Genomic DNA, 137,344 nt, shown 5'->3' with positions numbered 1-137,344 from the left:
ACTAAATTCTGTTTCACCAAGAAATGTCTCTCTAAGAACAAATGCCCTCCACGCTGTGCCCCTCCCACCTCTTCAGCTCCTCTCTTAAGTACAGTGTGCAAAGGTGGTTCTGACTGGGAGAGAAGCAGCAGAGCATCTAACCATGCCTGTGTCCAGGCCAATTATGCATGAGGCCACCAAGCAAGCTCCCAGCTCCCACAGAGAGTTTCATGACTTCTTCCTGCCTACTGTCTTGATCCTAGTTTTTTTTTGTTTGTTTGTTTAAAAAGGAATAACTGATTCAAAACCAGTTTCTCTTTTCTGCGTAGGAAGGTCCTTGAAGGTGTTTAGGGTCTAAAAAGGGTTGTGTTCAGTCGCTGAAACATCCATTCAGCAGTTTGAGCTGGGATCTCTGAATGCAAGGGTATGATGGATATACTACTTTCTTGCTTTTGTTGTGTTTTGGTGTTTTGTTAGTTTTTAAGTCGGGGTCTCTCTGTCATCAGGCTGTATTACAGTGGTGCAATTATGGCTCACTGCAGCCTCGACCTCCCAGGCTCAAGCAATCCTTCCACCTCAGCCTGCCCAGTAGCTAGAACTACAAGCACGCACCACTGTGCCTGGCTAATTTGTGTGTGTGTGTATTTTTTGTAGAAACAGGGTTTCACCATGTTGTCCAGGCTGGTCACGAACTCCTGGGCTCAAGCCATCTGCTCGCCTCGGCCTCCCAAAGTGCTGGGATGATAGGCATGAGCCCACCGTGCCTGGCCTTTCCTATTTATCTTTGAAAATTAAATAGGGCATAAGAGAGAAGAAGATGTACTTACAATGCAGTGGGCTGTTTTAACTCTATAGCCTTTGGGCTCTGTGCTTGGTGCTCCCCTTCCTAAATAAACGAGGGGTATGCAGGGCCCTCTTCTGCCTTAGCGCCCTGCCAGCTGGGACTCCAGCGAGACCCGGGGCACCTGAGGGCAGAGTGAGATGGAGGGCCGCTGCTCCAGCAGCCAGGCCTGCGTCCCACAAGTCAGGTGTGTCGGACAGAGGGTCCTTCCAAAGAAGAGGCAGCAGGGTTGGGGGCTGGCCAGCTGCTCATCCGCCCTAGGTAGCTTGCTCCTCTGTAAACTGGGTGGGGCAGGAGTTCCCACCTCATGGGGTCCTGGGAGGCCTGCAGTATCCCTGAGTGGCACCAGCCTGCTTTTGGGGCAGAGCAGTTTGTGCCCCCTGAGGTACCACCGAGCCTCGTTCCCTGCTATTAGATATTGCTGTCTCCCTCCAGTGTTTGCCTTTTCAGATTATAAAAGTAATACGTGTTCCCATACTTGGCATCTCTCAGAAGCTCAGGAAGTATGTGGCTGAGTGAACATGTCCGTTGTGGAAAAATGGCGACAATATGGATTCCATGGGTATATTTTACAGAAGATAAAGAAAAGCAACTACCCCTAAACCCATGGCACAAGCTGTTAATGTTAATTCTGTACCCGACACTTTGTCCACGGGGCCTCCCCTCACTCTGCAGTGGCATCCAGGTCCATCTTGCCCTGCGCCTCTGCGTGGCTCTCCATGCCCCATCGCCTCTCCCAGATCCTAGCACTGGGTCCACACTCTCACCCTGTCCATTTAGATTGATGAAGGCGAGCAGTCATCCGGGTGGGCCAGTCTTCCCTGTGAGAGGAACGTGCAGTCTCCTGTCTCGTGGTTTGAAGGTTGCCAGGAAGCCTGGCCCAGCCCACCTCTCCCTGGAGTCCTTCCCAGGAGGAATAGCCCCTTAGGTCATTGACAGTAGGATGAGTTCGCTCACTGGATCCTTCCTCTCTGATGAGACAGGAAGAAGGTACACAATGACCGGAGGAGAGGGAGTAGAAGGAGGGACGCAGGTGGCTGGCTGGCCCCTACATTTGCCTGCTTCCTTGCATGGGTGTCCCACTGGCCGCCTCTGCTCACCAGTGTCAGGGGATTCTCACAGAAGATGAAGACAGCCCCTGCTTTTTTGCTAGCATGGCTGAGCTTTCATGGAAAGGAAGTTGGACCCAAGCAACAGCCGACCACTAAAGGTTGCATGGAGCAGTGCAGATGTGGGAGGAAGAAGGGTCTTGGTGCACACTGGCTTTTCTTCCTGACTGCGGTGCGGCATTGTGCCAGCTACCTCCTCTTTCTGGACCTCAGGAAAATGGAGAGAAAACAGCCCTGAAGGTGGCTGTGAGGAGGGAAGGGGCTAATGTGCAGAGGGCCTGACAGTCAACCACATGCTATATTTTCCTGTTCTTCCTTAAGGCAAGAACTGCATGGCCAGACTCAGGCAAGGCCTAGGTGTGGGCTGGGCATGGCCTACACATGAAGAGATCACTCCGCATCCCTACTGCACCTGTCACAAAGCGCCTTCTGATACGCCTGGCAAACCAAAATCGGTGAGCGCCAGCTTACTTCCCTAGAAGACATTTCTAAACATTCATAATATATTTGGTCAAATTAATCACCTAATTTTGCATCCATTCCAGGGACAAATGAAGACATGGTCCTATGTTGCTCTGTAATTATTTTCTATGTAAATTTTGTTGCTTGTTACAATTATACGTCTTAGGGGAAAGGACCATTTCACATGTGTCACCTCATGTAATTCTCACCATAGCCCTGATTGCTCCTGTTTTATAATGACGAAGTTCCAGTTGATGGCCAAAGCCACAGCTAACGAGAGGAGAGAGCCCAGGCTCCCAGGAGCTTCCACTCTCAGACCTTGCCTCTCGGGCTCTCCTGAGTCAAACCCCTGTGTAGCCTTTGGCACAGCCAGAAGCATCAAGCTAGGGTCACAACACAGAGAGGGGCCGTGTGATACTGGCTGCCTCTGTGCTAAGACCATTCTGTGTTTATTTTGGTGCAGACCCAATGTTCTTCCTTAGACTTAATACTACCCTTCATGTTAAAATGAAACCAAACAAAAACTGGTGGCTTTGTTCTTATTCATACGTATGAATCTGTGCTTCTGGCTGGGGCAAGAGTGATAAGAGGAGGGCACAGTATTTAAAAATTAGTTTCTCAAGATGTTCCCCCTTTGGAAAGCTACTCTTAGAAAGAAATAGGAAGCCGGGCGTGGTGGCACACCCCTGTAGTCCCTGCTAAGGCAGGAGGATTGTTTGAGCCCAAGAGTTTGAGGCTGCAGTGAACTACGATGGCGCCACTGCACTCCAGCCCTGGTGACAGAGTGAGACCCTGTCTCAAAAAGAAAAAGAAAGAAGGAAAGAAAAGTGCGAGAGCGCCCAGGGCGTGAGAAAAAAATCACTCTCAGGCTGAGTCCATTAGAGCCGAGCTGGCTGTGCCAACAAAGCCTGTCAGACACCAGCTCAGGCCACAGCCTCACTGCCTCCCTCAAAAACATGCCTAGAAGGAAAGGGCCAAGGTGTACCCCTAATGTGAACACAAACCTATAAAATAATGGCGAATGTCAGAGTGACATTTAAGAATTTTGTAAGGAAACCAGGACAGAAAAGATCTTGAAACAAACCACACAGGAAGCTTGTCACAAGCCTCAAGTTTTTTATTTTCAGAACAGAGTCTGGTTTTATTTTTAAAAAGAGAAGGAAAAAAGTGATAAATGCTAGTGAGGTGCCACTTCCCTCCTTCTTCCAGGCTCTAACCGCCAGCTAGCTCTCTTTCACAAAACCCACGGATGCAGAATCAGGGCGTGTTAAAATGGAACAGTCTTTAGAGAGGGTCTAGTCTTTTGAAAATAAGTAAGGATCTGGGGACTCACAGAGAGGAAGGCCCTGACTTGCTGAAATGTTAGGGGTAGGCGGTTCTCAAAATTCTGAGCCCAGGATCCTTTTCTGTGAACTATGCACGGGCTGGCATTGACCTCGGAAGACAGTGCACCGCCTTGGCTGTCAGGCCCATGGGGAAATCTCACGTTTGCCCCTTCACTAGGGATGCCCTAGAAAGCAAGGCAAAGGAAGCTTTAGGGGTCATCGTGAATGAGGCCAGGAAAGTGAGTGCAAGGACTCAAGAAAAACACAGCAGAGGAAGGGACTGACCCTCTGAGCACACGGTGCTTGACCCATGTGTGAAAAGAGGGTGACTGGGGCTGAGCTGGGGGCCTGGTGTCTGCCAGAATTGGCCCAGTTGCCATCAGCCTCTTGACATATCCAAGGAAGTGGCAGCTCATTGGAACTTATCACAGCCTCCCACCAAAAACCTAACAGTACAGAGATTTTACAGTCAGGGAGGCCCAGCAGGAGATGGCCATCCAAACAACAGAAAGGGGACAAGTCAGGGGGCCAGCCAGCAGCTGGCCATGGCTCAGACACAATGTCCTTTCACAGTCACTGAGATTAGGTAGCAGAGAAACAGAGCAAAGCTGGAGAGAGGACATGGGAACAGGGAGCAGCTGTTGGTACCCACCCAGGGCCTAGGCCCCAGAACCTTGAGTACAATCAAAGGGAGAGGAGAGGAGTCAGTGGGAGCAGAGGAAGAAGGCAGAAAAAAACCAATTAAGTGTGAAATTCAGCCAGCTATTGGGCCACATAGGGTGAGGGACTGGAAGCACAGATTGTGTGTGGAGTGTAAACATTTTCCCCTGCTGTTCCCTGCTCTGAGAGCACGAGGAGGCTCAAGAGAACTCTGGTCCAGGCTTCTGCCCCTCTTACGTCTGTCTACATGGGGGTCTTCTGCCCTGAGCCCCGAAGCAGTTGGAAGAGGGGGCTTCCAGCAGGAGGCGGGGGCTTGGCCTGGGTGCTGAGTTAACGGCCAGTGACTTGGCACTTCCGGCCCTCCCTGTGCACTCTGCAGCTGTGCCAGGCCCTGCCCCACAGTCAGCCCAGGCGCCCAAGCCCTCCCTCTGGCCTTCTCTGCTGGGGCTTCACACACCCAGTGCAGAGCAGCGAATGTTCTGCCGGTGCAGCCTGGCTGGCTTCTCTCCTGGCCACCTTTACAGGGAGCATCGGGACCAGGGCTTTCAAGAGCCACAAACTCAAAGAATGTGAGAGTTGAAATTACCTTCAACCTTAGAGATCACTCATCTAACTTCTACTTTTTTAATGTGAGAAAACAGGCCCAGAAAATAAAAATGATAGTCACTCAAAGCCAACGAGTGACAGAATCAGAACTAGAATCCACATCTTCTGGTAACTTGTCTAGAGTTTATTACGCTACATAAAACTTCCCAAACGTAAGAAGGGAGAAGGGGAAACAAAAATTCTTCAAGTTTCACCCCCACCACATCCTGTTGAGGGTGGAGGGAAGTGAGTATTTCCTGGCCTTGTTAGCTGCTGTCCTCCTGCACCCTTAAAATATGTAAAAATACTTATCCTGCCTCAAAGATGGCAACAGTGACATTCCACACCAAGACTGTAAGTGCACAGTCCCCGGATGTCTCTTGTCATCACCCTCAATGGGAGGAATTCTAAGAGGGAAAGTTCTGCAGCCTGCCTTGGCCCTAGTGAGACTCTTAACCAGACCACAGGCGGGAGGTCACCACCTCACTTTCTGATCTACACTTCCTAGAGGAAGGACAGGTGGGGAATGGGGCTTCCTACTCCCTTGGGCCCATGGGAGGCCCAACTTCACAGCCATCCAGGAACCCCACCAAAGCTATTACTCTAAGCCCAGATCCGACCCAGTTGGCACCAAACCACAGGAAGGATAAGAGTTCTAGGTGCAGAGGGAGGAACAGACAGAGGCCAAGCCAATGGCTGATACTCCGCAGACCCTGTAATAACACTGGCACCAAACCCCAGCTGGAGCCAGTGGCCATGGCAAATGCAACTTCTGAGTATTTTGTCTTCATTTTTTGCAAGCAGCATCGGTGCATGATGCAACAAAAGTTGAAAGCACGGAGGTAGAAATGCTCGCTCACCCAAGAAAGGGTGCAGTTTGGTCCTTAGAGAATGGATCCCCCCCCCCTCTCCCTGAGCTGAGAAGAGAGGAGCAGGATTGAGGAAGATCCTGGGTGAGCTTCTCCCTTCAAGGGGAGTACCTGGGCAGCTCCCAGGGGCCCAGCTCTTCCTGGGAATTCATGGTCACAAATCCAGGCAGAAAAGAGGAGGGTGGTGGTAAGTATGGTGTAGGGGGCAGGGCCTCCCCAGATCTCCTACCTGTTGCAAAGGGCCACAGGGTGGACACAAGAAAACAACACTACACACACAGAGACATACACTTTGTATCTATCACCTGGAAGAAATCCAATAGACACATCAGTGGAAAAGTAGGTTCTGGGTCAATTTCAAGGCATGTGACAATGGCCACTAACCACAGCCTAAAAGAGGCTGGCACTTCTAAGCAAGGGAGAAGGTCCAAGGCCCAGCACCCCTCTCCTCCTAATGGATGGGAATTAGAGTGGAGGTGGGCAAAGCAAGAAGCAGAGGTACCAGCCCTTGGAGGTCAGGATTGGGGTAGGACAGGAGGAGAGAGTAACTGCACCTACCTCCCTCACCATTAACTGCTGGTTTCCCTCCAAGCTGTCCTCACCCCAGGGGTGCAGAAGGACACCCTGGCCCTTAGCCCTGAAAAGGGTTACCTCTTCCAAATACAGCCTGATCAAATCTGGGCGACAGAAGGTAGAAGACAAGGGGGTTGGGGACTCTCAACCCAAAACCAAGGACCCATGCCCTTCACCCTCAATTATGGGAGGCCACAGCCAGGGTGTTGACATAGCCATGGGCACCCCCCTCGTTCTCCGAGATGCAGTGGCCCAGCTGGGAGCCTCCCTGAGGTGGTGGCGGAGGCGGTGGAGGGGCGGAGGGCGGAGCACCATAGCCCCCTCTGGCCCGACTCGGGGAGGCCCGACTGCCCCGGTCCCAGCAGCCCTCCAGGGCTTCCAAGCCGCGGCAACCGAGGAAGAAGAGGTTCTTGAGCATGAAGATGGAGAGGGGCTGCTGGTAGCTGACCACCAGGAGGCAGCGCAGCGCCAGCAAGGGCACGTCTACCAGGCAGCCGCCCAGCAAGCGCAAAAGGCGGCTGCAGCTGCCGGGCCCGGAGGCCTGGCCCCAGGATGCCGCCGCCGCCGCGGCCGCGGCGTTGAGCTCATAGAGCCAGAGCACCGGCGAGGCGAGGGTGAGGAAGTAGACGGCGATGAGCAGGTAGCGCAGGTGCGCGGGCAGTGGCACGCGGCCCTCCAGCATCAGCTCCACCAGCGTGAAACTGTCCAGCAGGTCTAGACACGTGCCCAGGAAGCATCCAGCTGCGCGGTGCCGCTGGGGCTGCAGCAGCAGGGGTCCTGCCGATCCTGGGGGTGCGCCCGCCTCGCTGATGGCCCGCACCAAGCTGTAGAGCAGGGGCACCGACAGCGCCATGGTGAGACGGAAGCCCGTGGTGCCGAAGGGCGCGCGCAGCTCGATGAGGTCTAGGATAGACGTGCCCAGGATCAGCACCACCTTGGGAGTGAAGGCGATGGAGTAGATAAGCCAGGCCAGGTAGGCGAAGGCGAACTCGCCCGCTGCCGCGGCCGCCCCCAGGCCGCCCCCTGCGCCGCCAGCGCCCCCGCGGGCTCCGCGAGCCTTGGCCCCAGCGGTAGCAGCCGAGGGGGCGGGCAGGTGCAGGGGCGGCGCAGCGTGGTGGTGGTGCAGGTGGTGGTTGTGCGCGCTGCTGGCCACTCCGCCCCGACGGCCCCGGCTGTTCTTGGCGAAGAAGATGGCCCAGCCCACCACCACCACCAGGTCAGTGGCGATCCAGGAGCACCAGTACAGGTCGGTGACGGCGATGAGGTACAGATCCAGCAGGCCACCCTGAGCCAGCAGCAGCACCACGGACAGCGCCTGGTAGCCCCAGCGGCACCTGGGACTGGGGGCGCAGCCGCGGCGCCTACCCCTGCGGCCAGAGCGGTCTGGGCAGCCGCAGCAGCAGCAACACGGGCAGCAGGAGGCGCCGCTGCCGGTCCCGGTGCCGCCCGCGCCCCCCGCCGAGCGGCTCCCGGGGCCCCCGACGGCCCCGGCCGCGGCGCCCCCGCCGAAGTCCGCGGCTGTCATGCTGCAGGAGGAGGTGGGCGTGGAGGTGGAGGAGGAGGTGGCGGCTGAGGAGGAGAAGGCGGCGGGCGCTGGGCCGGCCGCGGCGCCCACCTGAGTCGGTGGCCCCAGGAGCGCGGCGTTGGGCACCAGCGGCTTGCTGACGCTGAGGCTCTCGTCGTCGTCCTCGCGCTCGGCGCCCGTGCTGCTGCTCGGGGAGCCGCCGCCCCCGCCGCGTCTGCCGCCGCCTCCCCCGCGGCTGGTGCTGGTGCTGGTGCTGCTGTCGCCCGAGCCTCTCCGGCCGCGGAAGGAGCCCCCGCGGAGGAAGAGGGGCTGCAGCCGGGCGGCGGCCGGGGGCGGCGGGAAGGAGCCGGACGCGGAGGAGACCGAGCGAGGGTGGCCGAGCGCCGGGCGCATTGTCCTCCGAGGGGCTCTGGGGCCGCCCAGCTGTTCCCTCCCCGCCAACCCCGGGCGGGCGAGGCGGCCGAGGCGGCCGAGGGGAGCCGGGGCCCGCCGCCTCCCCAGCAGCGGGGACTCGCACCTGGGCCGGGCGGCGGCGAGATCCGGACTGGAGCCACTGGACTGGGCGAGCCGGGCCGGGCGGCCGGGAGCGGGGACAGGCGGGGAGCCTAGCGGACCGCGGTGAAGGCGGGCGAGGCGGGGGCGGGGCGGGGCGGGGAGCTAGTCCCGCCGAGAGGGAGGGAGGCTGGCGGCGGGGAAACCAGGACTGGATTCCAGGGGGAGAGGAGGCGGCGAGACCAGAGGAGGAGAAAGCGCGGCACACTGGATCAGCGGGAAGAGAAGGGGCGGGGGTGCCGTGCGTCACGGTCGGGTGGGGAGCCCCGTGGCCTAGAGGAAGCAGGAGGCGCGAGCAGCCGCCAGGGCGAGGCGACCCCGTGTGGGGGGCCTCCCAGGGAGCGCGGAATCCTAAGGAAGTCGCTGGGAGTCCCACCGGCTGCACCGCAGGGCGTTAGTGCCTAGAGGGCTTCGGTGTCCCCAAGCGATGGGCTCAAGCTATAGGGCGGGCTTTGTACCTGGCCTTCTCAGCTCTGAGGCAGGCGGAGGGCAGCTTCGCCTCCACCCTCCGTCCAGCGCCCTTCCCACGGGGCCATCCGCCTCTCCCTAAGGCAGTAAAAACCAGTGGAGTCAGGCAAAAAGGGCCAGGGCAGCAGCCCCGACCTGTAGTCCTAAATTTCCATGTACCCAACCCCGGGGTCACGAGCCATCTCTGGGACGACCCGATTCCAGCGGATGGAGAAGTTCCCTGAAAACACCTGCCTGGGAGGAGAGACTAGGGAACGGGATTGGGCAAATGGCATCCACCCAGCGGGCTTCTCAACGGTTTTTAAAGCAGAATGGGACATAATAGGAAGATGTGTCTAGCGGAGAGGAAAATAAAGGGGGCATTTAGAGGTGTGGGCACCTGGATGAAAACAAACGCTCCAAAGGGATAATGGTGAGGGTTACAGCCCATCACAATAACAGAGACACCAAGGAAGGAATGCAGTCAGTGGCCCTGCGTAGACAGGCTCAAGAGAGAGCACACCAGCTCACCCCAGGACAGGACTCATCCAAGGCTGGGCTGGATGTCGATGCAGCAACTCTGGAAGGCAGAAGGTAGACTGCTGCCTTTAGGGGTTTAAGGGAGAAGGAAATCACTAGAGTAGTTGGGGCTCAAAAAAAATCTGAGGTTCACCAATAATGGAGACATCCCATTCCCAGCCCCATGAAAACAAGGCAAAAAGCCTGCCTGCCCTGTTCACTTCCACACCCTTTGCGGCCTGTGGGCTCCCTGATTTCATGACCTTTGAAGCTGCTGCTGCGGGCTCATCTCCCCTAGGTAACAGCTTGCAGCATGATAATGCCATGCAGTGTGAGGTAGCTACAGGCAGTGGAGCCACAGGGGTTAGTCAGGCCTCGCCCCTAAATCCACCTCTTGAATAAGGGTCAGTTTCAGCCAAACCTGCGTTTTCCAGTTCCCTGGAGGTCAGTCTGCACAGCCAATCCCTGGTAAATACACAATTTAGAACCTGCACCATCTCCACCTCCCCCGCACACACCACCTTTGGAAAGCTGGCTTGGTGGTGAGGGCAGGAATTCTGGGGCCGCCATCCCAGCTGTACCACTTAACACCTTTGTGGTCTTAGGCTGAATATTTCACCTCAGAATGTTGATCTGTAAAAAGGACCCCACTCCAGCCGGGCAAGGTGGCTCACACCTGTAATCCCAGCACTATGGGAGGCCAAGGTGGGCGGACTACCTGAGGTCAGGAGTTTGAGACCAGCCTGACCAACATGGAGACCTAAACATCTCTACTAAAAATACAAAATTAGCCGGGCATGGTGGCACATGCCTGTAACTCCAGCTACTCAGGAGGCTGAGGCAGGAGAATCACTTGAACCCAGGAGGCAGAGGTTGCAGTGAGCCGAGACTGCACCATTGCGCTCCTACCTGGGCAACAAGAATAAAACTCCATCTCAAAAAAAAACGGACCCCACTCCTACCTTAAGGGGTTGTTGTGAGTATAAAGAGAGATCATGTGTGTAATCTTTCTTCAATGACAGAGCCAGTCCCTGGCTCAGAGTCCATGCTCAGTTAAAGGTCTCTGTGTTATCGTCATTCCATTGGCCATGCCTTAGCCTCCCGGGGAACATCGACTCACAGCAGGGGCCACCAATGGCTGTTTTCTGCCTGGACTCTGAGTTCTACTCCCCCACAGCACTGCACTTTGGTAAGTGCCCAGGAGCAAAGCTGCCCATGGTTAGGAGCACTGTTCTTGGAGCCGGTCTTCTCAGGCTCACAGTGTGAGACATCCAGGGTGCCAGTTGGGGCCAGGGTCCACCTATGTGGGGCAGAGTGGGAAGTGAACAGTCTAACGGGTGCAGTCACCACTCAGGGTGAGCAACACAGCAGGCCTGGCAGCTATCAGAGCTAAGCCAGTCCAGGTCAAAGAGTATCTTACAGGGGGGCTGCCAACTGCTAATGGGGATGATTATAGCAGTCTCCCAATCCCTCCAGGGGAACACCAGCCAGCAGCTCACATGGAAGCTGGCCCAGGCCTCCTGCACAATTAAGTAAAGTAGTGGAAGAAGGAAGCAGCTGGTGGGGCGCAGTGGCTCATGCCTGTAATCCCAGCAATTTGGGAGGCAGAGGCAGGTGGATCACCTGAGGTCAGGAGTTTGAGACCAGCCTGGCCAACACAGTGAAACTCCGCCTCTACTAATAATACAAAAATTAGCCAGGCGTGGTGGCATGCACCTGTAATCCCAGCTACTCAGGAAGGCTAAGGCAGGAGAATCACTTGAACCCGGGAGGCGGAGGTTGCAGTGAGCCGAGATCGCACCATTTCACTCCAGCCTGAGCAACGGAGTGAAAAAAAAAAAAAAGAAAGAAAGAAAGAAAAAAGAAAAAAAAAGGAAGCAGCTGATGAAGGAAGAGCTGGACTTCTGACAGCCAGGGAAGAGCACCCTCCCACTCCCCAGCCCACACCCTACCCTGTCTCAAAAACAAAACAAAACAAAACAAAACAGAAAGTAAAACATAAACCGGCCAGGCATGGTGGCTCACGCCTGTAATCCCAGTACTTTGGAAGGCTGAGGCAGGTGGATCACCTGAGGTCAGGAGTTCGAGACCAGCCTGACTAATATGATGAAACCCCGTCTCTACTAAAAATACAAAAATTACCCGGGCATGGTAGCCTGCGCCTGTAATCCCAGCTGCTCGGGAGGCTGAGACAGGAGAATCTCTGGAACCTGGGAGGCGGAGGTTGTGGTGAGCCAAGATCGCACCATTGCACTCCAGCCTGGGCAACTCCTCCCTTTGAAAAGGAGCGAAAGTCCTTCTCAATAACTAAAAAAATAAATAAACCAAGTTCTTTCCTAGGAGGGAGACAGATATATAACCAATTAAGCACAATGAAGTATTAAGAATATTATAACCAAATTCAGAGTCCAGGAGAGATACAAAATAGGAGTGGGGCAGCAAAGCCTTCACGGAAGACAAGACAAGAGAGCTGTTTTAAAGGCTGAGCAGGTGTTGGGTAGCAGATAGGAGGTAGAGCTGGATCAGAAGAGCATTCCAGGAGCAAGATGGACAAAGGGCCTAAGGCATAAAGTAGCAGGCGCTATACAGTTACAAATATTGGCTCTGCTTGAATATGAAGTACAGGAGAGCATGCAATGAAAGGCACCGCTGAGGAAAACAGGTAGGGCTGAGTTACAATGGGCCTGACTCCAAGCCGAACCTGGGCTGCGTTCTAAGGCAGGAAAGGACTTTCGAAAGCGGAAGTATACCAAGCACAGATTTGCATGTTAGAAAAGTTGCTTTGTAGTGCAGACGGTGGATTATAGGGAATAAAAAATGGAGGTACAGAGACTATGTTCTGGTTCTGGCAATACTGTGAACTAAATCATATAAAAACTCCCCAGCTTACCAAAAAAACAACACTCAGTGAAATATAACTTTTTTTTTTTTTTTTTTTTTTTTGAGACGGAGTCTCACTCTGTTCCTCAGGCTAGAGTGCAGTGGCGCAATCTCGGCTCACTGCAAGCTCCGTCTCCCGGGATCATGCCATTCTCCTGCCTCAGCCTCCCGAGTAGCTGGGACTACAGGCGCCCGCCACCGCGCCCGGCTAATTTTTTTTTGTATTTTTAGTAGAGACGAGGTTTCACCATGGTCTCGATCTCCTGACCTTGTGATCCGTCCGCCTCGGCCTCCCAAAGTGGTGGGATTACAGGCGTGAGCCACCGCGCCTGGCCGAAATATAACATTCTTTAGATGCACAGTTAATCTCAAAGAGTAAGGGAAACTCTTGGAACCATAAATGAAGAGGAAATCAGACTGGAAAGTGAAGTAAATGAGGCTGTGAGTGCCTTCAGATATGTAGTCAGCCTCACTTAGCCACATTGTTTAATATGGTGGAGACTGGCTACATGTGGCTCTCTAAATTTACATTTAGGCCAGGCGCAGTGGCTCACGCCTGTAATCCTAGCACTTTGGGAGACCGAGGCAGGTGGATCACCTGAAGTCAGAAGTTCGAGACCAGCCTGGCCAACATGGCAAAACTCTGTCTCTACTAAAAATACAAAAATTAGCAGGGCTTGATGGCATGGACCTGTAGTCCCAGCTATGCAGGAGGGGAGATGGGAGAATCGTTTGAACCCGGGAGGCAGAGGTTGCAGTGAGCCAAGATGGTGCCACTGCACTTTAGCCTGTGTGATAGAGTGAGACTCCATCCCCTCAAAACAAATGTTTCAAAAAAAAAAAAGTGTCTTGCATATTTCTTCTCCTTTCTTCTCTTAATTTATTCAAAAAGCAATTGCATAAAACTGTAATTGTATTGGGCCTTTAACATATAGAAATGTAATAGATTTGACAATAACAGCACAAAAAAGGAAGTTGAGAGCAAAGCTGTATTAAGGCAAGGAAATGACATAAGATGGTAACTCAAATCCACAGAAATAAATGAAGACAACCAGAAATGGTAAAATACAGATATAGATAAATATTTTTAAATATATTATATATAGGCCGAGCATAGTGGCTCATACCTGTAATCCCAGAATTTTGGGAGGCCAAGGCATACGGATTGCTTGAGCTCAGGAGTTTGAGACCAGCCTAGGCAATATGATGAAACCTCATCTCTACAAAAAATATTTTAAAAATTAGCCAGGCATCAAAAATAAATAAATAAATAAATAAATAAATAAATAAATAAATAAATAATTAGCCAGGCGTGGTGGTGCACACCTGTAGTTCCAGCTACTCTACTTGGGAGGATGAGGCAGGAGAATTGCTTGAACCCAGGAAGTGGATGTTGCCGTGAGCCGAGATTGCGCCACTGCACTCCAGCCTGGGCAACAGAATGAGACCCCATCCCGGAAAAAAAAAATTAGCCAGGCATGGTGGCACATGCCTGTAGTTCCAGCTACTTAGGAGGCTGAGGTAGGAGGATCACTTGAGCCCAGGAGATTGAGGCTACAGTGAGCCCCAATTGCGCCACTGCACTCCAGCCTGAGCAACAAAGCAAGACCCTGTCTTAAAAAAAAGTTATATATGTATAATGTATAATAATAATGGCACCAAAAAGGCAAAGAAGGAATAGCACTATCTAGGAATGAAGTTTCTTTATCTCACTGGAATTAAGTTGGTATAAATCTGAAGTTAATTTTGATAAGTTAATATGTATAAGCCCTAGAGCCACACTAAGAAAATAACTCAAAAAGTAGTTTAGAAATCATTAAAGGAATTTAAATGTTACACTACGAAAACTCACTCAATACAAAAAAGAAAAGAAATATTAAAAAAAAAAAAAAATACCTAGCCAGGTGTGGTGGCTCCTGCCTATAATCCCAGCACTTTGGGAAGCAGAAGCAGGTGGATCACCTGAGGTCAGGAGTTCAAGACCAGCCTGATCAACATGGTGTTTCACTAATACTCTGTCTGGTGGGGAAAGCAAGCAAAACAAACAAACACTTCAGTCCTACCTGAGGTGCTCAAAAATAAACAAACAAAAAACCTGGCTGGGCACGTTCGAGATCAGCCTGGGCAACATAGCAAGACCTCATTTCTAAAAATATATATATATTTTTTGAGACAGAATCTTGCTCTGTCCCCCAGGCCGTAGTGCAGTGGTGCGATCTCGGCTCACTGCAACCTCTGCCTCCCGGGTTCAAGCGATTCTCATGCCTCAGCCTCCCAAGTAGCTGGGATTACAGGCGCCCGCCACCACACCCAGCTCATTTTTGTATTTTTAGTAGAGACGGGGTTTCTCTATGTTGGTCAGGTTGGTCTTGAACTCCCGACCTCAGGTGATCTGCACACCTTGGCCTCCCAAAGTGCTGGGATTACAGGCGTGAGCCACCACGCCCAGCCATAAAAATAATTTTGTTTTTAAGTAGCCAGACATGGTGGCATGTGCCTGTAGTCCTAGCCACCCAGGAGGCTAAAATGGGAGGGTCATTTGAGGCCAGGAGTTTGAGGTTACAGTGAGCTATGATCATGCCACTGTACTCCAGCCTGGGTGATCATGCCACTGTACTCCAGCCTGGGTGACCCTGTCTCAAAAAAAGAAAAAAGAAAAGAAAAGAAACCTTCAGATTTCTAGAATATAGTAGTCCTCTCTTTATCCATGAGGGATTCATTCCAAGACCTCCAGTGGATGCCTGAAACTGAAGATATACAAATACTATGTTTATTTTTCTATACACATCTATGATAAAGTTTAATTTATAAATTAGGTACAGTAAGAGATTAAGAATAGTAACATAGCCGGGCGCTGTGGCTCACGCCTGTAATCCCAGCACTTTGGGAGGCCGAAGGGGGGGATCACGAGGTCAGGAGATCGAGACCATCCTGGCTAATACAGTGAAACCCCGTCTCTACTAAAAGTACAAAAACAAAAATTAGCCAGGCATTGTGGCGGGCGCCTGTGGTCCCAGCTACTCGGGAGGCTGAGGCAGGAGAATGGTGTGAACCCGGCAGGCGGAGGTTGCAGTGAGCCGAGATCACGCCACCGCACTCCAGCCTGGGTGACAGAGCAAGACTCTGCCTCAAAAAAATAAAAAGAATAGTAACATAATAGAACAATTATAACAATATATTATAATAAAAGTGTATGTGAATGTGGTGCCTCTCTGCCTCAAAATATCTGAATATTTTCAGAGTGTTTTACCATGGAACCGAAACCATGAAAAGTGAAACTGTATATAAGAGAGACTACTGTATAGTCACTGAAAAAAATTTAATGGATGAGCTCAACAGCAAATTAGACACAACTGAAGTGAGTAAATTTAATAATATATATGAAGACATTCTCTAGAATGTAGTACAGAGAGCTAGAGACTGAAAATATCTAAGAGACAAGAGACATGAGAGATAGATTGGAATATCCAAAATATGTCTAACAGAAGCTCCAGAAGGAGAATATAAAAGAATAAGGGAAAGACAATGAAGAAATTTCAACTGAGAATTTTCCAAAATTGGTGAAAGAACTTCTCCAACCCACAGATTTAGGAATTGCAATGAATCCTAAACAGGATGAATAAAAATAAACAGGCTCTGAGATGTTTTCAAGTAAAATTGTAGAACTCTAGACAAGAAAAAGATCTTAAGGGAAATCAAACAGTAAAAAACAAATTACAACAAACAACAGTTAGATTAGTGGCAGACTTCTCATCAGAAATAACAGAAGTCAGAATGCAGTGGATGGTAGCAATAAAGCTAAATAATCAGTAATCACAATAGATGTTATATTAAATAACAGATGATCAGATTGGATTTTTTTTAAATGTCCAGTTATAGGCTTTTACAAGAAATATCCCATGGCCTGGCATGGTGGTTCACACCTGTAATCCCAGCACTTTGGGAGGCTGAGGCAGGAGGAACCCTTGAGCCCAAACTGGGCAACAAAGTGAGATGCCATTTCAACAACAAAAAAAAATCTTTTTTTTTTTTCTTTCGGGCAGGGGGGAGTGTTTTTGTTTTGTTTGTTTTATTTTGTTTTGTTTTAAATGGAGTTTTGCTCTTGTTGTCCAGGCTGGAGTGCAATGGTAAGATCTCAGCTCACCACAACCTCCTCCTCCCGGGTTCAAGCAATTCTCCCGCCTTAGCCTCCTGAGTAGCTAGGATTACAGGCATGTGCCACCACACCCAGGTAATTTTGTATTTTTAGTAGAGACGGGGTTTCTCCATGTTGGTCAGGCTGGTCTCGAACTCCTGACCTCAAGTGATCCTCCCACCTCGGCCTCCCAAAGTGCTGGGATTACAGGCATGAGCCACCATGCCCAGCCTTCAAAAAATGTTCTTAGTCAGGTGTGGTGATACATGCCTATAGTCCCAGCTAGTCAGGGGGCTGAAGTGGGAGGATCCCTTGAGCCCAGGAGTTGGAGGTTGCAGTGAGCTATGATCACGCCATTGCACACCAGCCTGGGTGACAGAGCAAGACCCTGTCTCAAAAATAAATAAATAAAAAAGAGAAATGTCCCTAAAATATAAAGACAAAGTAAAAAAAAAGGCTGAAGAAAAAATACACAAATATAATTTAATGCATGTATATAATTAAACTAGGCAAATATCAACTTTAAAAAGTGGGTTTGCCAATATTAATACCAGAAAAAATAAACTATATGACAAAGAATATTCTTAGGGATAAAGAAGTTCATTATATAATGATAAAAGACAGTACACCATAGTAGTGAAGGGCACACACTCTATAGCCAGACTACCTGGATTCAAACCTTGACTCCACCATTTAGTTTTATTTTATTTTTATTTATTTTTTTTTTTAGAGATGAAGTCTCACTTTGTCACCCAGGCTAGAGTGCAGTGGCACAATCTCGGCTCACTGCAACCTCTGCCTCCCAGGTTCAAGCAATTCTCCTGCCTCAGTCTCCCAAGTAGCTGGGATTACAGGCACCTGCCACCACACCCGGCTACATTTTTTTTTTTTTTTTTTTGTATTTTTAGTAGAGACAGGGTTTCACCATGTTGGCCAGGCTGGTCTTGAACTCCTGACCTCAGGTGATCTGCCCACCTCGGCCTCCCAAAGTGCTGGGATTACAGCGTGAGCCACGGCGCCCGGCCGACTCCACCATTTAGAAGCTGAGTGACCTTAGGTAAATTACTTAATCTCTCTTTCCTTGATTTTCCCACTAGAAAATGAGGAAAATAATAGTATCCACTTCATAGAGTTGTTATAAGGAGTAAATGAATTAATATATGGAAAGTGCTCAGCACAAAGTGCTATATAAATATTTGCTGCTGTAAAAAGACCAAGTTCCAGAAAGACTATAATTCTGAATGTGTATGTATTCAATAACATAGCCCTAAAATATATCAATAAAAATGGATAATATTTATGAGACATTGGCAAATAACCTAATGATAGTGGGAAATACAAACACAGCTCTCAGAAATTGATAGCTTAAACAGATAAAACATTGGTACAGATGTACACAAGTTGAACCACATCATTAACAAGCTTGATCTAAATGGCTGAATTCAGAACTCTGTACCTACAAAATTAGATACTACACATTGTTTACAATTTTACATGCAACATTTACAAAGCCTGACCATGTACAGACCAATCCTTTAACCTCACAACAATTAGATTAGAATAAAATAACAAAACAATGACCAACCGCCCCCCACATATTTGGAAGTTTAAACACATACTTCCAAATGAATCATTCAAAAATTAGAAAATATTTAGAACTAAATGAACATGAACATATCGCCTGTCAAAATGGATGGGATATAGCCAAAGCAGAAGAGGAACATTTATAGCCTTAAATGTTTGTGTTACAAAAGGAGAAAACTGAACCTTTAATAAGGTAAACGTCCAACTTAAATTGGCTGAGCACAGTGGCTTATAATCCCAGCACTTTGGGAGGCTAAGGCAGGAGGGTCACTTGAGGCCAGTAGTTTGAGATCAGCTGGGTACAGCAACACCCTGTCTCTATAAGAAATTAAAATATTAGCCAGGCATGATGGTACATGCCTGTAGCCCCAGCTACTTGGGAGGCTGAGGTGAATCACCTCTTGAACCCAGCAGTTTGAGGCTACAGTGAACCATGATCACACCACGTCCAGCCTAGGCGACAGAGTGAGAGCCTGTCTCAAAATAAATTTTAAAAAGTTGGAGAAAAAAAAGCAAGTATAATGAAAACACAAAGAAGGAAATATGGTTGGGCATGGTGGCTCATGCTTGTAATCTTAACACTTTGTTTTTTGTTTGTTTTGTTCTGTTTTGTTTTGAGACGGAGTCTCACTCTGTCACCCAGGATGGAGTGCAGTGGTGCGACCTTGGCTCACTGCAACCTCTGCCTCCTGGGTTCAAGCAATTCTCCTGCCTCAGCCTCCTGAGTAGCTGGGATTACAGGTGCGTGGCATCATGCCGGCTAATTTTTGTATTTTTTGTAGAGACAGGGTTTCACCGTGTTAGCCAGGATGGTCTCGATCTCCTGACCTTGTGATCTGCCCACCTCGGCCTCCCAAAGTGCTGGGATTACAGGTGTGAGCCACCACACCCGGCAGTCCTAGCGCTTTGGGAGGCCAAGGCATCAACTTTCCAATTTGGTAACGGGTAGAGGCTGAAAGAGTTTTGAGGTATATGCTAGAAATGTGGACATTAAGGGTGATCCTGATGAGGACTCAGAAAGAAAAGAGGAGAGCTGTAGAGAAACCTCAATCTTCTTAGAGAGTACCAAAGTAATCCTGAACAGAATGTTAGTAGGAATATATAGTAAGGCCATTCTTTTGTTTTGTTTTGTTTTGTTTTGATTTGATTTGTTTGAGACAGAGTCTCACTCTGTCACCCAGGCTGAAGTGTAGTGGCATGATCTTGCTGCAACCTCCACTTCCTGGGTTCAAGTGATTCTCCTGCCTCAGCCTCCCAAGTAGTTGGGACTACAGGTGCCTGCCACCACACCTGGCTAATTTTTGTATTTTAGTAAAGACGGGGTTTCACCATGTTGACCAGGCTGGTCTAGAACTCCTGACCTCAAGTGATCCACCCGCCTTGACCTCCCAAAGTGCTGGGATTACGGGCAGTAAGGCCATTCTGAGGGGGTCACATATGGTTTGAAGAACATTTACTGGAAGCTGGACAAAAGGCCATCCTTGTTAGGAAGAACTTGGCTAAATTGTGTTCATGTTCTATCATTTTGTGGAGGTAAAAATTGCAAGCAATGAAACCTGCAATTGGATGTTTGGCTTAGGAAATCTCTAAACAAAGTATTGAAGGAGTTACCTAGCTCCTTCTGACTGCTTCCAGTAAAATTCAAGAGAGACATAAATGACTTAAAGACAGAACTGTTAAGCAAAAAGTAATGAGAACTTGAAATTCTGAAAAATGATCAGCCCATCCATATAGAAAAGAACGAGAACCCGTTTGGAGAGAACACTAAGGGTGTTGCTGTGTTGCCAAGCTCCTTTAGTAAGATTAGTATGGATCAGCCATTGCAACAGAAGCTAGGAGCTATTCTCCAAGATAATGGAAGAAGGACCCTGAAGGCAGTTCAGAGATCATGAGAGCTGGCACTCCCATCACCGGCCCAGAGTGCAAGGACCCACAGTGAGAGCAGATTCAAAGGCTGGCCACCTCTCTGGTCCAGGCCAACCAAGAAGCAGGAATTAGTCCCTCACCAGACACCGAATCTGCTGATGCCTTGATCTTGGACTGTCCAGTCTCCGAAAGTATGAGAAATGAATTTCTGTTGTCATAGGACACCCAGTCTATGGTCTTCTAACAGCCTGAATGGACTAAGACATAGACCAATTGCACTTATGAACATAGGCAAAGAACTCCTGAACAAATTACCAGCAGTAGCGGCCAGCAACATGTAACATAACCAATTTGGTTTTTTCCCAGGGATGAAAGAAAGAGTTAAAGATGAAAACAGGCTGGGCGTAGTGACTCACGCCTGTAATCCCAACATTCTGGAGGCCAAGGTGGGAGGAGCGCTTGAAGCCCAGGAGTTTGAGAGCCGCCTAGGCAACATGGCAAGACCTCACCTCTACAAAAAATAAAAAATAAAATTAGCTGGGGTGTGGCGGCACATACCTGTAGTCCCAGCTACTTGGGAGGCTGAGGCGGGAGAATTGCTTAAGCCTGGGAGGTCGAGGCTGCCGTGAGCCAGGACTGCGCAACTGCACTGCAACCTGGGTGACAGAGAGAGACCCTGTCTCCAAAAAAAAAAAAAAAAAGATGAAAACAAAATATATTAATATAGTTTACCATATTAACAGATTCAAGGAGAAAAACACTTAAGATCAACTCAACAAATACAGAGAAACAAACATTTAATATCTATTCATGAATTTTAACAAAAATTGAGCAAAACAGAATTTTTTGCTCTATTGGTCTTGCTCTGTTGTCCAGACCAGAGTGCAGTGGCACCATCACAGCTTACTCAGCCTTGAATCCTGGGCTCAAGCAATCCTCCTGCCTCAGTCTTCCAGGTAGCTGTGACTACAAGCATGTGCCACCACACCCAGCTATTTTTTTGTTTGTTTGTAGATAGAGGGTCTCCCTGTGTTGCCCAGGCTGGACTCGAACTCCTGAACTCAAGCGATCCTCCTGCTTCTGCCTCCCAGAGTGCTGGGATTATAGGCGTGAGCCACCAAGTCTGGCCAGAATTTCTTTATTCCTAGTAAATGGTAATATGGCAACAGAGACAGACTAGACGCTGTCCAATCCCATTTCCTCTTCCTAGACAGAGGAAGACCACATTTCCCATCCTCTTTGTAGTCACATTAGAACCACATGGCTAGCCAATAAACACGCAGACGTGGTATCCACCACAGCCTGGTTCAGCCATAAATCGCTTCACGGTCATCCATTCACTTTCTCTCCCACAGACTTTGGATGCCGTGTGTGGAAGATGACAGCATCACCAACTGGAGGGTGCCTGGATCCCTGAGTCACCATTTGAAGGGAAAAGGTCAAGAGTAGCCACCTGACCCATATCAGGCTATGAAATGAGCAAGAAAGAAAGATTTTGTGAAGCCACATTTTCATCCATGTGTAGGTCTATTTCTGGGTACTCTACTTTGTCCCATTGGTTTGTATCTCTCCCTCTGCCAGTAGAACAGTGTCGTAATGATTGTAACTTTATAAAATTGCTTGATATCTGATAGGCAAGCCCAGGGTCAAGACAGGATGAACCCCTCTAGAACAAAGGCAGTTTCTCATTTCTTTTTTTTTTTTTTTTCTGAGATGGAGTCTCACTCTGTCATCCAGGCTGGAGTGCAGTGGTGCAATCTTGGCTCACTGCAACCTCCGCCTCCCAGGTTCAAGCAATTCTCCTGCCTCAGCCTCCCGAGTAGCTGGGATTACAGACACGTGCCACCTGCCTGGCTAATTTTTGTATTTTTTTTCTTTTTTTTTTTTTTAGTAGAGATAGGGTTTCACTATGTTGGCCAGGCTGGTCTCACACTCCTAACCTCAAGTGATTCCCCTGCCTCGGCCTCCCAAAGTGCTGGAATTACATGTATGAGCCACCGAGCCTGGCCCTCATTTCTTAACACTGCGTTTGGTAGGACAGCAACAGTCATTTATATGTGAATAAATGAAGCTGAAAGAGGAAGTTAGAAAGACCAAAGGAAGAAGCAGACAAGAAGGGAAGAAGGAACACCCCTCCCCTCTCCAAAGAGACAGCTCCAGGAATGCCAAGTCTGCTCGCCTAGGGATGCAGAGCCAGAAAGCCCAAGTCAGAGTGGGAGGAGGTAGGGAAGGAATTTCAAGCTAGACTCCTATTCTCTCTCTCCACCCCCTCTCTCACCCCAAAAAGAGAGAAAATGACACGAGGCTTTCGAACCAAGAGCTGGAGGAACCTGGAGGCAAAAGCTGAGGCTGTCAGCTGCCCAGCAGTTAACACCCTGAGACCATCTTCCCACTTCCAACACCCACAGAAGCTGCCTCCCAAGGGCTCCGGTGTCCCCGCGTGGCCCACCTCAGCAGTATGATGCAGCACTGGGGAAGTGACAGAATGTGAAAAAAACTATTATAGCTGAGATATTTTAAAATTCCGCCCTCCAGGCAGCATCTGGTTGCTACAGCAACCCCAGCTCTGCAGGGTGTCCCGATTACCAGCAGGCTCCCTGCACCTGCCTCAGGCTGAGAGCAGGCGGCTGCCGCCAAGGGGAACACCAAGGAAATGCCCATGTTCTGATTCTAAGGTAATGGCTCAGACCCAAGGGGATTTTTATCTGTTCAACGTGAAACCTGATGAAGTTTTGTCCCATGTTAATAATTTCATTAAAAATATGGCCTTACCTCCTATTCGATGCACTCACAGTCTTTTTTTTTCATTCATTTGGCTCCATCAAAACGCAAAAAAGATAACATTTTCATTCATTTGGGATCGAGCAAATGAAGGCAGCTGGATGAGTTTTGGTTCCAGGGTTTAGACAAAGCCCCTAAGGGACAAAATTGGAATCAGAGCTGAGTAGCTGGTCCTGCTCTCTAGATTTGCATAAGTCATGTGGCAGGACACTTGCTCTTTTGCACCCGCCTGAAATAGCTTATGATATCCTTAGGAAACCCAAACAAGTAATAAATAGGGGGCTGGGCACTGTGGCTCATGCCTGTTATCCCAACACTTTGGGAGGCTGAGGCAGGGGTATCACTTGAGCCCAGGAGTTCCAGACCAGCCTGGCTAACATAGCAAGTTCCTGTCTCAATGAAAAAATTACAGGCTGGGCGCAGTGGCTCACACCTGTAATCCCAGCACTTGGGGAGGCCGAGGCAGGTGGATCACCTGAGGTCAGGAGTTCAAGACCAGCCTGGCCAACATTGTGAAACCCCATCTCTACTAAAAATACAAAAAATTAGCTGGGCGTGGTGGTACATGTCTGTAATTCCAGCTACTCGGGAGGCCGAGGTAGGAGAATTGCTTGAACTCGGGAGGCGGAGGTTGGAGTGAGCCAAGATTGCGCCACTGCACTCCAGCCTGGGCGACAGAGCGAGACACCGTCTCAAAAAAAAAAAAAAAAAAAAAAAAAAAAAAAAAAAAAAAATTACATTAGCTGGGTGTGGTGGTGCACACCATAGTCCCGGTTATTTGGGAGGATGAGGTGGGAGGATTGCTGAAGCCCAAGGAAGTCAAGGTTGCAGTGAGCTGTGAGCACGCCCCTGCACTCCAGCCAGAGGGTGTGGTGTGTGGTGGTACACACCTGTAATCCCAGCACTTCAGGAGGCTGAGGCGGGAGGATCGCTTGAGCCCAGGAGTTCGAGACCAGCTGGGTCAACAAAGCGGGACCCCATCTCAAAATATAATAAATAAAGAAGTGAAATTAAGTTAGAAAGAATGAGTGGCTTCTGACCGTGTGCCCTCATTTCTGAAAATGGCATAGATAAGAATGCTCTCTCCATGGCTCATGCTTGCAATCCCAGCACTTTAGAAAGTCAAGGTAGAAGGATCACTTGATGCCAGTTTGAGAGTCAAGGTGGAAGGATCACTTGATGCCAGTTTGAGAGTCAAGGTGGAAGGATTACTTGATGCCAGTTTGAGAGTCTAGGTGGAAGGATTACTTGATGCCAGTTTGAGACCAGTCTGAGCAACATGGCAAGACCCCATCTCTTAAAATAAAAAAATTAATTAGCTGGGTGCAGTGGGCAGTGGGGCACACCTCTACTCCCAGCTACTCAGGCTGAGGTGGGAGAATCACTTGAGCCTGGGAGGTAGAGGCTGCAGTGAGCTGTGATTGTGCCACTGCCCTTCAGCCTGGGTGACAGAGCAAGACCCCAGACTCTAAAAGAAAAAGACCAAAAAGATTTCTGTTAGGAACAGAACATAATCTGAAATGATACAGAACTGTATAATAGCTCACTTATTTCTCAGCTAGTCCTATGAAACAAACATTGCCAACGCCAATTTCACGGGTGACAAAATGGAAGCTTGGAGAAGTGAAGGAAGTTGCCCAAGGCCATATAGCTAGTGGATGGCCGGGCTGGGACTCCATCGCCAGGCCTGCAGCCCTTTCACTTCTGCCACACTCCCTAGGGAGTGAAAACAGAGGGAGGCGTGTTTGTGTCCAAGGGCCCCTGTGGAGGACTCACCATAGGAGGGTCTCAGGGGCCGTCTACTATCATCTTTTGAAGACTTGCCAAGTGCCAGGCACGCAGGTGTGGGGACACAATTATGATGCAATACGGACAGAGTTCATGGAGTAGTAGAAGACACAGAATCAGCAAGTATATGTGGGTCATGAGGTGGTAGGTACCATGAAAACATTAAGTAGGGTAAGGATGATGGTGCTATGTTTACAGAAAGTCAAGGAAATTGGAATGGCACATCCATCAGACCCATAAGAAGTGGGTCTGGGAAAAAAGGAAGAGATGCTTGGCCAGGCGCAGTGGTTCATGCCTGTAATCCCAGTACTTTGGGAGGCTGAGGCAGGCGGACCACGAGGTCAGGAGTTTGAGACCAGCCTGGCCAACGTAATGAAACTCCGTCTCTGCCAAAAATCCGAAAATTAGCTGGGTGTGGTGGCACGCACCTGTAGTCCCAGCTACTTAGGAGGCTGAGGCAGGAGAATCGCTTGAACCCAGAAGGCGGAGGTTGCAGTGAGCTGAGATTGCGCCATTGCACTCCATTCTGGGGGACAGATTGAGACTCCCTCTCAAAAAAAAAAAAAAAAAAAAGGGAAGGGATGGCACGAGCCACGTGGACACTGTGGCCTGGCAGAGGGGCTGCGAGAGGCCCTAGGCAGGAGGGAACGTGGAGTAGGGTGGCGGGTGTGAATGATAATGAGGAAAGCAGCAGGTGAGGTCCCGGGGGGAGTGGTGGGACAGGATGAAGAGGATTTGTACCAAGTTAAGAAATCACTGCTTTTGCTGAGTCAGATGTCACCGGAGGGCTTTCATCACAGAATGGGCCACGTGATCTGCCAATGAGTGAGCAGAGCAGGTGGGAGAGAAAAGGGTGGAGGCAGGGAGGCCAGAAGTGTGGCTGCAACAGCTCAGGTGAGGCCAGGGGCCTAGCTGGGGTGGGGCGTGGTGGGTAGCAGAGCTCACTTGGGAAATTAAGAGGAGCTCAGCAGGACGCCAGGCCCTCGGGCCTAGACAAGGAGAGCAAGGAGCTGCCGCAGCCACCTAAGGTGGGGAAGACAGTAAAGCAGGAGGTGTGGACTGCGCTCAGTGTCTGGTCGTGGACACAGAGACACTTACACTGAGGGAATGAGCACAGCTCCTCAGTGCTCAGCCACTCAGCCTCCAAGACACTGGTTCTCCTGTTTCACAGCCACTCTCTCAACCTCCTTTGCTCCCTGACCTCTAAGCACCTCTGAGGCATCCAAGCAGAGGTGTCAAGAAATCAGTTGAGGGCCGGGCGCGGTAGCTCATGCCTGTAATCCCAGTACTTTGGGAGGTTGAGGCAGGCAGATCACCTGAGGCCAGGAGTTTGAGACCAGCCTGGCTAACGGTGAAACCCCATTTCTACTAAAAATACAAAAAATTAGCTAGGCGTGGTGGCGCACGCCTGTAATGCCAGCTACTCAGGAGGCTGAGGCAGGAGAATCGCTTGAACCCAGGAGGTGAAGGTTGCAGTGAACCAAGATCGCGCCATTGCACTCCAGTCTGGGAAACAAGAGCAAAACTCCATCTCAAAAAAAAGAAAGAAAGAAATCAGTTAAGGTCGGGAGCAGTGGCTCACGCCTGTAATCCCAACACTTTGAGAGGCCAAGGAGGGCGGATCACTTGAGGTCAGGAGTTCGAAACCAGCCTGGCCAACATGGTGAAACTCTGTCTCTACTAAAAATACAAAAATTAGCTAGCCAGGCATGGTGGAGCATGCCTGTAATCCCAGCTACTCAGGAGGCTGAGGCACAAACACTGCTTGAACCCAGGAGGTGGAGACTGCAGTGAGCTGAGATCGTGTCACTGCACTCCAGCCTGGGTAACAGAGTGAGACTCCATCCCCCCAAAAACAAATAGTCAGGCGGAGAGAGCCAAGAGGGCTTTAAGAATAAGGGGAGGAGGCCAGGCATGGAGGCTCACTCCTGTAATGCCAGCACTTTGGGACACCAAGGCGGGCAGATCATTTGAGGCCAAGACTTTTAGACAAGCCTGGTCAACATGGTAAAACCCTGTCTCTACCAAAAATAAAAAATAAAATAAAAAAATTAGCCAGGCGTGGTGGTGTGTGCCTGTAGTACCAGCTACTCAGGAGGCTGAGGTGGGAGAATTGCCTGAACCCAGGAGGTTCATGGGGGCCATGATCGTGCCACTGCACTCCAACCTGGATGACAGAGCAAGACTCCGTCTCTAAAAAATAAAAGAAGAACAAGGGAGGGAGGTATCAGCTGTGTCAAATGCAAACGGCTACTGGAGTAAAATAAGGATGAGAACTAAGTGGGGGATTTGCAGATGCTGAGGCCATGGGTGACACAAATGAAGAAATGAAGTTGGTTACTCCTAGAGGAAGGGATGCAGGAAGCGGCATGTTTTCTAGAATCACTGCAGGAAGAGCTGCTTCCTTTAGAACAATCAGTAACAAGATCCCTCCTTTTCCACTCCAGGGAAGTTGCTAAGTACAGCTAAGTATATGCCAAACTCATTCCTAGACAACCTCAAGCTTCACAGCCCAGAATGGGTATGGGCTTTGGGGGCGGGAGGTAGGAAAGGAGATGTGGGCACCTCGTGGAGCTGAAATGCCACCCATCTCCCAGCCCCTGGGCTGCCCACACCACTCACTCCTTCTCCTTTTCCCACAGGACTTTTAGTGCACTCCAGACAGAGCTTCACAAGAGACAGCATCATGAATATTTATAATAATTATTTTAATTTTAAAAAAAGCCCCAAATCTCTGGGCAATAAACTACAATACAGTAAAAAGTAGCATCTGGTGTTAGACACTCTGCCGACAGGCTGCACGCCTTCAGTGCCGGCAAAGGCTCTGCACAGACGTCCACAGTATTCCACACTGCCTCCCCCTTTTCAGAAGTTCCTACTGAAACGAGAAGGACACTGAGGCACACAGGTGAAGAGAATGGCCTGGGGTTAGACTGCCAGGAGAGGCACAAGGGAACTGTGCCCAGAAGATTCTGACAGTTCCATACAAAATGCTACCCAGCAGGGAAAAAGAGCCACTGTCTTCTTCTAAGTGACCAGTAATGCCACACTCATGGGGCAGCAGGAATGGTGGCAAGGGAACCAAGCCCTGACCTGAGCCCAGTGATCAGGCCAGAGCCCAGCCAAAGGGACTCGCCCACAGGTCCAGGCTCACCCCCTCGCCTCCCCCGCACTGCCCTCACTCCGAGGCCCAGCCCTCCTCGCGGAAGACCAGCTGCACAGCCTCATTCACGTCATTCACCACGTGGGAGGCCTCCATGAGCCCTGGACTGAAGAACAAGTCTCGGTGCCCGTGGAATGGAGGCTGCTCTCCTCCAAGGACAGGCTCCGTGGACTGCGGGTTGCTGGGATTGTAGACGCCTGTGCACACCAGGATGGAGATGCAGCTCTGGCTTGCTGAGGGCTGCTGCTGCCGTGGGCCCCCGGCCCCTAGTTCTGGCGCCCCGTCACGCGTCGCCTTCTGCAGGTACTGGTGGAACAGGTTGGCGCCATATATGTCAGACGTAGGGTTGTCACTGGCAGGGGCAGCCACACCGGAAAAGGAAAAAGGAGAAAACCCTAACTCAATGTTGCAAAGCAAAGGGAGCAGAGTTTCAGGGCAGAAGAGTGAATGAGATATAGGGAAACGGGGGTAAGACTAGAGAGGGAGGGAGGGAAGGGGACGTCATAAAAGGGATGAAGGAGGAGGGGCAGAGCCTACCCCACAGCATAGAGCTTCCGGATGGGGGCGACCCAGCCCCGCCTCTCTGCCTGTCGTCTGATCAGGTCCTGGGCGTACTGGTAAGTGAGGATGCTGGGTTTGCCCATCAGGCCCTCGTATCTCAGCTCCTTGCCCGTCACTTTCTGGTAAATGGTTTCCAGGCACAGCAGAAAGGTGCCATGTCCAAACCTGCCAGAAACGAGCATGCAGCAGTTCAGTCTTCCTGATCTCCAGGCTCTTCTAGAGAATAGGACTGCCACTGTCTAAGCAGCAACCACACAGACCAGCCTCTTCCCCAGGGTAAGAGCTGACATGTAGCAGACACTGTGCTGGCACTGGAGGCAGCATTTCACATTTCCCTCTCAGAAAAACTCTATGAGATGACACTATTTGTAAAATGAGGAAACCAAGGCACAGCAAGATTAAGTAGTTTGTTCAAGATGGCAGAGCTAGGATTACAACTCAGTCTGACTCCAGAGCTTAAATCCTGCTGCAGAGCTGGGGCAGACTATGGTTGCCCTTCTCCCTTCTTTGCTGGTGTCCATTTTCAGCTGACCATATTGCCACTAGGTGTGAAAACGACCTTCCCGTGCCTCCCTTCCAGCGAGATGTGGCCATGTGACTAAGCTACAGTCAAGGAAAGCAGAATGCTGGGCTAAGCTTTTAGTAAGCATCCTTATAACTGGGGACAGGGGGCCAGGTGCAATGGCTCATGCCTGTAATCCCAGCACTTTGGGAGGCCAAGGCAAGTGGATCACCTGAGGTCAGGAGTTCAAGACCAGTCTGGCCAACATGGTGAAACCCTGTCTCTGCTGAAAATGCAAAAATTAGCTGGGTATGGTGGCACATGCCTGTAGTCCCAGCTACTTGGGGGACTGAGGCAGGAGAATCACTTGAACCCAGGAGGTGGAGGCTGCAGTGGGCCAAGACTGCACCACTGCACTCCAGCCTGGGCGAAAGAGCAAGACTCCGTCTTTAAAAAAAAAAAAAAAAAAAAAAAAAACTGGGGGTAGGGTATTCTTCTCTGCCCTCTCTGCCCTCCCCAACTCTTTCCTGACACCTGGAATGCTGATATGATGGCTGGCACTTGGGTGCAATCTTGGCTCACTGCAACCTCTACCTCCCGGGTTCAAGCGATTCTCCTGCCTCAGCCTCCCAAATAGCTGGGATTACAGGTGTGCACCACCATGCCCCGTTAATTTTTATATTTTTATTAAAGACAGTGTTTTGCCATGTTGGCCAGGCTGATATCTTGAACTCCTGATCTCAGGTGATCCACTCACCTCGGCCTCCCGAAGTGTTGGTATTACAAGCGTGAGCCACCACATTTTTCAGTGTCATTTATGTAAAGAATTCTATTTTTAATTAGAAAAGTTCATCTAAAATCTGGTTTATAAATTGAAATCTGCCCCTTGCTTTTCAGTTCACAGCAACATAACCAACCAAGCCCACTGATCTAGTGTCAGCATCCCTCCTCTGGGAATAATACTTCAGAGACAAGGCCAAGCCTCGAGCCACAGACATACACTTTTTTTTTTTTTTTTTTTGAGACAGAGTCTCGCTTTGTCGCCCAGGCTGGAGTGCAGTGGCACCATCTTGGCTCACTGCAAGCTCCGCCTTCTGGGTTCATGCCATTCTCCTGCCTCAGCCTCTGAGTAGTTGGGACTACAGGCACGCACCGGCTAATTTTTTGTATTTTTAGTAGAGACGGGGTTTCACCGTGTTAGCCAGGATGGTCTCAATCTCCTGACCTCGTGATCTGCCTGCCTCAGCCTCCCAAAGTGCTGGGATTACAGGCGTGAGCCACCGCACCCGGCAGACATACACTTTAAAAGTGACAAGAGCATCCCATACCCCTGTCTCTCTAGGACTACTGAGATGGGCCCTGAGGCAGTACTGGGCCGTGCCCACCCTCTGCTGACGAGCACTGTTGACTGGGGGTCAACAGCAGGCTGACTCAAGAGTCTGGCCATGCAGATAACGGCAACCAAACAGTACACAGCAGCTGTCAGCTGGCCTTCAAGTAAGCACCTTGAGGGCCAAAAAAGGGCTGCCTCTATCTGTGCTATCCCCAGAATAAGACAGAACAGATGATACCAACACAGCTGAGCAGGGAGTGTAGGCACCTGCATGCCCCTGAGAAAGCCACTTATCCGCTGGGTCTCAGTTGTCTGGTCTGTGCAACCAACAGAACAATCCTTGGCTGGCATGATGGTGCATGTCTGTAATCCCAGCACTTTTGGAGGCTGAGGCAGGGGGATCACTTGAGGCCAAGAGTTCAAGGCTGCAGTGAGTTATGACTGCACCACTGCACTCCAGCCTGGATAAGAGAGTGAGACCACACACACACACACACACACACACACATACACACACACACACGGCAAATGCTTGCTTCCTCCTGGATAAGAGAGTGAGACCACACACACACACGCACGCACACACACACACACACACACGGCAAATGCTTGCTTCCTCCTGGATAAGAGAGTGAGACCACACACACACACACACACACACACACACACACACACGGCAAATGCTTGCTTCCTCCTGGATAAGAGAGTGAGACCACACACACACACACACACACGGCAAATGCTTGCTTCCTCCTGCCCTATGTCTTAAGGGTAAAAGGAAACAAGAAAGTGAAAGAACCAATGCTACAGGGTGGAGCCAAGGAAGGAAGGGCAACTGAATGTGCACTGATACAGCACAAAAAGTATCCACAGTTTGGGTCCACAGACACAAAGAGCATGTTCTGTTAAGATTATAGGGGCAGGGGTCATGTGTGAAACATCCTCTCAATACATCCTCAGACTGTAATCTGTAGTTTAGGTTCAGTAACGAATACGTGGAGTGATCCTTGAAAGCCCTTCCAAAGGCCAGCTTACTGCAGCAACAACAGGGCCTACCTAAGTAAGGTCCGAGTACCCCGGTGTCAGGATGACGGGTGGGAACTGCCTGCAGGACTGCCCAGGCAGCAGCCAGGAGTGGACCACCAGACCAAGGCTGGGAGCTTTGTGTCCTCACCTGGGCATCTTGGCTTCAGCCATCCACAGGAGATCCATGTTGCTGGCCAGGATGGGGAGGTGGGGGTAGGGGGGTGTCGCCAGGCCAGTCCCAGGGCTCCCATTGCTGAGGAGGACATCCATGATCAGCTGCAGGCTGGTCTCCCAGCGGACCGGCTCCCCTAGGAGGAGCACCCCTTTAAAGAACAGAGGCACAGGTGAGGGCTGCAGGGCAGGTGGCAGGCCCTCAGGATGCCAGCTAGGACTACCCGCCCACAAGCCCTCTACCCATGGTGCACCCAGCTGGGCAGGGCACAGCTCCCCGACAAGCCTAGTAGAGCCCCTTACCCATCCACCCTGGGTGCACAAGGCCCAGGGCCCAGGAAGGAGATTCCTGAGGGCTCCCATTCTGACTTCAGTCCACTGGTGCTTCACAGAAGAGGTTACAAAACAAAAGCAGCATGTCTCAGGCCTACTTCTCCTTGCTGACTGGGGCTCTGCCACCACGCTCTCCCTCACACGACTTAGCAAGGGCTCCTGTTCCCTCAGTCACTTCTCTCTGAGCCCCAGGGACCAGCAGAACCTAACAGCCAGGAGAGGGGGTGTGGAGTGATACAGACTTGAACCCCAACCTGGACTCCACCGATCTTCCTGTATGACTGTGACTGTGGGCAAGTAACTTCTCTTCTCCAAGCCCCAGTTTCCTCAACTGCAACTACATAACAGCAACACTACTTATAATGCTGTTGTGAGGATAAAAATGAACTATATCGCCGGGCACGGTGGCTCAAGCCTGTAATCCCAGCACTTTGGGAGGCCGAGACGGGCGGATCACGAGGTCAGGAGATCGAGACCAGCCTGGCTAACACGGTGAAACCCCGTCTCTACTAAAAAATACAAAAAGCTAGCCGGGCGAGGTGGCGGGCGCCTGTAGTCCCAGCTACTCAGGAGGCTGAGACAGGAGAATGGCCCGAACCCGGGAGGCGGAGCTTGCAGTGAGCTGAGATCCGGCCACTGTACTCCAGCCTGGGCGAGGGAGCGAGACTCCGTCTCAAAAAAAAAAAAAAAAAAAAAAATGAACTATATCATCAGTAAACAGCCCAGGACTAGACACACAGGAAGCACTAGGCAAAGGACTCTGCTGACACTAAGGTACAGGGCTGGTGAACTGCACCAGACCAGTGATTCTCAATGGGGCAGCACCACCCCTTACGAGGTGCTTTAGAAATCAGGGGCAATTTTAATTGTCACAATGACTAAAACCTAGCAAGTGAAGGTTGTGGGAGGGGCCAGGGATGCTACACACTCAGGACAATCCTGCGCAATCAAAAACTATCCCACAGTAAAATTAAAATTAATTTTTAAAAAAACCATCCCATGGCTGCGTGTGGTGGCTTGTGTCTGTAATTCCAGGACTTTGGGAGGCCAGGGTGGGAGGACTGCTTGAGCCCAGGAGTTTGAGACTAGCCTAGGCAACATAGTGAGATCCCGTCTCTACAAAACAACGAAAAGAAAAAGGAAAATCTTTCCCATGTCCTAATAACATTTGAATGTCCCACCTGATATCCTGATATCCACATAGGTGAACAACCTTTTCAGAATTACTTGAACAATTCTATTTTACATATAATCACAAAGTATTTTTGTACAGTTGCAATAAACATTGATTTTTCCAAAAATAAACCAGACTGTTCCAAAAATACAACTATCCTGTAAGTCAAGAGAAGACTGTACGTTGCCTTTTGAAAACTCTACCAGGAGTTGTTCCCTGTTTTGGAAAATTACTTGACCAATGGCAATGCTGCCCCTGATTTCTGAGTCACCTGTAAAACACGCCTATCACACCTATGAACACACTGACATCAGCCTGCATTTGTAGCTGTTAACATTCATGGTGATGCTGCTCAGTGCAACCATTTTACTTCTTGGATAAGTACTACATACTGAAATACATTATCTTCTTACTAAAAATGTCTCCTTTTATATCCCCCTATTACAGTTAGGGCTTTATACTGAACTAATTTTTAATATGTGTGTATAGAAGTTATATTACCTATGAATTTCGCTTCAGGATAATAAAGGGGATATTCCAACGTTCTTGCTATAAAAAGGGGAGAACTAGGTTTGAAAGTGGAGAAACACTAGAGCAGATCACCTCTAGGTGCCTTTCCACTGCTAAAAGTCTCTAAGCTTACGGTTTTCCTGCAATAGTGAGTGGCACGGGGAAGGAAAGACTAACAACAATCTCAGAGGTGGTGAGTGGCAGATCCAGACCAGGGCCCGGGTGTCCTGACTCCAAGGCCCCGTTGCTGCTGAACCAGGCTGCAGGCAGTCACACCGAGACAGCCCGAGGGCCAGAGAGGACAGGGAGAAAAGACCTCACAACTCATCAAAGACGACCTCTCTTACCTTCAATGGGGGGGAAGTCATTCCTCGGGAGGGGCTGCAGAGAGATAAATGAGAGGCTATAAACACAAGTCACCGTCCACTCCTGGAGAACCACACCTCCACCTCCGGAGTGCTGGGAGGGGAGACACACTCCACAGACCCCACACTCGTGGCCAAGCCCAAGCCAAGGGAAAGCTGGAGAGGACTGAGGAAGATGCGAGAAAGGCGAAAAGACAACGGCCAGGTGGGGCCACAGAACAGGCAGGACACCACATGTGAAGTCACCAGGAGGAAGGGTGGTCAGGTGTCTTTCTCCGGTGGGAGAGGACACAAGACACAGCCAAGTAAGAGTCTAGAATCAGGCAGCTAAGGATGCAGGTGAGCCCGTGGAGATGAAGGTGGCATTGGGGCCTGATGGGCCATTTCTCCTCCTGTCGGTTCTCAAGCAGGCGGCTTCACTCAACCAGCCTCGAGGGTCCATTCCATCCCCAGGCCATGGTAGTCTTGGCTCTGCCACCAACCAACTATGTGACCCAGGACAGGTCACTCCCCTGTGTGAGGCTGCCTCTGAGCTATTCTGAGATCTGTTCCAGCTCTGACATTCTGGTTCTCCACAGAACTTGCCCAGGTCAGGGAGAAAGCCCTCACAGGAGAGGAAGTGCTCTGTTCCATCAGAAAGCTCTGGAGGAGGAAGGACTTAAGCTACATCTGCAAATAAAAGTTAGTTATCTGTTTATAACTGCATGTCGTCAAACTGTGAGAATGGTCTGACTCAAGACCTGGGCCATGTGATACGTAGACAGTGCGATGAGGAGAAAGTGAGCCAACGGGCACCTCGAGAGATGGCAGTCATGCTGCAGAGGATCACCAGGGATCAGATGAGACGGTGGACAAAGTCAGTGCTCAAAAATGAGCCCAGCACACAGGACACCTGGGCAGATGTGCAGACTGGCCAGTGCTTCCTCTGCAAGCAAGCCGCCTCTCCCAAGGGCAGCTCAGTGCCGGGCTTCAGGATTGCTAACTTCACAATGGCCAGCAGCTCTCCTGGGCAGCACTGGGAAGGCCGGCCAGTAAGTCTGGAACTCCTTGTTGGAAGGGATGCTGCAACTCTGAAAGGGGTTCCCAGGTAATGACAAACAATACAGAGAGGACAGGGAGTAAAGCCGTTCACTTCTCTGGGCTATTTTTTTCCTTTTTTTTTTTCCTTTTTTTTGGAGACAGGGTCTCACTCAGTCGCCAAGGCTGGAGTGCAGTGATCACAGCTCACTGCAGCCTCCAGCGCCTGGGCTCAAGCAACCCTCCTTCCTCAGACTCCTGTGTAGCTGGGACTACAGGCATGCGCCACCATATCTGGCTTTTTTTTTTTTTTGAGACACAGTCTCACTCTGTCACCCAGGCTGGAGTACAACGGCGTGATCTCAGCTCACTGTGACCTCCGCCTCTTGGGTTCAAGTGATTCTCCCGCCTCAGCCTCCCAAGTAGCTGGGATTATAGGCGTCCATCACTGTTCCTGGCTAATTTTTGCATTTTTAGTAGAGATGGGGTTTCGTCATGTTGGCCAGGCTGGTCTGGAACTCCCGACCTCAGGTGATCCACCCGCCTTGGCCTCCCAAAGTGCTGGAATTACAGGCATGACCCACCATACCTGGCCAATTTTTTAAAAATTTTTTTGTAGAGACGGGGGTCTCACTATGTTGCCCAGGCTGGTCTTGAACTCCGGGGCTCAAACAGTCCTCCCAAAGCGTTGAGATTACAGGTATAAGCCACCGCAACCAGCCTCTGGGCCATTCTCATAAATTCAGGGAACAAAACCCTTAACCAGATGTGCCTCCAAAGAGGCAATGGACATGCAGAAGCATGGACAAAACACAGCTCTGCAGAAGGGCTTGCAAGGTCAGCGACACAGCCAATGCAGGGCACGGGAGGAGTGAAGGATGACACAGCCCAACCCGTGCTCCTTATTACCGTGGTCTTCAGCCGCCGCTCCAGGTCCACCATGTCAAGCAGAGGGAAGGCCATCCGCAACTCATCCATGGTAACAACATTTCGGAAGCCCAGCCTGGAGCAAGCTCAGGAAGTAATGCTGGACAGTTCTTGGGGAAGAAGCCTTTCTGAATGCATCAAATCACAAGTGAAGGGAACACAACCCACTCCTGATCAAGCCAGGCAGGAGGGCACCAAGCAGAGCTCAGCAAGGATGGCACAAATCCTGCAGGTGCTGGCAGGCAGGCTATAACTGCACAGTCAGAGTAGAGAGGGCAGCTCCTGGCTAACCCACCAGCAGTCACCAGGCACATGCCAGCTACCAGGTCCTACACTGGGCACAGCCCACGGGGCCAAGGCACGTAAGAATCTCTGTCCCCAGCTGGGTGCAGTGGCTCATGCCTGAAATCCCAGCACTTTGGGAGGCTGAGGCAGCAGGATGGCTTGAGGCCACGAGTTCCAGGCCAGCCTGGGCAACGTAGTGAGACCTTGTCTCTACAAATAAAGTCAGTTAGGCATGGTGGTACCCACCTGTAGTCTACTCAGGAGGCTACTCAGGAGGCTGGGACAGGAGGATCACTTGAGCCCAGGAGGTCAAGGCTATAGTGAGCTATGATTGCACCACTGCACTCCAACCTGGGCAACAGAGTGAGACCCTGTCTCAAAAAAAAAAAGGTTCTGTCCCCAAGGAGCCAAGCACATTCAGAGCCCATTAAAACCAGTGTTCTAAGAACAGTGCTGCCAGTCAGTGCTGAGCTCAGAAGAGACTCTTCAGTGGGCTGGGGAGTCCAGAGGAGTCATGGAGAAGTAGGGCTGGAGCTAAAATCTTAAAGGATGAACCCAAATCAGCAAGGAAGAGGAGGCCCTGGGGAGGGACAAGCCAGCTTCAGCTGCCTCCATCTTCCTGTCCTCAATTCCAACTTGCAATCTTAACTGGACATGGTTTCAGATTACTTTCAAAATGAATTCCCCCAAAATCCTGATTCTATCAGATTGCCCCATCAGTAATAAAGCCTGCTCTGCCCTCCATTGCCCTGAGAAGTTGGTCAGACTCCTCAAGTTTACTTCCAAGGTTCCCGACACCACCCACCCTTCCTGTTCTTTCATTCCTCTCCCTATCCCATTCCCAACCTCCTACTTCCCCTGCCTAAGAAAGCTTAGCCATCTCCCGGGGCTCCACTGTACCCCTCCAAGAAGCCACAGACAACTCCTGCCCCAGGGATACTCCAACCCCTCCCCTCAACGCCTGTGGCGCAGCTCCTGTGAGCTTACAGGACTTCCATCATACACCATCGTAAACGCTCCTTTATTGCGCACAGGGTTATTCTTGCCTCCTCAAGCACAAGCCCTTGATTTATTCGTAAGCCTCACGTCCTCATCCCAGTCCTCATCCCATTCAGAGTGTGCAGCAGACCACTGGCACACAGGACGTGCTCAGCACAACTCAGTTGCTTGAAACAGGGGCCAGGTATTATTCCGCAGGCTCCCAGAGACAAGCTCCCCATAGCTGCTTCACTACCACTGGCTAATAAACTGACTGGGCACCCCAAGGAAGAGGCTAGAGCAGGGGTTCCCAAACCTAGTTACAGAACCACTAAGAGAGATGTTTTGTTTTTTTAAAAAATACAGATTCCTGAGTTTTACCCTAGACCTAGTGAATTAAGGCTCCAGCGCAGATACCCTGGAATCTGTATTTTAAGCCCCTCGGAGGATTCTGATGCAGGGGTATGAGGACTGGCTTCTAGAAACCACCAGACATGAGGACTGACCACAATCGGGAGCTTTCCTCCCTCCCCTGAGCCCACAACATCGCCTGTGTACCCCAGCACCCGGCACTCCTCACTACAGTCCCCACTCAGCTAAGGGAGGAAACGCCCCAGCCCTGCCCCTTCCCTTCAGCCAGAGTTAAGACCAAAAGGATACCCCTGGGCATTTTCCACCACGGGCCCCTGCCCAGACACCAGCATCCGCTTCTCATGGTACTCTGAGAAGAGCTTCATGGGGCTGTGAGAGAGGATAACTTGGTCTGCATCCACCTGTAGGGACAGCCAAGACAGGGGAGGGCAGAGGAAGACAGAACTGTTAAGGGAAATAATGAGACAGGTGGCAGGTCCTTTAGCCTGCTCAGAAAAAGAAAGGTGAGCAAAGCCCTTTCTAGCACCCAGCAGCACTTCTAAAAGGCACCCAAACAGATGTGAGAAGAACCTGTCTCATTTGGTTCTTGCCACACAAAACAAGAGATCAGAAATGCCACAGATGTGGGTTCTGACCACTCGCCACCGCCATCCCGTCAGGTTCAGTTTGGATTTCCCAAGCCCCCATTTGGAAGCCACAGGGTTCATGTGTGCTCCCTGTCACTGTCACAGAAATTGGTCTTTTACTTTCTATTTTCAGTTCTGCTAAGACTTAGCTACTTAACATTTATACTAACCCTAACAACGCAGCCTTTAGTTGGAAGGTTTTTGGAATTCTCTCTGGAAATCACAGCAAGGAATCAATTTTATTCCGTCACACTTTACATGCAACTTTGAGCAGCATCATCTAATACACCAGCCATTTTATTTACTCTCTTGGCTCCAAAGGACTCTTTCCAAAAGCTGAATTCACCCTCAACAAACAAGAATGCATCAAAGTTGGGATATGGTGCAGGGCTGCAGGTGGCTGAAGAGGACAGCACTCCTTCGGGTGTACACATCACACTCGGGAAAGCCAAGGTGTGACTTCAGAGCTGCACCTGCTATTCCCGCTGTGCAGAGTTCCAGACATGTGTGTGACCTTTGCTTTCCAGGGACTCACACCCCCAATACCCAGAAGAAAAGAAACAGATACAACGACATAAACTACAACTACCAAATACACAGGCAGGATTTCTGTGTTCAGCTGTGGCCATGACCTAGGACCAGGTGATTCCATATCCCAACCCAAGGGAAAGGGACTTGAGCTGGGGCGGGGGGTCCACTAAGAACCAGGTCCGTGGGCTTCCATGCCTCTGGCTGCCTTCTCACCTCGCACCCCAGCAGGGCTGACAGCTCCTGGGCTTTGCTGTGTTGTAAGCTGTTCCCAGCATTTGTGACAAAAACCACGGGCACCCGCAGCTGCCCCTGGGAGTTCATCAGCCTTCGGAAGGCTTCCAGAGCAGCAGGGATCACTCTGTGGCCCCGCACAAGCACTCCATCGATGTCCAACAGGAACCCAAAGGTGGGCGGGCTCTGCAGAGATGGTAAGATAATCACCAGTATGTGAGTCAAGAGGTAGGAAGAGAACAAGGAAACAACCCTTACAAAGAGAGGCTCAACACCATCCTCGGGTCACTCATGTCCCTTGAAAACCTGTCAGAAAGAACGAAAAAATGAAGACGGGATTCTGATAGGGTAATTTTTAAATTAGAACATAGAGAAATCCAAAGAAAATATAATCCCAACACTTATTTTTAATCATTTGTTTTTACAGACAGAGTCTTCCTGTCACCCAGACTGGAGTACAGTGGTGCGATCATGGCTCACTGCAGCCTTGACCCACCAGGCTCAAGGGATCCTCCCGCCTCAGCTTCCCAAAGTGCTAGGATTATTAGGTGTGAGCCACCGAGTCCGGCCTAACCCCAACACTTTAAAACAACCAATTAATAGTTTCCCTTTTATCTATTCTTACATTTGTATTGTAGCTACAACTGTACTATATGCAATTTTGCATCATCTCGTTCTTTTTTGCTTGACATATCATAAATATTTTTATGGATTACAATAGCCTTTATAACCATCTTTTAAGATTTTATTATAGCAAAAAGTTGGTTGGGCGCAGTGGCTCAGGCCTGTAGTCCCAGCACTTTGGGAGGCCGAGACAGGTGCATCACGAGGTCAGGAAATTGAGACCATCTGGCTAACACGGTGAAACCCCGTCTCCACTAAAAAATACAAAAAACTAGCCGGGCGAGGTGGCGGGCGCCTGTAGTCCCAGCTACTCTGGAGGCTGAGGCAGGAGAATGGCGTAAACCCGGCAGGCGGAGCTTGCAGTGAGCTGAGATCCGGCCACTGCACTCCAGCCTGGGCGGCAGAGCCAGACTCCGTCTCAAAAAAAAAAAAAAAAAAAAAAAAGATTTTATTATAGCAAAAAGTTAAAACAAATATAACCTCAATCACTACAGACAATATAAAAATGTTTCAGAAGTTTCTTGTCTCCAACTTACTTAGTCCTATTCCTGTCTTGGCTAATTTCCAGAAGGCTTAAATCCATAGTATACATAACTTTCTAATCTTAACACACACATAGAATCATGTTGACTTTGTTTTCCATCTTACTTTTTTAGTTGGTATCTCTTGGCTATCTTTTTTTTTGAGACAGAATCGTGCTCTGTCGCCGAGGCTGGAGAGCAGCAGTGCGATCTCAGCTCACCACAACCTCTGCCTCCCACGTTCAAGTGATTCTTCTGCCTCAGTCTCCCAAATAGCTGGGATTACAGGTGCACCCCACCGTGCTCAGCTAATATTTGTATTTTTAGTGGAGACGAGGTTACACCATGTTGACCAGGCTGGTCTCGAACTCCTGACCTTAGGTGATCCACCCACCTTGGCCTCTCAAAGTGCTGGGATTACAGTGGTGAGCCACTGCACCCCGCCCTACCATTCCATATTAATTATGCATAGCTCTATTTCCTAAACATCATTTCTGGCTACATACTATTCTGAGTGAATGATTCACTAATATTGTTCTCTGTATTTTGGAGTTTTCCACAATTTTGCTATGAAAAATAATGCTACAAGGAATCTCTTCAGGAATACTGATTTTTTTTTCCCCACATTATGGATATTTCCTTGAGCTAGATTCTTAAAAATAGGAGTAATAAATCAGAGAGAGCAAATGTAATTACGCAAACACCTGCTGACAAACTGTTCAAAAACATGTCCACTGGCAACGTACTTTACCCTTACAGTATTGATTTTCACAACTGTTTGTTAATTATCAAACTTTTTGATAATTTAAAGGTAAAAAATTATCTCTTCTTGATCTGCATTTCCTGGATTTATAAAGTTGAATGCTGTTTTCAAAAATCATTCCATTTCTCGTTTTATAAACTGCCTGTTAACATACAAGATATTCTTCAATCGTCAAAACAAATCTAACCTAACTTGTTTGCTATTCTTCTTTTGTTGGTGCCAACCAGGTCAAGTCATTCTTATTGACACACCTACTCTATGCACAGAGCTCCCTTTATAAAGAGCAACCAGAAACAGAAATGGTGCTCCAGGCCAGGTGTGGTGGCTCACACCTGTAATCCCAGCACTTTGGGAGGCTCAAGAGGGTAGATCACTTGAGATCAGGAGTTCAAGACCAGTTTGGCCAACATGGTGAAACCCCGCCTCTACTAAAAATACAAAAATTAGCCAGGCGTGGTGTTGGGCGCCTGTCATCCCAGCTACTCGGGAGGCCGAGGCAGGAGAATCACTTGAACCTGGGAGGCAGAGGTTGCAGTGAGCCGAGATCGCGCCACTGCACTCTAGCCTGCGCAACAAAGCTAGACTCTATTAAAAAAAAAAAGAAAGAAAGAAAGAAAAGAAAAGAAATAGCGCTCCAGTTCCTAGTTTCTTAGCTAGGGTGACAGAGCAAGCAACCAGCCTAGAAAGCAAACTCTAAAACAGCAGCATTTTTGCAAGTGCAAATCAATTCTAGGTAAGTTCTAAATAAATAAACAGAATTAAACAAAGGCAGTTTCTTCAAAGAGAATTTTGTGCCAGGCAATGAAAGTGTTAAATATATCCTGTAACAAAACTCTTTGCACCCCCCGGTCACCCCCAGACTAGATGAGTGGTTCCTGCCTGCCTACATGGTTCAATGAGAAGACAATTAGACAAGCAGCCCCAGGACAGTCTACAGGGAGCCTTGCACTAAGAGATGAGCCCACACCAGGGGCACCTGATCCACACGGGTGGGGAAGATCGGCCATCACAGGTCTCCTAGGCCAATTTAAGGAGTTTGAAAATGGAAAGTGGTATCATGAGACCCGAACTATAGAAAAAAAAAATTGGCTGCAGAGAAAAGACCACATTGGATAGACTGAAAGGAGTTAACTCAAAGAAGACCGGGTGGGACCAAACGCAATCCAAGACAGAGAAGACGGAGGTTTCACCTGGGAGAGCAGGATAAGAATGGAGATCAGGGGGCATTATCAGAGACAGAACAGTCATGACTTGGTAACCATCCAGATACAGGGGTGGAGGGAAGAGGGAGCCACACGGACTCCCATGCTTTTTTAATTTGGTCTGGGAACCCGGGAGGATGGATGCTGGTATGAGTCACTGAACCCAAGGGCACAGTAGGAGCAGGCAGTGAGAGGTCATTGGAGGATACAAGGTTAAGTCCCACTTTGGACCAGGAGACAGGCAAGTGGAGACATCAGCACTGGACAGGTCTTGGAGATGAAAAATGTGGAAGGTCTCTCCTCTCAGAGAACCAGGAAGAACAATACAACTTAATAAGGGACCACACAAGACCTGCCAGCAAAAGACAGTGCAAGGAGGAAAACCAAGAGCATGTGGGGTCAAGGAAGCTGAGGGATGCCTCTGGGTCAGTAAAATAGGGACTGGAGTGGCTGTAATGATCCCATCTCCCTTCCACTGAACAGGCAAGACCCCCGGGAGAGGCAGTCTTTCAGCTCCTCCATGCTAGCCTGTACACCAGCCCTCCAAGCTTGGACAATGACAGCTACAGAGCCAAGCAGGAGGGGGGCAGGGACCCTGGAAAAACAGGAGGAAGTACCTCGAGCCAACAAGATATCACACCTGAACACCAAAAAATAGCTGCCAAGAGAAAAGGGACCAAGCTCCACATGCCACACAGGAAATGCCTGGACAAATGGTGCCTCTAACCCTTGGTTTCACAGGATTATGCTGTTGCACCCAGACCTGTCACTGTCCCAAGCACTCAGCCAGACATGTAACAAAGGCATTTTTATGTATTCTTTTTGGCAGCCCTTTGGGGAAGTGTCAGCATCTCCAAATGGCCTTGCCTAGCAAAATGTGCCTGGTTTATTATACAAGGTGTTCAATATACAGGCACTAAATTACCTGACTGGACAAACAAGACACCAACCTCAGAGAGAACTCAGCAAGGGTCACCCAGTTCACAAGTGCTGGATTCAGGATTCAGCCTCAAATTCAGCTGGCAACTCGGCAGCACCTCAGAGAAAACAGGGGACCCCAGGACTGCTTCCCCCACCTCCTGCTAGCCCCCCTCCGTGAGCTCCATTTCTTCTCTCTCGTCAACATACTCATGTACCCTCAAGGATCCCTGGAGTCCCTCCCTATTCCCCAAGAAATCTCACTAGAATGGGGGTCCTAACCTAGGCCCACAGATAGATTTCATAAAGCCTCTTTAAACGCTACATGCATTCTTCCTGGAAAAAGTAACCACAGCACTTTTCGGATTTCATTTTCCTATTCTTCTCAAGGAGAATCACTGCCTGGGCTTAAAGGGAGGAGTGGATGTGATTTGCCCTTTACCCCCATACCTGGCACAGTGCTTAGACTCACAGGTGCTTGACAAAGGCTGACTGGATGCTGAATGACCCAAAGGATAAACGGTTAGGGAGAAATAAGCACTTCCTGACCACCCTATCCCTTTCTGAAGGAAAAGAGTGGCCCTTAGAAAGTAAGTCCCTGGCCGGGCGCGGTGGCTCAAGCCTGTAATCCCAGCACTTTGGGAGGCCGAGACGGGCGGATCACGAGGTCAGGAGATCGAGACCATCCTGGCTAACACCGTGAAACCCCGTCTCTACTAAAAATACAAAAAACTAGCCGGGCGAGGTGGCGGGCGCCTGTAGTCCCAGCTACTCCGGAGGCTGAGGCAGGAGAATGGCGTAAACCCGGGAGGCGGAGCTTGCAGTGAGCTGAGATCCGGGCACTGCACTCCAGCCCGGGCTACAGAGCAAGACTCCGTCTCAAAAAAAAAAAAAAAAAAAAAAGAAAGTAAGTCCCTGGAGGTAAGGACTGGGCGATTCCAACACTTTTTTGAGGCGTGATCTTGGCTTGCTGCAACCTCCACCACCCGGGCTCAAGCGATCCTCCCACCTCAGCCTCCCAAGTAGCTGGAACTATAGGTGCGCACCACCACACCTGTCTAATTTTTGTATTTGGCAGAGATGCAGTTTCGCCATATTGGTCTGGTCTCAAAGCTGGTCTCGAACTCCTGGACTCCAGTGATCTGCTGCCTTGGCCTCCCAAAGTGCTGGGATTACAGGCATGAGCCACCGTGCCTGGCCAACACTTTTTTTTTTTTGAGACGGAGTCTCGCTCTGTCGCCCAGGCTGGAGTGCAGTGGCCGGATCTCAGCTCACTACAAGCTCCGCCTCTCGGGTTTACGCCATTCTCCTGCCTCAGCCTCCGGAGTAGCTGGGACTACAGGCGCCCGCCACCTCGCCCGGCTAGTTTTTTGTATTTTTTAATAGAGACGGGGTTTCACCATATTAGCCAGGATGGTCTCGATTTCCTGACCTCGTGATCCGCCCGTCTTGGCCTCCCAAAGTGCTGGGATTACAGGCATGAGCCACCGTGCCCGGCCAACACTTTTTTTAAGAAACAGCCTTGCTCCATCACCCAGGCTGTAGTGCAGTGACACAATCGAGGCTCACTGCAGCCTCAACCTCCTGGGCTCAAGGGATCCTCCCACCTCGGCCTTCCAAAGTGTTGGCACTACAGGCTTGAGCCATTATGCCCAGCCCTAACATCTCTTTTTTGTACCGTTATGAACAGAGCATACTGTTCTGAAAATTTAAACTTAAAACTCATTTGCTCAAAATCTGGAGACAATCAGATAAATTTTAATAAGGTCTACATTTTATCTCAATTTTTTTGGTTTAAAAAAAAAAAAGGCGCCAGGCGCAGTGGCTCACGCCTGTAATCCCAACACTGTGGGAGGCTGAGGCGGGCAGATCACCTGAGGTTGGGAGTTTGAGATGAACCTGACCAACATGGAGAAACCCTGTCTCTATTAAAAATACAAAATTAGCTGGGTGTGGTGGCACATGCCTATAATCCCAGCTACTCGGAAGGCTGAGGCAGGAGAATTGCTTGAACTCAGGAGGTGGAGGTTGCAGTGAGCCAAGATCACGCCATTGCACTCCAGCCTGGGCAACAAGAGGTAAACTCCATCTCAAAAAATAAATAAATAAAAATAAAAAATAAATTAAAAAAATTTGTAAAGGCCTAGATTTTAAGTGATATTAAGGAATTACTAATGTTGTTAGGTATGATATTGGCATTGTGGTTATGTTCAGAATGTCCTTTTTTTTTTGGTTGAGACAAAACAGGGTCTTACTCTGTCACCAAGGCTGGATGCACTAGTGTCATCTCAGCTTACTGCAACCTCAACCTCCTGAGCTCAAAGGATCCTCTTGCTTCAGCCTCCCAAGTAGCTGGGACTACAAGCATGTGCCACTACCTGCCCGGCTAATTTTTTTTTTTTTTTTTTTTTTTTTTTTTTGTAGAGGCAGGGTCTCCCTATATTGCCTGGGCTGGTCTGGAACTCCTGGGCTGAAGTAATCCTTCCAACTCCGAAAGTGCTGGGATTACAGGTGTGATCCATGGCACCCAGCCAGAATGTCCTTATTTTCTTAGAGGTACACACAGAAGAATTTAGGGTTGAAATAACAAGAAATCAGAGATTTACTTTAAAATCTCAGAGCCACAAAAAAGGAGGAGGGAGATAAGCAAAGCAGGTGTGGAAAAACATTAATCAATCTGGGAGATGGGCACAGGGGTTCATATTATTCCAATTTTTGAATTTCTGAAAACTTACATAGTTAAAAAAAAAAAAAGCTCATTTGTACAATGGCTGCAAAATTTACCATACATAGTTTTAATGGTCATTGCGTAAAGTCGTAAGATTTGCCTTTTTTTTTTTTTTTTGAGGAGTCTCACTCTGTCACCCAGGCTGGAATGCAGTGGTGCAATCTCGACTCACTACAACCTCCGCCTCCTGTGTTCAAGCGATTCTCCTGCCTCAGCCTCCCAAGTAGCTGGGACTACTGGCACGCACCAACACACCTGGCTTATTTCTTATATTTTTAGTAGAGACGGGGTTTCACCATATTGGCCAGGCTGGTCTCAAACTCCTGACCTCATGATCCGCTCATCTTGGCCTCCCAAAGTGCTGGGATTACAGGCATGACCCACCACGCCTGGCCCAAGATTTGCCTTCTTAAAAATAAGAATCCATAGCCCCTGTAATTAGAACAGCAAAGTTTTCAGGAAAACTGGAGCAATATCCATAAGGCTCCCTCATCCATCACTACAAACCCCTCCCCAACCTTCAGGATGTACACAGAGAACCAGGCACCCAGTACCATAAAAAGTGAAGGTGTACATCAATTATAACAAATGTACCACACTAATGCAAGATGGTAATACAGTCACGCACCACAACGATGTTTCAGTCAATGACACACTGCATATACAATGGTCCTTTAAGATTATAAGGGAACAGGAACTCATAGCTGAAGAAGAGGCAAGAGAAAAGGTAGCTGCAGAAAGAAAAGAACATTCAAGAAAATTCAGTGAAGGGTTCAGCAGAAGCTTTTACAGACCTCAAGTTCCTTAAAAAGTCTGAAACATGAACTCCAACACCAAAAGGTTTTCATTACTAGAGAAGAATGTTTATGGTACATTATCCGCTTACAAGCAAACCTATGACAAAAAAAGAAACCAAGCAAACCACAATGGACATATTTCTGGTAAGAGTGACACCTCAAGAGCCTCAGAGAGGTCCTTCAGAAGATATACAGAAGACAGCACTGTTAACACAGATGACAGTCCCATGCATATGACTGCCCTAAAGACCTTCCAATGGGACATGGTGTGAAGGCGGAAGACAGTGATATGGATTACCTGACCTGACCTTGTGTAGGCCTGGGCTAGTATATGTTTGTGTCTTCACTTAAAAGTTCAAAAAAAATTTTTTTAAGGCAGGGCATGGTGGCTCACGCCTGTAATCCCAGCACTCTGGGAGGCCAAGGCCGGCGGATCACGAGGTCAGGAGTTCGAGACCAGTCTGGCCAACACATGAAACACCATCTCTACTAAAAATACAAAATATTAGCCAGGCGTGGGGCAGGCGCCTGTACTCCCAGCTACTCCGGAGGCTGAGGCCGGAGAATGGCGTAAACCCAGGAGGCACAGCTTGCACTGAGCTGAGACCACACCACTGCACTCCAGCCTGGGTGACAGAGCGAGCGAGACTCCATCTCAAAAAAAAAAAAAGAAAAAGAAAATAAAAGAAAAAAGCTGGCCGGGCGCAGTGGCTCATGCTTGTAATCCCAACACTTTGGGAGACCAAGGCAGGCGGATCATGAGGTCAGGAGTTCAAGACCAGCCTGGCCAATATGGTGAAGCCCCGTCTCCACTAAAAATACAAAAATTAGCTGGGCGTGGTGGCGGGCGTCTGTAATCCCACCTACTTGGGAGGCTGAGGAAGGTGAATTGCTTGAACCCGTGAGGCAGAGGTTGCAGTGAGGCGAGATGGCGCCACTGCACTCCAGCCTGGGCGACAGAGCTAGACACCGTCACAAAAAAAAAAAAGAAAGAAAGAAAGAAAGAAAAAAGCTATGGAACAATGATATAAATGAAGCTATTTAGTACAGCTGTACAATGTGTTGTGTTTTAAGCTAAGTGCTATTACAAAAAAGTAAAAAGTTTTAAAAATTAAAAACTTGGTAAAGCAAAAAAAGTTACACTAAGTTAAGATTAATTTTCTTTTTTTTTTTTTTTGATAGAGTCTTGCTCTGTTGCCCAGGCTGGAGTGCAGTGGCCCAATCCCCGCTCACTGCAACTTCCCTCCCAGGTTCAAGGGATTCTCCTGCTTCAGCCTCCTGAGTAGCTGGGATTACAAGTAATAGATCCATTACATAGATGGGGAAACGGAAGCTTGAAAAGCTAAGTAACTTGCCTTAAGTGAAGCTGCTAACAGACTGCACAGGATTCAATTCTAAAGCTCGTGCTCAAACTCTATGCTATGCTGCATTCTTCTTTTTCTACTCAACCGAAGAGTCACTTGGAAACATCTCCGGACTCTGCGGAGATGCTAGAGCCAATATAATAGTTACAAATGAGGGCAATATTTCCTTATATTTATATCCTCACAGTTTGTAAGTCCTTTTATCAACATATTCTCATTTCATACTTCCATCTTGGTCACTTCTAGCTCTGTGACACTGGCCAAGTCACTCAGCTGCTTTGAACCTCAGCTGCTCCATATGTAAAAATCATAAAGACAACACAGCTGTTAAGAGCTTAGACTCTGGCACCAGACTACCTGAGTTCCAGATTCTGTCACTTACCAGCTGTGTGCCCTTGGGTAAGCTGCTTAACCTCTCTGTGCCTCTGCTCCATCTATAAAATGGGAAGACTAATAATCGTACTTTCCTCGGAGTTGTTATAAAGATTATACGAATAACTGTGAAGAACCTGGCATAAAGTAAGCACTATGCGTTTTTTTTAATGTAAGTAGTTTGGCCGGGCGCAGTGGCTCACGCCTGCAATCTCACCACTCTGGGAAGCCAAGATGGGCGGATCATCTGAGGTCAAGTTCGAGACCAGCCTGGCCAACATGGTGAAACCCTGTCTCTACTAAAAATACAAAAATTAGCCAGGTGTGGTGGCGCGCACCTGTAATCCCTGCTACGCAGGAGGCTGAGGTAGGAGAATCGCTTAAACCTGGGAGGCGGAGGTTGCAGTGAGCAGATATTGAGCCACTTGCGCCACTGCACTCCAGCCTGGTGACAGAGTGAGACGCTGTCTAAAAAAACAAAAAACAAACAAACAAAAACAAGCAAGGATTACTGTGAAATCAGTATGTTAATGTAAAATATTACTTGTGGGTTTAGAAGACAAAGTGGTTCCTTTTACAGGAAAAGGCAAAACGGCCCAAGGGAGCGTGAGAGCCATGGATCTGACCAATCAGGTTTAATGTCCCGGCACAGCCGTCTCCCGCTGTGGCTTCCTCACCACACAAGGTCACACCTCCTCCGAAGCGTCGGGGAGGCTCACACATCACTATCGTGCCGGACACACAGCAGGCGCCGGCTCCAGCCCTCCTGCTCCCGCCCGCGGAGCCTCCAGCGCTCAGCCAAGGTCACCGCGAGCTGAACTGATCCCAAGGCCCGCACCAAACCCACACGCACTTGGGGGCGGCGCACCCGCAGGCGCGGCTCCCGGCGCGTGGCCCCGTCTCCTCCACATGCAGATGAAAAACACGGCCCAAACGACCTCATGGTGGAAATCAGAAAACGCACAGGGAAAACAGGGACGCGGACACCTCCGGGAAGCGCAGGGGCTGACGAGCAGCCTGGCCGAGGCCGTCCTGACCAGCGCTCTCCCGCGGGAGTAGCGTTTCCGAGGCCGCGGGCGAGTCAGGGGGAGGGAGGGCACATCGGGCCCCCGGCAAGAGCTAGACGCACTCGGGCGCGACGACTGTCCAGGCAGTTTCCAGGAGGCGGGGATGCCAGCCCGGCCGTCCCTCCTTCCCCGCGGCTCCCCGCCCCGCCTCCGGCCCTGAGTGGCGACTGGCTCGGCCGGAACCCGGACGTCCTCACCTGAGCTGGGCCCACAGCATAGCTCCTGCGGGAGGGGCGGCCCAGAAGCCCCGCAGCCGCGCGCGCCGCCCGCCAGCAAAGCCAGCGCGCTGCGCCGAGCGAAGCCACACAGCCCCACGCAGCCATCCGGCCGTCGCCGCGCGCACGTGCACAACGTACCGCCCGCCCGCGAGTCCGCCCGCCGCGCAGCCAATCAGCGGTCGGCGCGCGCGGCATCACGGGAGTTGTAGTCCTGTAAGCGCGCGGAGCCAGTCGGCGCCTACGGAACTCGACCCTCTGGCCACACAGGGGCTACGTTGTAAGGAAGAAGTGCGAGGTCCCGCCGCTTCCTAGACCGAGATCGCGGTGAGCGGGCCGCGGCGCACGGTGGGCACGGCCTGGGCGGGGGCGCCTGCACTGTCGCCCCGCGCCTGCGGATCCCGGGAACACGCGCGGCAGGCCCCAGACCGACCTCCCTCAGCTTCGCGGACTGTCTGGGCCGGGAGTCTCAACCTTGACTTCAGGGACCGGTCGCTGGGGCAGACCCTTAGTGGTGTTCAGGCCCTCTGGGCCCGTGTCAGTCAAGGGACGGTCGTCGCGCGCCAATTGTTAAGTCTTTAAGTGTGCAAACCCGCTGACGCCCTCCCCGCGCATAGGGAGACTGCGCACCTGAGCCCGCCCCCACGCGCGCACTGCGGAGAGGTAGAGGCAGGAATGTAATACACGATACAAAATAAGTACTCCAGAGAGGGCCGGATGACTAAATCAGCAAACACTTAGGGAACACAACTGTGTCCGCTGCGCGGCTCCCGCAGTAGACACAAGGGTGAATGAGCAAAGAATGGACTTCGGTCACTGAGAGAGGAAGCCGACTCCGTCCATGGAGGCCCCTAGCAGAGCTGGATCTGGTAGTCCCCGGTCATGAGGGGAGATTCTGCTGGAGAAAGAGAAGTCTCCATTCCCACCCTTTGAAATGTGTAGGATGCCCTCAGATTCTTTGGCCCGTTCATAGGTATAGCTACACTAAAAACGCGGGAGCCTACAATGTATTTAGGACTAGCAGAGAGGCAGGGAGTTGAGGGTATGGACAGAGACTGTACTACCCCACAAGTTAGCAGGCCAGGGTGCCGTGGCTCACCCCTGTAATCCCAGCACTTTGGAAGGTCAAGGTGGGAGGAACGCTTGAATCCAGGAGTTCCAGATCAACCCTGGGCAACATAGGGAGACCCCTTCTCTATTTTAAAAATAATAAAATAGGGCCAGGCACGGTGGCTCACACCTGTAATCCCAGCACTTTGGGAGGCTGAGGCGGGTGGATCATGATGTCAGGAGTTCAAGACCAGCCTGGCCAACATAGTGAAACCCCGTCTCTACTAAAAATACAAAAAATTGGCCGGGCATGGTGGCTCACGCCTGTAATCCCAGCACTTTGGGAGGCCGGGGCAGGCAGCTCACCTGAGGTCAGGCGTTCGAGACCAGCCTGATCAACGTGGAGAAACCTTGTCTCTACTAAAACTACAAAATTAACCGGGCGTGGTGGCACATGCCTGTAATCCCAGCTATTTGGGAGGCTGAGGCAGGAGAATCGCTGGAGCCCAGGAGGTGAAGATTGCGGTGAGCCGAGATCGCGCTACTGCATGCCAGCATGCCAGCCTGGGTGACAGAGCGGGACTCCGTCTCAAAAAAAAAAAAAAAATACAGCCGGGCGCAGTGGCTCAAGCCTGTAATCCCAGCACTTTGGGAGGCCCAGGCGGGCGGATCACGAGGTCAGGAGAGCGAGACCATCCTGGCTAACACGGTGAAACCCCGTCTCTACTAAAAATACAAAAAAAATAGCAGGGCGTGGCGGCGGGCGCCCGTAGTCCCAGCTACTCGGGGAGGCTGAGGCAGGAGAACGGCGTGAACCCGGGAGGCGGAGCTTGCAGTGAGCCGAGCTCGCGCCACTGCACTCCAGCCTGGGCGACAGAGCAAGACTCCGTCTCAAAAAAAAAAAATACAAAAAACTAGCCGGGCGAGGTGGTGGGCGCCTGTAGTCCCAGCTACTCGGGAGGCTGAGGCAGGAGAATGGCGTAAACCCGGGAGGCGGAGCTTGCAGTGAGCTGAGATCCGGCCACTTCACTCACTCCAGCCTGGGCGACAGCGAGACTCCGTCTCAAAAACAAAACAAAACAAAACAAACAAAAAAAAAAACTAGCCAAGCGCGGTGGCAGGCACCTTAAATCCCAGCTACTCAGGAGGTTGAAGCAGGAGAATCGCTTGAACCCGGGCAGCAGAAGTTGCAGTGAGCCGAGATGGCGCCAGTGCACTCCAGCCTGGATGACGGAGTGAGACTCCATCTCGAAAAAATAATAATAATAATATAAAAAGAATAAGTTAGTGGTGTCCTTTAGTCCTCAGCTTTGAAGGGCAAGATCTTAATTCAGTTCATAGCCGGGCGCGGTGGCTCAAGCCTGTAATGCCAGCACTTTGGGAGGCTGAGACGGGCGGATCACAAGGTCAGGAGATCGAGACCATCCTGGCAAACACGGTGAAACCCCGTCTCTACTAAAAAATACAAAAAACTAGCCGGGCGAGGTGGCGGGCGCCTGTGGTCCCAGCTACTCCGGAGGCTGAGGCAGGAGAATGGCGTAAACCCGGGAGGCGGAGCTTGCAGTGAGCTGAGATCCGGCCACTGCACTCCAGCCTGGGCGGCAGAGCCAGACTCCGTCTCAAAAAAAAAAAAAAAAAAAAGATCTTAATTCAGTTCAACTACAGTTGATCAGAATTTAGAAGACTAACTTAAGTCAGTCAAACTCACAATAGCCCAACCCTTAAATCCTGCCAGGGGACATAGCCCTCTAGGATTGCAATGTTCCTAATCCCTTCCTTCTATTAAACTACCTAGAAACTGATTTAGTCATTAGAAATTTCTTGGTATGATGTCTTTTAAATATGCCCACAGTTTTTTTGACAATCGGCTCCTTAAAAGTTTAGCCAAGCGCGGTGGCTCACACCTGCAATCCCAGCACTTTGGGAGGCCAAGGTAGGTGGATCACCTGAGGTCAGGAGTTCAAGACCAGCCTGGCCAACATGGTGAAACCCTGTCTCTACTAAAAATACAAAAATTAGCTGGTCATGTGCCTGTAATCCCAGGTACTCGGGAGGCTGGGCCGGAGGACTGCTTGAACCTGGGAGGTGAAGGTTGCAGTGAGCTGAGATCGCACCACTGTACTCCAGCCTGGGCAACAGAGTAAGACTCGATCTCAAAAAGAAAGAAAGAAAGAAAAAAAGGCCAGGCACAGTGGCTCATGCCTGTAATGCCGGCACTTTGGGGGGCCAAGGTGGGTGGATCATCTGAGGTCAGGAGTTTGAGACCAGCCTGGCCAACATGGTGAAACTGTCTCTACTAAAAATACAAAAATTAGCCAGGCATGGTGGTGTGTGCCTGTAATCCCAGCTACTCGGGAGGCTAAGGAAGGAGAATCACTTGAACATAGGAGGCAGAGGTTGCAGTGAGCTGAGATTGAGCCACTGCACTGTAGCCTGAGCGACAGAGTGGACTCTGTCTCCAAAAAAAAAAGCTGGAGTTGGGTGGGTGTGGTGGTTCATGCCTGTAATTCCAACAATTGGGAGGCCAACGCAGGTGGATCACTTGAGCCCAGGAATTCCAGACCAGCCGGGGAAACAGGGCAAAACCCTGTCTCCACAAAAAGTATATAGAAAAAAAAAAAAAAAATTAGCCAGTCATGGTGACACACACCTGTAGTCTCAGCTACTCTAGGAGGCTAAGGTGGGAGGATCGCTTGAACTCAGGAGGCAGAGGTTGCAGTGAGCCAAGATTGTGTGCCACTATACTCCAGCCTGAGCAAGAGTGAGACTCTGTCTCAAAAAAAAAAAAAAAAAGCTGGAGTCTCATTCTAATTCCCCTCCCATTGAGTGTGGGCTGGGCTTCACTGACTTCTTAATAAATAACATGGGACAGAAGTGAGTGTAGTTGATTTCCAAGGCTAGGTCATAAAAGATACGGTGACCTCCACCTTGCCCTCATTTGGATTACTCATTCTAGGAAAGCTAGACGCATGGCAGAGGTGTCATGTGGTGAGGCCATTCAAGCAGCCCTGTAGAAAGGCCCACATGGTGAGGATCTGAGGCATCCTACCAGTAGTCAGGAGAGATAAGCTTGGAGGTGGAACCTCCATTCCTGGCAGACCCCTTGACCAAAACCTCATGAACCACCCTGAGGCAAAACCACCCAGCTAAGTCACTCCTGAATTCCTAACCCTCAGAAACAGGGAGATAATGAAGGTTTGTTGTTTTAAGTCATTACACTTTGGGGTAATTCATTACACAGCAAAAGACAACTAATATCTTGGTGATCAGGACTGTGTCATACTTAGCGTTATTAATCTTTAGGAGTTCTCAGCCTAATTCAACAGTGTTCCCCACATGGGCCTGCCTTGCTTTCATCCTTCCTCAGCCTAATTCAACAGTGTTCCCCACATGGGCCTGCCTTGCTTTCATCCTTCCTCCATTGTGGACTGAATGCCATAAGACCATTGCAGCCCATCCAAGGCAAGAACCAGAAATGGGCTGGGTTTTGCTGTTGTTTTAGTTGGTTTGGTTGGTTTGTCTGTTTGTTTCAGAGAAAGATGACAAAAGGTGCACTTCGGGAGATTCCAACATGATTATTGAATCAAAGACTGTGTGTGGATGTGGTAAGTCTATTAGATTCTCTGGGTTCATAAGCCAGAAAAAGGTAAGAACCATCCTCTAAGGAGAAATCTCACAGCTAAGGCTTGCCATGTTAAAGAGTTTGCACTTCCAGAAACAAGGGCACTCATGTCTACCCTGTACTGTTCTAGATGTCTTCCCATCCTGCCAGATGCACGGAGCACATATTCTGCAACCCCAGCTCTATCTTTGGGCAATGCTGAATAAACACTAACAAACTCGGGCTCTGTGGCTTACATTGTAAGCAGACCCCTTGCCCTGCTGTTACTTAACACATCTTTATTTTGTTTCCCAGTCGTGTTACGACACACTCACATTAAGATGTTCTTTCACATTCAAGTTCAGAATATTTGCTCCGTTCACTTGATTGAATTTGGAGACTTCCCAAGTCTTTACATCAGCACGTCTTCTGAGTTTATCCAGATTATGTTTTGTACCCTCTGTACAAATGGACCATGGATGTTCATTAGAAGGGCCTCGCCAGTTTTCAATCACATGTTACTCGTGGGGTTTGTTAAATTAGCTTTTGTCTCAGAGGGAGCTTCGATGCTTGGATTACACTATATTTGGAATTTGTAGCCTTCTGTGCACTGACTTGCCCCGCCTTCCTACCTGGCTTCAGAAGTCCAGGATTCTCTACCTTGAGCATCCATCAGAATCACCTGGAGGTCTCCTAAAAACACAGATTGATGGCGCGCCCCTTGGAGTTTGGACGTGCATATCTGATCAGCTCCCCAGGATGCTCATGCTGCTGACCCACTTTAGGAAGTTCTGCGTTAGGAGTTAGTATGTCTCTGAGCAGATGCTGGACCAGTATGTTCTGGAGACCATGCACTTCCCATCCCAGAACAGATGCTACTCCCTGTTCTCCATCCCCAGCCCCCAGCCACACCTATATGACCACAATTCTGTTCAACTGGTGCCCCAGCACTCATATCTGTGGGCCCTGCTCATCTCAAACGATCCATATTTTTCTCTCAGGCCTGCTTTGCTTTCAGTCATCCTCTGTTGTGGCCCGAACACCATAAAACAGCAGCCATTCCTGGCAGGAATACGAGGTGAGCCAGTTATTTTCAGGAAAGGTGACAGAACAGAAGATACACTGTGGGAAGTTCCAACCTCATGCATATACAAGCTCGATGCCCTGGACTCTAAGCTGCTTGAGGGCAGTGTCTCTCTGATTCACCTCTGTCTCCTTCACAGGTCCCGTTATGCATGGTGCCTTGCACATGATGGGTGCTCAGTTAACATTAATAGGCAGGTGAGGCCAGGCGTGGTGGCTCACACCTGTAATCCTAGCACTTTGGGAGGTGGAGGTGGGCAGATCACCTGAGGTCAGGAGTTCAAGACCAGCCGGGCCAACATGGTGAAACCACGTCTCTACTAAAAATACAAAAATTAGCTGGGCATGTTGGCACGCATCTGTAATCCCAGCTACTCGGGAGGCCGAGGCTGGGGAATCACTTGAACCCGGGAGGTGGAGGTTGCAGTGAGCCGAGACTACACCATTGCACTCCAGCCTGGGTGACAGAGTGAGACTCCATCTCAAAAAAAAAAAAAAAGCAACAGGTAAATGACTGTTCATACTCTTACTTTCTCCACAAACTTGCAAACATGTGTCTGCATTTAGACATCTGTAAACCTGCTATCACCCACACACATTTTCTATTAGTTAGGATTAGGTTTGGCTGCAAGTCACAGAAACCTCCAAAGAGCAGTGGCTTAAATAAGAAAGAAATGTGTTTCTCTCACATAAACGAAGTAGTTGGCAGAGAACAACACAGTCTTGGTATTGTGGTTCCACAAACTTGTTAGGTACCCAGGCTCCTATTTTGCTCCTTCACGGCCTTCACTGCACAGCTGCTACTTCGTGGTCTAAGATAGCTGCTCAGGCTCCAGCCCTTATGTTCACATGCCAGCCACCAGGAAAGAGACAAAAAGGGGTATGCCATTTCCCTACAGGTGCAGTTCCAAGGGGTCTGTTACACCACTTCTGCTTACACCTCATTGGCCAAAACTTAACCACATGGCCATGCCTAGCAGCAAAGAAGGCTAGAAAATATAGCCTTATGCTGGCTAAAAGTCATGGTTGCTTTTCCACATGAGAAGGAATAAAGGATAAAAGGAGGGAAATTGGCATATCCTACCTCACACCAGTAGGAGGCAGACAAAAGAAAAGAGAAGTCGGTTCCCAGCACAGGAATGGCAGGGAAGCTGTGGCTGGAAGAACAGGGGTGGAGGATGGGTAACAGGCCACAGAGAGATGGGCGGGTCCCCCTGGCTGGGGGTCAGGAAGGGCTTGCAGAAGGGTTTACTGCTCACTGTCTCTCTCTCTCTCTCTTTCTGTCTCTCTCTCTCTTTCTGTCTCTCTATCTCTCTCCATCTCTCTGTCTCTCTCTCACACACACACACACACACACACACACACACTCAGTCTTGCTAAAAGAGAATTCTGAGAAGGTGGAGTTCTCTGTAGGGAAGGAATATGTATTTCCTACTTGTCATGTTTCCCTGAAAATGGGACTTCTATTAATAATACTCCTGGCGGCCGGGCACGGTGGCTCAAGCCTGTAATCCCAGCACTTTGGGAGGCCGAGACGGGCGGATCACGAGGTCAGGAGATCAAGACTATCCTGGCTAATATGGTGAAACCCCGTCTCTACTAAAAAATACAAAAAAACTAGCCGGGCGAGGTGGCAGGCGCCTGTAGTCCCAGCTACTCGGGAGGCTGAGGCAGGAGAATGGCGTAAACCCGGGAGGCGGAGCTTGCAGTGAGCTGAGATCCGGCCACTGCACTCCAGCCAGGGCGACAGAGCGAGACTCCGTCTCAAAAAAAAAAAAAAAATAATAATAATAATAATAATAATACTCCTGGCCTCTCTCTACCTGGGGAAGAGGAAACGTGACTTACCTGAGAGAAGCTGGGAAGGAAGAACCAAGCATATGTGGGTTGGTCCCCTCTCCTCTTTAGAAGCCAGCTGGTCCACCGGAAGTGTGTGTTCTGCCTGTCCCTGCAGTGCTGAGGGCTGGGCTTTATACCTGTCCCAAGGACAGGTAGATACCTGTAATCAAGGGTAGCATCAGCAAGCCCGTGTTGTCTCCCAAATAAGTGGTGTTCTCCAACAAGCTTTTAGCAGTAACAAAGCTGATATTTTTATTTTCATCTGTCCCTTGTCTATTTTTCAATGATTTAGATTTAAGCAGAAAAGCCTGGGTTCCTTTTTTGTGTGTGTGACAGGGTATCTGTCGCTCAGGATGGAGTTCAGTGGCGCGATCAAAGTTCACTGCAGCCTTGACCTCAACCAATCCTCCCACCTCAGCCTCCGAGTAGCTGGGATCACAGGCATGCATCACCATGCCCAGCTAATTTTTTTTTCTAGGCACGGTCTCACTATGTCACTCAGGCTGGTCTAGAACTCCTGGCCAGTAATTCTCCTGCCTCCACCTCCCAAAGTGCTGGGATTACAGGTGTGAGCCACCATACCTTGTCTTTTTTTTTTTGAGACCGAGTCTGACTCTGTCGCCCAGGCTGGAGTGCAGTGGCACGATCTCGGCTCACTGCAACCTCCACCTTGCCACTGGAGCCCTCCAGCTTGTCACTGGAGCCCTCGGGCCTGTCTCTGCCTGTCGCTTCACCTTGTCATTCTCATAGTGCCTCTTGCTCTTGCCCTCCTTACCACGTGCAGAGTTTACATTCAGGATAGGACCAAGTGTCAGGTATTGATGCCACAGAGGCAATGAGCTCAACCTTTGGCATTCTCTGTTCTCCCTGTGCTTCCTGTCTTCAGAAGGGACCTGGGGAGTTGGGGAGGAATGGTCCCGAGATCGCGTGGGCACCTGAACTCACTACAACAGAGGTGGCCAGTTATTCTGCTTATCTGCGGGGGATGGGAAGGTGCAGTAGGGGTCTCTAGTCTGGGGCTGGTGGGGAAAGAGGCTGTAGGAGTTTTAGGAATAAATCACTTTTGGAGCCTGAGGCGGGAGGATTCTTTAAGGCCAGGAGTTGAGACCAGCCTGGGCAACACAGGGAGACCCCAATTCCAAAAAAAAACTGGCCTGGCACAGTGGCATGTGCCTATAGTCCCAGCTACTCAGGAAACTAATGTGGGAGGACTGCACCACTGCACTCCAGCCTAGGCGACAGAGACCTTGTCTCTTAAAAAAACAAAAAAAAGGCCAGGTGCAGTGACTCACACCTGTAATCCCAGCACTTTGGGAGGCCAAGGTGGGCGGATCACGAGGTCAGGAGATCGAGACCATCCTGGCTAACATGGTGAAACCCCGTCTCTGCTAAAAATACAAAAAATTAGCCGGGCGAGGTGGCGGGCGCCACCTGTAGTCCCAGCTACTCAGGAGGCTGAGGCAGGAGAATGGCGTGAACCCGGGAGGCGGAGCTTGCAGTGAGCCGAGATAGCGCCACTGCACTCCAGCCTGGGCGAGAGAGCGAGACTCTGTCTCAAAAAAAAAAAATAAAAAGAAAGAAAGAAAGTAACTCAGGGAGCTTCCTAGCCCAACGGACAGCTCTCCTCCGCCCAGTGCTCTTGATGGGGTGCTCCCATCCCAGCCCTGCCCAGCTTCTGCCTTTGCCATGTCCCCCTGTTCCCTTCCTATGTCCGTACTGTCCTCTCCCCACCCATCGTCACTTGCTCCAGGAAACTCTGGCCCAAAGTGCCTGAAATGCTGGCAAGGAACAGAGCCCTTGGCACGATCCCTGTGGAGGGTCAGGCTGGGTCATGGCTCCAAGTGCAGGCAGAGGAGAGAGCCCTAGAGATTCAGGCTCCCAGCTGCCCCTGGGCCAGGTGCGCCAGCCTGACTCCTTCTGCTCAGTCCAGTGTACCACGTTGAAGACAGGCTGGTTTCTTGTGGGAAAGGGGCAATAAAAAGAAAAGGAGAGGAGGGAATGGAAGAAAGGAGAAGCTAGAGAGAAAGAGAGAGAAAAGGAAGGGCAAGAGAAGCTTGATCAAGGAAATTTTAAAACCTAACAGAGATGAAGAGGAGGGAGGAAAGAAACACTAGTAGACAGAGTTCTTTTTTTCTTTTCGTTTCTTTTCTTTTTTTTTTTTTTAGAGGCAGGGTCTCCCTCCATTGCCCAGGCTGGAGTGCAGTGACTGAGTCTCGACTCACTGTAGCCTCAACCTCCTGGGCTCAAGCAATACTCCTACCTCAGCCTCCCCACCACACTCAGCTAAATTTTGTATTTTTTGGCAGATACGGGGTTTTGACATGTTGCCCAAGCTGGTCTCAAACTCCTGAGCTCAAGCGATCCACCTGCCTTGGCCTCCCAAAGTGCTGGGATTACAAGCATATGAACCTCTGCCTGATTCTTTGGTTCTGATCACAGTCAGAACCAAAGAACTGACAGAGTTCTTTTTTTGTTTGTTTTGTGTTTTTTTGTTTTGGGTTTTTTTTGTTGTTTTTTTTTTGTTTTTTGTTTTTTTTTGAGATGGAGTCTCACTCTGTTGCCCAGGCTGGAGTACAATGGCACGATCTCGCCTCAGTGCAAGCTCCGCCTCCCGGTTCAAGCGATTCTCGCCCCTCAGCCTCCGGAGTAGCTGGGATTACAGTCTCCCACCATCATGCCTGGCTAATTTTTGTAGAGATGGGGTTTCACCAAGTTGTCCAGGCTGGTCTTGAACTCCTGACCTCAAGTGATCTGCCTGCCTTGGCCTCCCAAAGTGCCAGGATTACAGCCCTGAGTCACTGCGCCCCACCTGGATCTCAAGTCTTGATAAGATTTAGGATTGATTCTTTCAGCAGGACTATTTAACAGGTGGTGTCCCTTCCAATTTGCATCCTAACGGTATTAGGGTTCTCCAGAGATACAGAGCCTGTAGCATGCAGATAGATAGATATATAGATAGACAGAGAGACAGATAGATAGATAGATAGATAGATAGATAGATAGATAGATAGAGATAGGAGACAGACAGATACATGAGGAGGGATTTATTAGGTGAATTGGCTCACATGATTATGGAGGCCTGAGAAGTCCTACGACAGGCCGCCTGGAGACCTGGGGCTGCTGGGAGCATGGCTCAGTTCAAGTCTGAAAGCCTCTGAACCAGGGAAGCTAAAAGCGTGACTCAATCTGAGGCTGAAGGCCTGAGAACCTGGGGGGCTGCTGGTGCAAGTCCCAGCTCTAAAGGTCAAGACCCTTAGACTTCTGATGTCCCAGCTCCAGAAGAGAGACAGCAAATTTCCCCTTCCTCTGCCTTTTTGTCCTATCGGGGCTCCCAGCTGATTGGATGGTACCCTCCCATATTGACAGGGTGCCTTCCCCACTCAGCCCACCAACTCATACGCCAGTCTTCTCTGGAAGCAGCCTCACAAGACGCTGCTTTACCAGCTATCTAGGTGTCCCTTGATGCAGTTAAGTTGACACCGAAAATTAACCATCACCCCAATGAAGTACAGCCAGTCAAAGGCTGGGACCCATCCATGGCTGGAGCCACAGGGGCAGCAGTCAGTGGGGTCACTTGGAGTCAGGGCATGGGGAAACAGCACTGGGCAGTAGCTCCATCTGCTCAACCCACCCGTAAGCCTGGGCTCTGGAGGGCAACTGACTCCCCAGGAGCCTTCCCTCTGCCTGTCCCTGGAATCCCCTCCCCTCCTATGGGAGTCTGGGGGCCTTCAGGAGCTGAGCCCCTTGCCTGCATGCCAGTCTCCCTAGGAAGGACTTTGCAGGATGAGCCCAGGTTCAGCTCAGAGACTCTCTGGTGCCAGCTGCCCCTTCTCAGGGTCAGTGGCAGGAGAGTGTGAGGGCTGAGCTAAGTGCATCAACGCCCCGTTTGCCCCTGGGATTTGGGAGAGGCCGTGGCAGGAGCTGTATTTGGAGGGTCCAGGCACTGCCCTGACTGGGAAGTGCAGTGCAGCCTAGGGATGGGCCAGGGAGCTCACAATGCCAAGAGGGCAGATAGCTGGGAGTCTATCTGCCCTCCTGGGGAACAGCCACCAGGTACCAAGCAGGGAGGCTAGCAGCCTAGCCCAGGGACTTGCGTGGACTTCGCATGCTTCCTACATGCTTAGAACTCTGTCGGGCCAGGCGTGGTGGCTCCAGCCTGTAATCCCAGCAGTTTGGAAGGCCAAAGCGGGCGGATCAGCTGAGGTCAGGAGTTCCAAGTACTAAAATACAAAAATTTGCTGGGCACGTTGGCTCACACCTGTAATCCCAGCACTTTGGGAGGTGGCTGGATCACCTGAGGTCAGGAATTCGAGACCAGCCTGGCCTACTAAAAATACAAAAATTAGCCAGGCGTGGTGGTGTGCATTTGTAATCCCAGTTACTCAAGAGGCTAAGGCAAGAGAATTGCCTGAACCTGGGAGGTGGAGATTGCAGTGAGCCGAGATGGTGCCATTGCACGCCAGCCTGGGAGACAAGAGCAAAGACTTCATCTCAAAAAAATAAAAAATAAAAATAAAAATACAAAAACTAGGCGGGGTGTGGTGGCTCATGCCTGTAATCCCAGTACTTTGGGAGGCTGAGGTGGGCAGATCATGAGGTCAGGAGTTCAAGACCAGCCTAGTCAACATGGTGAAACCCCATCTCTACTAAAAATACAAAAATTAGCCAGGTGTGGTGGCGCACCCCTGTAATCCCAGCTACTCAGGAGGCTGAGGCAGGAGAATTGCTTGAACCTGGGAGGTGGAGGTTGCAGTGAGCCGAGATCGTGCCATTGCACTCCAGCTGTGGGCAACCGAGCAAGCCTCCATCTTGAAAAAAATAATAATACAAAATTAGCCGGGCATGGTGGTGTGTGCCTGTGGTCCAGATGAAGCAGGAGAATCGCCTGAAACCAGGAGGTGGAGGCTACAGTGAGTTGAGATTGTGCCACTGCACTCCCGTATGGGCAGCAGAGTGAAACCCTGTCTCAAAAAAAAAAAAAAAAAAAAAAAAAAAGAGTTCAGAACAGTGTGGATACCGTGCTGCCTTTTGCATCGGAGTGGGAAAAACAATATATATTTGCTTTTGTTTATTTTGCATAAAGAAACACAAGAAACTAAGCCTGGTGGGAGAATGGGTGGGATGGGAAAGAGGACGGTGGAAAAGAGAGGTGGACACAAGCCTTTCGAATGTGTTCCTTTTCACACTTTTTGAATTTTTGAAATGTGATTGTATATAGATTCACATTTTAATTTTAAATGCAATTAAAATGTAAAATTCATTAAGGCGCTACTCTATCATCCTGTACTATGGGCTCTACTCTTTTTTTGTTTTTGTTTTGCTTTGTTTTGAAGAGACAGAGTCTCGCTGTGTTCCCCAGGTTGGTCTAGAACTCCTGGGCTCGAGCGCCCCTCCTGGGCCTCCCAGAATGCTGGCCTACAGGCGCCGCCACCACCCGGCCTCTACTCTAAAAGCATAGAGGCCAGGATGACCCAAGGTCACCAGCGGCCCATGCTGCCTGGCAGCGGGTTGAGGCCGGGAGGGGACCCTGCGAACAGGCAAGGCCGTGTGTGATCTGTGGGAAGCAACTAAACCAGCGTATTCGCGGCGGGGGAGCTCTGTGCCGTCCCGCGGCCCCACCCCACTCCGCCAAGGGAAGCCATAGCTTGGCGCTGCCCACAGTGACGCGAGGGACCCCGAGGGCACCCGGGCCGGGGTGGACACGGGGGTGGGACCGGGCGCGGCCGGCAGGGGGCAGCAGCGCCGCGCCGCCCGCGCAGTTCCACAGGTGCGCGGAGCCTGGGGCCATCGCCTCCCGCCGGCCGCCGGCCCCAGCGAATCGCCGCCTGCGTTCTGCCGTTTCCCCGCCACCTCAGCCACCCGGAGCTCGGGCGGCCGCAGCCATCCGCAAGCTGCGGGGCGGCGGGGCAGGGCGCGCCGCTAGGGACGCCGGACAAAGGGAGCTCGCGGGCGGGGCCTGGGCGCCTACATCTTTGCTCCCGGGCAGGGAAGGGACAGGAAACTGAGGCTGTTTCCGGGGCTGACCCCTGGCCAGAGAGAGCAGGGCTCGGGAGGGTCGGCGCGGCCCGGAGGCGGCGCCCCCTGGAGGCCGGTGCGCTCTGGCTCTGCAGCTGGGGAGAACAGGGATGGAGGCCGACCGACCCCACTCAGCTAGGAGTGAGGGGCGCCGAGAGCTCACTGGGATGCAGGTGCCGACCCCCGAAATCCACTCCAGACCAGCGAAGAAAACAGCTCTGTGTCCCAGGACGAGCACATACCTGCTGTCACCCACTGTGCGACCTGGAGGAGTTACTGACCCTCTCTGGGCCTTAATCAGTCATCAGAAACACAAACGCGTGGATAAGATGGTCTTTAGGCCTCTCCCAGCTCTGCTATTCTGTGAATCTAAGAAACTCTAGTCCCTCCATCAGTCCCCACCCCGGGCTGGCTTAGCCTCAGGGAGGCCTGGCTGAGCTGGGGCCCTCATCCAAGGTGCATGGTTCCTCAGCAAAGGCGTTTTGGAAGGCTGGGTCCCACCCTGGAAGGTGGCGGAGGAAGAGGCTATTGGCTAAAAAGTCTGGACAAATTCAAAACCAGCAGCTCCGCCCTGTTTTTTTCAGAGCACAGCCAAACCCAAATCACACCTCTGCACCCACCTTGCTCCAGAGATCTCGGCAGCATTTACAGCCCCCAAATGTTATTTTTACACCCTTTCCACGAAGGGAAGGACAGAGGAGGGTAAGCTATTTTTAGGATGACTGCTATTTAAAGTAACATACTGGGCTGGCAAGGTGGCTCAGGCCTGTAATCCCAGAGCCTTGGGAGGTCCAGGCAGGAGAATCACTTGATGCCGGGAGTTCCATACCAGCCTGGGCAACAAAAGGAGACCCCATCTCTATTAAATAAACAGCCGGGGTGGTGGTGCGCGCCTGTCGTCCCAACAACTTGAGAGGCTGAGGCAGGAGGTCAAGATCATAGTGAGCTATGATCACACCACTGCACTCCAGGCTGGGCAGTGAGACCCTGTCTCAAAACAATAAATTAGGTAACCTAGATTATGTATGTAAAAATAATATTTCCAACCCTGAGCTTACAGATGCATTTTCATACCGTCCTCCCGAAGAGATCAATTCCTGTGAGAACCAAGGATGGCACCAGTCATTGAAATCCTGACCATGGGAAACAGCCATTTGGGATTCGGGGATGGGTGGCTGAGACAGTTTACAGAATCTCATTCTGGTGAGCTTTAAGAATGGAACAGGCACCGGGTGCGGTGACTCACGCCTGTAATCCCAGCACTTTGGGAGGCTGAGGCAGCCAGATCACTTGAGGTCAGGAGGTCGAGATCAGCCTGGCCAACATGCTGAAGCCCCAACTCTACTAAAAATACAAAAATTAGCCGGGTGTGGTGGCGTGCGCCTGTAGTCCCAGCTACTCGGGAGGCTGAGACAGGAGAATCACTTGAACTCGGATGGCGGAGGTTGCAGTGAGCTGAGATTGCACCACTGCACTCCAGCCTGGGTGACAGAGCGAGACTCCGTCTCAAAAAAAAAGAAAAAGAAACAGGGACATCTTCCTGAGGAAGGCTTGGGCTGCTCTCCTTGAAGGTGAGGCTGGTTGCAGTCTTTCAGGGCCCCACGCAGGCTGAGGCTCCTGTAAGTTTTCTCTTTTCAGCTAGTCTTTTTTTTTTTTTTTTTTTTTTTTTTTTTTTTTTTTTGTGACGGAGTCTGGGTCTGTCACCCAGGCTGGAGCGCAGTGGTGCGATCTCGGCTCACTGCAAGCTCCGCCTTCCGGGTTCACGCCATTCTCCTGCCTCAGCCTCCCGAGTAGCTGGGACTACAGGCGCCTGCCACCTCGCCCAGCTAGTTTTTTTGTATTTTTAGTAGAGACGGGGTTTCACCGTGTAAGCCAGGATGGTCTGGATCTCCTGACCTCGTGATCCGCCCTTCTTGGCCTCCCAAAGTGCTGGGATTACAGGTGTGAGCCACCACACCCGGCCTCAGCTAGTCTTTTCAAACGAACACACCTCCACCTCGCTTTCCTCCTTCCAAATGAAGAGCTGATCTAGAGCAGGCACAGATCCAGATTTTGGGGCAGTCCTGAGGTTTATACATATTTGAAGGGTCTTCTTAAGGAAAAAAGAATAAAATCTGACTAACACACATTTCCTCTGAAATGGCAGCTTCAGTAGTGCTGCTAAGGTAGCCTAGCCCTCCATTCCAGAGGTCACTTCCAGTCTAACAATTCCATCGTTTTCTCTTCTTCTTTCAACTCTTTCCCTCTTCCTGCCCATTTTTTTGTTTTGTTTTATTTTGGATTTTTGTTTGTTTGTTTGTTTTTGAGACGGAGTCTCCCCCAGGCTGGAGTGCGGTGGCATGATCTTGGCTCACTGCAACCTCCCCCTCCTGTGTTCAAGCGATTCTCCTGCCTCAGCCTCTCGAGTAGCTGGGATTACAGGTGCCCACCAACATGCCTGGCTAATTTTTTTGTATTTTTAGTAGGAATGGGGTTTTACCATGTTGGCCAGGCTGGTTTCAAACTCCTGACCTCAAGTGATCCACCCACCTCAGTCTCCCAAAGTGATAGGATTACAGGGATGAGCTACCACACCTGGCCATATATTTCCATTTTAATATGCATAACTTGTATTTATGTGTCTATACACACACACAAACATACTCCAGTACCAATGAGCACATCTGGTGCCTAGATCAGGGCTGCTAAATATTTTTCTCTACTGAAAGGAACAGAGCTCCCTGAGAAATGGCTGAGCTCAGGCATGACACAGGGAAAGTACAAAATGAACCTACAACATTTTATTGCGTAAGAAAATAAGGAAGTCTGGCCAGACACAGTGGTCCACACCCATAATCGCAGCACTTTGGGAGGCTGAGGTGGGCAAATTGCTTGAGCCCAGGAGTTTCAGACCAGACTGGACAATATGGCAAGACCCTGTCTCTACAAAAAATACAAAAATTAGCCAGACGTGATGGTATGTGCTTGTCGTCCCAACTTCTAGGGAGGGTGAGGTAGGAGGATCGCTTGAGCCTATGGGGTCAAGGCTGCAATAAGCTGTAATGGCACCACCGTACTCCAGCCTGGGGGATGGAGCAAGACCCTGTCACAAAAAAAAAAAAAAAAAGAGAAGAAAAAGTAAGAAAGTTCTCAAAAAATTATAGAACTTTATCATCAGCCAACTTAACAGGACTCCCATGGCCAGATGTGGAATAGTATAGGCATCACAATAAATAATGCTAGTAATGGATTATAGCCCATTGAACACAACCTGAATCCCTGAGTCGTACTGGTAGAAGGAAAAAAGGGGCCGGGCATAGTGGTTCATACCTGTAATCCCAGCACTTTGGGAGGCCCAGGCGTGCGGATTGCCTGAGGTCAGCAGTTCGAGACCAGCCTGGCCAACATGGTGAAACCCTGTCTCTACTAAAAATACAAAAATTAGCCAGGCGTGGTGGCAGGCGCCTGAAGTCTCAGCTACTTGGGAGGCTGAGGCAGGAGAATTGCTTGAAGCCAGGAGGTGGAGGTTGCAGTGAGCCGAGACTGCACCATTGCACTCCAGCTTGGGCAACAAGAGTGAAACTCTGTCTCAAACAAAAAAAAAGAAAAAAAGGAAGGCGAGAGGGAAGGAATTGTTCTTCCTTGCAGCAAAATGGCAACTAACAAATATGGAAGAAATGTTAGAATTAGAAAATCACCATTTTGGCCAGGCACAGTGGATTACACCTGTAATCCCAGTGCTTGGGAGGCTGGTGAGAGGATTGCTTGAACCCAGGAGTTTGAGCCATATTGGGCAACATAGTGAGACTTTGTTTGTACCAAAAAGTTGTTTTAATTAGCTGGCTGCAGTGATGCACACCTGTAGTCCCAGCTACTTAAGAGGCTGAGGCTGGAGGGTTACCTGAACCCAAAAAGTCGAAATGCAGTGAGTCATGCTCATACCACTGCACTCTAACCTGGGTGACAGAGGGAGACCCAGAAAAAGAAAAAAGAAAAAAGAAAAGAAGGAACGAAGGAAGGAGGGAGGGAAGGAAGGAGGGAGGGAGGGAGGGAGGGAGGGAGGGAGGGAAGGAAGGAAGGAAGGAAGGAAGGAAGGAAGGAAGGAAGGAAGGAAGGAAGGAAAGAAGGAAGGAAGGAAGGAAGGAAGGAAGGAAAAAAATCACCATTTGATGGTTGTATTTTCTGAAATATTTTCCAACAACTTCTGTTATCCTATATATTCTTTTTTATAATGTGACTTTGACAATCTTCTATCAAAAGTTGGGATCTCTGTCTCCTCCTCTTAAAACCAGGAGGTGTTTTTTGTTACTGTTGGGAAATGATGCCATGTGACTTCCAGAATCTTCCATTTATTCCCTGGAATGCTTACCCCAGAAGTTGAGGCCAATGGGAAGAAGCCCAAGCTAGCCATAGGAAAGCAGCAGCTGAGCCCTGGGGCTGTATAGAGAGGTGACTCCGGCGGCCCGTCAGCTCCAGCTCTGCCTCCACTGTGACAAGGACCTCATGAGAGACCCCAAGCAGAACTTCCCAGCTGGGGTCTGCCCAAACCCCTGACCCACAGACACTGGGAGAGCTCATAAATATTTTTGTTTGTTTGTTTGTTTTTGGTTTGGTTTTGAAACGGAGTTTCGCTCTTGTTGCCCAGGCTGGAGTGCAGTGGTGCCATGTCGGCTCACCGCAACCTCTGCCTCCTGGGTTCAAGCTATTCTCCTGCCTCAGCCTTCCAAGTAGCTAGGATTAGAGGCATGTGCCACCACGCCTGGCTAATTTTGTGTTTTTAGTAGAGATGGGGTTTCCCCATTTTGGTCAGGCTGGTCTTGAACTTCTGACCTCAGGTGATCCACCCGCCTTGGCCTCCCAAAGTGCTGGGATTACAAGCATGAACCACCATGCCTGGCCCCATAAATTTTTATTTTTGTTTCAAGCCACTATATTTTGGGATAATTTTCTGCACAGCAATAAATGGAACAGCAACCATGATAGTAATAGCAGATTTAGACAAAAGTCCTCAGTGGATGCAAGCAGTAATGGGTAAAGTTTTAAGGAGGAGTAAAGACTTTTACATAAAGTGTCTTCTCTCCAAATATTTAATTACTGAGGGAAAAATGGTAACTTCACAGTGGCAGATTCTGGCAGAAATCAATTTAAGTGATCAAAGTCGGCATCATATTGAAACAACATTGTACGCATCAGTATGCTGGCAAATGTGTAACAGCTGGCTGGTGGGGACATGGATTTGTAACATTTGCTGATTTTTGTGGCACAAAACCTCCCACAAGCCTGGTGGCATGGCTCATGCCTGTAATCCTAGCACTTTGGGAAGCCAAGGCGGGAGGATGGCTTGAGGCCAGGAGTTTGAGACAGGCTAGACAGTATAGCCTGATCCCATCTCTACAAAAAGTAAAAAGATAAAGAAAACTTAGCCGAGGTGGCGGTGCACCCCTGTAGTCCCAAGTACTTTGGATGCTGGGCAGGAGGATTGCTTGAGCCCAGGAGGTAGTGGCTGCAGTGAGCAGCGATCCTGCCACTGCACTCTAGCCTAGGCAACGGAGTGAGACCCCTGTCTCAAAAAATATATATATATATATATCCCATCAAGACCAATTTCAGACTCCTAAAGGTTTAACAACAAGCTGGAAGTGTAACACTTGGCCCCATTCATGTGCCCCTGGTGTGTACACTGAGAAGGACAAAACCTTGTTGCTAAGGTGCTCCTCTCAAAAGTGTACCCCTGGCCGGGCGCGGTGGCTCACGCCTGTAATCCCAGCACTTTGGGAGGCCGAGGCGGGCGGATCACAAGGTCAGGAGATCGAGACCACGGTGAAACCCCGTCTCTACTAAAAATACAAAAAATTAGCCGGGCGTGGTTGTGGGCGCCTGTAGTCCCAGCTACTCGGGAGGCTGAGGCAGGAGAATGGCGTTAACCCGGGAGGCGGAGCTTGCAGTGAGCCGAGATCGCGCCACTGCACTCCAGCCTGGGCGACAGAGCGAGACTCCGTCTCAAAAAAAAAAAAAAAAAAAAAAAAAAAAAAAAAAAAAAAAGTGTATCCCCTGAGCCTCTTCCCAGGGAAACGTTAGAGGAACCTGAAATGAGGGATAGTCTGTGAAATAACTGGCCTGTACTCTTCAAAAATGAGGTTCCAAAACACAAAGGAAGACTAAGAAACTGTTTCAGACTGAAAGAGACAAGAGATTTGACAACTAAATGTAGCTTGTGATCCTGGATTGGGTTCTGGACCAAAACCAAAACAGAACAAAACAAAGCTCAGCGGGGCCAGAGCCAGATACTAGCATTTTTTCAATGTTAATAATTTTCTGATTGGGATGGATGTGCTGTGGCTCCGTAGGAGAATATCATTGTCTTTAGGAAAGGCACACTGGAGAATCTAGGGATAAAAGGCATAATACCTGCTACTTAGTAGTTAGAAAAAAATAGGATATATATAGAGAGAGCAATTAGATAGAGACAGAGAAAGAATGATATATCGAATCAAATGTTGTAAATGTTAATAACTGGGGGGACCTGGGCAAAGAGAATGTTAGAGGTTTGTGTTGTTGTTGTTATTTTTGTTTGTTTTTTGAGACAGGGTCTCCCTTCATTGGCCAGACTGGAGTGGAGTGGTGCAATCTCAGTTCACTACAACCTCCGCTTCCTGCGCTCAAGTGATCCTCCCACCTCAGCCTTCTGAGTAGCTAGGACCACAGGCACACCGCACCATGCCCAGCTAATTTTTGTATTTTTAGTAGAGATGAAATCTGGCCATGTTGCCCAAGCTGGTCTCAAACTCCTGGGCTCAAGCAATCCACTCGCCTCGGCCTCCCAAAGTGCTGGGATTACAGACGTGACCCCCTGTGCTTGGCCTGGTAAGAGTTTTTTGTACTATTCTTGCAACTTGTTTGAAATTATTTCAAAATGATCAGATAAATGCTCCGTGGACATTTAGTTCAATAGGACTAGGTCTATGCAATGAGGAATAAAGTCAAGAAGAAAGAACTGGGGCCGGGGATGGTGGCTCACGCCTGTAATCCCAGCACTTTGGGAGGCCAAGGTGGGCAGATCATGAGGTCAAGACCAGCCTGGCCAACATGGTGAAACCCCATCTCTACTAAAAATACAAAAATTAGCCAGGTGTGATGGCATGCGCCTGTAAACCCAGCTACTCGAGAGGCTGAGGCAGGAGAATCACTTGAACCCGGGAGGCAGAGGTTGCAGTGAGCCAAGGTCGCGCCACTGCACTCCAGCCTAGGTGACAGAGTGAGACTCTGTCTCAAAAAAAAAACAAAACAGAAGGCAGAACTGGACACAAAGGCAAGACTATTGCTGGTTCATTTTGCCAAATCATTTGCCAAATCAGCAAGTCCAGGCCAGAGGCTGTCTGTGTCTGCCTGTGCTGGAGGTCCCCTGCAGCCATGGCAACTTGCTACAGAAGTCCATTCTGCTAAAGTCCATCTTTACTAACTATTAAATGTAAGTTAGTGGAGTTGGGACCTAAAAGAGATCTTCAGGGATTGGGTAAGGCACTGAATCACCTGCAGAGTTAGACAGGACTCTAGAGGTTGTCTTCTTCCACCCAGGCACAGCTTGTGGTTGCTGACTCCTGGTCGCAAGGCTTTTACCAGTTCCCGGAACCAAATGGTGATAAACTAGGAATGGAGAGAGGGCTCGCCGCTGCCTGAGAGCTCCATACAGGTCATGGAAGATGGCTGAGAAGACATTCGCATCCACCTGGGGCTTTTTTTTTTTTCTTTTTTTTTGAGACGGAGTCTGGCTCTGTCGCCCGGGCTGGAGTGCAGTGGCCGGATCTCAGCTCACTGCAAGCTCCGCCTCCCGGGTTTATGCCATTCTCCTGCCTCAGCCTCCCGAGTAGCTGGGACTACAGGCGCCCGCCACCTCGCCCGGCTAGTTTTTTGTATTTTTTTAGTAGAGAGGGGGTTTCACCATGTTAGCCAGGATGGTCTCGATCTCCTGACCTCGTGATCTGCCCGTCTCGGCCTCCCAAAGTGCTGGGATTACAGGCTTGAGCCACCGTGTCCGGCTGCCGCCTGGGGCTTTTAAGGAATTATTTGATTCCCTGCCATCCTTGAGTTGGGTGAGGACAGGGCTGGTTTCTTGCATTCTTCTTCCAAGGCCAGGTGAGGAGCTGGACTCTGATCTCTGATCACACCAGGTCTTTTATTTGGGGCGGCTCTGCTCTACTCCCCACTGCCTCGGCTGCTGGCTGAACAGACACAGTGACAGCCACTCATTCAATGCATTGTTTATTGAGCCCTAACTAGCTTTGGGCCCAGGCTCTGGGTTAGCAGCAGGCGTGAAACAATCAGAAACAATCATGAGTGCCTGCCCACATGGGGCTTACAGTCTCGCAGGGCGAGACTGTAGACACAGAAATAAATATCTGATTATAAATTGTGATTCGAGGCACGACAGAAAAGAGCAAGGCTCCCTGAGAGAAACAGGACGGGCATAGGAAAACTTCTCTGAGACAGTGACATGAACCTGAAACTTGAAGGGTAAAGAGGAGTGGGCAAGACAAAAGGGGAAAGAAGGAATGTTCCAGGCAGAGAGAAGGAGAAGAGACCCAGGCACAGTATAGAGCCGAGGACATTTGAGGAAGAAAGGGCCGCCGGGGTCAGGGCCCTCAAGGTGACTGGGAGAGGAAGGCGCTGGAATGGATCCAGATTAAATCAGATGCTGTATGCCCTGTGGAGACATGGGGTGTTCCTCTAAATGCACTGCGTTGTAAGCAAAGGAGTGACCTGATTTAATTTGATATTTTAAGTCATTCTAGGCCAGGCGGGTGGCTCACGCCTGTAATCCCAGCACTTTGCGAGGCCAAGGCAGGCGAATCACGAGGTCAGGTGTTCGAGACCAGCCTGGCCAACATGGTGAAACCCTATCTCCACTAAAAATACAAAAATTAGCCAGACATGGTGGTGCATGCCTGTAATCCCAGCTACTTGGGAGGCTGAGGCAGGAGAATGGCGTGAGCCCAGGAGGCGGAGCTCACAGTGAGCCGAGATGGTGCCGCTGCACTCCAGCCTGGGCGACACAGTGAGACTCCGTCTCAAACAAAACAAAACAAAACAAACAAACAAAATGCCATTCTACTCTGTGAAAAATGAGCTGGAGGAGGCAAAGGGAAGAAAGGGGATATCAGTGAGGAGGTGTTGTCATAGCTCGGGCAGGAGCATGGTGGCTTGGACTCGGCAGCAGCGTGCAGGTAGAGTGCCACTATTGGAGTCTGGATGCGGGATGCGTTCTAATGTAAGGAGTGGGGGACAGCGCAGCATCAAGACTTGCACTGAAAATTTCTGCTTTGAGCAACTGGGTGGAACAGATGGAGGTGTCCTTCACCAGCTATGGGAAAGGCCAGGGAAAGGTTTAAAGGGCTGAGTGTGGTGGCTCATGTCAGTAATCCAGCACTTCAGGAGACTGCGGCAGGAGGATCACTTGAGGCCAGGAGATGGAGACCAGCCTGGGCAACGTAGCAAGACACTCTTTAGAAAAATTAAGATAGAGAAAAAGAAAGGTTTAAAGGGAAGAGACCTGGCCGGGCACGGTGGCTCAAGCCTGTAATCCCAGCACTTTGGGAGGCCGAGACGGGCAGATCACGAGGTCAGGAGATCGAGACCATCCTGGCTAACACGGTGAAACCCTGTCTCTACTAAAAAATACAAAAAACTAGCTGGGCAAGGTGGCGGGCGCCTGTAGTCCCAGCTACTCGGGAGGCTGAGGCAGGAGAATGGCGTAAACCCGGGAGGTGGAGCTTGGAGTGAGTTGAGATCCGGCCACTGCACTCCAGCCTGGGCGACAGAGTGAGACTCCGTCTCAAAAATTAAAAAATAAATTAAAAAAAAAAGGGAAGAGACTGAGGGTCCAGAATTGTACCTTGTCAGTTTCTGAGATTCCTGTGAGCTCTCCAAGTGCATAAATCAATGTGGGAATCATTAACAAATAAATGGTATGAGAAAGCAAAGGAATGGATGAGACCACCCAGGAAAAGAGTACAGAGAGAGAAGAGAAATAAAGAGGAGAGAGTTAAAGAGACCAGAAGAGGCCAGGCATGGTGGCTCAGCCTGTAATTCCAGCACTTTGGGAGGCAGAGGTGGGCAGATCACGAATTCAAGAGATCGAGATCATCCTGACCAACATGGTGAAAACCTGTCTCTACTAAAAATGCAAAAATCAGCTGGGTGTGGTGGCACATGCCTGTAATCCCAGCTACTCAGGAGGCTGAGGCAGGAGAATTGCCTGAACCCGGGAGGCGGAGGTTGCACTGAGCCGAGATCGTGCCACTGCACTCCAGCCTGGGCAACAAGAGCAAAACTCCATCTCAAAAAAATTTAAAAAATAAAAAAATAAAGAGACCAGAATAGAAGAGAGCCCAGGACTGAGTCCTGAGGAAACAGCACAGAGATCAGAGAGAGGAGGAGACTCTGAAATAGGGAAACTGGAAGAAATGGCCAGAGAGAGGAGAAAACCAAGAGGGTCAATGTCACTGTGATTGAGAGAGAATATTTCCAGAGGATGACTTTAGTCAGCCAGCCAAGTGCTTCTGACAGCGTCGCTCCACACAGAGGCCGTTGATTTGGTGGGGACATGGAGCTGATTCAAGAACGAGTGAGAGGCAGTGACAGCTGGTGTGAGAAGACAGCTTGTGGAGGGCTGGCTAGCTTCTCCTCACTTTGTAGCCACATCCGCTATGAACTTATCCCATCTCTTCTTCCAGATTTCCATGAAAGTATTTTTCTCCGTCTCCAACAGGGTGCTGTACCTGCAGGAAGAGGAGAGGCCCAGGTCAGCCTCAGGACAGGGGCTGGAGACCCGGGCAGGGAGCCTGAGGGGACATTAGAGCCTTGCAGAGCACCCTCCCCAGGCCAGCAGCAAGGACTAAACAGCCATGATGAGAAGGAACCCACAGGAACCATCAAGGCATCTGTCTCAAGCCTCCAGAGAGGCAAATACAAGCCGCAGGCTACAAGGAGGCGGGCCTGGGAGCACACGGGACACTCACCTGATAGAGTTCATGGCCAGCTGTTTGAGGGTCCTCAGGTCAGCCTTCATCCCCCCAATGCCCATGAAGGCTTCATAGAAATCGTACGACAAGCCTTTGGCACCAAACATGGCTGGATCATCAGAGCTGATTACCATGGGGTGCCCAATGGCCATCAGAGCGGCTACAGGGTGGTTCCTCAAGTCAGACACCAGTTTTAGCACCTGCCCAATAGAAGGCAAGGGAGAAAGATGAGCTCTGATCCCTGAAAGGAGTAGTCACAAGTGAGGTGAGACCTTGAGCCCCATCAGCTCCCTCTGTCTTCCCATCACTATCTCCCCAGTATGGGGATGACTTCTGGGCAGAGTCACAAGGAGACACAAGGAACACAGCCAGTCCTCATGCTCCTCCTCTGGTCCTGCTCAGAGAAGCGCTAACTGAACACAGACACAGAGGACCCCAAGAAACCGTGGGGAGCAGCATCCCATGGCCCATCCCACTTCACTGGCCTCCCCCCATGTCCCTTTGCTTTGTCTACAGTTTTGCCCAAAATCCCACCCCACTGGGAACCCTCCCTGCTATCTCATTCTTATTGGTGGCTTAGGCAAAAGGCCCCAATAACTTTACCAACAGGGGTGGGAGAGTGGAGGGATGTAGGTAACAAGAGACTTAAGGAGAGAGAAGTTATACAGGGAAAAGTTTGAGACAGCAGAGGTAGTGGTTAGGGGAGATCATATGGGATTAGCCGCATGGGTCACACGTACCTGGTTAGAGATGGGACAGACTTCTATGGGGATGTCCTTTTCCCAGGAGTAAGCCCTGGCTGCGGGGTGTTTACTCAAAGCAAATCCATGGCCGATTCTGGTAGTGTTCAGCATCAGAGCATCCAGAATGTTCTTGTCTATGGAAGTGCCCTGCCAATCTGAAGACAGGTGAATGGTCTTCCATGGGCGATGGATGGGTCTGACCCACCCGCCCCCACCGACCGTCCTCAAGTAAACAGCCCCCCATGCACAAAAATGAAGAAAAATTAACATTAACACAAATATACACACCGTTTCCTTTTAACAATGCTAAAGAGACGTATGATATGGCTTTATTAAATTAATCATCTAATTTATTAATTTATCATTCTAATGAGAAAGTTGAAACTTAATAGCTTTTATAAATTGACCAAAGAAGTTCACATAGTAAATAGCAAACCCGAGGGGTTTTTTTTGGTTTTTTTTGAGACGGAGTCTCACTTTGTCGCCCAGGCTGGAGTGCAGTGGCACGATCTCGGCTCACTGCAAGCTCTGCCTCCCGGGTTCATGCCATTCTCCTGCCTCAGCCTCCCGAGTAGCTGGGACTACGGGCACCTGCCACCATGCCCAGCTAAGTTTTTGTATTTTTAGTAGAGATGAGGTTTCACCATGTTAACCAGGATGGTCTTGATCTCCTGACCTCATGATCCGCCCACCTCGGCCTCCCAGAGTGCTGGGATTACAGGCATGAGCCACCGCACCCGATCACAAAACTGAGTTTTAAACCTCGGTCTCTCTGACCCCACAGTCCGCTTTCCTTCTTCCTCTTTTGTGGGACTTTTTTTTTTTTTTTCCAAGATGGAGTCTTGCTCTGTTGCCCAGGCTAGAGTGCAATGGTGTGATCTCGGCTCACTGCAACCTCCGCCTCTGGGATTCAAGCGGATTCTCCTGCCTCAGCCTCCTGAGTAGCTGGGATTACAGGTGCCCACCACCACACCCGGCTATTTTTTGTATTTTTAGTAAAGACAGGGTTTCACCATGTTGGCCAGGCTGGTCTCAAACTCCTGACCTCAGGTAATCCACCTGCCTGGGCCGCCCAAAGTGCTGTGATTACAGGCGTGAGCCACCGCACCCGGCTCTGGGACTCTTACGCTTATAATCTTTACAACAATGAGTCACAGGTTCTCTTATTTACAACATCAGTATAACTACCTGTATGTGCTCACTTTAATTTATATATGTAATAGTACTGTCAAGATGTTATCACTTGCCAGGTGACTGCAAACATTCTTGTGGCCTCCCTTCTCCCCTGACATCCCCATCACACCTTTCTTGCAGCTAGGGCCCTCGGTAGAGGATGAAAGGTCAGATGTGCCTTTCTCAGTCTCCCTTACAGCTAAAATAGCCTTAACGCTGGCCTGGGAGGGGAGCTGTGGGGGATTCCTCCCTGATAAAAGGAGATCCACTGGGAGGCTGTCTCCTATTTTGCTTCACTAGATGTGGTCACCCCAAAAGTGATTTACCATCTGACAGCCAAGTGGGGCAGAGTCACCCACACAGTGGGCATAGCAGAGATTGCTTCTCATATGAGATAACAAATGTCCTTATTGTAAAATCTGTGGGATGCATGTACTCTATTCTTGCAGCCATAAGCATTCTAATGGATCCACATATAAAATATGAACATCCGGCTGGGTGTGGTGGCTCACACCTGTAATCCCAGCACTTTGGGAGGCTGAGGCAGGAGGATCGCTTGAGCCCAGGAGTTTAAGGCCAGACCTGGGCAACATAGAGACACCCTGTCTCTACAAAAAAATACAAAAATTAGCCAGGCATGGTGGCATATACCTGCAGTCCCAGCTACTTGGGAGGCTGAGGTGGAAGGATAACCTGAACCCAGGAGGTGGAGGCTGTAGTGAGCTGTGATCATGCCACTGCACTCTAGCTTGGGTGACAGAGTGAGAGTCCGTGTCAAAAATATGTATATATATGAAAACTCCACTTTTCTGATAGAAATAAAACTCAAGAATTTTCATTCGTACCTAGCACATGTATTTTGGTGGATTGTCACTGGTTTTTAAAGATTTCTTCTTCTTTTTAAAAATAAGGACACTACTTTTAAGTATTAGATACCCAAGTCCTGGCAAAATCATCTCCAAGGAACATACATCTTGGAATTGTTAGGTCCTGTGCTGCAATGTTTTGTACTGCCAGAATTATTTCACACATAAGTACGATTTTCCCCAACCAGACCACACACTCTTCAAGGTTAACAACACCCTCACCCAACCCCCTCCCCCTCAAACAATTCTTCTGCTCTCCTAGAGCAGACTTTGATCTAAATTGGATCTAAATTGACTCGAAATGTCAGGAAAAAGAGATTAATGCACAAGGTCCCTTCCTCTGAGAGATGGTGTGATAAAGCAGAGCTTAAGCCTGGGCGGGAAATAAAGCTGCCCACCACTCTCTCCACCCCTCCTTGGTCTTCTGAGGGTGACAGGTGGGATGCTGCAGAGAGCCGCCCTCCTGGTTCCGGCCTCCATGGGAACAGCCTCCTCCCAAATCTTCCTTTGGATCTGAAATTGCAGCCATGATCTTGCTTAGTTAGGGTTTCCACATTTTAAGGACTGGAATACGGGAGGGGCTGAGATGACTGAGCGAGCCCAAGGATGGAGTTCTGGGGAAGAAAGATGTGGCTGGGCTAATGGCATTTCAGGAGGAACAGCAGCCAGGGCCTGCATGCGGCAGGGCAGGGTTTCCTCTCCTACGATAATGAGGGACAGAACATCCTAAAGACAGGGAGCAGACCTGGTTCTCCTCCCTCTTCCGCCAATTTCCGGCTGCGTGGCTTTAGGCAGATCAGTGAACCTCTCTCAAGCACAATTCACTTGGAGGATGGAGAGCGTCAGAAAAGGTTCCAATTCATACACATTATATACATGCGTCAAAATATCACATGAGGCCGGGTAATCCCAGCACTTTGGGAGGCCGAGGCAGGCAGATTGTTTGAGGTCGGGAGTTCAAGACCAGCCTGGTCAACATGGTGAAACCCCATCTCTACTAAAAATACAAAAATTAGCCAGGTGTGGTGGCAGGTGCCTGTACTCCCAGCTACTCCGGAGGCTGAGGCACAAGAATCACTCGAACCCGGCAGCCAGAGGTTGCAGTAAGCCAAGATCGCACCACTACACACCAGCCTGGGCGATACAGCGAGACTCAGTCTCAAAAGAATTTTTTTCCATGGCTCATGCCTGTAATCCCAGCACTTTGGGAGGCCGAGGTGGGTGGATCACTTGAGGTCAGGAGTTCAAGACCAGCCTGACCAACATGTTGAAACCCCATCTCTACCCATCTCTACTAACAATAAAAAAGTTAGCCAGGCATGGTGGTGCCTAAAACACATTTTTATAGCCAAAGTAGGATGATGTGAGTTTGCAGGATTATGCCTGCACCATGAAAAATCTAAAAAAAAAAAAAAAAAAAAAAAAGAGAAGAAGGATTCAAATTCAGACTCCACCGCATACCAGCTCTTTAACCCTGGACCACTAACACTGTGTTTGGAGCCTTGCGCTCTTCATCTATCATATGGAGATTAAAACATGAGCAGGACTGGGGAAACAATTAGAAATAAATTAGAAAAAGCCGGGTGTGGTGGCTCACACTTGTAAACTCCAGCACTTTGGGAGGCCGAGGCGTGCAGACCACTAAGTTAGGAGATCGAGGCCATCCTGGCTAACACGGTGAAACCCCACCTCTACTGAAAATACAAAAAATTAGCCAGGCATGGTGGTGGGCGCCTGTAGTCCCAGCTACTCCGGAGGCTGAGGCATGAGAATCTTTTATTTTTTATTTTTTATTTGAGACGGAGTCTTGCTCTGTTGCCCAGGCTGGAGTGCAGTGGCGAGATCTTGGCTCACTGCCAGCTCCGCCTCCCGGGTTCAGGCCATTCTCCTGCCTCAGCCTCCCGAGTAGCTGGGACTACAGGCGCCCGGACCATGCCTGACTAATTTTTTTGTATTGTTAGTAGAGATGGGGTTTCACCATGTTAGCCTGGATGGTCTAGATCTCCTGACCTCGTGATCCGCCTGCCTCAGCCTCCCAAACTGCTGGGATTACAGGCGTGAGCCACCGCGCCCAGCCAGAGAATCCCTTGAACCTGGGAGGCAGAGGTTGCAGTGAGCTGAGATGGTGCCACTGCACTCCAGCCTGGACGACAGAGCGAGACTCCATCAAAAAAAGGAAGGAAGGAAGGAAGGAAGGAAGGAAGGAAGGAAGGAAGGAAGGAAGGAGGGAGGGAGGGAGGGAGGGAGGGAGGGAGGGAGGGAGGGAGGGAGGGAGGGAGGGAAGGAAGGAAGGAAGGAAGGAAGGAAGGAAGGAAGGAAGGAAGGAAGGAAGGAAGGAAGGAAGGAAGGATACATGTAAAGTGGCTGATTCTATTATCCTGTTATTCCTTCTCCATGGGGCTGTTGTCAGTATTAAATGAGATAGAGCACAGAAAAGGGCTCTGGAAACGCCTATAGGCTCTAACCCTGAGGCATGGGCACTGCTGTCCTGTCTCCTGGCAGCAGGCTGGAGTCCTGCCCAGGGGCACTCCCACTGACCACCTCCACTGCCCCTGCGATCGCATCCCGCAGGCTCACCTGTCTCGCCGGCGTGGAAGAAGTAAGGCAGCTTACCGCCATCCCTGGCGGGGATCATCAGAGCTTCCTTGTAGTAGTGCAAGGAGTGGCCAGTGTCCTCATGCCCCACCTGCAGGACAGAGAAGGACAGGGAGGAGTCTGCAGGGCGCGTGCCTCACTTGCTGATGGCGCGCCCTGCAGCCTGTGCACACCCTTCCTTGTACCCTGCCGCCACTGCCGAGACCTTTGTCTCGCGGCCTTTTAAGTATGACCAGGAGCAGGCTGGGCGCGGTGGCTCACGCCTGTAATCCCAGCACTTTCGGAAGCCGAGGCAGGCGGATCACGAGGTCAGGAGATCGAGACCATCCTGGCTAACACGGTGAAACCCCATCTCTACTAAAAATACAAAAAATTAGCCGGGCGTGGTGGCGGGCGCCTGTAGTCCCAGCTACTCGGGAGGCTGAGGCAGGAGAATGGCGTGAACCCGGGAGGCGGAGTTTGCAGTGAGCCCAGATCCAGCCACTTCTCTCCAGCCTGGGCGACAGAGCGAGACTCCGTCTCAGGAAAAAAAAAAAAAAAAAGACCAGGAGCAGAGTTGAGAAAGAAAAGAGAGCTCATTTGTTCCCTGAAATAGTTCCCCTCATTTTCAGAGGCTGTGTCTTATATCCCCCAAGCCCCTTCCACCCTGGCTCCTCACAGCACCTCCCAGGTCCAGGTGCTTCAGCCCTGAGCTCCTGAGGTGGGCGGGGAAGAAGGACTACCGGTGTACCACCATGCTTGGCTTATTTCCTTTTAATATTTTGTAGAGGTCGGGCGCAGTGGCTCACATCTGTAATCCCAGCACTTTGGGAGGCCAAGGTGAGTGGATCACCTGAGGTCAGGAGTTTAAGACCAGCCGGGCCAGCATGGTGAAACGCTATCTCTACTAAAAATACAAAAAATTAGCCGGGCATGGTGGCAGGTGCCTGTAGTCCCAGCTACTCGGGAGGCTTAGGTAGGAGAATCGCTTGAACTGGGAGGTGGAGGTTGCAGTGAGCTGAGATCACACCAATGCACTACAGCCTGGGTAACAAGAGCAAGAAAAAAAAAAATATATATATATATATATATATATATTTATATATATATAAATAAAAAATATATATATATATTTATATATATATAAATAAAAAATATATATATATATTTGTAGAGACAGGGTCTCACTGATTTGCTCAGGCTGGTCTAGAACTCCTGGGCTCAGGCAACCCTCCCACCTTGGCCCCACAAGGTGCAAGGGTTACAGGCCTGAGCCACTGCCCTGGCCTAATCTAGATTCTTTTTTTTTTTTTTTTAGATGGAGTCTCGCTCTGTCACCCAGGCTGGAGTGCAGTGGCGCAATCTTGGCTCACTGCAGCCTCTGTCTGCTGAGTTCAAGCAATTCTGTCTCAGCCTCCCAAGTAGCTGGGATTACAAGTACGGGCCACCATGCCTGGCTAATTTTTGTATTTTTAGTAAAGGTGGGGTTTCTCCATGTTGGCCAGGCTGGTCTTGAACTCCAAACCTCTGGTGATCCACCTGTCTCGCCCTCCCAAACTGCTGGGATTACAGGCATGAGCCACGGCCCCTGGCCTAGATTCTTAATGAGATTGCTGAGCTGTCACCTAAGAAATGTCCTGGTTGTGCTTTGATTTGGTGGGGGGTGTGGGACAATGACAACACCTATGAATGCGCAGCTTCAAAAACCGGTGTGGCCAGGCATGATGGCTCACGCCTGGAATCCCAGCACTTTGGGAGGCTGAGGCGGGTGGATCATGAGGTCAGGAGTTGGAGACCAGCCTGACCAACACGGTGAAACCCCATCTATACTAAAAATACAAAAATCAGCTGGGCGTGGTGGTGGGCACCTGTAATCCCAGCTACTCAGGAGGCTGAGGCAGGAGAATTGCTTGAACCCAGGAGGTGGAGGTTGCAGTGAGCCAAGATTGCACCACTGCACTCCAGCCTGGGTGACAGAGTGAGACTCTGTCTCAAAAAAAAAACAAGCGGGGAAGAAAATGGGATAGAGGAGAGGGAGGGACAAATATCACTACCTTGAGGATTTGCAAAGGGCTGGCTCCGTCCTGGACTCTTTTTCCAGACATTACCCCCCAACCCCCATCCCGCATGCTACAGGGGTTGGTGAGGGTTTTAAGAGCCACATCTAGGTGAGCAGTGTGGGACAGAAAAAAGGGCACAAGCAGGGCCATGGGGAATGAGCCCATAACTGTGGTCCAAATGCCCTGAATGCCATCCTTATTCTGGAACTTTCCTTGTTAGCCAACTGGCTGTCTGCTCTCCCTTCTCCAGTGATGACCGTCCCCTTCAGGCCTCTGAGAGGGTCAGCGCTGAGCAGCCCTGCTGGGTCAGCAGCCTGAGCCTGGCCCTGGGATTTCAGGGGTACCACAGGCACACTGCGCTCCCTTCACAGGGAAATGCTGCTCTGCCCACACAGGCATCCTTGCGTGCCCCCTTAACAGGCAGCCCTTCTGTTCACAGCATGGGTTACCAGATCAAACCCTGCCACCACCGTGGGGAACTTGGTTCGGAGCCCCATGGCCGTTCGGATGGATTCTGCGATGACAGTCACGTCTTTGGATCTGTGAGAGACAGAGAAGCCGAGAGACAGTGCCCAAAACCAACAGAGCACAAACCCCAGAGCACTCCCTCCGTGCAGGGCTGGGCCGGCCCCGAGTGTGCAGGAGCCGTTTCCCAAACCTGAGGCACCCCTGCCCTCCTAACCCCACCCGGACCAAGCCATTGTGACCCTTGAGAGATATTTAGCCCAAATCCATTCTTATTCAGAGATCCTTTCTGGCTCTGGGGGCACCTGTAGTCTCTGAAAAATAGGTGGGGTCAGAGGACCCACAGGAACAGTTTCATTTGTCTGCATTTAGAGGAGGCCAAGTGGCCTCGTTCCCGACTCTCCCCGCATCTCTGTCGGGGACTCAGACATGGATGCAGTTCAGGGGCAGCTGTCTGTCCACTGGACGCCTGCAAAGGGCCACAGGCCACCCAAGTCCCTGATGGGTCGGCTGGACCCAGTAACCATCTGGCCTCTTGCTGATTAAGTCAGCAAGACTCTGGGCACTGCAGAACCCTACAGGGGCAAGGCAGGCAGCATGACAACAAAAGCCCCAGAACACAGGCTCTGGCGCAAGCCCACAACGGGCTCAAGGTCTTTGCCCTGCCACTAGCTGGCTGTCCCGCTCCAATCCTCCACTCTGTGGGGACAAAGCCTTCCTGGCCCGCCCCTCCATGGCCTCTCCCCAGAGTCTAGGTGAACCTGGGGACATTGATACACTCAGCTCAGCCCTCACACCCTCCTGCCACTGGCCCTGGGAAGGGACACCTGGCACCAGGGAGCCTCTGAGCAGAACGTGGGCCCATCCTGCAAGCTCCCTCCTAGGGGGACGGGCACAATCCCTCCTAGGGGGACCGGCGCAAAGCCAGAGCTCAGCTCCTCCAGGCCCCAGGCCCCATGGAAGGGGGGGGCACTCAGGAAGACTGGGCACAGGAGGAGGCTCCTGGGGAGTCAATGCCCTCCAGAGCCCAGGCTCGTGGTGGGCTAGGCAGATGGAGCCGCTGCCGGATCCCTCCGGTGCCCACCCCATGCCTGACTCCGAGTGATCCCACTGGCTGCTGCCCTTGCGGCTGAGACCATGGACAGGTCCCAGGCTTAGACTGGCTGCTCTTGAAATTGAGGGGGGGGTCTTGTCTGGTAAAGTCGGAAGGACAATTAAGCTGCAAAGCTTTCTGTGCTTCCCTGGGAAAAAGAGTGGGTCTTTCACCCACGTGCCAGGCCACGCACACGGCACTACTGGAGGTCCCCACATGCAGACCTGAGCCAGTGCCCTCAGGGCATCTCCCTGATCAAGGATTCACATGCAACCACACACAGAACCCAGAGGCGAATTGAAACCAAAAAATGGGCCGATTATCCAAACATTCATGCGAAACCATTATGCTCATAACTGAGTCACCAGGCCAATGTGGGGTCACAGCCGAGAATCATCTGGGAAATTCACACATTCTTCATTTCAGTTTGGGGGTGAAGACCCAAACTAGAAGTGGCTTCAGGGAGCAATTCATTGCTGGGTCACCGCACTTCCCTACTACTGTGCTCACACACAGAGGCACAGCGCAGCTCCTTGGCACCAGCGCTGGGCCTCTCCTGGCCTCCCAGCCCCGCTTCTCACCCCTCCCCTCCCAGTCCAGCAGCTCTGCCTGCATCCCAGTCTCCCAACCCGAGCTCTTCAGCAATATTCTCTCTTACCTGTCATCTGAATAAATGATTTTGATTCCAATAAACTCAGGGTGAGTTTCCACAAACTTCTGAGCTACTTCCTGGTAAGTCTTCACTGACCACTCTTCGTCGTGGTGCTCTCCACTGAGCTCATACACCTGGGAAGAAAGCACAACCAGGAGCCGTCAGGTGAGCAGAGAGAGACACCCTTCCCAGCCACCTCCTTCCTAGCCACCCCTGCCCAGCCACCCCCTTCCCAGCCACCCCTGCCCAGCCACCTCCTTCCTAACTACCCGCTGTCAGCTACCTCCTTCCCAACCAACTCCTTCCCAGCCGTCAGCAAGCTCTGGGAAAAGTAGATGGGGTCAGGGGACTCACAAAACAGTTTTATTTGTGTTTGGATGAGACCAAGTGGCCTTGTTCCCAAAAGTCCAGCCAGGCTGGACTTGTGCTTCCCTTGTTCAGGTCCTCCACGGCCTCGGACATTATCTCTGCTGCTGCATGGGGAATTCCTAGCTGGCTCTGGGATAACCCTGATGCCCGCCTGTCTCCTTCATTGCTGGGTCACTGCACTTGAAACGGCGCCTAGCACCTGCGAGGGTAGGTGGCCATTAAGCATTTGCATAATGGTTGAAGAACAGGTCACGGAGGGACAGGATGAAAGCCAGAAAGAGTGATCTGAGAATGACGTCATTCCCCACTACCTGCTCACCTCCGCACTGCTTCCCTAACTCCAGGTGCAGCAGCTGCAAGGCGGCCAGTGCCACCAGGGACAGCAAGGGGACACAGTGAGAGCAGAGTGGGGACAGCTGGGAGTGGGCAGGTGACAAGGAAGCTAAGGGAAGGGAGGTGTGTAATGGGGAAAGGACATCAACGATATCCCTCGAGGCCCGGTGTGGTGGCTCACACCTGTAATCCTAGCACTTTGAGAGGCCGAGGCAGGCGGATCACTTGAGGTCAGGAGTTCAAGACCAGCCTGGCCAACATGGTGAAACCCCCATCTCCACTAAAAATACAAGATTAGCTGGGCATGGTGACATGTGCCTGTTAATCCCAGCTACTGGGGAGGCTGAGGCAGGAGAATCGCTTGAACCCGGGAGGCAGAGGTTGCAGTGAGCCAAGATCACGCCACTATACTCCAGCCTGGGTGACAAAGCAAGACTCTGTCTCAAAAAAAAAAAAAAAAAAAAAGGGCCCTCTCTCTTCCTTGGCGCTGCCTATAGAGGTGGCAGCCATCTCCTCCTCAGCATCATGGCCGCCCCCAGACCCCTTGTGAAGCCTGATGGTCAAAAAGACAACCAAAAAGTTCATCTGGCACCAGTCTGACTGATACGTCAAAAATTAAGCGTAACTGGCGGAAACCCACAGGTACTGACAACGGGGTTCGTAGAAGGTTCAAGGGCCACATCTTGACAACCAACATTGGTTATGGGAGCAACAAAAAAACAAAGCACATGCTGCCTGGTGGCTTCCGGAAGTTGCTGGTCCACAACATCAAGGAGCTGGAAGTGCTGCTGATGTGCAACAAATCTCCCTGTGCCGACATTGCCCACGTTTCCTCCAAGAACCGCAAAGCCATCACGGGAAGAGCTACCCAGCTGGCCATCAGAGTCACCAACCCCAACGCCAGGCTGCGCAGCAAAGGAAATGAGTAGACAGCTCATGTGCACGTTTTGTGTTTAAATAAAACTGTAAAAACTGAAGGGGAAAAAAAAAAAGGGGCCGGGCACGGTGGCTCACACCTGTAATCCCAGCACTTTGGGAGGCTGAGGCAGGTGGATCACGAGGTCAGGAGTTCGAGACCAACCTGGCCAATATGGTGAAACCCCGTCTCTACTAAAAATACAAAAATTAGCCGGGTGTGATGGTGCATGCCTGTAGTCCCAGCTACTCGGAGGCTGAGGCAGGAGAATGGCATAAACCCGGGAGGCAGAGGTTGCAGTGAGTCGAGATCACGCCATTGCATTCCAGCCTGGGCGACACAGCAAGACTCCACCTCAAAAAAAGAAAAAAGAAAAAAAAGATGTGGGAATTTCTGCAGAGACTGTGGGGTGAAGGAGATAGAGAGCAATAATATGGAGGTGTTGATTACTTCCATGGCCATCAATGAAGCCCTTATGATGTAAAAGGAACAGGGCTAGGCACTGGAAGGGATGAAAAGTGCTAATAGACAAGATAGCTGCCCTCACGAGGGACAACATAGTCAGAGAGATAGATTTGACCCACTGAAAAGAACTCACGCCTGTAATCCCAGCACTTGGGAGGCCGAGGCAGGAGGATCACTTGAGTCCAGGAGGTCAAGACCAGCCTGGGTAATGAGTGAGTTCCTGTCTGTAAAAAGGAATGAAAAAAATAATAGAATATGTGCTAAAGAGAAGCACATGGACTCCCAGAAGAAGAAGAAGTTTGTTGTGACTGGATGGGTCAGAGAAGGTTGCTAGTCCTGACCAAGGGAACGGTGGCTCCACACAGAGCCAAGAGCTGCCTGGGGGGTGGGGGGTTCAAGGAGCCGAGGTTGAGACCTGCAGTGGGAGCCAGGAGCTGTCCCCTCACTAAGGAATAAACACCCTTCCTCCTCCTGGGACTTGGCTCCTGCCTCTGTGGCATCTCAGGAACTGGGTCCTTGGGAGTCCACCTCCTCTGCTCATTCCCACCAGCCCCTTGCTTCACTCCTGTCTCCCAGCCTAGGGGCCTCCCACACCCCTCCAGGCTGCGGCCACTATGTGTCCTTTGCCTCTGGGCAGTCCCTCAGGTCCCCGCTTTCCCCCAGGCCCACAGAGCAGCACTACTGCTCTCTGATCGCCAGGGTGCCGCCCTGCTGCCTGGGCAGGGGCAGTGGGAGAGCAGGCAGCAAGGCGCTCTGCTGGTCTTTGCTCTTCTGTTTCCTCTGCTGCCCCCATGAAGCGCAGCACATCACACAGCCCCCCATACCCTCCACCTGGCCAGGCCACACATTCTGCTCAGGCAGTTTCCCTGACTGCCTGACCCAGCACAGACACTAAAGTTCAGGGCTACTGAACTTTAAGGCTGCCAGAGCGTGCCAGAGGGGAGAACCTTAGGTACTGTTCATTCAGGATCTGGTATTGTCCATCATTATTATTATTATTATTATTATTATTATTTACTGAAGGGGGTCAGAATACATCACCCCAAATAGGCCACTTTAGCAGAAGAAATATTTTTAGCTGAAGGCAATTAAGAAGCAGTAAATGGGTCGGGCGCAGTGGCTCAAGCCTGTAATCCCAGCACTTTGGGAGGCCGAGGCGGGCGGATCACGAGGTCGGGAGATCGAGACCATCCTGGCTAACACGGTGAAACCCCGTCTCTACTAAATAATACAAAAAACTAGCCGGGCGAGGTGGCGGGCACCTGTAGTCCCAGCTACTTGGGAGGCTGAGGCAGGAGAATGGCGTAAACCCGGGAGGCGGAGCTTGCAGTGAGCTGAGATCCGGCCACTGCACTCCAGCCTGGGCGACAGAGCGAGACTCCGTCTCAAAAAAAAAAAAATAAATAAATAGAAGCAGTAAATGAAGAAAGAGCTCTTTGCCCACCTCATCCGCCTAAATTTCCCTTTGTGAAGGTGTCGCCCTCCCCTCTCCCGTACCAGAACAATCACCCTTACCACTGGAAACAGAAAGTTGCTACCAAGATGGGTCTGCACAAACCAGCCTTATAAAATTGACCTTATCTTCCATTAGTTTTCTCCATATGTTTACCTGCCCGCAAAGTACTGTCCCTAGAAGCCCAAACCCCTTTTCCTTCATCTTGTCACTTCTTCACAATTTACTACCAGTTGTTAAAATGGAATATAAGCCCCCAGTCTAACTTCTTTGGTGCTTCACATCTTTTTAAGGAAGGCCTCCATCTATCTGTGCACATAGCAAATTTTTAGGCTGGACGCAGTGGCTCACGCCTGTAATCCCAGCACTTTGGGAGGCAGAGGCGGATCACCTCAGGCAAATCACCTGAGGACAGGAGTTGGAGACTATCCTGGCCAACATGGTGAAACCCCATCTCTATTAAAAATACAAAAAAAAAAATTTTTTTTAACTTTTTTTTTGCAACCGTCTTGCTGTATTGTCCCGGCTGGAGTGCAGTGGCACCAATGTTGGCTTACTGTCCGTTTCACTCTTATTCTGTCATGGATATACAGTAGAATTTTCCTGAAGTTGCATCATGTGTGATATCATTGTGACCGGTAATGCCAATAATGGATTATGTGCTTGTATTTAGAATTTTTTTTTTTTTTTTTTTTTTTTGAGACAGAGTCTTGCTCTGTCGCCCAGGCTGGAGTGCAGCGGAGCGATCTTGGCTCACTGTGACCTCCGCCTCCTGGATTCAAGTAAGTCTCCTGCCTCAGACTCCTGAGTAGCTGGGATTACAGGCACATGCCACCACACTTGGCTATTTTTTGGTATTTTTGATAGAGACGGGGTTTCACCATGTTGGTCAGGCTGGTCTTGAACTCCTGACCTCATGATCTGCTTGCCTTGGCCTCCCAAAGTGCTGGGATGACAGATGTGAGCCACTGCGCCCGGCTAGAAAATTTCTTAATTTTGGCCGGGCACGGTGGCTTACACCTGTCATCCCAGTATGTTGGGGGGCCAAGGCAAGTGGATCACTTGAGGTCAAGAATTCAAGACCAGCCTGGCCAACATGGTGAAACCCCCCTCTACTAAAAATACAAAAACTTGCTGTAATCCCAGCTACTTGGGAGGCTGATGCAGGAGAATCACTTGAACCCAGGAGGTGGAGGTTGCAGGGAGCCAAGATCTCGTGCCATTGTACTCCAGCCTGGGCGACAAAAGCAAAACTCCATCTCAAAAAAAAAAAAAAATTTCTTAATTTTAACAGCGAATACAGGATAGATCAATAGACATAATCCACATAAATAAAAGGTGCTCGAAATTATCAAAACTTTTTTAAAATATAAAGAGGTTCTGGGACCAGAAAGTTGGAGAACCATTGTATAAACCCAACCCAGCATTGTTACCTGCAGTTGTCTTGGACTCCTCTGGCTGGTTCACAGCAGGGAAGAACAGGGTTCTGTCCTGGCCTTGACCACCCTGTCATTACTGAGCCTCCTGCCCACACCCCACCTAGACTGGAGGCCCCTCCAGGGTAGAATCCTTACAGTTCCACTCTCCTCACCTCCTCTCCTACGGCACCAGAGCAGGAGCTCCATAAATAAATATGAATTCAAGGAGAGTGCTGTCCACAAGGAGTTTTAAAAGTACTAAGGACCAGGCAGCAAGGGCAAATAGATGTTGGAGGAGTGGTGGGTGGAGCCATGCTACCAGAATAGAAGGGAGACAAAAGAAATAAACTTTTAAAAAAAATTTTTTTTTTTTTTTTTTTGAGACAGATTCTCGCTCTGTTGCCCAGGCTGGAGTACGGTGGCCGGATCTCAGCTCACTGCAAGCTCTGACTCCTGGGTTTACGCCATTCTCCTGCCTCAGCCTCCGGAGTAGCTGGGACTACAGGTGCCCGCCACCTCGCCCGGCTAGCTTTTTGTATTTTTTAGTAGAGACGGGGTTTCACCATATTAGCCAGGATGGTCTCCATTTCCTGACCTCGTGATCCACCCGTCTCGGCCTCCCAAAGTGCGGGGATTACAGGCTTGATCCACCGCGCCCGGCCAACTTTAAAAAATATTAACGAGCCGGGTGCGGTGGCTCACGCCTGTCATCCCAGCACTTTGGGAGGCCGAGGCGGGCGGATCACGAGGTCAGGAGATCGAGACCATCCTGGATAACACGGTGAAACCCCATCTCTACTAAAAATACAAAAAATTAGCCAGGTGTAGTGGCAGGCGCCTGTAGTCCCAGCTACTCGGGAGGCTGAGGCAGGAGAATGGTGTGAACCCAGGAGGCGGAGAGCAGTGAGCCAAGATTGTGTCACTGCACTCCAGCCTGGGCAATAGTGCAAGACTCTGTCTCAAAAAAAAAAAAAAAAAAAAAATTAACAAATGACAACTCTGCTTAAAAGAGGATCTTTGAGGCCTGGCACAGTGGCTCACGCCTGTAATCTCAGCACTTTAGCAGGCCGAGGCAGGTGAATCACCTGAGGTCAGGAGTTCAAGACCAGCCTGGCCAACACGGCGAAATCCTGTCTCTACTAAAAATACAAAAATTGGGCCAAGCGCGATGGCTCACGCCTGTAATCCCAGCACTTTGGGAGGCCAAGGCAGGTGGATCACGAGGTCAAGAGATGGAGACCATCCTGGCTAACACGATGAAACCCCGTCTCTAATAAAAATACAATAAAATTAGCGGGGCATGGTGGCAGGCACCTGTAGTCCCGGCTACTCAGGAGGTTGAGGCAGGAGAATGGCATGAACCCAGGAGGCAGAGCTTGCAGTGAGCCGAGATCACACCACTGCACTCCAGCCTGTGCAACAGAGCGACACTCTGTCTCAAAAATAAATAAATAAATAAATAAACAAACAAAAATTAGCCGGGCGTGGAGGTGGGCACCTGTAATCCCTACTACTCAGGAGGCTGAGGCAGGAGAATCACTTGAACCCGGGAGGCAGAGGTTGCATTGAGCTGACATCGCACCACTGCACTCCAGCCTGGACAACAGAGTGAGACTCTGTCTCAAAAAAATCCAAACAAACAAAAAAGAGAAGATCTCTGGCAGATTAATCAAGTATGCAGAGATACACAAGTGATGCAACCAGAGCAGAGGGCGGTGGTTCAACACCCTCAATCTCAGAGTCCTGTGCTTATCACTGGAGAAGCCGGGAGCTTTGCCTTCCAAGGTCGCACCCACACTGCTGATGTCATAGCATGGAACACCTGGAGAACAGGATCTGGCTCCCAGGACTGCCAACACCAAAGCCCATTCAGAGCACCTTCCTAGTCTCCTGGTGCCCTGTAAACCACCACTGAGGCTGCCCATGAAGGAAGGGTGCAGGATGGGATCTGATCATCAACAGCACTCCAATTCAAAGAGAGGGAGGCCCTCTCAGGGTGAGGGAGACCTGCAGCTCCTCAGGGCCTCACAGCTAGTGTGGGCAGACACTCCTAAGGAAGTCAAGCTCCCTAGTGAGGGCTCAGCTGGCTTGGGGGTTCTGGTCAGCCTTCCAGATTCAGGCTCCCAGTGGAGACACAGTCTGTCCCAAATCAGTCATCCCTCAGAAGATTATTGCAAGGATCAAATGAATTAATATTTGTAATACATTCAGAAATGATAACCACTAATAATAATGTTATTATTACAAATCTATCACCAGATCTAGAAAAACAACTCAAAACCTGCAGTTGCCTCAGGAACATTGAATTAATGTCTAAGAATCTAACAATTTGTAAGTACAAGTAACTTGGTGCTAGCCATTCATCTAAGACTAAGTGATATAAAAAGTTGCTATACACTGAACTCACTTTAGATTATCTTAATTATTAACTATAGTTTAATAAATAACTATACATTTTTAAGGAAGTTATTTAAAATACATGTGATTTACATAAAGCAATATAAAATTTTACTGTCTATGATATCATAGACATGTAAAATTTTGAAGCTGGGAGGAACCATAGGGAAATTTGGGAGCAGAGTGCTGTAAAGGTCATGCAACTGGTTGTTTTTTTCTGTTTTTTTTTTTTTTTTTTTGAGACGGAGTCTCACTCTGTCACCCAGGCTGGAGTGCAGTGGCACCATCTCGGCTCACTGCAAGCTCCGCCTCCCGGGTTCACGCCATTCTCCTGCCTCAACCTCCTGAGTAACTGGGACTACAGGTGCCTGATATCACGCCTGGCTAATTTTTTGTATTTTTAGTAGAGACAGGGTTTCACCGTGTTATCCAGGATGGTCTTGATCTCTTGACCTCATGATCCGCTCACCTCAGCCTCCCAAAATGCTGGGATTACAGGTGTAAGCCACCGCACCCAGCCTCATACAACTGGTTTCTATCAGAACATAAACGAGGACTCAGAATTTCTTTTTTTCTTTTTTTTTGCGGGGGGGGACAGGGTCTCACTCTGCCGCCCAAGCGGCAGTGCAGTGGCATGATCTTGAACAGCCTTGAACTCCCAGTCTCAGGTTATCCTCCCACCTCAGCCTCCTGAGTAGCTGGGACCACAGGTGCATACCACCATACCCGGCTAATTACTTTGTTTTGTCTTGTTTTGTAGAGACAAGGGTTTTGCCATGTTGCCTAGGCTGGTCTTGAACTCCTGAGCTCAAGGGATTCACCTGCCACCATCTCCCAAAGTGCTGGGACTACAGGCATGAGCCACTGCACTTGGCCAGTACTAGCAGTTTTACTCAACTTTCACTACCAGATTATCATTCACTTAAGAAGTGTTGAGCTTCTACTGTATGCCAGGCATATGCAGGGGGCTTTATGCCATAATCTCATTTAACCCTCAAAACTACACTGTGAGGTAGGTCTCATTTTACAGATAAGGATTTTGAGGCTTTAAAAGTTTGATAAAGCTAAGCACAGTGGCTCATGCCTGTAATCCCAGCACTTTGGAAGGCTGAGGCGGGCGGTTCACCTGAGCTCATGAGTTCGAGACCAGCCGGACCAACATGGAGAAGCCCCGTCTCTACTAAAAATACAAAATTAGCTGGGTGTGGTGGCACATGCCTGTATGCCCAGCTACTTGGGAGACAGAGGCAGGAGAATCGCTTGAACCCGGGAGGTGGGGCTTGTGGTGAGCCGAGATTGTGCCACTGCACTCCAGTCTAGGCAACAAGAGCGAAACTCCGTCTCAAAAAAAAATTTTTTTTGAGAAACTCAGCCCCCCTGCATAATTAGTGGGGCTGGAGGCCGGCCACATTTCAGAATTTTGCTTGCCCTGAGGTGTCTCCTGTCATCAGGAGGCCCCTGCCCCCTCCTGTAGAAAGGTGACAGTCACTAGAGTGACATCTCAGCCTCGGCTGCACATTGGCATCACTCAAGGAGAGGAAAAATGCCTGTGTCCCACCCCAGAGCAACCAAATCAGAATCTGTGGGGTAGAAGCTTGGTGTTTGTAACCTCCCAGGTGGTTGCAGGGCTGGGGTGAAGATCTGCCACTGTTCCAATGTGACAGGCAAGTAAATAGCACAATGACAGCAGAGTCAGACGAGTCCTGTCAAAAAGGGAGCAGTTAAGAGGGTGCGTGTTCTCGTAAAGCGACACCAGCAACATGACACAGGGGACGCTTCATTCAGCAAGGAACCAAATGGAATTTTGAATGAAGGGTCTGCTAAGAATCCAGGCAAACGCATGGGGGCTGGGGAGCACGGGTACGGGGAGCACTAGAAATGCTTATTATATGAATGACAACGTCTTAGAAAACGTCTGGGAATGACTGTCACAGGTTCTCTGCCACCGACGTGTCTCCCATAAGCTCTCCCCTCCACAAGCGCCAGCAGGGCCATCCCCTGCGGATAACCCTCTGGGGTCTTGGAAGAGCCCCATGCTAAAGACTCAGGGGACCCAGTCTGGGCCTCAGACTCTGCCGTGGGGGAAGGGGCCAGAGCCCAGGAGATAAGACCCGCCTAGCGACTGTTGCTACCGGAGAGCAGCCTTTGTTACTGAGTATTAGGAACACAATGGGAGGCTCAGCGGCCAGGATAGTCCGTCCACAGCAGCCCCCGCCGGAATTAGCCTGCCACCAGGCAGGCGGAGGCGAGGCGGCTCAGCAAAAGGATTCCAGTGAAGACTGTTTTTAGTTGTTAATGTGTTGATGGGCCCCCACTCTGGCTAATGGGGGGCATTAAGACCTAGACTCTCCGTGGCAAAAGCCTTTGTTCCAGGGCCAGACCCGAACAAATGGTCACATCCCCTCCCCCTCCCCCTCCCCCTCCCCCTCCACCAGAATCCCAAATCCTAGCAGCCCTGCACCTTCTCCAAAGGCTGGCTGGGGGACGGACAGAGGCGGGCAGAGTGAGGACAGAGGACTGGAGCTGGACAGGCCCCCAAGTCTCTCCACCTCGGGCTCTGGAAGGAGAAAATGGCCACCTGCAGAACAAGGGGGAAGATGGAACAGGAAGCCAGTGCTCTGGCCCTTCTCTTCCTCCCTCCGATCCAACCGCTCAGCAACTTCTCCCACATGCCTCCCCACCAGGCTCCAGATGAAAGTCTCTGCTCAGCGTCTCCTCCCTCCCCTCCTCTATCCTCTTCCCCTCCACCCACGGAAGATCCCAGGGTTCTGCAAGGGTCGGGGTTCCCTATGTACTCCCACACCAAGACAGTTGTCAGGATTTGCCCAACAGGAAGTTCTCCCCTACCAGGGCCCAGTTCCATTCCAGGGAATCCATCTCCCCTCCGCAAAAAGGAAAATTGAAGCCAGATGCCCTCTGGGATCTCCATTTGAGGCGGGCGTGGCTATTAAGATGCTCAGAGAGCCCAGCGTGGTGAGGAAAGCGACGAATTTAGGAGCCCTGGTCTGGGTCCAGTCACCCCTTACTACTTGTGTGACCTTCATCAAGCTCTTTGACCTTTCCAAGCTTTAGTTTCGACATCAATAAGATGAATTAATAGCTGGGCATGGCTCACATCTGTAATCCGAGCACTTTGGGAGGCCGACCTGGGTGTATTTCCTGAGCTCAGGAGTTCAGACCAGCCTGGGCAATATGGTAAAACCCCATTTCTCCAGGCGTGGTGGCTCACGCCTGTAATCCCAGCACTTTGGGAGGCTGAGGCAGGCAGATCATCTGAGGTCGGGAGTTCGAGACTAGCCTGACCAACATGGAGAAACCCTGTCTCTACTAAAAATACAAGATTAGCCAGGCATGGTGGTGCATGCCTGTAATCCCAGCTACTCGGAAGGCTGACGCAGGAGAATTGTTTGAACCCAGGAGGCAGAGGTTGCAGTGAGCCGAGATCACGCCATTGCACTCCAGCCTGGACAACAAGAGTGAAACTCTGTCGCAAAAAAAAAAAAAAAATGTCGCCGGAGCGCGGTGGCTCATGCCTGTAATCCCAGCACTTTGGGAAGCCAAGGCGGGCAGATCACGAGGTCAGGAGATCGAGACCATCCTGGCTAACATGGTGAAACCCCGTCTCTACTAAAAATACAAAAAATTTTATTTGTATTGGTGTGGTGGTGGGCGCCTGTAGTCCCAGCTACTTGGAGGCTGAGGCAGGAGAATGGCGTGAACCTGGGAGGCGGAGCTTGCAGTGAGCTGAGATAGAGCCACTGCACTCCAGCCTGGGCGACCAAGTGAGACTGCGTCTCAAAAAAAAAAAAAAAAAAGTCAAGGTGAAGCAGGAATCCTCAAAGTGTGGTCTGGGTCAGGCCAACTGCATTAGAATCCATAGGAAGGGGGCTGGGAGAGGGGTGCTAGTTATTTTTACAGCTTTCTGACCCTACCAGACAGCACAGAATTCGAACCTGGGAGGTCAGCATCCAATACCTGATTTTATTTATTTATTTATTTTTTTGAGACGGAGTTTCACTCTTGTTGCCCAGGCTGGAGTGCAATGGCACGATCTCAGCTCACAGCAACCTCCGCTTCCTCAGCTCAAGCGATTCTCCTGCCTCAGCCTCCCAAGTAGCTGGGATTACAGGCATGCACCACCATGCCCGGCTAATTTTGTATTTTTTTAGTAGAGACAGGGTTTCTCCATGTTGGTCAGGCTGGTCTCGAACTCCTGACCTCAGGTGATCCACCCGCCTCGGCCTCCCAAAGTGCTGGGATTACAGGCATGAGCCACCACGCCCGGCGGCCAATACCTGATTTTAAACGGCACCTCCAAATTCTTCATATGCACCCCAATATTTGAGAACCCCCATCCACATGCCTGATGACCACTACTGGGGCCTACTGGGATACCAGGCTATGTAAGATCTGGGTTGGTCTGAAGTCACAATTTAGCTGGAAAATCAAGGCTTATACATTATGGCATAAATAACACAAAGCAATGCATTCAGGCTACCGAAAAGAAACATTATAGGGAACAAAGGAAGGAGGGAACTGGAAAGCCATGGTCCCAGAAAGCACGAAGGAAGGGGCTGCTGACCTGCCAACTGGGCAGGGCTGAAACTGCTCAGGAAAGAAGGGTGAGCCTCGGTGGACTGGAGTCCAGCCCTGGAGAGAGGCTTCCAAATAGAAATTAGCCAGGCACAGTGGCTCACGCCTGTAATCCCAGCACTTTGGGAGGCCAAGGCGGGTGGATCCCTTGAGGTCGGGAGTTCGAAACCAGCCTGGCCAACATGGTGAAATCCCATCTCTACTAAAAATAGAAAAATTAGCTGGGTGTGGTGGTGTACACCTGTAATCCCAGCTACTCGGGAGGCTGAGGCAGGAGAATCACTTGAACCTGGGAGGCAGAGGTTACAGTGAGCTAAGATCACGTCACTTCACTCCAGCCTGGGCAACAGAGAATCCCTCTCAAAAACAAACAAACAAACAAACACAAGAATCGCCTGCTCTGGGAAGTGCAGTTTCTTTCAGCCTACCTAGGCCAGGAGCAAAGTTAGGTCATCAATTTTTGCCAGCGCCTCCCTTTTCAGAAGTTCTTTTCTCAATAAAAGATGAGATCCTCTCTTTTCTTTTAAAAGGATGATTTGTGTACTGTGTCTTATCTGTCTGCTCTGTCCACAAAACTGATGAAAGCTCCGCTGAGAGGGAAAGGTAATGTTCCCCTCCCACTTCTAAAGAACTCAGAAATGGAAATATAACTGCACTCAGTTAAAATAGAAAACAGGCAACAGATCCTAGTGGAGACATGCAGACCACACAAGAGATCAGACTCTCTCCAGGATCGAGCCCTGCCGCTAAACTCACCAAGGGTATTAACATACCTAAGGAAAAGGCCAGGAATGGTGGCTCACGCCTGTCATTTTTGGGAGGCCGAGGTGGGTGGATCGCCTGAGGTCAGGTGTGCAGGACCAGCCTGGCCAACATGGTAAAACCCCATCTCTACTAACAATACAAAAATTAGCTGCGCATGGTGGCGCATGCCTGTAATCCCAGCTACTCCAGAGGCTGAGGCAGGAGAATCCCTTGAACCCAGGAGCCAGAAGTTGCAGTGAGCCAAGATGGTGCCATTGCACTCCAGCCTGGGCAACAAGAGCAAAACTCTACCTCAAAAAAAAAAAAAAAAAAAAAATCTAAGGAAAAAGGTGGGTCAGTCCAGGATGCCAAGCAAAGGGAGAGTTGAGACACACAAACTGGAATAACTGGAATAACAAGTGGATCAGCTGAGGTCAGGAGCTCAAGACCAACCTGGCCAACATGGTGAAACCCCGTCTATTAAAAATACAAGGCCGGGCGCGGTGGCTCACGCCTGTAATCCCAGCACTTTGGGAGGCCGAGGCGGGCGGATCACAAGGTCAGGAGATCGAGACCACGGTGAAACCCCGTCTCTACTAAAAATACAAAAAATTAGCCGGGCGCGGTGGCGGGCGCCTGTAGTCCCAGCTACTCGGGAGGCTGAGGCAGGAGAATGGCGTGAACCCGGGAGGCGGAGCTTGCAGTGAGCCGAGATCGCGCCACTGCACTCCAGCCTGGGCGACAGAGCGAGACTCCGTCTCAAAAAAAAAAAATAAAAAATAAATAAATAAATAAAAATACAAACAATTAGCCAGGCATAAAGGCTGGGCACAGTGGCTCACGCCTGTAATCCCAGCACTTTGGGAGGCCGAGGTGGGCGGATCACAAGGTCAGGAGATCGATACCATCCTGACTAACACAGTAAAACCCTGTCTCTACTAAAAATACAAAAAAAATTAGCCAGGCGTGGTAGCGGGCACCTGTAGTCCCAGCTACACAGGAGGCTGAGGCAGGTGAATGGGGTGAACCTGGGAGGAGGAGCTTGCAGTGAGCTGAGACCACACCACTGCACTCCAGCCTGGGCAACAGAGCGAGACTCTGTCTCAAAAAAAAAAAAAAATTATCCAGGCATGGTGGTGCACACCTGTAGTCCCAGCTACACGGGAGGCTGAGGCATGAGAATCGCTTGAACCTGGGAAGTGGAGGTTGCAGTGAGCCAAGATCATGCCACTGCACTCCAGTCTGGGCAACAGAGAGAAACTCTGTCAAAAAAATAGAGGAAGAAAGAAAAGAAAAGAGGAGAATTTCCTGATGAAGCATAAGTGTCTGGTCCGAATGATAACAGCATTCTGACTTTCTTGTTTACACATCTATCCCTTATGAATTTGTTCAGTGTGTGTTGATCCTGCGGTGCCCTATCACGTCTGGGTCTACAAACGATAAACTTTGGAGCCTATAAATGACTACAGAATATGCTAACAAAACTAAAATACTGCCACTGAGTGGATCTTTCCACAAGCTTAACAGCCAGTCCCAAAGGCATTCATGTACTCGATCAATATGTAAACGAACGAGCAGACTATCTTGGATACAATGTGGAGAAGACTCCACCAAAGGTCACTTTCTCCAAGCCACCGAAAACCTTTAACCAGTTCAAACCCTTATAAGCTCACCACATAGAACACCCAGGGATCCTGCCCACTCCCACAAAACCCCATCTCCCTCAGCCCAGCAAAAACATCCTCAGGAAAGTTCTCTCCAGTAAACTCACTGAAATAAATCTCTAGCAGTATTTGAGCACCTAGGACTGCTGTCCTCGAAACATCCCTCCCCACCAACATGGAACCTGGGGTCAGTCCATCTCAGAGTACCTAACCTCAGTTATCGTTTGCTTCTGGCCAAAATGCAAGACCCAAAAATCAGATATTTTTTGATGATGCTCCTTTCTTTTGGACTCTTTCTACTCCTTTCCATTTCACTCTCTCCGAACTTCCTTCCTTAAAATAAAAATATTTTTCCATTTCTTTTCTCTTTTTTTTTTTTGAGACGGTGTCTCGCTCTGTCATCCAGGCTGAAGAGCAATGGCAGGATCTCTGCTCACTGCAAGCTCCTCCCCTGTTCAGGTGATTCTCCCGCCTCAGTCTCCCGAGTAGCTGGTATTACAGGCGCACACCACCATGCCAGCTAATTTTTTTTTTTTTTTTTTTTTTGAGGCAGAGTCTCAATCTGTCGACCAGGCTGGAGTGCAATGGCGTGATCTCTGCTCACTGCAACCTCCACCTCCCAGGTTCAAGTGATTCTTCTGCCTCAGCCTCCCAAGTAGCTAGAACTACAGGCACACGCCACCACGCCCAGCTAATTTTTGTATTTTTAGTAGAGACAAGGTTTCACCATGTTGGCCAGGATGGTCTCGATCTCTTGACCTCGTGATCCACCTGCCTCAGCCTCCCAAAGTGCTGAGATTACAGGTGTGAGCCACCTTGCCCAGCCACCAGTTAATTTTTGTATTTTTAGTAGAGATGGAATTTCACCATGTCGGCCAGGCTGGTTTCAAACTCCTGGCCTCAAGTGATCCACCAGCCTTAGCCTCCCAAAGTGCTGGGATTACAGGCGTGAGCCAGTGCGCCTGGCCTCCCCTCTCTTTTTAACCTCTCCACACTTCCTTCTGTGTGCAAAACAAGTCTCTCCATCCTAAAAAGAAACCTGTGGCCCCTGTGGTTCCTTCCAGTTATCTCAATGTTCTTTCTCTCAAATCACTGTCAGAGCCTTTAATCAGCCAAACCTGGCTCCAATTCATCACCTGTATTTCATTTTTTTTTCTTTTCTTTTTTTTTTTTTTTTTTTTGAGACAGAGTCTCACTCTGTTACCCAGGCTGGAGTGCAGTGGCGCGATTTTGGCTCACTGCAACCTCTGCTTCCCAGGTTCAAGCGATTCTCCTGCCTCAGCCTCCTGAGCACCTGGGACTACAGGTTCCTGCTACCACACCCAGCTAATTTTTTGTATTTTTAGTAGAGATGGGGTTTCACCATGTTGGCCAGGCTGGTCTCAAACTCCTAACCTTGTGATCTGCCCACCTCAGCCTCCCAAAGTGCTAGATTACAGGTGTGAGCCACCACGCCCAGCCATGTATTTCATTTTTCTACTCCCAGAAATGGGGTTTCTCTTCTCAGCATATTACTGAGACTGCTCAAAGGTGACCTTGTAATTTTCAAATCTCATGGGTGATTATCCATCTGCATGTTTCTTGCCCTCACCCTGCCATGTGGCTCCCTTTATTTTTGAAACCCCTTCTTTTGGCCCCTAAGATGGCTCTATCCCAGTTCTCCTCCTTCTCAGCTCGTGTCACAAGGCCCTGGGTATCACGGCAGAGGGGAGAATGGGGAACCATGAGAAACAGGGGGCAGAGGGCAACGCGGGATGTGTTCCCGGTGTTACTGGAGGCTGCCCAGTCCATTTCAGGTCTCCTTGCTCATGGTGGCCCCTGGAAAGGCACATGACCCCTTGCACCAGAGACCTGGGTGGTCAATTCATGAGCATTCAGTCTTCTACCAGCTAAGATCTGAGTCAGGCCAGAGCAAAGGAGGTGGGAGGAGCGGAGAGGAGAGCTGGGCTCACCGGCAGCAGCCTGGCTCTGATCTCCATGTAGAGCACGTTGTCCTCGTAGAACTCCTGCATGCTCCGGAAGACATAGTCTCTGAACACTGGTGCATAACGGATGAGACCAGAGATGGTGAAGAAGATGGTTTGAAATTTCGACCAGACAGCATTTTGGTTTGTGTAAATCACCTCCGGGTGCTGGGTCACCAGAGTGAAATTCCTCAGCAAGCTGTCCAAGACACAAAGTGGGGAGTGGTGGAGGCATGATCCAGGGCACTGCCCCCAGGCACCCATAGGACTGCTACCCACCTTGCATATGCCGGCTAGCAGCACACCAGGATGCACCCTAGAGTGGAGATAAGGAAGGGGCAGGCCGGGCGCGGTGGCTCAAGCCTGTAATCCCAGCACTTTGGGAGGCCGAGATGGGCGGATCACGAGGTCAGGAGATCGAGACCATCCTGGCTAACACGGTGAAACCCCGTCTCTACTAAAAAATACAAAAAATTAGCCGGGCGCGGTGGTGGGCGCCTGTAGTCCCAGCTACTCGGGAGGCTGAGGCAGGAGAATGGCGTAAACCCGGGAGGCGGAGCTTGCAGTGAGCTGAGATCCGGCCACTGCACTCCAGCCTGGGCTACAGAGCAAGACTCCGTCTCAAAAAAAAAAAAAAAAAAAAAGGAAGGGGCAAAGGGGAGTATTTCCAGGCTCTCCCATATAAGCGTGGGTCCTGTGGCCAGGCAGCCCACTGCCTGCTTAAACCCTAACCCCAGCCCCAGGAGACTGCTCGAGAGGAGAGCTCTCCAGCTAGGCTCTCCTGGCTCCTGTCCTCCCTCTGTATGCTTGGCCAATCTGATCCCACTGTACTTTCTAGACCAAAAAGCTCTCTTTCTCTCTTTTTTTTTTTCCTATACCCACTGACAGGAAAATAGACCAAACTCTTTTTGGGGGATGTTATGGACTAAATTGTATCCCCAAGTCCCCAAATTAAAATGTTGAAGCCCTAGCCCTCATTTGGAGAAGAGAATTTTAAAGAGATGATTAAGATTAAATGAGGTTATGTCCGGGCTTGGTGGCTCTCGCCTGTAATCCCAGCACTTTGGGAGGCTGAGGCGGATGGGTCATTTGAGGTTAAGAGTTCAAGACTAGCCTGGCGAACATGGTGAAACTCCGTCTCTACTAAAAATACAAAAAATTAGCCAGGCGTGGGCCGGGCACAGTGGCTCATGCCTGTAATCCCAGCACTTTGGGAGGCCGAGACGGGCGGATCACGAGGTCAGGAGATCGAGACCATCCTGGCTAACACGGTGAAACCCTGTCTCTACTGAAAACACAAAAAATTAGCTGGGCGTGGTGGCATGCGCCTGTAGTCCCAGCTACTCAGGAGGCTGAGGCAGGAGAATGACCAGAACCCGGGAGGCAGAGCTTACAGTGAGCCGAGATGGTGCCTGGGCAACAGAGTGAGACTCTGTCTCAAAAAAAAAAAAAAAAAAAAAGATTAAATGAGGTTGTAAGGATGGGGCTCCAACTCTAATAGGACGGGTGTCCTTGTAAGAAGAGGAGGCCAGGCGCGGTGGCTCACGCCTGTAATCCCAGCACTTTGGGAGGCCGAGATGGGTGGATCATTTCAGGTCAGGAGTTCGAGATCAGCCTGGCCAACATAGTGAAAACCCGTCTCTACTAAAATACAAAAATTAGCCAGGCGTGGTGGTTCGTGCCTGTAATCCCAGTTACTAGGGAGGCAAGAGAATCGCTTGAACCCTGGAAATGGAGGTTGCAGTGAGCTGAGATCGCACCACTGCACTCCAGCCTGGACGACACAGTGAGACTCATCTCAAGGTAAAAAAGAAGAAGAAGAGACAGCAGGAGTGCACACACAGAGGAAAGGCCATGTGAGGACACAGCCAGAGGCAGCCTTCTGCACGCCAAGGAGAGAGGTCTCAGGAGGAACCCACCCTGCCCTGGCACCTTGATGTTGGACTTCCAGCCTCCAGAACCATGAGAAAATCAATTCCTTTTTTTTTTTTTTTTTTTTTTTTTTTTGGAAACAGGGTCTCAGGCTGGAGTGCAGGCTGGAGTACAGTGTCACAATCACAGCTCACTGCAGCCTCAATCTCCCAGGCTCAAGCAGCCTCAATCTCCCAGGCTCAAGCAATCCTCTTATGTCAGCCTTATGGGGTAGCTGAGACTATAGGTGTGCACCACCACATCTGGTGGATTTTTTATTTTTTGTTGAGATGAGGGTCTCACTGTGTTGCCCAGACTGGTCTGTCTGTCTTCCTTCCTTCCTTCCTTCTTTCCTTCCTTCCTTCCTTTCTTGTCTTGCTCTGTCACCCAGGCTGGAGTGCAGTGGCACAATCTTGGCTCGCTGCAACCTCCACCTCCCAGGTTCAAGTGATCCTCCTGCCTCGGCCTCCCAAGTAGCTGGGATTACAGGTGCCTGCCGGCACCCATGGCTAATTTTTTTTTTGTATTTTTAGTAGAGACAGGGTTTCACCATGTTGGCCAGGCTGGTTTTGAACTCCTGAACCACCCACCTCGGTCTCCCAAAGTGTTAGGATTACAAGCGTGAGCCATCGCACCTGGCCACCAGGCTGGTCTTGAACCCCTGGGTACAAGTGATCCTCCCACCTCAGCCTCCCGAAGTGCTAGGATTACAGGCATGACCCAGTGTGCCCAGCTTGAGACAATCAATTCCTGTTGTTTAAGCCCCCCAGCCTGGGGTGTTCTGTTATGGCAGCTCAAGCAGGTTAATGAAGGGAGTGGAATGGAAATAACTCCAATCAGCATCCAGGTGTGTATCCCAGATTGGCCATTTACCAGCTGTGTGTCCTTGCATAAGCTAGTTAACCTTGCTGAGCTTCATGTTTCTCATTTCATAAAGGGAAATAACCTCAGGGGAGCACTCTCTAGACATCTGTGTGACCAAACTAATTGTCACTTATAATATTACTATACAAGGCCAGGCACAACGGCTCGTGCCTGTAGTCCTAGCACTTTGGGAGGCCAAGGCGACAGGATGGCTTGAGCCCCAGAGTTCAAGACCAGCCTGGGCAACATGGCAACACCCCATCTCTACAAAAAATACAAAAATTAGCTGGGCGTGATGGTGCGTACCTCTAGCGTGCTGACACACAGGAGGATTGCTTCAGCCTGGGAGGTTGAGTCTGCAGTGAGCCGAGATTGTGCCACTGCACTCCAGCCTAGATGGTAGAATGAGACCCTGTCTTAAATAGTAATAATAATAATAATAATAATAATAATAATACTATACAAGTCTGTTAGGAAGTTGCTCCAACAGGTTTTCAAGAAGATTTATCTTCCAGCTAGATTGTCATCACTTCAGAGCTAGGAACTTTTATTCTCTCTGGTTTTATTGAGCATCAGACAAATCTCATTTGCTACAGCAACAGTGTTGCTGGCGAGGCGCGGTCACTCACGCCTGTAATCCCAGCACTTTCGGAGGCCGAGATGCACAGATCACCTGAGGTCAGGAGTTCAAGACCAGCCTGGCCAACATGGTGAAACCCTGTTTCTACTAAAAATACAAAGGCGTGGTGGCACATGTCTGTAACCCCAGCTACTCAGAAGGCTGAGGCAGGAAAATCGCTTGAACCCAGCAGACAGAGGCTGCCGTGAGCCAAGATTGTGCTACTGCACTCCAGCCTGGGTGATAGAGCAAAACCATGTCTCAAATAATAATAATAATGGCTGGGCGTGGTGGCTCACGCCTGTAATCCCAGCACTTTGGGAGGCCAAGATGGGCAGATCACAAGGTCAGGAGATCAAGACCATCCTGGCTAACACGGTGAAACCCCGTCTCTACTAAAAATACAAAAATTAGCCGGGCGCGGTGGTGGGTACCTGTAGTCCCAGCTACTCGGGAGGCTGAGGCAGGAGAATGGCGTGAACCTGGGAGGCGGAGCTTGCAGTGAGTGGAGATCGCATCACTGCACTCCAGCCTGGGTGACAGAGCGAGACCATCTCAAAAAAACAAACAAACAAACAATAATAATAATAACAACAAACAAAAATAGTGTTGCTGATAATGCTTTTTGTAGATTTTAAATGCACCAGAAAACTACTATGGATAGAAAAGGTGTTGAATGCTTTTGTGGGGCAGAGTATCCGGTAAGGTTAAAAGAAAAAGGTGCTCATGGTTTTTTCTTTCTTTTTTTCTTTTTGAGATAGGGTTTTATTTTGTCACTCAGGCTGGAGTGCAGTGGCTCCATCTCAGTTCACTGCGGCCTCAACCTCCTGGGTTCAAGTGATCCTCCTGCCCCAGCCTCCCAAGTAACTAGGACCACAGGCACAGCACCACGCCCGGCTAATTTTTTGTATTTTTGGTAGAGATGGGGTTTCACCATGTTGCCCAGACTGGCAACTCCTGGGCTCAAGTGATCCACTCGCCTTGGCCTCACAAGGTGCTGGGATTACAGATGTGAGCCACCATGCTCAGCCTTGCCTCATGCTTTTTTAAAGCCAGATTTTTATCTATAGGTTTGTACCAAGGGAGACACCTACCCACTGCCACCCCATGACAGACCTGGGACATGTGCTTGCTGAACTAATACTCACCTGTCGTCAAACTCAGTGACGTTCTGCACCCGCTTCCGATAATCCTCCAGCAGGATCCACTTGGAACATTTTTCTGATGTACGGGGAGTTGGGTGAGCAAATCTAAACTGCATGATCCCCTTCGAGGTGAAACAGATGTGGCAGTGAGGCCTGTAGGTGACATTCCTCACCAGCCAGTCCATAGTCACGATGCCAGTGTCATGGAGGTGCAAGGCAGCCCCTGGAGAGGGAAGAAGAATGGTGGAGACAAAGGGGTGAAGTCCCATGTCAGGGCTCCGGGGCTTGGGGACAAAGGGGTGAAGTCCCATCCCAGGACTCTGGGGCTTGGGGACAAAGGGGTGAAGTCCCATCCCAGGACTCTGGGGCTTGGGGACAGTGTGGATCACAAGAAGACGTGCGAGCAGAAGGATTTCTGTCCAGACATGTTTCTCAGAACTAAGGCTCTAGTAAGGATGGGGCTTCCATGTCTCACTAAGCAGGAGCCAGGGGTGATCTTGTCCAAGAGGGGCAGCAGAGGAGAGTGAGAGGGCATCAGGTTTGGAACCACAGAACTGAGGTTCAACTCGGGGCTCCACTGGCTTCTAGTTCTCCATTGGGAGCCCAAGCCTTTCAATGAGGCCACCCAACACTTCATGACGGGATACACTGGGATGAGCCCCAGGGCCGCAGTCCTGTTCACACACTTGTCCTCCATCCTCTCATCCTGCCCCTCAACTCCTCTCCCACTGGTGTTTCATCCCCTGGGCTGAGCCCGTGTCTGTACAGCTTCTGGCCTGCGGGCTTTGCCAGTTGAGTCCCCATGCTTGTCCTCCCGACCAGACACCAGCTGTGTCCCTTGCTCCCCCAGGCACAGTGCATGCTGTCCCTCTGCCCTTCTTGTGCCCATCCAGCCCCTGGCCCTGACACGAGCCCCTAGACAGCTGTCCCGGCTGCATGAGCTATAGTGTGTCACCCTCTTATGCCTCCCAGCAACTGGGGATGCTACTTTACTGACCTCATGATTATTATTATTTTTTAATCTCTATTTATAACATGAAAAGAAAGAAAACAGCCAGGCATGGTGGCTCGCTCCTGTAACCCCAGCACTTTGGGAGGCCGAGGCAGGCAGATCACGAGGTCAGGAGTTCGAGACCAGCCTGGCTTACATGGTGAAACCCCATCTCTACTAAAAATACAAAAATTGGCCGGGCGCGGTGGCTCAAGCCTGTAATCCCAGCACTTTGGGAGGCCGAGGCGGGCGGATCACAAGGTCAGGAGATCGAGACCACAGTGAAACCCCGTCTCTACTAAAAATACAAAAAAATTAGCCGGGCGCGGTGGCGGGCGCCTGTAGTCCCAGCTACTCAGGAGGCTGAGGCAGGAGAATGGCGGGAACCCGGGAGGCGGAGCTTGCAGTGAGCCGAGATCGCGCCACTGCACTCCAGCCTGGGCAACAGCGTGAGACTCCGTCTCAAAAAAAAAAAAAAAAAAAAAAAAAAAATACAAAAATTAGCTGGGCGTGGTGGCAGGCGCCTGTAACCCCAGCTACTCTGGAGGCTGAGGTGGGAGAATCGCTTGAATCTGGAAGGAGGATGTTGCAGTGAACCGAGATCACTCCACTGCACTCCAGCCTGGGCGACAGAACAAGACTCCATCTCAAAACAAAAACAAAAACAAAAACAAAAAAAACAGGTGTTGAAAAGTCTTTGTAAACTGCAAGTTGCTATTATTTTTATATTTTAAATTAACATTTTTGGCCGGGCGCAGTGGCTCACACCTGTAATCCCAGCACTTTGGGAGGCCGAGGCGGGTGGATTGCCTGAGCTCAGGAGTTTGAGACCAGCCTGGCCAACATGGTGAAACCCCATCTCTACTAAAAGTACAAAAATCACCTAGGTGTGATGGTGCATGCCTGTAATCCCAGCTACTCAGGAGACTGAGGCAGGAGAATCACTTGAACCCAAGAGGCAGAGGTTGCAGTGAGCCGAGATAGCACCAGTGCACTCCAGCCTGGGTGACAGAGTGAGACTCTGTCTCAAAAAAAATTTTTTTTAATTAAAAAAAAAAAAAAAAAAACATTTTCTGGGGGACAGGGTCTTGCTCTGTCATCCAGACTGGAATGCAGTGGTGCCATCATAGGTCCCTGCAAACTCCACCTGGGCTCAAGCGATACTCTCCACTCAGCCTCCAGAGTAGCTTGGATTACAGGTGCACCACCGCTCCTGGCTATTTATATGTGCAGGATGCTGATTATTTCATGTTTCATGGAGGTGTGTTTATACTACTCCAGGATGCTATATCGTATTGTATCCTATGCGGTAGCTTAGCCCCTGGGAAAACTATGAAGGGAATAGCAAAGTCTCAGGGTTGGATGCTTTTCCAACTTTTCCAGGGAAGACCAGGAATATTCAGGCCAATCATGACTGTCTGCGAGTCCCCCAGGAAGCAGGGGTTCTGGTTTCCAACACCGTTTTCCTAGTCTACCTAAAAGGACAGAGGAGCAGAGCAGCCGAGTGAGGCTTTCTCTGCTCCACCTAGAATAGCAACAGCCGCAAGCACAGTAGTAGCCCCAAGATGAGTCCCTCTACCTTCCCAGCACCCCAAGCCACCCCTTTCCAAACCTTACCTTTTGGCATCATCCTTAGAATATTAAACACTTGACTTCTCTCAATGAGATGCTTAGCCTGGAAAAAGTGCATGCTGGGTGGGAATATCAGGGTCTTCATGGCCTCCTTCATCTCAGCGATTTTGAGCGTCATGAGCCTCTCGTTGGCCTGCTCCTCCTTGGTGGTCAGCACCAGCGGCCCCCCGAGCCGCATCATTTTTTCTTTCAACAACAGATGCGCCTCATCTATGGATAGAGCTGAGCGGAAGAAAGACATTGCCACAGCCAACAGCAAGAAGCGCAGGGCTGGCCACTCAGATGGGCCATCCACCAACATCGGGATGCCTGGACGACAAAATGGCTCCAATGGAGACTCCACGGGACTGCAAAGGAGGGGAGGGGAGTGAAAACCTACAGATTTAAGGGTTGAACTCTGATCTTCCTTTTCTCGCCCAGCTCTCAGATTACCAGAAGGCAGGATATTGAAGGATTCTTCTTCCAGACCCCAGAGAAAAGACCTACTGGTAGAGACAGGTAGGGGTTTCTCAATTTTTTTTTTTTTTTTTTTTGAGATGGAGTTTCACTCTGCTGCCCAGGCTGGAGTGCGGTGGTGTGATCTTGGCTCACTGCAAGCTGCGCCTCCCGGGTTCACGCCATTCTCCTGCCTCAGCCTCCTGAGAAGCTAGGACTATAGGCGCCCGCCACCATGCCAGGCTAATTTTTTGCATTTTTAGTAGAGATGGGGTTTCACCATATTCACCAGGATGGTCACAATCTCCTGACCTCGTGATCCACCTGCCTCAGCCTCCCAAAGTGCTGGGATTACAGGCATTAGCCACTGCACCTGGCCATTTTTGGTCTTTGAGATGGAGTTTCACTCTTGTTGCCCAGGCTGGAGTGCAATGGCATGATCTTGGCTCACTGCAACCTCTGCCTCCCAGGTTCAAGTGCTTCTCCTGCCTCAGCCTCCCAAATAGCTGGGATTACAGGCATGCACCACCATGCCTGGCTAATTTTGTATTTTTAGTAGGGATGGGGTTTCTCCATGTTGGTCAGGCTGGTCTCGAACTCCTGACCTCAGGTGATCCGCCAGCCTCAGTCTCCCAAAGTGCTGGGATTACAGGCATGAGCCACCGTGCCCGGCAAGTTTTCCCAAATTAAAGGTCACCATGAGGCCTTCTGATACTGGAGCTTTAAGGTCAAACAAGCCCTGGCTCATGCATAAAGACACCACAATCTGATTTTTAGTGGTTCACTTTTATTTCATTTTATTGTAGTTACTTAAAAAAAATTTTCTTTTTTAAAACAGAGTCTCGCTCTGTTGCCCAGGCTGGACTGCAGTGACGTGATCTTGGCTTTCTGCAACCTCCGCCTCCAGGGTTTAAGCGATTCTCGTACCTCAGCCTCCCAAGTGACTGGGACTACAGGCATGTGCCACCACGCCCAGCTAATTTTTGTATTTTTAGTAGAGCCTATATTGGCCAGGCTGGTCTTGCACTCCTAGCCTCAACTGATCTGCTCATCTCAGCCTCCCAAAGTGCTAGGACTACAGGCATGAGCCACCGTGCCCGGCCAGTGTTTCACTTTTAAATATAACCAGCATGCCTGTGGTCCTAGCTATTCAGGAGGCTGAAGCGGGAGCATCGCTTGAGCTCAGTACTTTGAGGCTGCAGCGAGCTTCGATCTCACCACTGCACTCCAGCCTTGGCAACAGATCAAGACATTGTCTTTAAAAAAAAATTTTTTTTATTAAAAAATAAAAATACTGCTGGGTGCGGTGGCTTATGCCTGTAATCCCAGCACTTTGGGAGGCTGAGGCGGGTGGATCACAAGGTCAGGAGTTTGAGACCAGCCTGGCCAATATGGTGAAAACCCGTCTCTACTAAAAATACAAAAATTAGCTGGGCATGGTGATGCGTGCCTGTAGTCTCAGCTGCTTGGGAGGCTGAGGCAGGAGAATCGCTTGAATTGCTTGGGAGGCAGAGGTTAGAGTAAGCTGAGATCGCCCCACTGCACTCCAGCCTGGGTGACAGAACAAGACTCAATGTCAAATAAATAAATAAATTAATTAATTAAAAATAAGACCAGGTGCTGGCACAGCAGGTGGATTGCTTAAGCCCAGGGGTTCAAGACCATTCTCAGCAACATGTTGAAACTCCATCTCTACAAAAGATACAAAAATTAGCTGGGCATGGTGGTGCGCACCTGTAGTCCCAGCTACTGGGGAGGCTGATGTGGGAAGTTCACCTGAGCCTGGGAGATCGAGGATGCAATGAGCCAAGATTGCGCCACTGCAATCCAACCTGGGTAACGTAGTGATATCCTCTGCAATAAATAAATGAATTGGCCAGGCGCGGTGGCTCACTCCTGTAATCCCAGCACTTTGAGAGGCCAAGGCGAGTGGATCACGAGGTCAAGAGATCGAGACCATCCTGGCCAACATGGTGAAACCCCGTCTCTACTGAAAATACAAAAATTAGCCGGGCATGGTGGCGGGTGCCTGTAGTCCCAGCTACTTGGGAGGCTGAGGCAGGAGAAGTGCTTGAATCCGGGTCGCAGAGCTTGCAGTGAGCTGAGATCGCGCCACTGTACTCCAGCCTGCCAACAGAGTGAGACTCTGTCTCAAAAAAAAGAAAATTAATTAATTAATTAATTAATTAGCAAAGAAACAATTAACAGAATGAAGAGACAACCTATCTTTTTCTTTTCTTTTCTTTTCTTTTCCTTTTTTGTGGGGGGACAGAGTTTCACACTTGTCACCCAGGCTGGAGTACAGTGGTGTGATCTCGGCTCACCATAACCTCCCCCTCCCAGGTTCAAGTGATTCTCCTGCCTCAGCCTCCTGAGTAGCCTCAGACTCCTAAAGTACTGTCATTACTGATGTGAGCCACCGTGCCCAGCCTTTTCTTGGCTCACTGCAACCTCCGTCTCCTGGGTCCAAGCAATTCTTCTGCCTGAGCCTCCCAAGTAGCTGGGACTACAGGCATGTGCCACCAGGCCCAGCTAATTTTTTTGTATTTTTAGTAGAGACGGAGTTTCACCATGTTGGGCAGGCTGGTCTTGAACTCCTGACCTCAGGTGATCTACCTGCCTCGGCCTCCCAAAGTGCTGGGATTACAGGCATGAGCCACCATGCCCAGCCAATCTCTTGAATAGGAGAAAATATTTAAAAATTAGTTATCTGATGGGGAGCTAATATCCAGACTATACAAGGAAATCAAACAACTCAACAAGAAAAGAACAAATTATCTCACTTAAAAAATGGCCAAAGACGGCCGGGCGCGGTGGCTCACGCCTGTAATCCCAGCACTTTGGGAGGCCGAGGCGGGCGGATCACCAGGTCAGGAGATCGAGACCACGGTGAAACCCCGTCTCTACTAAAAATTACAAAAAATTAGCCGGGCGCGGTTGTGGGCGCCTGTAGTCCCAGCTACTCGGGAGGCTGAGGCAGGAGAAGGCGTGAACCCGGGAGGCGGAGCTTGCAGGGAGCCGAGATCGCGCCACTGCACTCCAGCCTGGGCTGGGCGACAGAGCGAGACTCCGTCTCAAAAAAAAAAAAAAAAAAAAAAAAAAAAATGGCCAAAGACATACAAAATGGCCAATAGGTCTATGCATAAATGCCCCCACTTTTTTCTCTGCTTTGCTTTCTTTTTTTTTTTTTTTCCTGGAGACAGGTTCTTACTCTGTTGCCCAGGCTGGAGTGCAGTAGCGTGAGTCCACCTGGTTGGCGTTCACAGCTCACAGCAGCCACGACCCCCCGGTTTCAAGGAATCCTCCTACCCTGGCCTCCTAAGTGTGGTACCGCTACACCCAGCTAATTTTTTTTTCTTTTCTGTAGAGACAGGCTCTCACTATGCTGCTGGAGCTGGTCTCAAACTCCTGGGTTCAAGCGATCCTCCTGCCTCCACCTCCTGACATTAAGGGATTACAGGTCTGAGCCACCAGGCCCAGCCAACATTTTTCTAATCATTGGGGAAATGCAAATCAAAACTACAATGAGATCATCTCAACCCATCTCGAAAAATGACTATTACTTAAAAGACAAAAAATAACAGATGCTGGTGAGGATGTAGAGAAAAGGAGGTCCTATACACCACTGGTGGGAGCGTAAACTAGTACAGCCACTATGGAAGACAGTATGGATATTTCTCGAAAAACTAAAAATAGAACTACCACACGATCAGCCGGGCATGGTGGCTCACACCTGTAATCCCAGCACTTTGGAAGGCTGAGGTGGGTGGATCACCCAAGGTCGGGAGTTCGAGACCAGCCTGACCAACAAGGTGAAACCCTGTCTCTACTAAAAATACAAAAAAATTAGCCATGCATGGTGGCCGGCACCTGTAGTCCCAGCTACTTGGGAGGCTGAGGCAGGAGAATTGCTTGAACCTGGGAGGCAGAGGTTGCAGTAAGCTGAAATCGCGCCACTGTACTTTAGCCTGGGCTGGACAGAGCAAGACTCTGTCTCAAAAAAAAAAAAAAGAAAAAAAGAACTACCATAACATCCAGCAATCCCATTACTGGGTATCTATCCAAAGGAAAGGAAATCAGTATGTCAAAGGGATACCTGTACTCGGAGGTTTATTGCAGCACTATTCACAATAGCAAAGATATGGAAATAACTCAAGTGTCCACCAACAGACAATGGATAAAGAAAACGTGGCAAGTCCATCTGCCAAAGCACCGGGGAGTGTCATGGAGGCCTACGAGCTGGTCCAAAAAGGACTCCTAAAGCCAAAAGGCGTTGCAGAGCTCAGAGTGACCAAGCGGAAGAAGAAAAAGCAGGACAAAGACAAAGCAAAACTCCTGGAAGCAATGGGAATGAGCACAAAGAACGAGGAGGAGAAGCGGCACGGCCTGGACAAGCGGACCCTGGCCCGGGTGGCCTTTGAGAAAATGCAGGAGAAGCGGCAACAGAAAGGATCCTCAAGAAAGCATCCAGGCCAAGCGCGGTTGCTCACATCTGTAATCCCAGCACTTCAGGAGGCCAAGGCAGGCAGATCACCTGGGGTCAGGAGTTCAAGACCAGTCTGGCCAACATGGTGAAACCCCGTCTCTACTAAAAATGCAAAAATTTAGCTGGGCGTGGTGGCGTGTGCCTGTAATTCCAGCTACTCAGGAGGCTGAGGCAGGAGAATCACTTGAATCCAGGAGGCAGAGATTGCAGTGAGCCAAGATTGTTCCATTGCACTCCAGCCTGAGCAACAAGAGCGAAACTCCGTCTCAAAAAAAGAAAGAAGGAAGGAAGGAAGGAAGGAAGAAAAGAAGAGAGAAAGAGAGAAAGAGAGGGAGAAAGAAAAGAAAGAAAGAAAAGAAAGAGAGAAAGGAAAGAAAGAAAGAAAAGAAAGAAAGAAAGAAAGAAAGAAAGAAAGAAAGAAAGAAAGAAAGAAAGAAAGAAAGAAAGAAAGAAAGAAAGAAAGAAAGAAAGAAAGAAAAAGAAAGAGAGAGAAAAGAAAAGAGAAAGAATCCAAAACGCCAACAGACACCTGGACACACTCACGAAGCATTACATTCCTGAGTCAGCTGGACGAAGTAGCCGCCTGCCCCCAGTAGAGAGCAGCATCGAGGGCTGGCAAAAGGCCACGCAGGGGTTGTGTGTGTTTTCCTTTGGTATATTCTAGAAACATGGCTTCACACACACCCTCGCATCTTCTGCTACAAACTACTTTTCGAAGCTGAGTACCCTCATTCTGGAACTTGATTAAAGTAAAATTGTCCTTGTACTCAGTTTAGGTTTCTTGGCAACATATAGAAGATACACCCTTTTAGTTCGGATGGAAAGTTTCTAAGTTTATCTGGAGGTAAAGCCCATTTCTGTGTCCGTACCATGTAAAAATGTTTTTCTCCCTGAGTTGCCTCTAACGCTCTGAGGCCAGCCAGCTGTCTTCTCCTGGATGAGATGGACACCAGAGGATAAGGAGCTAATGCCAGGGTGGCCCGCAGTATGCAGAGCCCCACAGGACCCATTGTGGGTGCCCCTCCAAGCTTCCTCTAGCTTGGGGCCTATGCTGTTCCTGCAGGCCCCAGGGAAGCCACTTGCAACTCTGTGGCCTTCAGACTTCCTCCTCAGCCACCTGGCCACTGAGACAGCACAGCCTGGGTGGCAGAACAGCCACCTAAGGCAAGAATGGAACGGACACACCTTGTTCCTTTCTGAGCCCATTCCTCAAAACCCTCCTTCCAGGTACTTCTAATGGGTATTCCCATGGCAGACATTGCTAATGGATCACAGCATTCTTTGAAATGGAGCCCAGATACAGCCTGTCTCTCAATCCTCAGCTGGGGGCTCCTAGCGGCCTCTTGTATTTATTCAGAGCTGACACATCACACGGAGCCTGTTTGGCATTCGTACCCTAAGGACGCCTCAGGGGTGACAGGACCAGGGCAGAGCCCCCGTACAAACAGACATGGGTGCGGTCAAATGGGAGGGCCCAGGCATCCGTCTTGGAGGGTTGGAATTTTGTAGGGCCTGTGTGTCCTGGTTGAGGATCAAACTGCATATGCTATCAGGAGAAACGATCTCTGCTGACATACATATTGAAAGAATAACGAAGGCAGAAGAGAAAAACCAAGTGTGGAATTTGGGATTCTCCCCTGTAAATTACACAATAAAGCAAAAGCCAGTTTTTTAAAAAAAGAAAGAAAATGTGGCATATATACACAATGGAATACTACTCAGCCGTTAAAAATGAAATCACGTCATTTCCACCAACATGCACGGAACTAGAAGACATAATGTTAAATGAAATAAGCCAGACACAGAAGGACAAACACCGTATGTTCCCACTCATATGTGAGAGCTAAGAAAGTTGATCCCATAGACATAGAGAATAGAAAGATAGACACCGGAGACTATGAAGGGTTGAGGTAGATGCAGGGGATGAAGAGAAGTTGGTTATGGGTACAAATAGACAGGAACTTCAAGAGGCCGAGGCAGGAGGATCACTTGAGCCTAAAAGTTGAAGACTGGCCTGGGCAATGAAGCAAGACCCCATCTCTACAAAAACTTTAAAAATTATCGGCCGGGCACAGTGGCTCACACCTGTAATCCCAGCACTTTGGGAGGCCGAGGCAGGCAGATCACGAGGTCAGGAGTTTAAGACCAGCCTGACCAACATGATGAAACCCCGTCTCTACTAAAAATACAAAAATTAGCCAGGCAAAGTGGCGTGAACCTGTAATCCCAGCAACTCAGGAGGCTGAGGCAGGAGAATCGCTTGAACTTGGGAGGCAGAGGTTGCAGTGAGCTGAGATTACACCACTGCACTCCAACCTGGGTGAAAAGGCGAGACTTCATCTCAAAATAAATAAATAAATAAATAAATAAATAAATAATAATAAAAATTATCCATGTGTGGTGGTGCACACCTGTACTCCCAGCTACTCAGCAGGCTGAGGTGGGAGGATCGCTTGAGTCTGGGAGGTCAAGGCTGCAGTAAGCGGTGGTGGTGCCATTGCACTCCTGCCTGGGTGACAGAGTGAGACCTATCTGCCCCACTCCCAGGAAAAAAAAAACAAAAACCTACAGTTAGATAGAAGAAATGACTTCGAATGTTTTGTAGTAGACTAGGCTGACTATACTTAGTGACAATATTATGTATATTTCAAAGTAACTAAGACCGGGCATGGTGGCTCATGCCTGCAATCCCAGCACTTTGGGAGGCCGAGGCAGGTGGATCACGAGGTCAGGAGTTCAAGACCAGCCTGGCCAACATGGAGAAACCCTGTCTCTACTAAAAACACAAAAACTAGCCAGGCATAGTGGCGTGTGCCTGTAATCCCAGCTACTCGGGAGGCTGAGGCAGGAGACTTGCTTGAACCCAGGAGGCAGAGGTTGCAGTGAGCCAGGATTGCGCCACTGTGCTCCAGCCTGGCAACAGAGTGAGACTCCATCTCAAAACAAAACAAAACAAAACAAAACAAAACAAAATATATATATAGAGAGAGAGAGAGAGAGAGAGACTCATGTAAAATGGATTAAAGTTAAAATAAATAAATAAATAAATAACAAATATAACCAGAGAGCACAAGAGCATAAGACATTTGAAGAAAGGCTTCAACCTGAGAAAGAAACCAAAAGAAAACGCACAGAGATAAGGAACCGAGAGGAAATAAAGCAACACGGGAACTAAAAGAAAAATCTGAAAGAACTGTAATTAACATCCTTAAACACATAAAACATTGTGTGTGTAAAACAGGAATAGGAGGTGATAAAAAAAAATAGAGAATTAGAAAGAACTTTCAGAAATTAAAAATAGGAAAGCCGAATGTTTAAAAATTTACTAGCAACATTAAAAATGAAGTTAAAGAAAATATTTTTAAAAATAAAGCAAAATAGGAGAAAAGAAAATGAGATGATTATTGGTTGAGGAAATCCAACACCCAAATAACAGACATTTCAGAAGGAAAAAAATAATAATAATAACAGGTGAAGGAAATAAGCAAATAAAGAATACAAGAAATTGCCCCAGAATCGACGGTCTCTATTGAGTACCTTGCACAGCACAGTCAGTCATTCAGTGGCCACACCAAGGTACAGCATCTTGGTATTTCAGAGCATTAGCATTAGAAAGGATTATCAGGGCCGGGCGTGGTGGCTCAAGCCTGTAATCCCAGCACTTTGGGAGGCCGAGACGGGTGGATCACGAGGTCAGGAGATCAAGACCATCCTGGCTAACAGGGTGAAACCCCGTCTCTACTAAAAAATACAAAAAACTAGCTGGGCAAGGTGGCGGGCGTCTGTAGTCCCAGCTACTCGGGAGGCTGAGGCAGGAGAATGGCGTAAACCCAGGAGGTGGAGCTTGCAGTGAGCTGAGATCCGGCCACTGCACTCCAGCCTGGGCGAGAGAGCGAGACCCCGTCTCAAAAAAAAAAAAAAAAAAAAAAGAAAGGATTATCAAAACTTCCAGAGAGCAGCCAGTGCAGGGCGGCAAAGAGCAGGGACTGAAGGAAGGAAATGTATTCAGCGTCTCCCTACAAAAGGCTCTATGCTGCTCCTTTACCTGGGTTATCTATTTGAATTACATTTAAGAAGGGGCAATGGCTTACACCTATAATCACAGCACTATGGGAGGCTGAAGTGGGCAGATCACTGGTGCCCAGGAGTTTGATACCAGCCTGGGCAACATAGCAAAACCAAAATACAAAAATCAGTTAGGCGTGGTAGATTGAACCTGTAGTCCCAGCTACTCATGAGGCTGAGGCATGAGAAGGTCCTGAACCTGGGAGGTGGAGGTTTCAGTGAGCCTAGACTGCACCATTGCACTCCAGCCTGGGCAACAGAGCAAGACTCTGTCTCGAAAATAAATACTTAAATAAAATTTTTAAAATGAAAATAAAAGAATTGTTTCTATAAGGAGTAAGGAAAGGATCCAGTTTCGGCTTTCTACTTATGGCTAGCCAATTTTCCCAGCACCATTTATTAAATAGGGAATCCTTTCCCCATTTCTTGTTTCTCTCAGGTTTGTCGAAGATCAGATGGCTGTAGATGTGTGGTATTATTTCTGAGGATTCTGTTCTGTTCCATTGGTCTATATCTCTGTTTTGGTACCAGTACCATGCTGTTTTGGTTACTGTAGCCTTGTAGTATAGTTTGAAGTCAGGTAGCGTGATGCCTCCAGCTTTGTTCTTTTGACTTAGGATTGTCTTGGAGATACAGGCTCTTTTTTTCCTTACTCCTTATACGAAAATTAATTCAAGATGGATTAGAGACTTAAATGTTAGACCTAATACCATAAAAACCCTAGAAGAAAACCTAGGTAGTACCATTCAGGACATAGGCATGGGCAAAGACTTCATGTCTAAAACACCAAAAGCAATGGCAGCAAAAGCCAAAATTGACAAATGGGATCTAATTAAACTAAAGAGCTTCTGCACAGCAAAAGAAACTACCATCAGAGTGAACAGGCAACCTACAGAATGGGAGAAAATTTTTGCAATCTACTCATCTGACAAAGGGCTAATATCCAGAACCTACAAAGAACTCAAACAAATTTACAAGAAAAAAACAAACAACCCCATCAAAAAGTGGGCAAAGGATATGAACAGACATTTCTCAAAAGAAGACATTCATACAGCCAACAGACACATAAAAAAATGCTCATCATCACTGGCCATCAGAGAAATGCAAATCAAAACCACAATGAGATACCATCTCACACCAGTTAAAATGGCGATCATTAAAAAGTCAGGAAACAACAGGTGCTGGAGAGGATGTGGAGAAATAGGAACACTTTTACACTGTTGGTGGGATTGTAAACTAGTTCAACCATTATGGAAAACAGTATGGCGATTCCTCAAGGATCTAGAACTAGATGTACCATATGACCCAGCCATCCCATTACTGGGTATATACCCAAAGGATTATAAATCATGCTGCTATAAAGACACATGCACACGTATGTTTATTGCGGCACTATTCACAATAGCAAAGACTTGGAATCAACCCAAATGTCCATCAGTGACAGACTGGATTAAGAAAATGTGGCACATAGGCCGGGCGCGGTGGCTCAAGCCTGTAATCCCAGCACTTTGGGAGGCTGAGACGGGCGGATCACGAGGTCAGGAGATCGAGACCATCCTGGCTAACACGGTGAAACCCCGTCTCTACTAAAAATACAAAAAAACTAGCCGGGCGAGGTGGCGGGCGCCTGTAGTCCCAGCTACTCGGGAGGCTGAGCCAGGAGAATGGCGTAAACCCAGGAGGCGGAGCTTGCAGTGAGCTGAGATCCGGCCACTGCACTCCAGCCTGGGCGACAGAGCGAGACTCCGTCTCAAAAAAAAAAAAAAAAAAAAAAAGAAAATGTGGCACATATACACCATGGAATACTATGCAGCCATAAAAAAGGATGAGTTTGTGTCCTTTGTAGGGACATGGATGCAGCTGGAAATCATCATTCTTTTTTTTTTTTTTTTTTTTTTTTTGAGACGGAGTCTCGCTCTGTCGCCCAGGCTGGAGTGCAGTGGCCGGATCTCAGCTCACTGCAAGCTCCGCCTCCCGGGTTTACGCCATTCTCCTGCCTCAGCCTCCCGAGTAGCTGGGACTACAGACGCCCGCCACCTTGCCCGGCTAGTTTTTTGTATTTTTTAGTAGAGACGGGGTTTCACCGTGTTAGCCAGGATGGTCTCGATCTCCTGACCTCGTGATCCGCCCGTCTTGGCCTCCCAAAGTGCTGGGATTACAGGCTTGAGCCACCGCGCCCGGCGGAAACCATCATTCTTTGCAAACTATCACAAGAACAGAAAACCAAACACTGCATGTTCTCACTCATAGGTGGGAGCTGAACAATGAGATCACTTGGTCTCGGGAAGGGGAACATCACACACCGGAGCCTATCATGGGGAGGGGGGCTGGGGGAGGGATTGCATTGGGAGTTATACCTGATGTAAATGACGAGTTGATGGGTACTTACAAGTTGATGGGTGCAGCACACCAACATGGCACAAGTATACATATGTAACAAACCTGCACGTTATGCACATGTGCCCTATAACTTAAAGTATAATAATAATAATAAATAAATAAATAAATAAACGTAAAAAAAAAAAAGAATTGTTTCTATACACTTGAAAGTATGATACAGCATACTGGAACATGTCAAGACTATAAATTAGGAGACCTCAGGAACAGCCTCAAATTAGTGTCAGTCTAACTGTGCAACCTTGGGCAAATCACTAATGTCTCCGGATCTCAGTGTCCTCGCCTACAAAAAAGGTAACTTGGACAAGATCAGTAGTTTTCAAAGTGCAATGTGCATATTATCAGTGGCACAAGATACAATCTTAGGTGGCTCACAAATGGATAGGGGTTATTTTGACAGATATGCAATTTTAAAACATTTATTAGCACATGAAACCCATGATATCATAACTGTTATTGTTTTTGTTGAAAAATTTTTTTTTTTTTTTTTTTGAGGCGGAGTCTCGCTCTGTCGCCCAGGCTGGAGTGCAGTGGCCGGATCTCAGCTCACTGCAAGCTCTGCCTCCCAGGTTCCCGCCATTCTCCTGCCTCAGCCTCCTGAGTAGCTGGGACTACAGGCGCCGCCACCACGCCCGGCTAATTTTTTGTGTTTTTAGTAGAGACGGGGTTTCGCCGTGTTAGCCAGGATGGTCTCGATCTCCTGACCTCATGATCCGCCCGTCTCGGCCTCCCAAAGTGCTGGGATTACAGGCTTGAGCCACCGCGCCCGGCCTCCAGCTCAGTTATTCTATAGTATATCAGATAGCAAAGAAAATTTTAAGAATGAACTAGGATCAGCAATATGCAGTTATGGTAGAAGCTGTACCCTCAAAATCAGAGTGCTGGACTTCAGAAGAATACCTTTAACTTCATTAAGTCCTTGACTCTCTTTTTTGACCACAGCGTTTGCCTGCTACTGAAATCTCTAGGGCAGGAGCATGGTGACTTCTACGTCACCATCCAACCTACCCCATGCAGCATTCTCCATCGACAGCCCTGCCCCTTGTCCCTGTCTCCCTGGTGACACATAACAAAGGCCATCAAGCTCCCAAATCTTCAACTCCATCCTCTCCAAGAAGGACCCCAAAAGCATTTCTGTCCCAGCAACTGTGAACTTTTCCAGGTTGCCAGACAGAAATTTATCTAATGCTGGTCAAGACCCACCTGGTTGAATACTAGAAAAAACAATCCCTGTTCACAATTTATTGCTATATCTATTCATCTATCTTCTCTCCTCCACAAATTTCTCCTTTTTCTTTCTTTTTTTTTTTTTTTTGGGAGATGGAGTCTTGCTCTGTTGCCCAGGCTGGAGTGCAATGGCAGTATCTCAGCTCACTGCAACCTCTGCCTTGTGGGTTCAAACGATTCTCCTGCTTCAGCCTCCTGAGTAGCTAGGATTACAGGCGCCCGCCACCACACCTGGCTAATTTTTGTATTTTTGGTAGAGACGGGGTTTCACCATGCTGGCCAGCCTTTCTTTTACTTTTAAAAGAGGAGGCATGAAAACTTCACAAAGTAGTTTGCTTCCAGACTAAGAAGAAGGGAGGCTGGGCGTGGTGGCTTATGCCTATAATCCCAACACTTTGGGAGGCTGAGGCGGGCGGATCACCTGAGGTCAGTAGTTCAAGACCAGCCTGGCCAACATGGTGAAACCCCGTCTCTACTAAAAATACAAGAATTAGCCGGGCGTGGTGGCACACGACTATAATCACAGCTATTAGGGAGGCTGAGGCACAAGGATCGCTTGAACTCAAGAGGCAGAAGTTGCAGTGAACCGAGACCGTGTCCCTGCACTCTAGCCTGGGTGACAGAGTGGAGGCCACATGCATCTGTGGTCCTGAGAAAACGCCCTTGGGCCCATTTTCAAAAGCCTGCTGGGGAGAAAGCCTGTTACTCCTCCACTGAGAGTCTCAGACCCATCTCAGATGGGGACAGGGAAAGGCGCAGGTGAACCAAGCCCAAATCCCAGACTTCCCAGCTACCTCCTGAACCTCATCAGCCCAGAGCTCCCAAAGGACCCCAGTTACCTCAGAACAGCTCCAGAAACTGACGGCTGTTTGCTTAGTGCCCCAGCATCTGTGCAGAGCACCAGAAAAGCTCACCAACTGCTTCACTTCCTGTCTGGGTAGGTTTTACTTCCCTCCAGTGTGCACCCGGGATCCGAGGACAGGCAGGGGAGAGGGGCTCTGCAGCGCTGAGGCAGCCGGAGTGGCAAGTGTGTGGTTTACATGCATGCTTGCTGTGTGCATTTGAGTTTGATGTGGGGGACTTGTGTGCATGCTCATGCGGGTGTTTGTGTGTTCGTGTGTGTTTCAGTTTATGTGCATGTGGTTTTTTTTTTTTTTGTAGACAGAGTTTCACTCTTGTTGCCCAAGCTGGAGTGCAATGGCGCAATCTCAGTTTACTGCAACCTCCGCCTCCCGGATTCAAGCAATTCTCCTGCCTCAGCGTCCTGAGTAGCTGGGATTGCAGGTGTGTGCCACCATGCCCCACTGATTTTTTTGTATTTTTAATAGAAATAGGGTTTCACCATGTTGGCCAGGCTGGTCTCGAACTCCTGACCTCAGGTGATCCGCCCACCTCGGCCTCCCAAAGTGCTGGGATTACAGGCGTGAGCCACCATGCCCAGTGCCATGTGGGTTTGTGTTAGAAGGAGGGTGTGTGTGTGTGTTTGTGTGTGCTGTGTCTTTGAAAGGTCCACAACATATTAGTTTTAGAAACAAGCACTGCAAGAGACACTCCAAAATCTGTTCCTGAACTCTGGGAAGTTCTCCTTCTTCAAAATGTGATTGTGGACTGTCGGGCAACCCACTAGACAGAGGATAAAAAGTAGCTATCATAAAATACATGTTTTAGTGGGGGAATCAGGGATGTGACAGGACAGTAGAGGGGGTAGTACGTGGGAGACAAGAGCTGGGTCGTGAAAAGGACCAGCAAGAGCAATGCTCCGAGGGACAAGTGGAGCAGACAAGGCTCCTGTGCCCAGGACGGTCAGAATCAGACCTTGCTTTGTACCTAGCCTTAGCACTCTAGCAGTGGGGCCTTGACCAAGTTGTTTCAACTCTCTATACTTCAGTTTCCTCATCTGAAAATGTGGATAATATTGTCAGAGGGTCCATTGTGAGAATTAAAGGAAGAACACATGCAAAGTACCTGCCACATAGTAAGCTCTTGATAAATATTAGCCGTGACTATTCTTAGAAGTAACTATTGGGATGCGTCATCCAGGCCAATTAGAAATGCAGACATGGGAGGCTACACCAGGGACTTCCGTGATACACGCATGGTCTAAAGACTCGATTGCACCCTACTCCTCCCCAGTCCCACTCAGATCTACCCCCAGACCCCAAATCTACCCTCCAAAGCCCACAGCACTTTCAGTTCTGCAGCTCCCATACATCTGGAGCCTTGGTGCTCCTTTTTGTCATTTTCTCCAAAAAGTACCAGGGTCATTCATCTAATAAACAGGAAGAAATCCGAAAGTAAAAACACAGAGGGGGCCGGGCGCGGTGGCTCAAGCCTGTAATCCCAGCACTTTGGGAGGCCGAGACGGGCGGATCACAAGGTCAGGAGATCGAGACCATCCTGGCTAACACGGCGAAACCCCATCTCTACTAAAAACACAAAAAATAGGCCGGGCGCGGTGGCTCAAGCCTGTAATCCCAGCACTTTGGGAGGCCGAGACGGGCGGATCACGAGGTCAGGAGTTCGAGACCATCCTGGCTAACACGGTGAAACCCCGTCTCTACTAAAAAATACAAAAAACTAGCCGGGCGAGGTGGCGGGCGCCTGTAGTCCCGGCTACTCTGGAGGCTGAGGCAGGAGAATGGCGTAAAAACCCAGGAGGCAGAGCTTGCAGTGAGCTGAGATCCGGCCACTGCACTCCAGCCTGGGCGACAGAGCGAGACTCCGTCTCAAAAAAAAAAAAAAACACAAAAAATTAGCCGGGCGAGGTGGCGGCGCCTGTGGTCCCAGCTACTCGGGAGGCTGAGGCAGGAGAATGGCGTCAACCCGGGAGGCGGAGCTTGCAGTGAGCTGAGATCTGGCCACTGCACTCCAGCCTGGGTGACAGAGCGAGACTCCGTCTCAAAGAAAAAAAAAAAAAAGATCATCTACGGCTACACAAACATTTGAGAGGTATTTTCATTTAAACATCCCTTTCTTCCCACCAATATCACGAATTATATGCTATGCACAACCTATAACAGAGTATAGCAGAGTTGCCAATGGTTTAAAGTGCTGCATATATGATTGTTATATAAGGTAAATAAGATTATTTGACCCCCAGAGTTAAGAAAATGGAAATAATAATTGCTAAGGCATATTAAGAATTATATATGTGGCCGGGCGTGGTGGCTCACTCCTGTAATCCCAGCACTTTGGGAGGCCGAGGCAGGTGGATCACCTGAGGTCAGGAGTTTGCGACCAGCCTGACCCACATGGAGAAACCCCGTCCCTACTAAAAATACAAAATAAGCCAGGCATGGGGGTGCATGCCTGTAATCCCAGCTACTTGGGAGGCTGAGGCAGGAGAACCGCTTCAACCCGGGAGGCGGAGGTTGTGGTGAGCCGAGATCGTGCCATTGCACTCCAGCGTGGGCAACAGAGCGAAACTCTGTCTCAAAATAAATAAATAAATAAATAAATAAATAAATAAATATATATGTATGTGTGTCTATATATATATGCACACACACAAACATTTAATCCTTACAGCAATACATACCTATAAATGAGTGTGTATATATATATATGGGTGTGTGTGCATATATATATATATATGCATTTAATCCTTACAGCAATCTTATCAGGTAGGGACTATTGCAGTCCCCCCTTGAGAGAGGAGTACCCTGAAGCACCTGGCAGTTAGGTAACTTGCCCAAGGTCACACAGCTAGTAACAAGCATAGCATGGCCTTGCAGGCCCAGGTGGGTTCCACCACACTGCTTTCCCTGGCAGCAAGGAAACGGAAGGTTTTTGAAGTAGTAGGGGAGCCACCGGGCACAAGGAAGCAGATCCCTGGAGGAAGGCACAATTAGCAAAGGTGGAGCCCAGGAATAGACGTTACCAGGCATAAGTGATTTTTCCAGACGCTGGGAGCTTGTGTTTTGAATCACCAAAGTATTTTTAGGAAGCAGAAAAGTTAGCTCTTTCATTGAACTGCTATGTGGTTTTGAAGAAAATGTCTTAATATCCATGAAACTCAAAGCTTTAATCTGCAAGAAGGAAGAAATGCCATGTGTCTCCTACTAAGTTTCTTTTCCAAGTTAAGTTTTTTTGTGTGTGTATGTATGAAATAATATATGTGAAAAATTTTTTTGAGACAGAGTCTCACTCTGTTGCCCAGGCTGGCGTGCAGTGGTGCAGTCTTGGCTCACTGCAGCCTCTGCCTCCCAGGTTCAAGCAATTCTCTGCCTCAGCCTCCCTAGTATCTGGGATTACAGGCACCTGCCACCACACCTGGCTAATTTTTTTGTATTTTTAGTAGAGACGGGGTTTCACCATCTTGGCCAGGCTGGTCTTGAACTCCTGACCTCATGATCCACCTGCCTCAGGCTTCCAAGTGCTGGGATTACAGGTGTGAGCCACTGTGCATGGCTGAAAATATTTTTAAAACTATAAAGAAACCGTACAATCACACAGCATAAATAATTTTCTTTTTTCTTTCATTTTTTTTTTTTTTTTTTTCTGAGAAGGAGTTTCACTCTTATTGCCCAGGCTGGAACACAGTGGCATGATCTTGGCTCACCACAACCTCCACCTCCTGGGTTCAAGGGATTTCCTGCCTCAGCATCCTGAGTAGCTGGGATTACAGGCATGCGCCACCACACCTAGCTAATTTTTTTTTTTTTTTTTTTTTTTTTTTTTTTTTTTTTTAAGTAGAGATGGGGTTTCTCCATGTTGGTCAGGCTGGTCTCGAACTCCTGACCTCAGGTGATCTGCCCGCCTCAGCCTCCCAAAGTGCTGGGATTACAGGCATAAGCCACCGTAGCCAGCCCAGCATAAGTAATTTTCCTTGCATAAATCTTTCTAGTATTTTTTCTGGTTTCTTAGGGTGCGGTAAACATAATTTGATCTTTTTTGAGGACTTGGGATCATTATTATGAGCATTTATTATAATAGTTTCTAATGCAATTGCATTATCACTCTATTTACAATGCCAGTGAGGTGTGGAGCTTTGTTTGCCCATGTCCTAAATGGCTTTAGACTGCTCTGCTTGTATGTATTTTTTATGTAATTTTTCTGTCCCTTCCTATGCAGTTCACTTGCCATTCTAGGTAGGTCTAAATTCCAGCAATCCTCTTCCTCTAATGCGTTACTTCTTGTGGTCTAGGGACTGAGGAACAAGATACTCAAACAGTACCAGTGAGAGCCCCTTAATTGCTCTATGAGTCAGGGCATATTCACAAGTGCATGGATGGATTTTCAGTTAGAGATTGCAGACTGAACACATGAATTAACCTTAGTTCCTCTCCAAAACCTGCACTAAAATGACAGTGGGAAAAAAAAATTAAGCATATATTCACAAGGTTGAAGAAAACAAGAAAGGAGAAAATAGCAAAAAAAAAAAAAAAAAAAAAAAATTGGAAGATGGAAGATACATAAACAAGTGCTAATAATTTAGAAGACAAAAAAAAAAAAGAAACAAACAAACAAACAAACAAAATCACGAATCTAAAACCAGCAATGAGGAAAGAAACCTTGGATGCCTGTGAAAGTGAAGCTGAAGGTAAGTCCAAAGCAGGAGAAATGGAGGAATGGTTGGAAATCCAGCCTTTTTAACAAAAACCTAGAGCCACAGACATTCCTCCCACTCCCTCTTTGGCAGAGCAGTGAAGATTTGCTTTCAGGGAAAGGTAAAACAGAGTTTCTGGCCTAGTTAAGGATGGGGGAATCATATTAAAAATGAAGACTTTTTAAAAATTTTGCATATTGAACGCTGAGTCTTCCAAACCTTTCTCCCCTATTAGTCTCCCAAACATCAGCTACCTAAATCCACAGTCAAGAAGACGGACAAGCCTTCTCTAGGGCTTTATCCAGACTCACTGGAAAGACCTAATGATATTTAGAGGGATGTACCAGTACCAGTTCACCATCTAGTAAAACTCATGGCAACATAGCTTCCTCCCTCCCTGCTCTACCCACATACCAAGAGTTTACAACATCCTTTAATACCCTACTCTTTTTTTTTTTTTTTTTTTTGAGACGGTGTTTCACTCGGTCGCCCACGCTGGAGTGCAGTGGCCGGATCTCAGCTCACTGCAAGCTCCGCCTCCCGGGTTTACGCCATTCTCCTGCCTCAGCCTCCCGAGTAGCTGGGACTACAGGCGCCCGCCACCTCGCCCGGCTAGGTTTTTTTTTTTTTTTTTTTTTTTTTTTTTTTTTTTTTTTTTAGTAGAGACGGGGTTTCACTGGGTTAGCCAGGATGGTCTCGATCTCCTGACCTCATGATCCGCCCGTCTCGGCCTCCCAAAGTGCTGGGATTACAGGCTTGAGCCACCGCACCCGGCCCCCTACTCTTAAATATAAGCAGAGCCAAGAGTTACTACATTTGAGAAATACTATTTTATGACAGAGAAAGAGCATCTTAGAAGAAAAACAGTAAGAGGGAGCAGAAAACTTTATCTAAGATTATTAGCCTTAGAAATACAAGAGAAGATATTATACCCACAAAACAACAGGATGCTATAGAAAAAGAATAGGCAAAGAATGAAAAACATGTTCTGGGGCCGGGCGAGGTGGCTCACGCCTGTAATCCCAGCACTTTGGGAGGCCGAGGCAGGCGGATCACGAGGTCAGGAGATCGAGACCATCCTGGCTAACCGGATGAAACCCCGTCTCTACTAAAAATACAAAAACCTAGCCGGGCGAGGTGGCGGGTGCCTGTAGTCCCAGCTACTCGGGAGGCTGAGGCAGGAGAATGGCGTGAACCCGGGAGGCGTAGCTTGCAGTGAGCCGAGATCGCGCCACTGCACTCCAACCTGGGCGACAGAGGGAGATTCTGTCTCAAAAAAAAAAAAAAAAGAAAAGAAAAAAAAGAATGAAAAAGGCATTCTGGAAACAACGATAAGACAATAAAAATGAAAAACAACAAAAGAATTGAATGGCGGCCGGGCACAGTGGCTCGCGCCTGTAATCCCAGCACTTTGGGAGGCCGAGGCGGGCTAATCGACTGAGGTCGGGAGTTCGAGGCCAGCCTGACTAACATGGAGAAACCCTGTCTCTACTAAAAATACAAAAATTAGCCAGGCGTGGTGGTGCATGCCTGTAATCCCAGCTACTTGGGAGGCTGAGGCAGGAGAATCGCTTGAACCCAGGAGGCGGAGGTTGCGGTGAGCCTAGATCAGGCCATTACACTTCAGCCTGGGCAACAAGAGCGAAACTCCATCTGACAAAAAAAAAAAAGGTAGCCAGGCGCAGTGCCTCACGTCTATAATCCCAACACTTTGGAGACTGAGGTGGGTGGATCACAAGGTCAGGAGTTTGGGACCAACCTGGCCAATATGGTGACACCCCGTCTCTATCAAAACTACAAAAATTAGCCGGGCATGGTGGCTTATGCCTGTAGTCCCAGCTACTTGGGAGGCTGAGGCAGAAGAATCGCTTGAACCCAGGAGGTGGAGGTTGCAGAGAGCCAAGATGGTGCCACTGCACTCCAGCCTGGGTGACAGAGCGCGACTCCGTCTCAAAATAAAAAAAGAGTTAAATGACACAGGTAAGGATATCTCCCAGAAAGTAGAGTGAAAGAACAAAGAAAATAAAATGAAGGGGAAATATTTTTTAAAAGGATGAGCAGTTCAAGAAATCCAATATACGAAAACTCTGGTGAGTGTGGTGGCTCACGCCTGTAATCCCAGCACTTTGGGAGGCCAAGGTGGGTGGACCACCTGAGGTCACGAGTTCAAGACCAGCCTGGCCAACATGGTGAAATCCTGTCTCTACTAAAAATACAAAAATTAGCCAGGCGTGGTGGCCCACGCCTGTACTCCCAGCTACTCGGCAGGCTGACAAAGAGAATTGTTGGAATTTGGGAGGCAGGAGGTTGCAGTAAGCCAAGATTATGCCACTGCACTCCAGCCTGGGCAACAGAGAGAGACTCCATCTCAAAAAAAAAAAAAAAAAGGGCTGGACGCAGTGGCTCACGCCTGTAATAGCAACACTTTGGGAGGCCAAGGTGGGCAGATCACAAGGTCAGGAGCTCGAGACCAGCTTGGCCAATATGGTGATACCCTGTCTCTACTAAAAATACAAAAATTAGTCGGATGTGGTAGTGGTCTCCTGTAGTCCCAGCTACTCAGGAGGCTGAGGCATGAGAATTGCTTGAACCCGGGAGGCGGAGGTTGCAGTAAGCCAAGATCATGCCATTGCACTCCAGCCTGGGCAACAGTGAGACTCTGTCTCAAAAAAAAAAAAAAAAAAAAAAAAATTAAAGAAGTAAATATAAATCAAAAGAAAAGGTAGAGGAAATTCCCAGACTGGTGATAAAGGAAGACCTGAAGTCCAGAGCTGTCCACCAGACCTAAAAACAATTGGTCCTTGATCAGCTGGAGATGGTAAAAACCCTCAGGAAGAGAAGCTCTTCAAGATGAAATTGGCATAATACCTGAGGTGTCTGATTGTATTCGTTATTCATAAGAGTTTCACATAACCAAGGGAGAGTTGGAATAAATGAAGAAGACATAGAAAACAAAATGAAAGAAAAAATATGACAACTGTTAATTCTACGAAATACAGAGAATGGTGCAGGAAAGCAGAAGTTATCCTAAACTGTCCAACTCAGTGGCGCCTACACAGGCACATGAAGATAACCAATGAATATAGAGCTCACAAAATTATGACAAATAGATTGGGATGATAGAGAGTCAGAAAATGTGTTTGTGCTGGTCGGGGTAGGAAGAGGATCTTCATTTCTACAGTCGGAAGCCAGCAGATAATGCCTAAAATGGAAAAACCATCAAGAATAGCAATAGAAACAGTTGCTGATGATATGGAGGGAGATATTGAAAGGTTCACTTAAAGACTTGAAAATCAGGCTGGGCGCGGTGGCTCACGCCTGTAATCCCAGCACTTTGGGAGGCCGAGATGGGCGGATCACAAGGTCAGGAGATCGAGACCACGGTGAAACCCCGTCTCTACTAAAAATACAAAAAATTAGCCAGGCGCTGTGGCGGGTGCCTGTAGTCCCAGCTACTCGGGAGGCTGAGGCAGGAGAATGGCGTGAACTCGGGAGGCAGAGCTTGTAGTGAGCTGAGATCGTGCCACTGCACTCCAGCCTGGGGGATGGAGCGAGACTCCGTCTCAAAAAAAAAAAAAAAAAAAAAAGACTTGATAATCACTGCCTCTAAAAGGCTAAGAATGTTTGGCGTTGGGGTCGACCCTTGGGAACCTGACTCTTTAAACCATGGACGTGAGGGCACAGCCTCAGTTAGGGGCCTTCCTCCTGTGTTTTGGCTGTTGAGCTGCTGCTAAGGTGACGTTGGAGCAGAATGGAGAAATGAACGATGCCATACACAAACCACAGATGCTACACCAGAGCAGAGTCCAACAGACCATCACTAACCTAGGAGGGGAGAACTCCTGACTTCACGACTCTAAGGGGCAAACTGAAAAGTAAGACTGAGACCTGCAGCAACTCATAACCCTTGAAGCTATTTGCTCCCTGTCCAGCTTCCCATTAGATTGCAGCGCTCATTAAATATTTGCTCAAAAGTTGCACACAGTTAGTGAGCACTTACCACGTGCTGGACACTGGACTAAAGTGCGTGGTCTACACCATCTCATGCGGTCCTCAGGACAACTCTGTGAGGGAGGTGATCTGCCCATTTTACAGATGCGGAAGTCCAGTACCCACTAAGTAAAATATTGGAAGCGGGGAGGCAGTCTTGGGGCCATGCTGTCCATGGCTCTGTTCCACTGTCTTCCTTGTTGCTTCTCCCTGCTGAACTCCCAGAAACTGCCCAATAAATATTTGTTTTGATTGTCCTTTTTATTTAGATGCAAATGCTCAACCATATACTCAGTGAGAGAGGAGCTGGTGAGTTTATGTCTCTCTCCTCATATGGTGACAGTGAATAGGCCAACACTGAGATCTCAAACTCAACTTGGCCCATATTGAGTTTTCCACTTTCCCTCCCCACAAAAGCTGTTCTGCTTCCAACTTTCCCCTTCCCAGTGAGTGGCACCTCCATCCACCTAGTTGCTTCTGCCAGAAACCTGATTTCCACTCTAGAAAATGAGGAGTTAGCTGATATCTTCCACATCTCCCATCCCAAACCTCCATCAGGCCCTGCCTGTCGTCCCCCATGTTTACCCTTCAACCTGCCCACTCCTTCCATCTCCACAATTGAAACCAATGCAAGGCCCCATCATCCCTCAGCTGCCCATTTCAGCAGCTTCTACTTTTGTCCCCTTTCCATTAATTTTCCACTCTGTAGATCTAAAAACACAAATTTCAGCATGCCCTTCATGTTCCTTCCTGCTAAAAACCTTTCAAAGTCTACCCACTACACAGTGAGTAAAATGCAAGTTCTTTTTCTTGGCCTGCTGGGCCAGCCTCATCTGGCCTGGGGACCATGTCTCCACCCTCTCCCCCATTCCCGACCCGCTGGCCGGCCTTCCTGTGCCCTCAAAAGTGAGGGGGTCCTTCGCTTCCAAGGCATTGCCATGCAATCCCCTTTACGGGGCAGCTCCTTCCCCTCCTTGACCATGTGTCTTCCTGGGGAGGGCTTCAGGGAACACCCCTATAGGAAGTTAGCCCCGGTTCCACTCTTCACAATACCCTTTTATCTTCTCCCACCACATGTATCCAGTTTGTGATTTTGTATTCATAGATTTCTATGACTGTTCGTCTCATATCTATTCCCATAGCAGATGGAAAGCTGTTGTTTACCTTAGGGTCTTCATAGTGCCAGGTTCAGAGGAAGGACCCAAATGTCTGCTGTGGGAAGGCATGCATGATTGAAAGTATGGAGGAAAAGAGTGGGTGTTTGGGTGTGTGGGTGTTTGTTAGACATTTAGGTCTCCTCAACCTGGTATAAGAGAGAAGAGGCAAATATACACGGTGCCTTGCAAGGAGTGGCCAGTCAGCCCAGCCATTCACTGTGTGGCTTCTTGTGTGCCATTGGCCAAAACTTGTCATAAATAGATGAGCCTACAATGCCAGCAGTGTACACGGTGCCTCCTGGAATCGGGCAGCATTCCACTTGTGCAATCACACCACAATCTTGGAGAGCATGATAAATGCCAACAGCACGTGGATAAGCCTGGGCGAGGTTTTCTTGTTTGTTTGCATTCAACTCTTCACTTTCTTTTTTTTCCTTTTTTCTTTCTTTCTTTTTTTTTTTTTTTTTTTTTTTGAGACAAAGTTTCGCTCTTGTTGCCCAGGCTGGAGTGTAATGGCACGATCTCGGCTCACTGCAACCTCCGCCTCCCAGGTTCAAAGCAATTATCCTGCCTCAGCCTCCCAAGTAGCTGGGATTACAGGCATGCACCACCACACCCGGCTAATTTTGTATTTTTAGTAGAGATGAGGTTTCTCCATGCTGGTCAGGCTGGTCTCGAAGTCCTGACCTCAGGTGATCTGCCCGCCTTGGCCTCCCAAAGTGCTAGGATGACAGGCATGAGCCACTGCGCTCGGCCTTTTTTTTTTTTTAGATGGAGTCTTGCTCCGTTGCTCAGGCTGGAGTGCAATGGCACAATCTCGGCTCACTGCAACCTCTGCCTTCCAGGTTCAAGCAATTCTCTGACTCAGCCTCCCAAGTAGCTGGAATTACAGGTGCCTGCCACCACATCGGGCTAATTTTTCTATTTTTAGTAGAGATGGTGTTTCACCATCTTGGCCAGGCTGGTCTTGAACTCCTGACCTTGTGATCCACCCACCTTGACCTCCCAAAGTGCTGGGATTACAGGCATGAGCCACCGCACCCGGCCTAGCTCTTCATTTTCTTTCTTTCTTTTTTTTTTTTTTTGAGACGGAGTCTCGCTCTGCGCCCAGGCTGGAGTGCAGTGGCCGGATCTCAGCTCACTGCAAACTCTGCCTCCCAGGTTCACGCCATTCTCCTGCCTCAGCCTCCCGAGTAGTTGGGACTACAGGCGCCCGCCACTGCGCCCGGCTAGTTTTTTGTATTTTTTAGTAGAGACGGGGTTTCACCGTGTTAGCCAGGATGGTCTCAATCTCCTGACCTCGTGATCCGCCCGTCTCGGCCTCCCAAAGTGCTGGGATTACAGGCTTGAGCCACCGCGCCCGGCCTAGCTCTTCATTTTCAGTGCAACACTGAAACATCCCTGGGGATCAAGCGTGAGCCACTTGCCTCCTATCTTTCTGTTTCTCATCTCCCACACACTCTTTTTTTGGTTTTTTGAGACAGGAGTCTCACTCTGTCACCCAGGCTGGAGTGCAGTGGTGCCATCTCTACTCACCACAGCCTGCACCTCCCAGGTTCAAGTGATTCTCATGCCTCAGCCTCCTGAGTAGCTGAGATTACAGGCACCCGCCACTAATTTAAAAATTAAATATAAAAATTAGCCTGTTGGCTAATTTTTGTATTTTTAGTAGAGAGAAGGTTTCACCATGTTGGCCAGGCTGGTCTCAAACTTCTGATCTCAACTGATCCGCCCACCTCGGCCTCTAAAAGTGCTGGGATTACAGGCGTGAGCCACCACACCCAGACTCCCATACTTTGCAAGCACTGACATTTATCTTTACAACTCTCTGTAATTTTCTTTCTTCCATTCCTATTTTTTATTTTCTTTTTTGCGGTGAAAAGGGAGTGGCTTTTTCTTTATCACTGCTGTCATGCCTGGTGAGACTGTCTGTATTTTGGTCCTTTCCTCAGGCTGCCCCAGGAATCATCAATTATGCAAACATCTGTGACTTGCCACCTTCAAGGTGGGCTCTGAATCCAAAGACAAAAGATGGCCCTCTGGGCCAGACCTGGTGGCTCATACCTGTAATCCTAGCACTTTGGGAGGCTGAAGTGGAAGAATTGCTTGAGCCCAGAAGTTTGAGGCTGCAGTGAGCCATAATCACATCACTGCACTCCAGTCCAGGCAACAGAGCAAGACCATATCTCTAAAAAATAATAATAATAAAAACTTTAAAAAAAAAAAAAAGTAGGAAAAAAATGCCTCTCACGTGATTGTGCATGTTTTGGCCAGCCTTTTCTACACGTCCGACATGGGGTCCGTGGCCTTGTTGGGGTGAAGGACTTTTATTTCGTTTTTTTTTTTTTTTTTTTTTGAGACGGAGTCTCGCGCTGTGTCACCCAGGCTGGAGTGCAGTGGCGCGATCTCGGCTCACTGCAAGCTCCGCCTCCCAGGTTCACGCCATTCTCCTGCCTCAGCCTCCGAGTAGCTGGGACTACAGGCGCCCGCCACCACGCCCGGCTAGTTTTTTGTATTTTTAGTAGAGACGGGGTTTCACCATGTTAGCCAGGATGGTCTCGATCTCCTGACCTCGTGATCCACCCGCCTCGGCCTCCCAAAGTGCTGGGATTACAGGCTTGAGCCACCGCGCCCGGCCAGGACTTTTATTTCTACCTGTTGACAGGACAGCAGGAGGACTGCCTGCCCTTCCTGGTCTGATGCTTGCTGTGTTGTTCTCAAGAGCCTTCCTCCAGCAGCAGGGAGCGGAGGGCTGGCTGTCTCGGAATCTTTTAAAAGCCCTGCTGCCTGAGGACCTGCATTACCCAGGATTCCATTTCATTTCTCCAGCCACAATCCCTGCCAGTGTTTTCTGCGCTCTGGACGAGACTTTAGGAAAGCAAATCAGATCGTATCACTTCCCTTCTGAAAACACCAAAACATGCCCCCCACACTGGCCTCGCTTTATTGCCCCCTGCACAGCCTCCAGCTCCTGGTACTGACCTCTTTGCAGTTCTCCAAACCAGCCAGGCTGGTGCTTTGCGCAGGCCTTTGCACAGGCGCACACACCTGCTGGGCCTGGAAGTGCTTTCCCTTCCCGCTTCACGAAGGTCACGTGGCCTCCCTGGGCTGAGCCCCTGTCTCAGCACGTGGCGCACTGTGTTGAAATGCTCCAGAACCCGAGTGCCTCTATCACTGGGATACACCTCCCAATGGCAGAGGCGGTCTCGCCACCAAACGCTGTGGGTGCCACTCTCTGTATAACTGCTCAGTCAATGTTTGCCCAGTGGTTGAATGAATGGATGGGAGAAGCCGCTTAGTTCCCTTCTCTCCCTGGGGCTCCAGTCCTGCCACTGAGCGAAGGACCGTTAGGAACAGGCACTCGGAACTGTTCTTTGACAGGTCTTTGTGACTGATTTAAGCAGGTCCTTTATCTCTAAAGTGCATTTCCTTATCGCTGTTCTACAACTCTTGGCCTCCTCTTTAAACCAAAAGCTCCATCCAGAGCCTCCAAATGGATGACTATTCAGCAGGGCCGTGAGAGGAGCGCTGTTGAGGGGAAAGAGTGGTGTTGGGGATGGCGCTGAGATAGAGGAAGGGCAGAGGAACCCAGCTTCTCAGCTGCCTCTTTGGGGCTCTGCCCTTTCCCTTCTAACTCCCTCCCACGCTGTGCACCACCTGTTACTGTCCCTATTGTAGAAGATGTGGAAACGCGGGCCTCACGGGTTCAACAGCCAACAGACACTCATTTCCTCAGCCATCGAGAGGGAGACCAGGTAAAAACAACAGCCACAGCTGAGCTCCACAGACGACCTGGCGCAAGCCTCAGTCGCCTTATGAGGTGGGCAAGCACTTTCCCCCCATTCGACTGATGAAAAGCCTGACTTCAGAGAAGCTAATGCCCAGGATCCAGGTTCCAGCAAGTGGCTGAGCCAGGCCCACTACACTAAACCTGTCCTTCGCTTGCAGCCTCCTAGGGGAGGGGAGAGAAAACAGAAGCAGAAAAAGGCCAACTGAGAGGGCAAAGGTTCTGGAGCAGGACCGCAAGGCGACCTCGGCTTCCTGGCCCCTGGTGCCTGTACTTGCAGGTGCATCACACACCCTTCTCAGCCTCTGCTCCCTGCACTGAATATGCTGGAACTCCAACCACACCTCACCTGCCACCTTCCTACCGGACACTTCTATTTGCCCTTCTCCCACTACTGCCCAGGGGCCAGTTTCAGCGGCTCACTTTCCAAGGGATCACTTGAGCAGCGCCTCCATCTACACAGACTTCAGAAGGCTCAACTGAACGCAGGCTGGATGCAGCCTGGGCTGTGCCTTAGAATCACCGAGGAGCTTTTACAAGCCACAGCTGTCTAGGCCCCGCCCCAGGCCCCTTAAGTCACATTCCTTGGACTTGGGCTCTGGTATATTTGGGGGTGCAGGGGAGTGGTCTGGTATTTTTTAAAAGCTTCCCTAGTGATTCTTCTGCACAGAGGACTGAAAGCCACCATATTTCCGGAGACGGGTTCACATGAAAAAGTTAAATAGCAACATTCGGCATCATCTACACACATTAAGATTCAGATTCTTCGGCCAGGTGCGGTGGCTCACGCCTGTAATCCCAGCACTTTGGGAGGCCGAGGCGGGCGGATCACGAGGTCGGGAGATCGAGACCACCCTGGCTAACACAGTGAAACCCCGTCTCTACTAAAAATGCAAAAAATTAACTGGGCATGGTGGTGGGCACCTGTAGTCCCAGCTACTCGGGAGGCTGAGGCAGGAGAATGACGTGAACCTGGGAGGCGGAGCTTGCAGTGAGCCGAGATCGCGCCACCACACTCCAGCCTGGGTGACAGAGAGAGACTGCGTCTCAAAAAAAAAAAAAAAGAAAAGAAAAGAAAAGATTCAGAGGCCGGGCGCGGTGGCTCAAGCCTGTAATCCCAGCACTTTGGGAGGCTGAGGCGGGTGGATCACGAGGTCAGGAGATCGAGACTCTCCTGGCTAACATGGTGAAACCCCGTCTCTACTAAAAATACAAAAAACTAGCCGGGCGTGGTGGCGGGCGCCTGTAGTCTCAGCTACTTGGGAGGCTGAGGCGGGAGAATGGCGTGAACCCGGGAGGCGGAGCTTGCAGTGAGCCGAGATCACGCCACTGCACTCCAGCCTGGGAGACACAGCGAGACTCCGTCTCAAAAAAAAAAAAAAAAAAAAAAAAAAAAAAAAAAAAAGAAAAGATTCAGATTCCTGTGAGTCACACATGGGCGCTGGCAACTTCCTCCTGAAGGCCACCCCAAGGGAGTCGAGGAGAAAGAGGAAGGAGACTCAGCAGGAGGAGAGGATGGGAAGGATGGAGAGCAGCCCCTCCCACCTCTTCCCGGTGGCTCCACCCCTCCTCCTCAAACAGCATGTTCCCTGCCCACCTCCAAGAAGCCCCTGCTTTCACCACCACCACCACAAGAAATCCCTCCCTCCGTCTAGCGCATCCAACTGGGAACCGCACTGCGGAGGACAGTGCTTGGCTCCCCTTGGCATGGGTATTGTGCCTGTGCCCCTGGGCCAGCCTTGATGCACAGTGAACCTCTGTCCTGGGAGACCCACACCCTCTTTCCTCCCCTCTCCTTGTGATGATGAAAGCGTGCCTTCAGGACAACGGTGGCTCAAGCCTGTAATCCCAGCACTTTGAGAGGTAGAGGCAAGAAGATCCTTTGAGCCCCGGAGTCCAAGACCAGCGTGGCCAACATAGCGAGACCCCACCTCTACAAAAAAAATTAAAAGTGTGCCTTCACTTCCTCCCGTGTGAAGAGCAGGTAAAGGTAGACTTTATGGCCCCATTTTATAGAGAGAAACTGAGGCTCACAAGGAAAAACAATCTGTGGACAGGGATACACCGGGAAGTTCCAAGCTGAGGGTAGAGATCTGCAAAAGTTCAAGTGATGGCTGCCATAGAGGAAGTGGGTCTAAATGGGGAACAGGGCCATATCTGCCTTCAAAACAGCCCCAAAGAGGGCTTGGAATAAGATCGACCATAGGCCAGGCGCGGTGGCTCACGCCTGTAATCTTAGCACTTTGGAAGGCCGAGGCAGGTGGATCACAGGTGGCCACGCTGGTCTTGGACTCCGGGGCACAAACGATCCTCTTGCCTCTACCTCTCAAAGTGCTGGGATTACAGGCTTGAGCCACCGTTGGCCTGAAGGCATGCTTTCATCATCACAAGGAGAGAGAGGAAAGAGGGCGTGGGTCTCCCACAAGGTCAGGAGTTCAAGACCAACTTGGCCAACATGGTGAAACCCCTTCCCTAAAAAAAAAAAAAAAAATTGACCAAAGACCCCCTGATATTTCCCCAGCTTCTTGGCCAGGCAGGGGACAAGGTCAGGGTCTGTCTCTGTGGTATGGCCCTTGCCACCCCCATTCAACCAAGAACATCAATTTGCATCTGAAACTGTTCTATAGGTATGCCAGAGCAACCTCCTAGGCAGCATCTCTTCACCCCCAGCGCAAATGGTGAGATTTGGGGTGACTCCATCCCCCAGACGCGGAACCTGGCGAGGTCTGTGTTAAAATGTAAATTTAGGAGTCATAAATATTTTTAAAGTTGTAACACAAGCAACAGATTGTCCGCGGGCCAAAAGGATGACCTTTTACATGCAAATGAAAATAATGGATCTTTAAATGCAGTTATTGTCAGGATGATGAGCTGACTAAGACTGGAGGAAAGGAGGCCTCCTGGGTGGGCTCCAGCAGTAAAGGAAAGACAACCAGAGCAGAGATGAAAAAGACCGAAAGGGGATGCAAGAACCCAGAGAGTAGACTGAGAAGTTCTAGGGGCAGGCCGGCGTGCAGAAAGAGGACCAGATTCCTGGGGTCATTAACTAAGGATGACAATGGAGGACCCCAAGGGTCCCTCTGGGACAAAAATAGGACCGGCACGCACTATCTCAGAAACTGGATGCAGGAGCTCAAGGAAAACACCTTAGCACCAGGCTTCCGCGTCCCCAGCACTTCTCACGCTCAGTGTTTTAACTCTCATTTCCAGGAACATGCTCCACTGCAGATTCCCTGACGGCAGGAACTACACGGAACCTGTGCTGACCTCCCCCACGCCGGACATTTACGGAAGACTTGCCGATGAAGGGACGGTTGATTCTTTGCTTCTCACTTATTCACCAAACATGTATTGATATCCTGCTGTCAGGTACTGGGGGTATGGTCCCTGTCCTCAGGACATTTACA

At 49.8% G+C, this 137,344-nt stretch overlaps 3 protein-coding genes and 1 pseudogene across 11 annotated transcripts; 1 reads left to right on the top strand and 3 right to left on the bottom strand.

Moving 5' to 3' along the window:
- Positions 1 to 3,487: 3,487 nt before the first annotated feature.
- TMEM121B (transmembrane protein 121B) lies at positions 3,488 to 8,574 on the bottom strand. Its single transcript, XM_045364068.2, has one exon. The coding sequence runs from the start codon at positions 8,319 to 8,321 to the stop codon at positions 6,582 to 6,584; it is 1,740 nt and encodes a 579-aa protein (XP_045220003.2). The 5' UTR covers positions 8,322 to 8,574; the 3' UTR covers positions 3,488 to 6,581.
- Positions 8,575 to 27,173: 18,599 nt separating this feature from the next.
- HDHD5 (haloacid dehalogenase like hydrolase domain containing 5) lies at positions 27,174 to 63,407 on the bottom strand. 5 transcript variants are annotated; one of them, XM_065522556.2, is made up of 9 exons: positions 63,365 to 63,407; positions 56,739 to 56,866; positions 38,568 to 38,771; positions 37,486 to 37,598; positions 35,545 to 35,638; positions 33,601 to 33,634; positions 31,214 to 31,388; positions 28,181 to 28,369; positions 27,174 to 27,995 (listed from the first exon to the last, which is right to left on the bottom strand). In XM_065522556.2, exons 1-9 carry the CDS (start codon positions 63,387 to 63,389, stop codon positions 27,659 to 27,661), a joined length of 1,299 nt encoding a protein of 432 aa, XP_065378628.1. In that variant the 5' UTR covers positions 63,390 to 63,407; the 3' UTR covers positions 27,174 to 27,658. The 5 variants fall into 5 exon arrangements, with proteins under 5 accessions (XP_065378628.1, XP_073860671.1, XP_045220001.2 ...); XM_074004570.1 differs by lacking the exons at positions 56,739 to 56,866; positions 63,365 to 63,407 and adding an exon at positions 49,139 to 49,278 and having other exon boundaries at positions 35,545 to 35,690; XM_045364066.3 differs by lacking the exons at positions 56,739 to 56,866; positions 63,365 to 63,407 and adding an exon at positions 49,139 to 49,278.
- A 7,559-nt stretch (positions 63,408 to 70,966) lies between these two features.
- On the bottom strand, positions 70,967 to 120,374 carry ADA2 (adenosine deaminase 2). Of its 5 annotated transcripts, XM_074004566.1 has the most exons (11): positions 120,295 to 120,374; positions 106,831 to 107,192; positions 104,226 to 104,445; positions 102,765 to 102,850; positions 99,672 to 99,882; positions 83,374 to 83,501; positions 81,607 to 81,697; positions 79,101 to 79,209; positions 74,482 to 74,639; positions 73,739 to 73,941; positions 70,967 to 73,498 (listed from the first exon to the last, which is right to left on the bottom strand). In XM_074004566.1, exons 5-11 carry the CDS (start codon positions 99,729 to 99,731, stop codon positions 73,405 to 73,407), a joined length of 843 nt encoding a protein of 280 aa, XP_073860667.1. In that variant the 5' UTR covers positions 99,732 to 99,882; positions 102,765 to 102,850; positions 104,226 to 104,445; positions 106,831 to 107,192; positions 120,295 to 120,374; the 3' UTR covers positions 70,967 to 73,404. The 5 variants fall into 5 exon arrangements, with proteins under 5 accessions (XP_073860667.1, XP_073860666.1, XP_005568111.2 ...); XM_074004565.1 differs by lacking the exon at positions 102,765 to 102,850 and having other exon boundaries at positions 106,831 to 107,330; XM_005568054.5 differs by lacking the exon at positions 102,765 to 102,850.
- Positions 84,595 to 85,004, top strand: LOC135965489 (large ribosomal subunit protein eL32-like; annotated as a pseudogene).
- Positions 120,375 to 137,344: the final 16,970 nt, after the last annotated feature.

The sequence above is a fragment of the Macaca fascicularis genome, chromosome 10, assembly GCF_037993035.2.
Source record: "Macaca fascicularis isolate 582-1 chromosome 10, T2T-MFA8v1.1".
Classification (NCBI taxonomy): domain Eukaryota; kingdom Metazoa; phylum Chordata; class Mammalia; order Primates; family Cercopithecidae; genus Macaca; species Macaca fascicularis.
The sequence above is the reverse complement of the archived record's forward strand: the minus strand, read 5'-3'. Positions and strand labels throughout refer to the sequence as shown.

What these genes read in the sequence shown, in the direction of transcription:
- ADA2 (XM_074004565.1), bottom strand. Translation starts at nt 107,146, where the DNA reads ATGTTGGTGGATGGCCCATCTGAGTGGCCAGCCCTGCGCTTCTTGCTG. An exon ending in GTCACTGAGTTTGACGACAG is followed by an intron (nt 99,883 to 104,225) that starts GTGAGTATTAGT and finishes TGTCTTGGACAG; the next exon opens with CTTGCTGAGGAATTTCACTC. An exon ending in CTTCCACGCCGGCGAGACAG is followed by an intron (nt 74,640 to 79,100) that starts GTGAGCCTGCGG and finishes ACCTGTCTTCAG; the next exon opens with ATTGGCAGGGCACTTCCATA.
- HDHD5 (XM_065522556.2), bottom strand. Translation starts at nt 63,389, where the DNA reads ATGCTGCCGAGATCTCTGGAGCAAG. An exon ending in GCCGAGATCTCTGGAGCAAG is followed by an intron (nt 56,867 to 63,364) that starts GTGGGTGCAGAG and finishes TCCTTGGGACAG; the next exon opens with GTATAAAGCCCAGCCCTCAG. An exon ending in CGGAAGCTCTATGCTGTGGG is followed by an intron (nt 27,996 to 28,180) that starts GTAGGCTCTGCC and finishes TGCCCCTGCCAG; the next exon opens with TGACAACCCTACGTCTGACA.
- TMEM121B (XM_045364068.2), bottom strand. Translation starts at nt 8,321, where the DNA reads ATGCGCCCGGCGCTCGGCCACCCTCGCTCGGTCTCCTCCGCGTCCGGC.